Source organism: Mesoplodon densirostris, chromosome 10 (assembly GCF_025265405.1).
Source record: "Mesoplodon densirostris isolate mMesDen1 chromosome 10, mMesDen1 primary haplotype, whole genome shotgun sequence".
Classification (NCBI taxonomy): domain Eukaryota; kingdom Metazoa; phylum Chordata; class Mammalia; order Artiodactyla; family Ziphiidae; genus Mesoplodon; species Mesoplodon densirostris.
Window position 1 is genome coordinate 63836048 of NC_082670.1, and position 134176 is coordinate 63970223.

General features: G+C 44.7%; 3 protein-coding genes, 3 long non-coding RNA genes and 1 pseudogene across 7 annotated transcripts; 3 read left to right on the forward strand and 4 right to left on the reverse strand.

Annotated features, from left to right (window-relative positions):
• The first annotated feature begins 1816 nt into the window (after window positions 1-1816).
• On the forward strand, window positions 1817-3634 carry LOC132497464 (protein phosphatase 1D-like; annotated as a pseudogene).
• Window positions 3635-10307: 6673 nt separating this feature from the next.
• LOC132497657 (uncharacterized) lies at window positions 10308-30950 on the reverse strand. The gene is made up of 5 exons (XR_009533629.1): window positions 30861-30950; window positions 24035-24609; window positions 23011-23115; window positions 13321-13403; window positions 10308-10416 (listed from the first exon to the last, which is right to left on the reverse strand). It is a non-coding gene; the product is annotated as an uncharacterized LOC132497657 (long non-coding RNA).
• A 4300-nt stretch (window positions 30951-35250) lies between these two features.
• On the reverse strand, window positions 35251-48101 carry LOC132497656 (uncharacterized). Its single transcript, XR_009533628.1, has 5 exons — window positions 48037-48101; window positions 41063-41171; window positions 38748-38849; window positions 38469-38527; window positions 35251-37714 (listed from the first exon to the last, which is right to left on the reverse strand). It is a non-coding gene; the product is annotated as an uncharacterized LOC132497656 (long non-coding RNA).
• A 2590-nt stretch (window positions 48102-50691) lies between these two features.
• LOC132497430 (5-beta-cholestane-3-alpha,7-alpha-diol 12-alpha-hydroxylase) lies at window positions 50692-52227 on the forward strand. Its single transcript, XM_060110589.1, has one exon. It carries the CDS (start codon window positions 50692-50694, stop codon window positions 52225-52227), a length of 1536 nt encoding a protein of 511 aa, XP_059966572.1.
• A 5495-nt stretch (window positions 52228-57722) lies between these two features.
• ACKR2 (atypical chemokine receptor 2) lies at window positions 57723-74384 on the reverse strand. The gene is made up of 2 exons (XM_060110590.1): window positions 74303-74384; window positions 57723-59365 (listed from the first exon to the last, which is right to left on the reverse strand). Exon 2 carries the CDS (start codon window positions 59349-59351, stop codon window positions 58176-58178), a length of 1176 nt encoding a protein of 391 aa, XP_059966573.1. The 5' UTR covers window positions 59352-59365; window positions 74303-74384; the 3' UTR covers window positions 57723-58175.
• Window positions 74385-74931: 547 nt separating this feature from the next.
• LOC132497668 (uncharacterized) lies at window positions 74932-110027 on the reverse strand. Its single transcript, XR_009533630.1, has 3 exons — window positions 109957-110027; window positions 104928-105217; window positions 74932-75755 (listed from the first exon to the last, which is right to left on the reverse strand). It is a non-coding gene; the product is annotated as an uncharacterized LOC132497668 (long non-coding RNA).
• A 166-nt stretch (window positions 110028-110193) lies between these two features.
• Window positions 110194-117582, forward strand: HIGD1A (HIG1 hypoxia inducible domain family member 1A). 2 transcript variants are annotated; one of them, XM_060110934.1, is made up of 4 exons: window positions 110194-110282; window positions 114802-114916; window positions 115764-115898; window positions 116579-117582. In XM_060110934.1, exons 2-4 carry the CDS (start codon window positions 114820-114822, stop codon window positions 116626-116628), a joined length of 282 nt encoding a protein of 93 aa, XP_059966917.1. In that variant the 5' UTR covers window positions 110194-110282; window positions 114802-114819; the 3' UTR covers window positions 116629-117582. The 2 variants fall into 2 exon arrangements, with proteins under 2 accessions (XP_059966917.1, XP_059966915.1); XM_060110932.1 differs by having other exon boundaries at window positions 110225-110282; window positions 114806-114916.
• The last annotated feature ends 16594 nt before the right edge of the window (window positions 117583-134176 follow it).

Sequence of the window (134176 nt, forward strand, 5' to 3'; positions counted from 1 at the left end):
CATAGTAATGTGTAACCTGAATTGCTCTCCCCAGTCACAGACAGCAATCCCCTCAGAAGGCATAAAAGTGAGGAAGTGTGCTGAACTTCAAGGCTGGCAGGTGGGGTTTGACAGAGACCACCTAGGCTAGTCCCAGAATCAGGAGTATAAGAGAAATGTTTTAAATAATGAGGATTTGAAGAAGTAAATAGCACCCCTGCATGGCCAACATTCCGTATGGAATCATAACAGCCATTAATTCAACAACCTCTTGCCATAGCCATGGTACAGAACTTAACCTGAGCAAGCCCCACCTCACTCCTTTTTTTGTTTTTTTTTTTTTTGCGGTACGCGGGCCTCTCACTGTTGTGGCCTCTCCCGTTGCTGAGCACAGGCTCCGGACGTGCAGGCTCAGTGGCCATGGCTCACGGGCCCAGCCACTCCGCGGCATGTGGGATCTTCCCAGACCGGGGCACGAACCCGTGTCCCCTGCATCGGCAGGCATACTCTCAACCACTGCGCCACCAGGGAAGCCCCTTTTTTAAAAAAAAAATAAATTTATTTATGGCTGCGCTGGGTCTTTGTTGCTGCGCGTGGGCTTTCTCTAGTTGCAGCGAGCAGGGGCTACTCTTCATTGCGGTGCGCGGGCTTCTCACTGCAGTGGCCTCTCTTGTTGTGGAGCACGGGCTCTAGGCGTGCAGGCTTCAGTAGTCGTGGCATGCAGGCTCAGTAGTTGTGGCTCGTGGGCTCAGTAGTTGTGGCTTGAGGGCTCTAGAGCGCAGGCTCAGTAGTTGTGGCACACGGACTGAGTTGCTCCGCAGCATGTGGGATCTTCCTGGACCAGGGCTCAAACCTGTGTCCCCTGCAACGGCAGGCAGATTCTTAACCACTGCACCACCAGGGAAGTCCCCCACCCCACTCCTATATTCTGCTCTCCGATCTTTCAGTGTGGGTGGGGTTCATGAAACTGTATTTCTTGCCAGACTCCTGCCTTCCACTGTATATGGCTGTCTATCTTCTCGTAGGTTTCCTAAGCAATACGAGGACAGATGCCAGGACTAACTTATTCACAAATGTAATCTTGGCACCTATCACGATGCTTGGCACAAAGAATGAGCTTAATAAATGTCTGCCGAATAAATGAATGTTGACGTGCTTGAACTGTCCAATATATGCTGTAACTACTGATTGCAGAAATCATTTCACTCACTCACTTGATCCAAGATTTATTAAGTATCTCCTATGTGCCATGAACTATATAAGGTGCCAGGGTGACAAAGATGACTAGAACATTATCCTCTGCCCACAAGGATCTCCAGGTGGGAGAGAGAAGGTGTGGAAGTGAATAATATGACCAGAGCTACCACAAAGGAATGAGCAGGCTGCTCTTGACACCTGCCTGAATAGGTGGGCTAAGGCTTCTGAGCCAGCTGACTGTTTGGGATGAGTAGCAGCTCTCTAAGTAGGCAACTCGGGAAGGGGAGGCGTTCTACTCAAAGGGAACGGGATGCTGTGCATGAGGCTGGGTCAGGGTCACTTTGCATTGGCCAAAACAAGTCTCATGGCCAAGCCTGACTTCAACAGAGTGTGAAGAATAACCCTCCCGGGAAGCGCATTGCACAGACGCAGCTGGTCGGCTCCTTTCCCCCTGGCGCTTCTGCCCAGCTCTGGCGGACAAGTCTCGACCTCGTGCGCGCCCCTCCCCCCCGGGACCGCTCCCTCCCGCTTCTCGACGTAGTCGAAGATAAACAATAGTTGGCCGGCGAGCGCCGAGTGTGCATCCCGCTGCCGCATTCGGCGGGCTGCGTGGGACCGGCGGGATCTCGGCCAGCCTGCCATGGCGGGGCTGTACTCCCTGGGAGTGAGCGTCTTCTCAGACCAGGGCGGGAGGAAGTACATGGAGGACGTTACTCAGATCGTGGTGGAGCCCGAGCCCACGGCTGAAGAAGAACCCTCGCCGCGGCGGTCTCTCTCTCAGCCGTTGCCTCCGCAGCGGTCACCGCTGGCTTTTCCTGGCGGCGAAATCTCGGGGGAAGGCCCGGCGGTGGCAGCCCGAGAGGCTTGCGACGCGCCGCCGGACGCCGGGGCCTCGCCGGCTCCCGGCTGCTGCGGTCGCCGTCGTTCCTCAGTGGCCTTTTTCGCCGTGTGCGACGGGCACGGCGGGCGGGAGGCGGCACAGTTTGCCCGGGAGCACTTGTGGGGTTTCATCAAGAAGCAGAAGGGCTTCACCTCTTCCGAGCCGGCGAAGGTGTGCGCTGCCATCCGCAAAGGCTTCCTCGCTTGTCATCTCGCCATGTGGAAGAAACTGGCAGAATGGCCAAAGACTGTGACAGGTCTTCCCAGCACGTCAGGGACAACTGCCAGTGTGGTCGTCATACGGGGCCTGAAGATGTATGTGGCTCATGTGGGTGACTCAGGGGTGGTTCTTGGGATTCAGGATGACCCAAAGGATGATTTTGTCAGAGCTGTGGAGGTGACACAGGACCATAAGCCAGAACTTCCCAAGGAAAGAGAACGAATTGAAGGACTTGGTGGGAGCGTGATGAACAAGTCTGGGGTGAATCGTGTAGTTTGGAAACGACCTCGGCTCACTCACAGTGGACCTGTGAGAAGGAGCACAGTCATTGACCAGATTCCATTTCTGGCAGTAGCAAGAGCACTTGGTGATTTCTGGAGCTATGATTCCTTCAGTGGTGAGTTTGTGGTGTCACCTGAACCAGACACAAGTGTCCACACTCTTGATCCCCAGAAGCACAAGTATATTATCTTGGGGAGTGATGGTCTTTGGAATATGATTCCACCTCAAGATGCCATCTCAATGTGCCAGGACCAAGAGGAGATAAAATACCTGATGGGTGAGCATGGACAGTCTTGTGCCAAAATGCTTGTGAATCGAGCTCTAGGCCGCTGGAGGCAGCGTAGGCTTCGAGCGGATAATACTAGTGCCATAGTAATCTGCATCTCTCCAGGAGTGGGCACTCAGGGAGATTTCACCAATGGAGACGAGCTCTATCTGAACCTGACTGATAGCCCTTCCTATAATAGTCAAGAAACCTGCGTGATGACTCCTTCTCCATGTTCTACACCACCAGTCAAGTCACTGGAGGAGGACCCACGGCCAAGGCTGAACTCTAAGGACCACATACCTGCTCTTGTTCGTAGTAATGCCTTCTCAGAGAATTATTTAGAAGTCGCAGCTGAGATAGCTCGAGGGAATGTCCAGCCTGCGGTCATATCCTCAAAAGATCCAGAGCCACTTGAAGAAAATTGCACTAAAGCCCTGACTTTAAGGATACATGATTCTTTGAATAATAGCCTGTCAGTTGGCCTTGTGCCTACCAATTCAACAAACACCATCATGGACCAAAAAAACTTAGAGATGTCGATCCCAGGTCAAATGAAAGCTCAAGAAGTTGAAAGAACCCCTCCAACAAACTTCAAAAGGACATTAGAAGAATCCAACTCTGGCCCTCTTGTGAAGAAGCATAGACAAAATGGTTTAAGTTGAAGCAGCGGTGCTCAGCCTGCAAGCCTCCCCACAAACTCACGGCGAAAGAACTCTGTTAAACTTACCATGTGACGCAGACTTAGGGGCCAGAAGAAAATGGGAAATCCTTTACTTCACCAGCACAGAAAAACTGTTTGTGTTTGCTGAAATATATCTGGAATTTTTTTTTTCCAGACTTCTAAGAGGGCTTTATGAATTTAGTGCCGAAGCTGAACTTTTTTTAAGGGGACAAAATAAAAATAGTATACAGTTTGACTTTTTGGAATTCAACAGTTTTATCCTGGCCTTGTACTTGCTTGTATTATAAATGTGAATTTTGTAGATGTTAGGGTATAAGTTGCTATAAAATGTGTGTAAATTTGTATCCTTCACACAAACTCAGTCTCTTACACTGATACACAGTAAATGTAACAACAGGGCTAAAGGTTTAAAAAAAAATCAAAAGAATCTATTCGATTTTAGAAATACATTTAAACTTTTAAAAATGCTTATTAAGACATTTGTATAAGTCACGTGTGATGAAAGCTACACAACTTTTTAAAGTAAATTATGAAGCAAACTGGAAAAGTGATGTATTTTCATAGTGACCTGTGTTCCACTTAATGTTTCTTAGAGACAACTAGTGTCTTTTAAAAATTATTCTTTATTTCTGATTTCATAATTCAGAACTAAATTTTTCATAGAAGCAGAAGTGTTGAGCCATGCAAAAGCAGCTGGGTTTTAGTCTCCTTGTCCTAATTAAAATACTATGCAGTATCTCTTATTTCTTTCAGTAGCATTTTTTATAAACATTAATCATCAGATTTGCTCACCAAATCTTTGAAGTAGAAGGAGGTAGGTTTGCCTAAAAAGATGCCCTTCTCAATCATCCTGGACATTCAGTGGCATTAGTGGGTCTTAAAAGTAGTTATATCCTCTTCTAGGGTTCGCATAAAATATGTGAAGTTTTTCTTGCTATGTCAATAACATGGTGCTGCTAATTCCCAACATTTCTTAAATTATTTTATATATCCTATGGTTTTCATTGATTATATGGACATGTTTGTTCATCTAACAAAATCAGTGAACTGTTAAAAAAAAAAAAAAAAGAATAACCCTCCCACAGAGAGAATAAGTGACTCTTTGGTGAATGACAATATGAGCTCATTGCCCATGTGAGCGGTCCTCCCCACAGACAGTAAACTCCAGGACTGTTTGATACAAGTCAACTTTTCCATTCGAAGATTGACCAGAGGGCTTCCCTGGTGGCGCAGTGGTTGAGAGTCCGCCTGCCGATGCAGGGGACACGGGTTCGTGCCCGGGTCCGGGAAGATCCCACATGCCGCAGAGCGGCTGGGCCCGTGAACCATGGCCGCTGAGCCTGTGCGTCCGGAGCCTGTGCTCCGCAACGGGAGAGGCCACAACAGTGAGAGGCCCGCGTACCGCAAAAAAAATAAAGATCGACCAGAATTCAGGAATTGAGGGGAACCTACAGAGTGTCTCTCACATTTGATGAGGCCAACCCACCAGGTACTGGCTTTATCAGTTTTCTCTTTGACCGAGAAGCCCTGTGATCTGGCCATGTTGTGTGTACTTTCCTTCTTTGTCCCATTCTTCAGAATAGGATAGTCAGAGAGAAGACCTGTCCATCTTTGGCTTTGTTTAATAGAGCTTCTATTACTACTGAGCTATTGCAACAAATACTGACATTCTCATCTGGTCCCTCAACAGTCACTCAGAATGCCCTCCTAGCTCCTCCAAACTCAGGGACATTAATAAAACCTTGCTCAAATCTCCTCTACTTGCTGCCTAAGAAACAGAAACTTTCTCAGAAAAGGCTTTGAGTCATCCCTCACGATCAATTCAGATCCATCTACACAAGTCTTTAAGAATGAAGAAAAGTCCTTAAGAATTGAGGCAAAAGGTAGTATTGTTATTTGTTCTCTTCTCTTTTGTATTCTTTTCAGGACAAGATCAGTCACAAGGATGGGGAATTAGAGAGTTGGATGTCTGTGCTCAAATCATCATATTAAGTTAAACATTTCTGAGTGGTATTTTAAAATATAAAATTTAAATTGGTCGTACCATATCCCTATTGCCTACAAGTTGGTAGATGCAGTGAAATTTAGAAGGACGTAACCCACTTTCTAGCAATGTTAACAAATTTTGCTGTGTCAGTTCCCATTGTACTACAACACTCGATAAAGAAAAAATAAACTCCTAATTTTGTTATAATTACACAGGCTTTTCTGAGGTATCAATATGCCTGGAGCAAAAGCTTTATTAAAGTCAAATCCAGCAACGTGGTGCTCTCAGGACATTGTTTCAGGTATTATCTCAATAACCCTCCACCTTATAGTGTCCATTTGAGGGCTTCTCATCCATTCCAGTTGCTGGACTGGTGGTTGGTTCTCCTGGCATGGATGGCATGCAATGCAGATTCTATCACAGGGTGGCACAAGACTCAGGTGCCTAATTAGGTACCAGCATATTCTTGGCATTGGAAATATACTGAGGCATAGCCACTTCTCCTCACTAAACACTGTGTTGCTTAAAATTAATTCAATTTTTAGCAAGTCCAAGCAGCTATCAGCTTCTTGTCATACATGCCTATCTCAACAGTTGGCTCTGCTACATAAACGATCAGATCTTCACATACACACTCGTTTAGGTAACATCGATTGCCAGCCAGCATGGTTCTCTAGCCTTCTTCCCCATCGCCAGGCTCTGATAAATTCTAAAGTTGCTTCCCCCAACTTTTCTGTCTTTTGTTCCTATTATTTTCTGTAAGTGTCTGACTCCTCACCAGTAAGGCCTCTGAGTAAGATCTTCAGCTCTGAGTATGGAAGGGAAGACAGAGGCTGCGACTGGCCCTTCCAGGCTCCGTGTATGGAGCCAGGTCACGGGAGGTCTTTCAGCGGCAGGGCCAGGAGTAGTGAAGAGAGAGAAGCCTGGGATACCTACCTCAAGAACCTAGAGTGGGGCACAAAACAGCAATAGGGGTAGATGAAAAGCGAAAGTGGTGCAACCACGGTCACACGTGGAGACATACTCACTGAATTTGAATTCAAACCTCTCAGTAAACCCCCACGTATTCATTTGTAAAATTCTGACAATAGGACTTCCCTGGGGGTGCAGTGGTTAAGAATCCGCCTGCCAATGCAGGGGACACGGCAAGATCCCACAGGCTCCAGAGCAACTAAGCCTGTGCGACACGACTACTGAGTCTGAGCTCTAGAGCCCGTGAGCCACAACTACTGAGCCCTCGAGCCACAACTACTGAAGCCTGCGCACCTACAGCCTGTGCTCCGCAGCAAGAGAAGCCACCGCAATGAGAAGCCTGTGCACCGCAACGAGGAGTAGGCCCCACTCGCCGCAGCTAGAGAAAGCCCACGTGCAGGAACGAAGACCCAATACAGGCTAAATAAATAAATAAACAAACAAACATATTTATTTATTTATTTATGGGGAAAAAAATTGTGACAATAATAACCCCTTACTACAGAGAGCTATTATACCATTGAGATAAAGAATATAAACTCCACACAATAATACTTGGCTCATGTTAGGTGCTCAAGAAGATGTGGTGTACATATATATGAAATATGATGCAGCCATTCAAAAAATGAAATAATGCCATCTGCCACAAAATGGATGGATGCAGAGGTGATCAAACTAAGTGAACACAGTCAGACAAAGACAAATATCATAGGATAACACTTCTGGGTGGAATGTAAAAATTGATACAAATGACAACTTGACAAAACAGAAACAGGCTGGCAGACTTCAAAAAGACATTTATGTTTACCAAAGGGGAAAGGTGGGCAGGGGGGATAAATTAGGAGGTTGGCATTAACACACACACACACACACACACACACACACACATAAAATAGATCATCAACAGGGACCTACTATACAGAACAGGGAACTCTACTCAGCACTCTGTAATAACCTAAATGGGGAAAGAATTCGAAAAACAATAGACATATGGATATCTATGACTGCATCAAGTTGCTGTACACCTAAAACAAAAACAACATTGTAAATCAAGTCTACTCCAAGTTAAAGTAAAAGTTAAATGAAAAACAACACAAAAAAAAGTAAGGAAAGAAATGCCTACTCTGTTACCCTCAGGCCTAGTGACCTAAGCTGGTGTCACATCCCTGGAGCCTGAGCAGCCTTGGGTCCCATGGCTGGAGTACGCTGGTGCTGAGGGAGCCAGCGGGGAGGACGTGCCAACAAAGGAGCCCTGCCCGGACTCAGAGTGCCCCGTCCCCTCTAGATGGGACTACGATCACCAGGTCCAGGCAGGCCCTCCTACACCTAAGCCAAGCCTACTGCACCCCAAAGATGGTGGACCCTCTGGGCTCAAAGAGCGTTAACAAGGGACCTGGTCACCAGGTCCCCTAGTGGTAAGGTCCCCACCTGCAGCCTCCTTCCTTAGAGTAGCCCCATGTACGGACGACAGCACCCTCAGCAGAGTGGTTATGTAGGGATTGGCATCTGCCAGGGTAAGGGGGAAAAAGGAATGAGGCACAAGCCCTTGAGTCTTTGTGCTGGCACACTCCCCTCTCTTTTACAAGCCAGGAACACAACTTTCCCTAAGGCTCTGGTTGCCTGAGTCACCACACTGGAGCATGAAGAAATCCTGCCGCCTTGTGGCCGCTTCCTGTAACAACAGCTATAAACCCGCTGCTGCTGGGTACTTAATGTTCACAAGGCCTGAGGGGCGTTAGGTGATACCTGCCCTCAAGTAACGTGCTGGGGTAGGTCATCGAAGAAGAATTCAAAAATGGGAAGACTTTCCAGAAGCCCATTTCAAGAGATAACTTTTACTCACACTGTTTAAGGAAAAAAAAATAAAAGCACATGAAAAGATGCTCAACGTGGCTAATTATCAGAGAAACGCAAATGAAAATGACAACGAGCTATCACATCGCACCAGTCAGAATGGCCATCATCAAAATGTCTACAAACAATAAATGTTGGAGAGGGTGTGGAAAAAAGGGAACCCTCCTCGCTGTTGGTGAGAATGGAAATTGGTTAAGAGCCACTGTGAAGAACAGTATGGAGGTTCCTTAAAAAACTAAAACTAGAGCTACCAAATGATCCGGCAACCCCACTCCTGGGAGTATATCCACAGAAAATCCTATTTCAAAAAGACACATGGGGCTTCCCTGGTGGCGCAGTGGTTGAGAGTCCGCCTGCCGATGCAGGGGACATGGGTTCGTGCCCCGGTCTGGGAAGATCCCACATGCCGCGGAGTGGCTGGGTCCGTGAGCCATGGCCACTGAGCCTGCGTGTCCGGAGCCTGTGCTCCGCAACGGGAGAGGCCACAACAGTGAGAGGTCCGCGTACCGCAAAAAAAAAAGAAAAGAAATTAATGGTTACCAAAGGGGAAAGGTGAGCAGGAGGGATAAATCAGGAGGTTGGCATTAACATACACACACTCATATATATAGAAAATATATTATCAACAGGGACCCACTCTATAGCACAGGCAAGTCTACTCAGCACTCTGTAATAACCTAAATGGGGAAAGAATTCGAAAAGGAATTGTTATATTGATATGTATGACTGAATCAAGTTTCTGTACCCGTAAAACAAACACAACAGTGTAAATCAACTCTACTCCAATATAACCTAAAAGTTAAATTAGAAACAAACAATCAAAAAAGAAGAAGAAGAAGAAGGAAAGAAATGCCTCCTATGTTCCCCTCAGGCCTGGTAACCTAAGCTAATGTCACATCCCTGGAGCCTGCGCAGGCTTGGGTCCCAAGGATGGAGGGTCCTGGGGCTGAGGGAGCTGGGCAGGATGTGCCAGCAAATGAGCTCCCACTGGTCCTGTAGTGCCTGGTCCCCTCTGCATGGGACCACCATCACCAGATCCAGGCGGGCCCTCCTACAGCTTAACCAAGCCTAGTGCACCCAAAGGATGGTGGGCCCGCTGGCCTCGAAGAGCTTTGACAAGTCACCTAGTCTCCAAGTCTCCTAGCAGTAAGGTCCCCACCTCCAGCCTCCTTCCTTAGAGTCGCCCCATGTACAATGACGCACCCTCAGCAGAACGGTTTTGCAGGAGTTGACGTCTGCCTGGGTAGGTGAAGGGTAAGCGGGAATCTAATAATTGGTACAAATGAACTACTTGACAAGCTCAAAACAGACTCACAGATTTAAAAAAGAAACTTATGCTTACCAAAGCGGAAAGGTGGGCAGGTGGGATATATTAGGAGGTTTGGATTAACATATACACATTAATATACATATAAAATAGATCATTAACAAGGACCCACTGTATATCACAGGGAACTCTACTCAATATTCTGTAATAACCTATATTGAAAAGAATCTGAAAAAGAATTGGTATATGGATACGTATAACTAAATCACTTAGTTGTACCCCTGAAAGTAACACAGCATTGTAAATTAACTGTACTCCAAAATAAAATAAGAATCAAATTTTAAAAATGTTTAACTTATTAGTAATCATGAAAAGCAAAAATAAATTTTTCTATTTGTTTTGTTGATTAGTTGACAAGGTAATACTGCACTGAGTTTATCATTTTCGTAAAACTGGGAGATACTGGTAAATGGTTATCACACATAACCAGTAAAGTACTTCGAAAAATCTTTCCACATATCCCCAGGGATAAAGGCATTCTAGTATATAAGACACTGAAGCACAGTGTTGCGTACTCCATTTAAATAGATGAAAAACAGACCAATCAGAAACAGTGTGATTAAGGATCCCAAACACTCCATGATGCTGGGCACAGAGAACACACATTTTCATTTTAATCAAATAAAAACAAAGGGCATTCCTTGTTTAACTCACCTGTAGAACCTGCTCTCCTGTTCCTCCTGCTTAGGGGTCCCTGGGGCTGGGTGAAACGTGACTCTTTCCCTTTGCTCAAGATGAGAGATCAGAGCTAGTTCGGAAGTGGACGATGCTGCTTGAAGGGAAGAAGAAACAACACAATGAAGAGCCGAGTCACACGGGTCAGTCTCAGCTAGGAGAGTAACCCCGGGGGAACTGAGCAAAGAGGTACCCTAAAGAGGTACAGGAAGGGTTCTGGGAGGAGATCTTGGACAGTGTTTCCAAGGAAGCCTGAGACACTCTGGGAGGCGAATTTCTATTTAAAGGAGAACAAAATGTTTTACCTTCCTTGTTAAAGAATGGAAAATTCTCTAACTGTAGAAAACAGATGTATGGCTCCTAGGAGCAACTCCCACATGGAGACAATGGGGCTGAGTTCTCTCAAGATAATCTGGAGGTTCAATACTAGGGTGAGGGTACCAAGCGATTGCTCGAGCCTTGGTGTACCCATAGAATCACCTCTAAGGCAGGTACAGAGGGAGGACAGCTTTTACGATGGAAAAAGAAGGAAAGCCTTCTTGGAAGTCAAATAGACTCCAGGGCTCTGTGTACCTGGAAACTCTTAACATCGCCATTCGGGATCAGTTAATAGTTATAAGAGAACCTTTAACTTCTTAGGGCCCAGAGAGAACAGCAGCAGAGAGGCCTTACATAGAGTTCTCCAGCATCATGCTCCTGTACAAGGCCCTCTGAGCAGGTATCAAGCTGGTCCATTCCTTTTCAGTGAAATACACAGCCACATCCTCAAAAGCCACTGATTCCTTGATTTTTTTTTAATTAATTTATTTATTTATTTATTTTGCAGTACGCAGGCCTCTCACTAGAGGAGCACAGGCTCCAGACGCGCAGGCTCAGAGGCCGTGGCTCACGGACCTAGCCACTCCGCGGCATGTGGGATCTTCCCGGACCGGGGCATGAACCCATGTCCCCTGCATCGGCAGGCGGACTCTCAACCACTGTGTCACCAGGGAAGCCCAGCCACTGATTCCTGAAACAACAAGTTCCTCTATCCCAGGCCTCAGGACTTTGGTGATGGTCAAAACTGTCAATGAGAGGCTGAGAACAGCATCTACAAGGACATATATTTAGTACTGGGTCCCTCATGTGCCTGAGAGGTTTTTGTGTAAAGCTGGAAGGCGTAGAGGAAGAGGAGAAAAATTAAAGGCAGACCGCCAGCCAGAGCTCCACAGAGTTTCCCAGTTAGAACAAAATGCATCTTCACTATGAGCTTCCAAACATATGCGACCTCCAAATAGACTATAATATAGAAGCTAGACTTGGGCCTGAGCATGAATGTATATATATAAAAGAAAAACTAACATATAATGGGATGTGGCTGCTACCTTAGCTCTGAGCCCCTTCCCACTTTGTATAATATATTTGGGTGATTATTTGGACTGCTCACATTCCTGTCATTTCTCAATTGTGCTTTCATCCCCGTTCTTCCTCATTCTTGTCTCCTTTCTCACGACCCCAGGCACAGTGCTCTCACATTTGTCCATGACTCCCCACCCCCGTGTAGAGGTAGTGAGGTTAGAGAAGCATAGGAAAGTACCGCTTACTTGAGATGGGCTACAGAAAAGTCTGTTTATCAAAGGACAACATTAAGAGCGTGAAAAAGTGGGAATTCCCTTGCTTTCCAGTGGTTAGGACTCTGCGCTTCCACTGCAGGGGTCCCGGGTTCCATCCCTGATTGGGGAACTAAGATCCTGCAAGCCTCGAGGCACGGTCAAAAAAATAAATTAATAAGAGAGTGAAAAAGCAAGCCACAGAATGGGAAAAGGAATTTCATAATACATACATCTGACATAGGACTCATATCCATAATTACTACAATTTGGAGGGAAAAAAATGACACACAATGTAAGAAACAATGGGAACGTATCTCAACAGTGACTTCACATAAGTGGACATCCACATATGCAATAAACGTATGAAATGGTGCTCTGTATCACTCCTTGATGGAGAAAAGGCAATTAAAAAACCCCAATATGATATCAAGAATGAATGAGAAGTATTTGCAAGGATGTGGAGCAACTGGAACTCTCTTGTACTGCTGGTAAAAGTATAAATTGGAACAACCATTTCAGAAGATTGTTGGGCAGCATCTACTAAAACTAACCAAATGTATAGCCTATGACCTAGCACTTTGACTCCTAAAGATATTCCCCAGAGAAATGAGTGCATGTGTTCATCAAAAGGCATAAGCAAGAATGTTCGCTGCCTTCTTATTCATAGTAGTCGAAAACCGGAAACAATCAAAATGTCCATCCATGGTAGAATGAATAAATAAAATGTGGTATAATCATATAATGGAAAACTATTCAGCAATGAAAAAGTACAAACTACTGCTATGTGCAACAACACGGGTGAAGTTCACAGACATAAAACTGAGCAAAAGAAGGCAGATACAAAAAAGTAAATTTTGAATGATTCCATTTACATGAAATTTAAGAACAAATAAAACAAATATATTGTCATAGCAGTCAGAATAATGGTCATCTTTTTTTGTTTTGTTTTGTTTTGGCCACGTGGCTTGTGGGATCTTAGTTCCCTGACCAGGGATTGAACCCAGGCCCTTGGCAGTGAGGGCGTGCAGTCCTAACCACTGGACCGCCAGGGAAGTCCCATAAAGGTCAACTTTGGGGTGGACTGCTTTGGGATGGTGCATGAGGGAGTCTGTTGAGGTACTGATAATGTTCTATGTCTCAATATGAATGATAGTCTTACAGGTGTGTATATTTCTAGAAAGTGAGCTATACAGTGAGTTATATGTATTATAAGTTATACCTCAATGAGAAAGCAAATTTACATATTTTTATATATATAAAAGTATGTTACATATATTTTATATATGCATATGTAACATATATAAACTTATATTTATATACACTTGTATACTTTAATATGTGCATATATAAATATATCTGTACATATGCACATGCATACATGCAGGGGCAGAGGGAACGCAGCTCACCTGGGGCCTGGTTGTTAAGGACACTGTTGTCGTCATCTGACCTCTGTTATTCCTGTCTCAGGGAAAGGTAACACTCTCAGGAACTGAAAGTAAAGAAAGAAGCATTAGTGACAATAATTCTACTGACCCTAATTCTTGCATATAGCATCTGACCCATTCTTTTTGGGGGCTACATGAACTATCAATACTATTCATTAGTTACTGCCTTGTATCGGTAGCAATTCTCAAGTCACAGAGGTGAGACGGCAGGCATGAGAGGGAACACAGAAACAGAAACCGTGTGGAGAATATACTTAGCACACAATGTCCCAGGTGCATATTCAGCTGACGGGTTCAGCGAACAGATGCGAAGGTGGACTGACAAAACTAATTTTCAGTACTCCAAAGAAGACATCTTAGGAAAGGGGACAGAAAGGGCAACTAGGGCCTACAGTGGTACAGTGGAGAGAGTGTTATGGGCTGAAGAGAAAGCTGGAGTTCCAATGAAGATCCCTAGAGTCAGGACTTCCCCGGTGGTCCAGTGGTTAAGACTCTATGCTTCCCCTGCATGAGGGTGTGAGTTTGATCCCTGGTCTGGGAACGAAGATCCTCCCTGCCACATGTTGCAGCCAAAAAAAAAAAAAAAAAGATCCCAAGAATCCACACAGTCAGACAGTAGTAAAAGTCAAAATGGAATTTGAACATAGTTTATTAGGAACATCTTTTTTTTTTTTAAAGATTTGATGTGGGACCTCTTTTTGTTGGTTTTTTTTTTTTTTTTTTTTTTGGCTGTGTTGGGTCTTCGTTGCTGTGTGCAGGCTTTTCTCTAGTTGCAGTGAGCGGGGGCTACTCTTCGTTGTGGTGTGCGGACTTCTCATTGCAGTGGCTTCTCTTGTTGCAGAGCAAGGGCTCTAGGCGTGCAGACTTCAGTGGTTGTGGCTTGCAGGCTCTAGAGTGCTGGCTCAGTAGTTGTGGTTCACAGGGCTTAGTTGCTCCACAGCATGGGGAATCTTCCCGAACCAGGGCTCGAACCTGTGTCCCCTGCACTGGCAGGCAGATTCTTAACCACTGCGCCACCAGGGAAGCCCTGATATGGGACCATTTTTAAAGTCTTTATTGAATTTGTTACAATATTGCTTTTGTTTTATGTTTTGGTTTTTTGGCCACAGCCATATGGGATCTTAGCTCCCTGACCAGGGACCAAACCTTCACTCCCTGCACTGGAAGGCAAAGTCTTAATTTAACCACTGGACCACCAGGGAAGTCTTACCATTGGACTGCCAGGGAAATCCCATATTAGGAACACCTTGATGTCTCTCTACTACTATTTTTTTCCTCTAAATATAGATTGATTATAAGATGATCATTCAATTTTATAAGAGTGTTGGGGATAGGTGGTGAGAAGACACTACCATATTAAATGATCCATCAACTTCATGACATGTCTCAAATACTCCAAGTTCTAAATATTGTTGCATCAGGGAAGCCAAGCAATTTTATTTGTAAACTAATAGTTCTAACTCCCTTTCTAGGTCAGTTAACTAGTTCATCATTAGGAAGTAAGCCTTCTGCCATTCTACAGAATGAATCAGCAAGGTTTACACATTAAAGGCAACACCTGAAATACAAATAGCTGCCATCAGTTAGATTGGAAATCATTAATAAGCATAAAAGTGCATGCACTCGTAGACTTAAAAACAACTTCCAGGGCTTCCCTGGTGGTGCAGTGGTTGAGAGTCCACCTGCCGATGCAGAGGACACGGGTTCGTGCCCCAGTCTGGGAGGATCCCACATGCCATGGAGCGGCTGGGCCCATGAGCCATGGCCGCTGGGCCTGCGCATCCAGAGCCTGTGCTCCGCAACGGGAGAGGCCACAACAGTGAGAGGCCCGCGTACCGCAAAAAAAAAGAAAAAAGCAACTTCCATTTCAACCCCTTATCTGCAGTTTGCTATTAAGTCTCAGGGTCCATCAGACTAAAGACTTCATACAGTCAGCACACAGCCCTTTCCTCCACTGACCCTACTTAGTGAATCCAGAAAGCTATCCAGGAAGAGGAAGCTGAGGCTGTCAGGGAAAGAGCTGTCAGAGGAGGCTAAAAACCACATCTTGATAGTTGCAGGGATTCCAGGGGTGGGGTTGGGGGGGCGGGGAATGGACGGGGAAGAGTAGCTATAAATGTAAACAAAAGAACTTTAAAAGAAAGCACAATGTGGTAATTCCCTGGTGGTCCAGTGGTTAGGACTCTAAGCTGCCAATGCTGGGGGCCTGGGTTCGATCCCTGGTCTGGGAACTAAGATCCCACAAAACCTGTGGCACTGTCAGAAACATAAACAAATAAAACAACACAATGCAAACCTACACAAGTAATGCTGCTAAACTCATGGATGTTTTTTGTCCAAAGGTAACAAAAGCAGGGATTCATACTGAGTAACTGGGTACCCCTTGTAGTTGTGTACTCTAATTCTCTTAAATCATGATACTGTCATCGTATCTTTGTAATAAACAGCCCTTACAGTGGACACTTAATATTACTGACATATTAAACAAATGGCCTTAAGCAAAAAGATGTGATCTGTACAGTTGACACTATGAAAAGCAAATCATCTGGAAGTAGAACAGCAGCAGAGGCCACCCTTACAAAGTACAAAACACTCCTACTTTCCTATGGGGAAAACCATAGCTATGGAGCATAGCTCCATAAACATGAAGCATAAACAACAAGCCCAGATGGGAAACAAATCACAACACACTTCACTAATGGCAGGGACCATATGTTTTGTCTGATTGATTGTGAACCTTAACAATTACGTTATGACAATTACGTTAAGAGAATGTAATGAGGAGTGAAATAAAGGATGTGAAGAGAACTAAATCAAGAAATGCTGGGCTTCCCTGTTGGCACAGTGGTTAAGAATTTGCCTGCCAATGCAGAGGATACGGGTTCGAGCCCTGGTCTGGGAAGATCCCACATGCCACGGAGAAACTAAGCCCGTGTGCCACAACTACTGAGCCTGTGCTCTAGAGCCCACAAGCCACAACTACTGAGCCGGCGTGCTGCAACTACTGAAGCCCACACGCCTAGAGCCTGTGCTCCGCAACAAGAGAAGCCACCGCAATGAGAAGCCCGCGCACTGCAACGAAGAGTAGCCCCGCTCACCGCAACTAGAGAAAGCTCACGTACAGCAACGAAGACCCACCGCAGCCAAAAATAAGATTAATAAAATTTAAAAATAATAATAAATAAATAATGTTTCCTTAGCCCCAATACTGTGCATAGGATATTATATGCTAAACATTAGACATATTAGGTGCTTGATGGATATAACCCCTCAAGAGATTTTTATTTTTATTTATTTATTTATGTTGCACTGCACAGCACGAGGCATCTTAGTTCCCCAACCAGGGATGGAACCCTGTGCCCCCTGCAGTGGAAGCCCCGAGTCTTAACCATTGGATCGCCAGGGAAGTCCCAAGATTTTTAGATTAAACATTCATATGAACCAATCCAAATCCAGGGCTCCACGTTCTCCAATTCTGTGAAGGAAGTAGCCTCCATGGGGGTGGGGGGAGAAAACCATTTCAGTCTTCTCAAAACTTTGGGTACTCTACGAATCGCTTCCAGATTGGGTTTACACCTGGCCAGGCGAGTAAGGCGAATAAAGTATCACAGACTGATTTCCTGAGACCACCTGAAAAGGGAAAGAGCGTTAAGTAGTTGTGCACAGGCCTAGGGTCTCCGCAGCCTGGACAAGATGGGGCTGGAGCGACCGAGGGGAGTGTTCTCTGCTGACAGCGCGTCCTGGAGCACAGACAGTTAAAAAATTTTGAGAACCTCGGTGTCAACACTTGAATTTGTGTCAGTATCCAAGTCTGAATAGGCCACGGGCTGTCCTGGGGACGAGAAACTAGGCGTCCCCAGCCCGCCAGCGCCCCCTCTCCATGCGAACGAGTTGAGCATGGGCATTGGGGTGAGGACCCCGGGAGCAGCAGTAGCCGCGCTGGTCTCCCCCAGGGTCCTTCCTGTCCTGTTCAGACCAAGCCAGACCCGCTCACCGTGGGCTCTGAGTGGCCTCTGCCCCTTTCCAGCAAACAGAGCTTTGGGGAACCACTGGCGGGTCTTCACAAACCAAACCCTCACGCGGTAAAAGCAATGGCTGAGCTGGAAGTACGTCATCACAGTGACCTGTCAACCTATAATTTCCCTTAAATTCTCTCTAGTGATCTTAGAGGACCCCACATCTCGGTGGTTCCTCCTTCTAGTTCCCACCAGACGAGCCTGAGGAAAAAATGGCGAGGTAGGTGTCTTCCTCTCAGGCTCCGCGTTTTAATTTTGGCCGCGCCGCACGGCTTGCGGGATTTTATTTCCCTGACCAGGGATCAAACCCTGGCCCTGGGCAGTTAAAGTGCAGAGTCCTAACCACTAGACTACTAGGGAATCCACGAGACTCCGCATTCCAAGTCAAGTAATAGGACTTGGCTTGTCCTAACCTTAAGGCCGGAGAAGGAAGCAGGACCTTCATTCCATTGGATATCAGGTGAAGGGGCGGGGCCCAGCTGAGCCAATGAGCAGCAGAGCCTGCGAGATCGTCCTTCCTCTTGGAGGCAGGAGCCTCTTCCCTGCCGGGACAGGCCCGGCCCCTGCCTGGCAGATTTTCCACCTACTGGTGAGTCCCTCCCTTCAGGGCCTAGAGGAGAAATCAGGGACCTGGAGAGAGAGCTGAGCTGGGCTGAGGGCCTGACCTGGACGGGGTGGAGACCTCAAGACAGAGGAGGCACCGAAACGTTTGCTTAATGAATGGAAGTCGAGGAACAGAGTAGCGATCTTAACATATATCCAGAAGACCCTTAGAAAGTCAAAAAGGCGGTGCTTTTCTGTCCTGCATAGGGAGAGCCACCATGAATGAGAGAGGGAGGGTAAGAAGAGAATCCAGGCCCCAGCTAGAAGCCTACACACAGTCCTGCAACCTTTCTTAGACTTGTCCACCACTTCATTTGTCCACCACTGCCAAATGTCCTCATGTGTCTAGTTCCTTACCCCGGCCACTGTGATGCCCCACATGGGGCTCACAGTTTACAAGTCTTTTCATCTCACACTGCCAAGAAGGCTGTGTCCAGAGGAGCATCCAGCCCTCAGCCATATCCTACTGAGGCCGACACTTCCCTGGGATCCATGAGGCCCTTGTGTGGAACCCAGGTCACATCTTTTCAAGATAATCTCAAGTCCTCAATCGTCTGCATAACCTGAGAGCTTTATAGGAATGTCTGTGGTCACCTCCAAAAGACCTTTAAATATGTGAGAGCAGGGGTTAGGATCTCCCTGCTCAAAAGAACCTGGAGTTTAAAGCATTACTGATAACATTGTTACAGAAGAGTGTCAGCTTACTACAGGGCACTTCAGTACTCCTGAGGAGTAAACATGATTTCTCTTTCCCTCCCACTGGGATGTTCTCAGATGTAAGTCACTGCTCCTACTCTTTGACCTATTTTCCATGTAGAAGATATGGAGCCTGCAAATCATGCTGACAGTTGGAGTAGGCCATTCCCAATTCCCATCAACCAAAGATACTCGGTTAGGTAGGTTTGCCGAGGCAAAATCAAAACAACCTATGCCAGGGAATTCCCTGGTGGTCCAGTGGTTAGGACTCTGAGATTTCACTGCTGAGGGCCTGGGTCCGATCCCTTGTTGGGGAACTAAGAGCCCACTAGCTGTGCAGTGAGGCCAAACCAACAACAACAAAAAAAAACCCTATAGTATAACACTCATCTTAGAACAGCAATGTAGTTTCAGCAAAACATCCCTGTTCCTAATATTAAATTAATGCAATTTGAATATTATCGAATTTGAATGTCCAGTTGTAATTGTGTAATAACCTATAAACATAGGAAATTTATATCAAGCTTCAAGGGTACAATATTTACAAGCTTTAAGGGTAAATATTTTTTTACACATTTTACAAATTCTTACTCATCCAATTGCTTTAAACATAATCCATATTAGCATATTTTTAGCCATTTAGAGCCTGCCTGCTTTGCATAATTCGTGAAACTGCACCTAACGTCCGCCAGCCATGGATAAGACAAACTCTGGGGCCGTGAAAGACCCCAAACCGCTGCTGCCCTTCCACGCTCTCTGAAGGGCAGAGACTCCCACCTTGCTGTTGAGCAACACTGCCTAGACAAGTAAGCCTCCTTTCCAATTCGCCTCTCCACCCCACCCCCTCCCCAGGATTCCCTCGCCTTCTTCCCCTGCTGGGTTAGCCCTTCAGTAAGGGACTTCCCCTGTCTTGCGATCTGTACAGAGGGAGCCCAGTGTAGTTTGTTGTACAATAGTGCCATCTACTGGTCTTACCTTTTTCTTTTTCTTTAAAAAAATTTTTTGGATTGAGGTATAGTTGATGTACAGTATTATATGTTTCAGGTCTTGTCTTTTCTTGATCATCCCTCAAATCCTTGAACTCACCACAGAATTGAAACAATATAGATATTCTTGCCTCTTCAGTTCTTTAATACCATTTATTGAATGCTGGTTAGATCATTACTAATGGCATTGAATCATCATGCCACCCATGAATATTGGCTTCCAATGACATCCTCAAAGGTTATTATGATAACTGCAAATACAAGTCTTACGCAGAATATTCAGGAAAATATTAACTGTAATAGGTTTTCTGGTCATGTTAAATTTACCATTTGGAATGTTATAGTCTAATCACTGAATCACACATTGTACAACCACAACTGCTCTTAAACTGCTGTCTTAGTCCATTCAGGCTGCTAGACAAAACACTATAGCCTGGGTAACTTATAAAGAACAGAAGTTTATTTCTTACAGTTCTGGATGCTGGGAGGTTCAACATCAAGGCACCAGCATGTTTGAATTCTGGTGAGGGCCCTCTTCCTGGTTCATAGACAAGGCCTTCTTGTGGTGCCCTCACATGGAAGGGAGCTAAGGAGCTCTGTGTGACCTCTTTTGTAAGAACACTAATCCCATTCATGAGAGCACCTACCAAAAGCCCTACCTCCTAACACCATCACATCAGGATTAGGATTTCAACGTATGAATTTTGAAGGGGACACAAACATTGAGACCATGGCAACTGCTATAATCTTTGCATTCCTGGAATGTGATGCCTTTCAATGTCGGTTATCCTTCTCCCTTCCATACCACCACCACCAACGGGGAGGATAAGCAATGGGTCCATGCGAAGAGTAAGAAGAGCAGTTCAATTCACCCAAGAAATGAATGTCCCCTTCCAGCGCAGCTTAAGACTGACCCAGGACAGCATGGCGTCACTGCATCAGCGGGGGATAAGAGAGGACATCTATCAGAAAGCCTGTTGAAAGCCCTCAGAGAAGAGAGGTGTGGCCACCCCCAGAGAACTGCCTGACATGTGCGGGGAAGAGTGACCACCCTCATGGCCAAGAGTGTGAAATGCACAAGATAAAGGATACTTGCTGCCACCTCTCTTGTCGCTGGGTATTGTAGCCCATAAGCAGCACTGCAGTAGGAATGCAGAAGAGCACGAGCTGACACGGGCCCACACATGCAGCCCACCCCAAGGGTTGACAGCAGACCCACAGTAGCCCACAGCCTTGAATTCAAACCTGTGCCTAAGATGAATGAGTTACCCCGAATCAGTCAGCATCATTCTGATGGCCCAGGGTCATATGATCCTGTGGGAAAAACCCAGGCTGGCCGCCCTCCTAGAAATGAGGTCCAGCCATAGGGCCCTGGCACAACCCTACAGGTGTGCATTCTGGAGCTCTTTAGGACACCTGGTCAGCTCACACACTGAGTAAATGCTCAGAGAGCACCCCAAATGGGACAAACAGAGCATAGGGCCCATAGAGATCACAATCTACTCTCGGAGAACCCCATCTGACAGTCTTATTTGACCTAGCCACAACCAGGCAACAGGAGATGACTTTAAAAATGTAGAAGAAGGGGGGACTTCCCTGGTGGTCCAGTGGGTAAGACTCCGTGCTCCCAATGGAGGGGCCCAGGTTCGATCCCTGGTCAGGGAACTAGATCCCACATGCATGCCATAACTAAGAGTTTGCATGCCGCAACTAAGAGTTCGCATGCTGCAACTAGGAGTTCACATGCTGCAACTAAGAAGTCCACATGCCACAACTAAGACCCGGTGCAGCCAAAATAAATAAATAAATAAAAGGATAAAAATAAACCAATAAAAAAAATGTAGAGGAAGGAACTCCAAAGTGCAGGACCCCCTGAACACCCTGGGCACATGTCCTGGGGTGGGACCCTGTTTTCCTTGGTCTAATGGTGGTGCTGGGCATGCATTTAAGTGCATGGCCAGAGAGTAGCACATACCATTTCACAACGGCCAGAGGTTGGTCACATGGCCAAACACACCTGCTGAAAAACTGGAAAATTTAGCAATTTCTATGGAAGCAGGAGAGAATGGAGACTAGGTGACGAGTAACAGTCATTACCATGTCCATTGCACAACAGAATGCAAGATAGACTAGAAATGTGAATATCTAGCTTTCCTATACTCTAGAGTGAAAGAGAGCAACAGAGAAAAATGCTGGGAAAGGCCAGAATAGCCCATAAGGCACATCAGTACCTATAGGAAAGAGTAGCCCCTAAAGAGATACAATCCCATAGGTGCGTGACATGGCAAATGGAACAAGGGCAGGATTTCAACTCCCATCTGTCCCTTAGACCAGTTCCTCTTTGCACAATTATCACAACCACACAGGATAGACCTGGAAATGGCTCTAGATTCAGCCACTGGTAATGTCACACACTCCTCCCCCTTGTCAACTACTTGGTGCTTTTTCAACACATTTCTCCATATTTATACAATACGTTAAAATAAGAAAAACATATAGCAGGTCTGATCTCTATCTCCTCCACACACTGAGAAAGGCTGTAACTCTCTGGGCCACAGCTCGGCAAATATTCCCAAGGAGAATGTTTGGGGAACGGGAGACTCATGTTATGTGTCTCATCTCTCTCAAAAATCATCACATTGCATTGGCTGCTAATGAATATCTACAAACTTGTTCAGTGTTTTTTTTTTTTTTTAAGTGTGGTCCACTTTGAAAATTTTAAAAATCCAAAAATCCACCTCTTCTCAAGATGTAGAAAAACTGAAGAAGGGACTTCCCTGGTGGCACAGTGGTTAAGAATCCGCCTGCCAATGCAGAGGACACGGGTTTGAGCCCTGGTCCGGGAAGATCCCACATGCCGCGGAGCAACTAAGCCCGTGCACCACAACTACTGAGCCTGCGCTCTAGAACCCATGTGCCACAACTACTGAGCTTGCGTGCCACAACTACTGAAGCCTGTGTGCCTAGAGCCCGTGCTCCACAACAAGAGAAGCCACCGCAATGAGAAGCCAGTGCACCGCAACGAAGAGTAGCCCCCACTCGCCACAACTAGAGAAAGCCCGCATGCAGCAATGAAGACCCAACACAGCCAAAAATAAATAAATAAATAAATAAATAATTTTAAAAACCTGAAGAATATGGCCCCACCCTTACAACAAAAAATAGCCAGACTGGGACCTCCCTGGCAGTCCAGAGATTAAGACTGCTGGAGGCGTGGGTTCAGTCCCTGGTCAGGAACCTAAAAGCCCACATGCTGCATGGCACAACCAAAAAAAAAAAAAATAGCCAGATTATCTGAAATTTTTCCTTGGACACATCAGAGAGCTGAAGTCTCAGGGCAAACAACTTACCTAAAATCTAAGGAAAGACAGACACTCTCAAGGTCATTCCTTGTATTCATCTCCTTTGGGGACAGTCCACCTTCCTGACCAATCCTCCTATGGAGAAGCTCACCACTGCAGAGTTGGAAATAACATTGAGTCAACTGGAGGGAAAACAAAAAATAAAAATACAAAACAACAATAACAAAACAACCAGCATATAAATTCATTGTAAATAGAATAAGTCTGTCTTGGGAATTCCCTGGCAGTCCAGTGGTTAAGACTCTGCCCTTCCAATGCAGGGGGTGTGGGTTCAATCCCTGGTCGGGGAACTAAGATCCCACATGCCGCATGGTACGGCCAAAAAATTTTAAAAAATAATAAGGCTGTCTTTAAGAAAACAGACAAAAGAGGCTGTAGTGAGAAAGGCAGAGTCAAAGTGGTAAGCTTCAAAAAGTCTTAAGGCTAGATAGGATCAAAGAAAGGGGAAGAGATGGGGAAAGGGCATCTGGGGGAGCAGAAAAAGCACAAGCTCAGAGGAAGAAACTGAAACAGTGTGTGTTACAGTGAGTGGAGAGGACTGCCTGGAGCAGCGTCTGGGGAGGGCAGGAGGTACAGCTGGATTGGGATAATCAGGCCAAGAAGGGGAGGACCTGCTAACCTGCACTAGGGGGACACACAGAACAAGATTACATTTAAAAGTTTCTCTCCAGTATGAATTCTCCAATGACGAATAAAATTTGAGTTCTGAATGAAGACTTTCCCACATTTCTCACATTCACAGGGTTTTTCTCTAACATGAAGCCTTCAGTGCTGCTTCAATCCTGAACTCTTTTTTGTTTTTTACAACTTATTGGAGTATAATTGCTTCACAATGGTGTTTAGTTTCTGCTTTATAACAAAGTGAATCAGTTATACATATACATCTGTTCCCATATCCCTTCCCTCTTGTGTCTCCCTCCCTCCCACCCTCCCTATCCCACCCCTCTAGGTGGTCACAAAGCACCGAGCTGATCTCCCTGTGCTATGCGGCTGCTTCCCACTAGCTATCTACCTTACGTTTGGTAGTCTTGTTGAAGCCTTTCCCACACTCTGCATTTGTAGGGCTTCACCCAAGTGTGGATCCATTGATCTTGGGGTTTTTTCTTTTTTCTTCCCTTTTCTTTTTTTCTTTTGGATCCATTGATATTGATTTAAGCTGACTTTTTGCTTGAAGGCCTTGCTGTAGTCCTTGCATCTAAAAGGTTTCTCTCCAATGCTGACTTGCTAGTGCTGAGTTGAAGTTAAAGGCTTTGCCACACTCTTTACACACCTGGAAACTGCAGATGTGTGAACTGACCCCAACATTTTTTTCTGATTTCTTATGTGCATGACATCTATTTTTTATAGGAATTTTCTCATTATTTACTCCCTCCTTTGCTGAATCTCTCTTATTTTTCTTCATTCCATCCCTTATGAGACTTCCTGAAGGCCTCTCTATCTTACTCTCTGATTCACAGGTAACTTGAAAACCAGGTCCCTGGGGAAGGTCTCTTAATGTTCCTCTGAGGCCAAGTCACGGGATTCACTTTTCTCAGAAATGTCTTATTTTGAGGCCTAAAAGCATAAATTCAGCCCTGATTTCACAACCTGAGAAAAAATAATAAATGCAAATGTTAGAGAGGAAACTAGATCATCAAAGATACGACTGTATGCTGTAAATACACAGCTTTTGTAATGTTTACAAATTGGTTTCACAGAGCATAGGGAATGAAGAAAGACAAGGAAAAGGCCTGGGACCCAAAAGGGAAAGGGGCTACATCTGGTCTCACGGCCAAAGATGCAAAAGAAGACGAGATAATTATGGTTGGTCCAAGAGAGTAACATTGTTGAAAATGGAAATCTGATCATGGGAATGGCCTCAGAAGACAAAAAAAGAATGAAAAGTGAAGAGGATATTGGGTTGGGTGGGCTGGTGAGACTCCTCTTCATCAACTGTCAAACAAAAAATTCAATTAAATAACTTAGATATTCCAACTTAGGGGTATGTGAGGAATGCTATCACGAAGCTTGAAAATTACCTGAAAACATAAGCAATATAAAAGATTAGAGAAAACCACAGTGGGCCAGGACAACACAGATCAAACTTCCACCCACACTGACTGACTAACCATAACTGCAAGGTAACATTTGGCCACCATGATTTAGCCCTAGGCCGTGACAAAATTTCACAGACTGGATGGCTTAACAGAAATTTTCTTATGGTATAGGAGGCTGGAAGTCCAAGATCAAGGTGCCAGCTGGCTGGTATCCTCTGAGGCCTCTCTCCTTGGCTTGCAGATGGCCAACCTCTTGCTGCCGCTTCACACGGTCATCCCCCTATGCATGTGCACCCCCGGTGTCTGTGTCCTAATCTCCTCTTCTCATATGGACACCAGTCTGACTGGATTAGCGACCACCCTAACAACCTCATTTTAACTTAATTATGTCTTTGAAGATCCTGTCTCCAAATACAGTCACATGCTGAGGTACTGGAGGTTAGGGCTTTAACATATAAAGTTGGTGGGGGGACACAATTCAGTCCACCTGCCATATGCTGAACCCATCCCCCGCCTAAGCACTGAAGCCTCACCACCTCCCTATGGACACGGTCCAAGTATGTTCCCTCCTCCTCAGCCCCAGCAGTTGCTATTCCCTCTGCCTGAAATGCTGCCCCTAAATATCAGCACATCTTGCTCCCTACTTTGGTCTCTTGTTCACATGTCCCCTCAACAGTCTGTCCCTGATCACTCTATCTATCCCTTTCTATACCCCTTCCCTGCTTTATGATCCTTCATAGCATTTACCATTACTTGCCATAAAAATTTATACATTGTGGGGTTCATCCGTGTTTAACATACACCCAGGATTTCTAGAAATCATGTATGGTAAGGTCACAGACAAGGAGACAACTGCCTTGGAAAGAAGAAGTACTTACAGTTCCTGAAAAGAGGGGGCATGCCACACCTCGCAGGGGGCCCATGGGGAAGCACCATGGGGTCAGTCAGGAGGCAGAGGAGGGGGCAGAAAGCATAGGCAAAAGCCTCTATTACTAGAGTGGTGGGAAGTTGTTAGGTGGGGACGTTCTCCTGCTGGGCAGGAAGCAAAACACAGATGTTGGGGTCTGTGGTTGGAAGGTTTGTAATAAGATTTTTGCACACCAAAAGGGGAAATATAATCAACTTTGGCTGTTAGTTTGACCCTATGATCAATGGATGCCAAATCATCAATTACAACATTTCTAAATGTTGGTTAGAATATCCCACATTTTTGGCGTTACGCCAATATATTCAAATGTTGGTTCATAAGAGAATAAGCGAATGAGTTTCCATATGACTAGTTTATGCCTGTCCTCATGTACACCCATGTCCTAAGGGTAATTCTTGCTGCCATCACTCAGGTTCCAGGCTTCATCCTGTCCTCTCAGGCCAGGTGTACCTCTTCTCTGTACCTATCTTATCTGAAACCTCTCAGAGGCTCCTTTTGGTGAATATAGATGGATGCACCTTTACCTCGGACACAGTTTCCATGAAGTGCCTGCACTGGCTTACCTCAAAACTCAAGTGGACAGAGGTCCAAGGGAACAAAGCTCACCTGAGGCTTGGTTTTAAGGGACACAACCTGTCATCATCTAGCTTCTTCAATTCTTCTTATGGAGAAAAGTATGATTCTCAGTAGCTTAAGGCAGAGAACGATACATCAGCAAGATGGACTGACCACAACTCCCATAAAGAACCTCTCCCCCAGGTTCTGTTTTAACATTTAACATTGTTTGTACTGGCAGCATGATTCTCTGCTCACAAGAGGAAGATAACAGGCACATCTCAGAATGCTGAGACAACGCAGAGATCATTCCAGTAAGGAGCCTGAGAAAACTGTATGTTCCATGAATCCAGATTCATAATCACAGGATCACAGGAAAGCATCCAGGAGAGGAAGTTGGGGGAGATAATGGAGAGAGGATTTATAAGCCAAGAAGAAATGTGGAGCCCCCAAACTGTAAATAGAGTTCCCGAGAGACTACACACCAGAGATAGGAAAATGTTTATTAAATATGCAGGCATCATTAGAGCGAGACTGAATCCATAGCCTGTGCTTTTCAACACCACTGCATCTCTCTGTAGTATGACTGTGCCGATTAAAGCTCTATTATCAAAAACCTCAATTCAAGATCCCCTTATCTGTCCCACAGGACAAGGATAGGCTATTGATGTGATCTTGCCCCTTTAAGTACCTTATTCTTGTGTACTCAATGCTACCTAGCTTATGTAGAGTATTAATGTATTTCTATTAATATGACCCAGTAAAATTATACTCATAAAGTGACAGAACTGAATGAATCAATTTGCCCACTAAACAAACAAACAAAATGTACATACGGTGTGTTGAAAAACATAGCTCCCAATATAAAACCAATCTAGAAAGAGTGACAATATATTGAAGCTCCTAGCCACTCTTGGCTAAGTTCTCCACATATGTGTGGTGTGCCTTTAGTTTATCCAGTGGCCCAGTACTAATACTAGTCTGATGTTTCCCTGCCTCCCCAGCACCATTACCTCATGCTCTTTGTCATGTGTTGCCACTGGCTTAAGGATCATATTTTTAATTTAAATTAATTTTATAGGAGTCTAAACAAACTACGTGATGCATTCAAATGGCAGATATAACTATTGTGAATTATCAGTGCTCCCTCTGTGGGAATGGCTTACTGAGAGTTGACTGTGTCTGGCTTCATGTGATAAGAATACACTGATGCTATTCAGTCTATTCAGTTCCCTCCATGCTCCTGGCAATGTGTGAGCAATGTGTTGTTTCCTAGCATGTAATTATTTTAATAGAAGGCAGCAAAAGTAACTACTCTTTGATATGTGATGTTATTAAGATATTTGTAGTTTTCTTTGAAAAGAGAAGCTGGTGTGATTAGGTACCTTTTGTTCCATTAACAGCAATAATAAAGATGCTATTCACTCCTCAAAAAAAAAAAAATGCAGGCAAACACTGGAAGACCTTGAAAAAGTCCTTAACTCTCAACCTGTTTTTTTCCTGTAGAGAAATAAGATAGCTGGACTAGACAACTTCAAATGTCCTTATCAGCAATAAAGTCAATGAGTCAAAGGAACAAAACTGAAACAAGACTTACAGATGGTTTAACAATAAATTTTGATGACTCCCTACTACTATTTCTTTCCTAAGACATATCAATGGATTTTAAGATTCTTCATTAATTTTATCACTCTGGCAAGGGTGGGGAGAAGGTAAGTCGGAAAAAAAAAGAATGGTAGTCATGTTAAAATTACATCCCAAGTTACAAGGCATGTCCCAGATATTATAGTATTATAATAGTAACCTACTTCCAAATCCCACTCTGTGTCAGCTACTTAGTTCATCACTGGAAAACAGGGATCCTGCTGTGGATTGATTCTGCGAGGTACACTCATTAAAGACAATGCCTGCAACACAACAGCTGCCACTGGTTAGACCCCAGATTCCCAACTGCATAAAACTATATGCGCTGGTGGATCCTTTACACTTTAACTGGTTTGTTTTGAGACAAAATGATTGCTATTGTCACACCCAGTTCTCCTCCCTCTGCTCATACATCATGCATGAACAGCAAGACAAAAATCTCACAACCCAATTTCAGGTCTGCAGTTTCCCCAAGTTCATGGCATTCTGACCCTAAAGACTTCCAGGGGGACTTCCCTGGTGGCCCAGTGGCTAAGACTCCACACTCCCAATGCAGGGGGCCCAGGTTTGATCCCTGGTCAGGGGAACTAGATCCCACATGCCGCAACTAAAGATCCCCCGTGCTGCAACTAAGACCTGGCACAGCCAAATAAATAAATAAATAAACAAATAAATAAATGAATAAAAAGATTGAAATAAAAATTTTTTAAAAAAAGACTTCCAGGAAGGTGAGGGAAGCAAGGCACGTGGGTCATGGGAAAAGTTGTCAGGTGATGCTAGACACCACATCTTTGTGGGTAGAAAGACTCTATTAAGGACCAAGAGTAGTTAAAAGCATGAACTGAAGGACACAAAAGAAAACACAACACAAATTCTCACACGTACAGTTCATTTCACAGAGCTTCTATCCAATATTAACACAAGTAGTGATTTCTTGCAAATAGAGTAAATAGGTACTCCTTGGACATGGATGTTCTATTTCTCTTTGTACCTATTTGTCTGATACAGTAGATATGATCAACAGACTTCCACATGTGGTTGCCCTATACAAGATTTTCTTAACAGCAGCACTAATGGCATTTGGGGCCAGATAATTCTTTTTCGTGGGAGACTTCCCTGTGCAGTGTAGTATATTTAGTTGCATCCCTGGCCTCTAGATGCCCACTAGATGTCAGTAGCAGCCCTATCCCCAATTGTGACAACAACAAAAAATGTGTCTAAACATTGCCAAATGTCTTCTAGGAGAAAGGCGCAAAATCACTGCCAGTTGAGAACCACTGACCTATACTGATATATTCAAACATTCCTTGAAAGAGCAAGATGTGGTTGAGAATGAGAAGCAGAGAAGCATGGGTGCGGTTGAGACTTAAGTGGGAGATTGAGGGGAGACAGCATAAAATCATAGATTATAACCAGTCACTGACAGAGTTTTGAATACTCACCTAAGGAACTTGGGTTTTGTTTTATAGACAAGAGAGAATCATTAAAGGAACTTCAGAAAGAGGGTGATACGATTTGATTTTCATTTTAAGGAAATTTTCTTGATCTAAGAATGAGAGAGGATTGAAAAGACAACAGCTATCACAAAACTCTGACATGGTAACTATGGAAAATAGAGCAGAGGATATGGAAAGGAAATGGCCAACCTGCTGCATGTGTGAAATGGAATCATTAAAACGTAGTCTATTGGGGCTTCCCTGGTGGCGCAGTGGTTGAGAGTCCGCCTGCCGATGCAGGGGACACGGGTTCGTGCCCCGGTGCGGGAGGATCCCGCATGCTGCGGAGCGGCTGGGCCTGTGGGCCATGGCTGCCGGGCCTGTGCGTCCGGAGCCTGTGCGTCCGGAGCCTGTGCTCCGCAACGGGAGAGGCCACAGCAGTGAGAGGCCTGCGTACTGCAAAAAAAAAAAAAAAAAAAAAAAAAAACAACGTAGTCTATTTATGAGGGTGCAGGATAGAGAGGAGCTGAAGGTTTCCATGAGGTTCCTGGGCTGAACAAGTGGGCAGGTGGTGGAGAAAACAGGGGTTAGTGTGTACCTGTGGGTAAGGATAATAAGTTCATTTTTGTACATGTGGCTCCCAGATGTAATTTTTTTTTTTTTTTTTTTTTTTGCAGTACGCGGGCCTCTCACTGTTGTGGCCTCTCCCGTTGCAGAGCACAGGCTCTGGACGCGCAGGCTCAGCAGCCATGGCTCACGGGCCCAGCCGCTCCGCGGCATATGGGATCTTCCCGGACCGGGGCACGAACCCGCGTCCCCTGCATCGGCAGGCGGACTCTCAACCACTGCGCCACCAGGGAAGCCCTGTAATTTATATTTATTTATTTATTTTTGGCCATACCACGCAGCTTGTGGGATCTTAGTTCCCTGACCAGGGATTGAACCCAGGCCCTCGGCAGTGACAGTAAGGAGTCCTAACCACTGGACTGCCAGGGAAGTCCCCCAGATATAGTTTAATCCAAATGGGTAAATAGTCCTGTCACCTGGTGACACTGTATAGAGTTAAAAGAGGGACAAGAGTGGATCCCTAGGTGACTACTTATCTTTAGAGGGTGGACAGAAATGGAGGAAATGCAAAGGAGGCAGGAACTAACAGGTCAGGAACATCAGGAGAAAGTGGTGACCCAAGAGCCAAGAGGACATTTTCAAGGGGTGTAAATTATCAACAGGGATACATACTGTAGATGATGAAGCCCGGGAAGCCAGGTGCTGGTAGTAACCTCAGTTCAAGGAGTTTGGTGGGAGCAGAGGTCAGTTGCTACGGGCTGAGGAGCTAGTGGACAGACAGAAGAGAAATAGAGAGTAGCTGTCATGAACCAGAACTAATCTTTCAGAACAACTCCCACTCTGCAGGGCAACAGCCTCCAGCCCCACCTGCAGGTGGAGCCGGCATCAAGGCTCCCTGGATGGACCATGTCCACCTCCTATGTTTGTGCTGAGTTGATTTGCAGTTTCCATATTAACATCACCATGTGCTGCTTCCCTCGGGTATATCTGTCACCTTTTCAGAATACTTTTGCTTTATATATCCTGGGGGTTCTTTTTGTTTTGAATCTTATTTGCCACCAGTTTCCAGCATATATCACTCCCCTCTTTTTCTTGTTTCCTCTTCACCCAGGCTTGTATTTTTCAAAGGAATATCAGGGAATCTGATCTGCCACCCCCAAGGCAGAAATAGTAAGGGAGTTTAGCCAGCCCCATTTGCCTGAATACCCTTTGAGACTCCCAGGAAAATAATAAAATAAATTTGGGGCCTGGTAGTTAGATCCCGTGCACTCAAGAGTTAATATTTTCTCAAAGAGAAGGGGTCAGAGTGAAAAGCCTATGTCGAGTTTTCTACCGGGTGCTCTTGTGGGAAGAGAAATCTGTAGTATAAGACACAACCCAAGACACCAGCTGATTGTCTGCCAGACAAATGTACTGTTTGACTTCTTCTTTCACACCAGTTCTTTTTTGTTTTTTGTTTTTTTTGCGGTATGTGGGCCTCTCACTGTTGTGGCCTCTCCCGTTGCAGAGCACAGGCTCCGGACGTGCAGGCTCAGCGGCCATGGCTCACGGGCCTAGCCGCTCCGCGGCATGTGGGATCTTCCCGGACCGGGGCACGAACCCGTGTCCCCTGCATCGGCAGGCAGACTCTCAACCACTGCGCCACCAGGGAAGCCCTCTTTCTCATTTCTTTTGATATTATCAACAGAATAAAGTTTCTGTTATATACTTGACAATGAATAAGTTTTTATCAGCTTTAGGGGGTACAATACAGTGGAAATCAGAAGACATCGGGTTTCCAGCTGCATTCATGCTAAGCACACTTTAGCCTGGACTATGTATGCTGGAAATGGGGGTAGAGGCTAACAATTCAGTTGCTTAACTCCAGTATCTATATCACTTCCACCAGACAAATATAGTCCTTCGGAGAAAAAAAATGGTTAAAGCCCGTTCTTTTTGTTTTCTCTTTCTGCTGAAGTAAGGAAGCAATTTTCCACTCTATAATTTTCATCTCAATCACTGGGCAGAGGAATTGTCTTTCAACATCAGAGAATCTTCTCTAGGTCTGAACTCTGTCCCTCTCAATAGGTATTGGAACATTGTCCTACCTCTGAACTTTTCAGTTATGTGAGCCTATAAACATCTTTTACTAAACTAGTTAGATTTGGGTTTTCTGTCATTTGCAAATTAATTATACTGATCCTGGCTTATATTTGAAAGCACTGTTTTCTTGTATAGCACCTTAATATCACATTTTCTCTTAGTGGTCACACAAGCTCCTCATTTGTATTTCATCTCAGTTGCTTGGAGGTTAAGTATCTAAATAGGTACCTTTCATGCCCTAACCTTAACTTTGTGAATCCCACCGGACTAATATTTGTCATACCGTAACATACTTTCCAAATTTGATGAAAATATACTCAGTTCCAGATTCTCCAGTGGGTATTTTCCCATCTCTTTGAGGTATCTTCCAGGATCCCCTACCCTATGTGAATTTTGGGTTCGCCACGTCACCAATGTTTTAAGTCAGATCATGTGGAATGCCCAGGATTTTTTCATATCTGCTAGAGACTCTGTCTTACTGGACATCCATTTCCACGTGCTATTTCTTAATCCTCCTAGAACACCTATCTTTTGCCATGTTTTGCTAATTCTCTCATTGTGATACTTCTAAAATTTGTCTTGCCATTCCACCACTCTGCCTACAAACGTTTCCATCTTTGAAAGAGAGTTCCTAGGGTTGATCAACTTCCATGATCCTCTTCTGTAAGTCTAAACTGTTTCTTCTCTTTCATAGTTCCATTTCCATGGGTTCTTATCCTTATTCATTCTATCTCTCTCTCCCATTTTAAAATACTGACCTCGGACTTCCCTGGTGGTGCAGTGGTTGAGAGTCCGCCTGCCAATGCAGGGGACACGGGTTCGTGCCCCGGTCCGGGAAGATCCCACATGCCGCGGAGTGGCTGGGCCCGTGAGCCATGGCCGCTGAGCCTGTGCGTCCGGAGCCTGTGCTCCGCAACAGGAGAGGCCACAACAGTAAGAGGCCCGCGTACCGCAAAAAAAAAAAAAAAAAAAACTGACCTCATCTAACATATATATCACCTTCACTCTGGGAGCTTTTGAATGTTTAGGATTTTAATGATCACCTCCTTACAATCCCAATTGGAAAGTCAACCCTACTTCAACTGCTGCCTGCATAATGTTGCCAGTGGTAGTGTAGTGTTGCCAATCCCTCACTGATGCTATTTCTTAGCATTTCTTCTTGGTGTTTCCCCCTGTCCAATTTCCTAAATAGAGGTGGCATTCCGTAAGACTTCATCCTGGGCCCTCATATTTTGCTGTACTGTCTCTGGGGGCAGCACTGTCCAATAGACCTTTCTGCAATAATGAAAATGTTCTACACCTACACCATCCAATAAGGTATCCAACTACCACATATAGTTACTGTGTGCTTGGAATCTGGCCAGTGTGGCTAAGGACATACATTTTAAATTTAATTTTAATACCCACATGTGGCTAGTGGCTACTGTATTAGATAGTGCAGCTCTAGATTACATTCATTTCTTCCCATGGCTTTACATACTTTCTGTTCGTTTGACTGCTCTCAAATGTACAGCTCCAGGTATCACTAACCCAGAGGTCCAGCCCATATATAAAACCACCTACTTGAACTTTCTAATTGTACATCTCACACTTATCGCAAATGTTAATCCAAAGTAGAGTTCTAGACTTTTCCATCTCCAAACCTATTCCTATTCCAGTCTTATTCATTCCAGTAAATGGCACCACTGTCTAACTCAGCTGCTCAAGTCAGAAGCCAGAAAGCTATCCCTGATTCCTCCCTGTCCATTATCCTTGCATCTAATCCATTGACAGCAGCTCACTGATTTTATTTCCAAAATATATCTTAAATCCACTTTCTCTTCATTTCCATTACCACCACCCTCTCCAGGCCACCATCATCTCCAACTTGGACAGCTAGCAGTCTCCAACATGATCTCTACTTTCACTTTTGTCCCCTTACAACCCATTTTCTATTAGCAGTCAGAGTGCTCATCATCATCTTATAATAAGAATCAAACACGTCATTCCTCCACTGAATACTCTTCAATGACTTCTTTTCACTTAGGGTGGAATTGAATGACCTGGCCCATCGATCTGTATAATCCCAACTGGTGCCACACATGCCCTGTTCGTTTTGCGAAAACCTTCTGTTTTCTTGAACGTGCCAAACTCTTCACACATCAGGGAGTCTGCACAGCTGTTCCCTCTGCCTGCTGTTCTTCCTGTTATTGGTACAAGAGGCTCTTTCTCATCCTCTGAGTCATACCTTTAATGTTACCTCTTAGGATAGGCCTTCTGTGAGCATCTATAGAAAGAGGGCCCCACTTTCTGTACCTTCTTCATTCCCTTCAGAGCACTTAGCAAACTTTAATAATCTTGTTCACTTGATTTTTTTTGGTTGGTCCCTTTAATCTTCACTAGATTAATGTTCCAGGAAGGCAGGGAGCAGGTCTGACATATCATTCCTTTACAGCACCTGGCACAGTGCTTTGCATACAAGCAGGTGCTCAGTAATATTTGCATAATAAACAACTTCCTCAAAACACGTGTTCACATCACTCATTTCCATTTCCTGGGTCTGTGTAGTAAAAAATAAAATTTTTACTGTTTATTAGAGGTACTCTAGCTGGACTACACCAGACCCAAGTTCTCCTTACTACATGGCCTTTGGCTTCAGCAGTCAGAAACTCCAGAGTTATCAGTATGTTTGTACTTTTCAGGAAGCATAAGTTTGGTCCAAGCAGGCCTCTGGCTTTTCTTCCTTGCTCCTTTATCAACAATTATACTCACTGGCTGGGAGCTTATAAAGTGGGATGCCTAAATAGCAATGGGGCAAACTGCAGTCTGGAAAATGGCTCTAAAGGTGGAGAGTCTGGAATGGATGTTTCATCTGTTTTGGCCAGCGTTCTTCTTCTCTGAATAGGGCCTTTGGTTCTCTGACTCTTTAAGATGGTTCATACCATTCATTAATGTCCTGCATTTCTTCATAGTTAATATTTTAACAGCCTGTATCCTCTTTTTAAAAATATTTTATTTTACAGACTTGATTTCAAGTATAGTCAATTTTGGAATTCTTCACCTTCCCCTTACTTGCTGCGTAGAATCTATGCGTGTCTAGCATTTATGTTTGATCCTGGACCTATGCAGGGCATTTGTGACCCTGACACCAAGATACTGGATTATATTGCCACTGCTAACTGATTGAGGATACCCAATAGAGCATGAAGTGACCACTTCTCCCTCCTTTGGTGATGACAGCCCCACAGCTTACTTCGGGATGTAGGTATTATGGTGATGAGAAGGGGACAGACTAGGAGAGAATTTAGGATAGTGGTGCAATGAGAGGGGTTGTAGCTCTACAAATTTTTATGAAAAAAAGTTCCCACTTGGTTTATATTTTCCCAGTCCCAGAGTACTCTCTTATAACACAAGGGCAATCAGGTTTCCCAAGACTGCACAACCCAGACTATCTCCACTGCTTTCCTTAAGTTACCTTGGTGACCTAAAGGAGGCCCACAACTTCTGAGGAAGAGAAGGTCCTGGAGTTGGCAAAGTAATAGCAATATCACTATATCAAATATGGTTTTAAGTGGGGTAGACTTATGGAAAGTAGTATTAATAAATACTTGTGCGGGCATGTACCCAGAAAGACACAGAAACAATGTATTTTCTCTGAGGACGACTGGGAGACAGGAGTGACAAGGAAATTTACTTTTCACTGAACACCTTTTTGAACTATTTCAATTTTTTTTTATCATGAGTATGTTATAGCTAGTCAAAAATAAATACGTTTCAAGATTTGAAAAACATAAAGAAATGCAGTGTTGGTCCTCAAAGAGTCATTTAGCCAGACTAACAGGCATGAGACTATTACAAAAAATATAAGACAGCACATAATCAAATACCAACTTGGGTGGTACTGACTACAATTAGAAAACAAAGAGAGGTCTGTTCACCTGAAGGAGCTGGGTCTTAGATGAGGAAAGGAGACTTTTAGCCCAGGGAAATTTGAGCAAATAAAAGCAGGCAGAAGCAGAAATGTGCACAGATAAAGAACAATAGATTTGGGAGTCAGATAGGCCTGGTTCCAATCTTAACCCTAAACTTTACTACCTGAGTGAACTTGAATGAGTTTATAACCTCTTTCAACCTCAGATTTCTCATTTGTAAAATGAGGATAAGAGTACCTACCTTATAGGATTAAGAAAAGTTAAGGAATGTATGTAAAATGGTTAGCACAGTACCTGACATAGAGTAGGTGCTCAATTAAATGTTGCCTAGTATGAATATGGCTGAACAGAGAGACCAGTCTTGCTGGAGGACAGGGTATCCACTCAGGAGAAGGGGCAAGACAATACTGGCTATTACAGTTACAGCAAACTGTGGGCAGTCATCTCATCTTGTGGCTGGGGTTCCTGTAGCATAAGAATTATAAACAAGTATCACCATTACACATTCTCTAATGTTCAAGAAAGTGAGAAGTCTGACAGTTATAGGGTTTCTCTCTAGCATGGCGCCTCTGGTGCATAATCAAAACAGAATTCTGACTGAAGGCCTTCCCACAGTCATTATATTTATAGGGTCTTGCCCCAGTATGGATTCTCTAATGACGAGTAAGGCGTGCCTTGCACATGAAGCTTTTCCCACAGTCAATACATTCATGAGGCTTCTCTCCAGTGTGGGCCCATTGGTGCTGAGCAAGATCCAAGTTCCACATGAAGCCTTTCCCACAGTCCTTACATTCATAAGTTTTCTCCCCAGTGTGGATTCTCTGATGTTGAAGAAGGACTGGGCTCTGAGTAAAACTTTTCCCACATTCCTTACATGTATATGGTTCCTCCCCGGTGTGGTTTCGCTGATGTTGTGTACGGCTTGTGTTCTGACTAAAGCCCTTCCCACATTCCTTACATTCAAAGGGTTTCCCTCCGGTGTGAATTCTCTGGTGCCCAATCAGGTTTGACTTCCAAACGAAGGCTTTAGCACATTCTTGACATACGTAGGGTTTCACCCCAGTGTGAATCCTCTGATGTACAATGCAGTGTGATGTGAAACTGAAAGTCTTCCAGCATTCCTTTCATCCACAGACTTTCTTCCCAATATGAATTCTGATGTTGATCAAAGTCTTCATTTTGATCAAAACACTTGCCACATTCTTCACATATATAGAATACCTGCTCATGTAGACTTTTCTGAGGTACAAGGTGGGTATAAATCAGCATCTTTCAAATGCTCTTCTACTGAGATCATCTCATCCTTGACAATCACTTCTATAATGTCACATGTAGTGTTCTCCACACTTTCCCTATTGCGGTAGGCAGGCCATCTCATTAACCTGCTTTTCTCCTCTTCACAGGTTTTTCCAAACCAGAATTCCTGGGAACCACAGCACTGGGGTCCACCTGATAGCACCATGTGGTCCTGTGCCTCCTCAAAAGTATCCTCCTTCAGAATAAAACCTTCTTTCTCACTCTTGGACACAGACTCTGAAAGAAGAAACCAGAGCTGCAAATGTCATCATTACCCATGACAGAGTGACTAAGGTCACCAAGTGGTGTTAATATGTCCATTTTTCGCCAAGTGCCACGCCTATGTCTAAGTGGCCCTGATCTAACTGAAAACGGCGAAACAGAGCTAACATACAGAAAGCAACCAAAATCAAAAGGCAGAAATTAGGCAGACAGTCCCTGAGGGCTGAGGGCTCTGATTTCCAGCACCAGAGCAAGCATGGGGCAGGCAGGTGGGGAGTTGGGGGTGGGGGATGCTCTTGGGAAATAGTTGAATTGAACTCTAAGGGAGATAAGTCAAAATTCCTTCTAGGTAGTTCAGTTTATAACATGAGAAGAACTAGCCAGGATTCAGAGCAGAGGACCTGTTCAGAAATAAAGAATATCTGTGGTATACCTGGAGACCCTGAGCTTATCACACATGGTGGGGAGCACAAAGAAGACTCTCTCATACTTTTCAACACTGAATGGAAATAAAGTCTTCTCATTCAATCCAAACACCAGGTCCACCATGAACAGTGCTTCCCTGAATTACTTTAGGCAGTGTTGGCCAAAGTGTCTCTTTGTTCCATAGTGTCTTATTCAAATCTCTGTTACAGCATCACATTTTGTTATAATTATACATTTTTGTATAATGTCTCATCAGACTGTGAGCCTTTCTGGGATAGGAGCCATATATTACTTGATTTCTGATCCCTAGCAATGAACACAATGAGAAAAATACAGCATTTACCTTTAACATATTGATTCACCACTGCAGCCAGACAGGTAAGCCCTCTGTTCAGTTTGAGCCTAAGATGAAAGATCCATCCAAATTTAATTATCTGCACTTGTCCAAATAAAAGCTGGAAGTTTAGAGTTTACATTTCCTCTGATTAATTAGTTGATTTGCGGATTTTTAGAGGGTTTTTTATTTAGAACATAAATGGAATGGAATTTTAACATTTTACAAAAGAAAGACAGGAGAAAAATGTGTGACTGGGAGAAAAGTGCTCATTTACCTCTCACTTACCGGTACAAATTAGGCTTGGACCCTCTCCTTGCAGTTTCAGTTTCAATGGCTCTTCTACCTGCTCAAGATGGGAGATCCCAGCAGGCTTTAGAAATAGATATCCTGCCAGGATCAAGATATAAATAAGGCTGACTCAGCTGGAGGAGTGGGGCCCATTAGGAAAGGAGCTGAGACGGAAGTGGTAGGGGAGAATGAAGGTTGGGGGAAAGACTGGTAAAACAGATGACCTGAAACTTGAGAGTAATAAGAATATAAAGGATAGGAAATAGAGGTTCAGGGAAGTTGTGATTCCATCAGTTCACCAATATACAAAAACTTATCACTCATTTAAAATGTCAAGAAGAAACAGGAAAGACTAAGGTCTCTTCTGCACCTGCCCCTAGAAGCTGAAAGCCAATTCACATAGCAAAGTATCAGGATAGGACAGAATTGCAAGGAGCTGTTCCTGAGGCTATGTTGGGAAAGCACCACCTCTTACTTTCCTTCCTTCCTATCTATTTATCTACTGCCTTCTCTTTTCACAAAGGATCAACAATGGGTCTCTCTATGGCATACATAGAAATGGCCTCATAGCCTAATTCAGCCACTCCCAGAAGTCACTTCTTACTCTAACAATAAACACCCCTATTTACAAAGGTCCACTCTAATAAATTCTTCAGATCTAGCTAAGATTGGTCTCTTTGTAACTCCCATCCAAATCCTCCTAAGAAACAGATCAATTCTGCAATTTCCAAATGATGACCTTTCAGTGTGATGAACTGGGAGATTGGGATTGACATATATACACTAATATGTATAAAATGGATAACTAATAAGAACCTGCTGTATAAAAAATTAAATAAATAAATATATATATATGGAGAGGACTTAAAAAAAATGATGACCTTTCATGCTTCTGAGGCAAAGGACTATGTGCCTCGTGAGTATTCTCTTCTTTAAGACTTCGACTAGGGACATGAGCTCCAAGGAGGGCTGCTGCAAGTCAGGGAGTTAGGGTTTTGCTCAAGGAATAACTTAGTTGTTAGCTTTCTGCCTAAAGCAGAGATGAGAATGCCCTTGAGTGGCAGGGAGAGTAGGTACTGAGATCCTGAGAGAATGTAGAGGACACTGTAGGTGCCTCCCTACATCCATTCTACCCCTCCCCCGCTAGGGAGTAGCCAGGCCCTTTGGGTGGGAGTGATCCCAAGTCCAGCTCCTGGTACAGGCCCTCACTGAGCTAAGCCAAACAGGTTATCCCATCCCACTCACTACAGGAGAGATCCGTTCAGGGACCAGCAATCCTGGCCAAGTCAATCAGTGCACAGCTTTTCCCTGGCTGTGGAGACCGATTTAGAGCTGGCATAAGACTTAAGATGGTGCAGCAGGGCAATACTTGGGACTGTGATTCACAATGGTTAAAGCCTAAGGAAGCCCTGCTCTGTTCCTCCCCATCGGTGTGAAGAAGCACAGTCCTGGTTACAACTACCAATCACCTTACAACCACGAGAGGAGCCAGACTGTAGACAAAACCAACATACGAGGAGACAGAGAAGAGCAGAGACTGAAATTCTGATCCAAATGTACCTGCAGCCCATTCTACCTATGGACTTCCCAATTACACAAAACAATAAATTCCTTTTTTATTTAAGCCAGTTTGAATTGGGTTGTTACTTGCAATCAATGGTATGCTAACATGGAAAGACTTCCAGACACAGCAAGGAACTGTGTGAATGGGGAAGATGAGGGCACAGCTCAAGTCACCTGTGCCCACAGAAGAGCCTCTGTGGGAAGAAGATGAAATGGGGCCGGGGGGCAATAAGAGGACACGGTTCTCGGTAGGAAATTAGGAGCAGGGAAGCCCTGTGTTGAGCCTAAACAAATGCCAGGGCTTTCCCACCAGAAATCCCTGAGGAACAGGAAGTATTTGGCTCAGGGGGTTAATCAGACTTCTTGATTTCTAATGAAAAAAATGGCCATGATACCCCAAAGGGCAATCTGAATCTTCTGCTGGAAGATTATAAGCAGGCCAGGAAAGTAGAAAGGCCACCTCAGATCAGAAAGGAAACAGAAAAGTCAGGGAGTAAAGATACATAACGGGCCTGAAAAGAACAGTGGAGATGGGGAAGAGGAAAAACAGGTGTATGAAGATGGCACACAGAAGAGCCCGGATGAATACAGCAAGGACTCAAGAAGATGGAAAACCATGGGAACACAGAGGAAAACAAAGAATCCCACTGGTGTCTACAGCACTAGGTTAAGAGAACACACACCCATGACAATTTAAAGATTAAGACAAGGGAAGTGGTCAGATGACTGGCACATGTATCCTCACTCACCTGAGGAGATGCCCCTCGGGCCCTCTCCATCCAGAGCTCCCTGAGGAGCCAAGCTCCATGGTGCTTCGTTCCAGCTGGAAAATCAGAGCCGGCTTGGGAAGTGGAAATGCTGCTTGACAGGAAGGAAATGGGACAGGCGGGTGAGTAGGGTGACATAGACCAATCCCAGGGCTCCTCCCAGGCCTGTGTCTTCAGGGGCGGGAGGGGAAGAAGGGAAATTACTAGGGAGAACAAAAAAAAGAAGTCCGGGGAAAGGGACAGGAGATCCAGGGGAGAGGGGCCTGGAGGCTCACAAAGGTCAGGAAACGGAGAGGAAGGGGTGCTCAATAACAGCGTGCGTGAGCAAATAGATGACTTTACTCTTTGAGGAACTGAGCTTTCTTGTGCTCTCCCTCTCCGAGAGCTCTCAAGTTCAGACGTCTGCATGAGGGTGGTTGGTACTGGGCTGGGTCTCCCAAACTGAGGTGGTGGGAACTGAGGGCTCAGAGGGGCACCAGGAATCTCCTCTCCTCCCACTGTATCCACAGCACATGAGTCAGGAGAATAGAAGCTCTCAGCCGGGGGTAAGGAAGTCCTATGTGAGGCCCGAATTGATACCAGGACTTCCTACTTCCCAGCAACCACTAAGGTTGGGTCATTAAGAATCCAAGAGCCTGTCAAACTCTTAGAGGAAAACATAGGCAGAACACTCTGACATAAATCACAGTAAGATCCTTTTTGACCCACCTCCTACAGAAAGGGAAATAAAAACAAAAATAAACAAATGGGACCTAATGAAACTTCTTATAATTTATAAGACTTCTTGTAATTCCCAGCCACTGCTTCATTCAGGATCTCAATCTCCATACTACGTAGGGGCCAATTCTGGTCCATTCCCATCAGTCTTTGCCCGGCAATGTTCTCACAGCAACTTCCCCAGCATTCCAAGGCTCAAAGACTTTGGCTGGCTCACTTCTGCTTGCCTAAAAAAGTCCAACTCCTCTGAACTGCAGACAATTCCAGTCACCATTCAGGGACCCAGCTTACTTCCCAAGGATCATCTCCTGCAAGACCACCCTCATGCCCTATACTGTCATGGTTCCATTATGAACCCAAACCCTTTCCTTGCCCAGATCTGTATCCTTGGACCTACACCGCCCCCCCGTCCCCACCCCCCCTCCACCCCCGGCCTGAAGATCCAGATCCTTCCTCCTACTCCTGCAAGCTCATGTTCTTCTTAAGACCCACCTCAAACAAAAACATCTCTGTAAAACCAGTCGTGGAAATTCTGGCCATTCGTCGCCGCGCACAGCGCTCTGTGCTGGGACACCTCTGCCCCAGAATTGGCTCACGCCTGTGCATCTGCACGTGTGCTTCCCCTGCCGCCGCAAGCCTGGGGGATGTCGAATCCACTCTGCCCCTACCTGTTCCTCCGGGCCTTCCACTCTGGGCTGTACCCCGATTTATCGGTAGCCACACTGCCTCCTCTCCGCCCCTCGTGTGGGCCTAGAGCCCCGGGCAGAGCCGAGCCAGCTTCGTGGCGCCGGCTCAGCGCTCACCGGGCCCGACCGGGGACTGCCCAGGGTCAGGGAGGGACGCTCCAGACCCGGGCGGGCCTGACATAGCGGCCCCCGACCCGGGAGCCGCCCGAACAAGAGCCAGACTCGAAGCTCCAACCAGCCTCAGGCCCAGCTCCCTACTTTCTGCGTGGGCCCGGTATCCGCATGCGAGAGGCGGAGGCTGCAGCACTCTTGCCATTCCGGCTTCTCTAGGACGGTGGAGGGCTCCGCGTCTCCATGGTACTCCCTTCTCGCCATGCAAAGTCGGGAGGGGAGAGTGGTCCAGCTCTCCCAGAGACACAGAGGGCTCCGGGCGCTGCACAAATCAAGGAGAACGGTAGGGGGGTGGGGGTGGGGGGAGGCTGGGGAGGAGGCTTCCTCTGGGAATCCTTTCCTGGCCCTTTTCTTCCCACTGACCACTCTTATCCACCTCATTGCACCTTTGTAGGATGGATGCTGGTATAAGGTAGCACATCCTTCACTTGACTATGCCTGTTCACATATCTGCCTCCTTTTACTAAGTTCTACATTCCCAGAGAGCAGACTATGTCCTTGATATGTTCATCTTTGTGCCTCTAACATCCGCCCAACGTCTAGCACCTCTTAAGGCCCAATTTCTTTAAGTGGCATAGAATGTTTGTTGAATAAAAGCATGATTAAATGTTGAACCAGTTTTTCAGTTGAAGAAAGTAAGGCCCAAAGAGAGGAAACGACTTACCTAACATCACACAGCATGTCAGGAAGCTATGCGTTTAAAGAAAGTTGTGGAAATAAAGGAAGACCTCCCAACTGAGAACAAGCAACAGCTATTTATTCAGAGCTTATTATAGCAAGGAAGTCATCCACCATACTTGCATTTGGCAGAGAAGTGGGAAAGCTCTGTAGTAGGAAAAAAGGGAGGCTTCAGGTATGCTCTGATTAAAGACTGTAGGCATGAGGGCTTACTAGAAGCAAAGCATCTTATGTGATTGGTTGGGAAGCATTATTCAAATTTTGGCTGTTTGAGGCTTATTACTACAGGGGTTATTTTGGCTTCCTGGACTGATTGCTACAGATAGTAGTTTGAACTCTTGGACTGGTTACTGTAGATAGTGGGTTGGTTTCCTGGACGGGCTGCTGCAGATTGTGGGTCAGAGTTCTATTTTTCTATATGGTTTGGCCATTGTTCATTTGTATATTCAGTCTCTTGGGTGAACAAGGTAGGAAGATGATGTCTGCTTCACAGTAATTCAAGTCTACAGGTTCAGATGCGTTATAGCTACCCAGGTACTGAGAGCTTACAGATACCATACCTATGAAAAGTCACAGAGCAAAGGAGACCTCAGATGAACTCCCAGGCTTGTTGGTTGGTTGGTTGGTTTCTAAGAGGATACTGGAATAACTCATAAAGGGACACTAGCTGATAGTCTGTGAGTGCTGAGAAAGAAGCAGAGACTCTTAACTTGGGGAAGATCACTAGGAAGGTTGAGCATACAAAAAAAATGTTCCCATGATTTTCTTTGGGACCAGATGGAGAAAACTGAACTGGTGACAAAACAATTATGGGAGTTTTAGCTCAGAACAAGGAGCCCTCAGATAACTGATGACTAAGTCATCGTCCACCTGAAAAAAGGTCTCTTATGACTATGATCAGTGTTTGGTTCAAAATCTTTTAGAAAACTAAAGAGGAGAGGAATAGTCTATCATAATTAACCATATATTTTTACTCTCTCTATTGTTCTTCTGTCAAACACACAGCAGCAGGCAAGGCCAAGGCCAAGGCTAACTCCTAACTGATTTGACCAGTAAAGATATAATATGCCATTTTTAGATTCATATAATGTATTACTTACATAAACAGCAAAGGGAAGAGTAACCAAATATCCCAGTTCCCCAAGTCCTTGTCCCACACACCAAAAACAATGACACGGAAACAAAAGGGGGCTAGACGACTGCAACGTGGGTTGTGGAATACGCCTTGCTGAGGAGACAATTTTAGACTGCAGCTAAACAGCGTTATAGTCTGCAGTTATAACCTGAGGAGAGTGGGGCAGAAAGCCTCATACCTCATCAGAATCTGGGAGGCAATGACAAATTGTCTCATGGCAGCCTCCCACGGGGATAGGGACAGAAGAGGGAGATGGCCTCAAAATCTTGTAAAGTTCCTCTCATCCTCTCATGTTCTGGAATGATCACAAGATGATCTGCCAAGACTCAAATTAGCTATTGTTCAAGCCTATGCCTGCACGGCCTACATAGATATGCGTGAAATTGCCAGGGCACCATGGTAGACACATTCCCCTACAACTTTACCTCCTAACTTCTAACACAGAAAGAATTCTCAGGAGCATAAGTCACCACATAGGTCATCAGATACTCTAATTAATTGTACAGATAGAGGATTGGGCCAAATATATTCCATTTGTCTTAGGTAGCATTGGACAAGAGTGACCAGGATTACGACTCACAGTAGTATAACCAGGCTCAATGGAGGAAAGACCATGTCAGGCTCCACATCCAGAGCCAAGCCAACTAAATGTGTCATTAATCCAGGTGAGAGAAGAAAAACTAGCAATGGCACATATCCCAGCTAAACTGGCTAGCAAAAAATCCAGGTCAATACAATTGTCCATTACCATTCATGCTAGAGAATTTAGAAAAATCACTGATCTGTGAAAAATGTACAAGAGAGTCCAACATAACAGTATGAGGCTAAAGGGAATCACATCAATGTCCATAAAGTTAATCCTGTTCTATTGTTTCTTGATGAGGCTGTTCCTTTCTGGAGTCAATGGCTGTTGGGAGGATTCTGAGAGTTTTTAAACTAAGATCATTTGCTGGCCAGTAGTCAAACTGAGGGTAGTGGCAAAGCCTGGGTTAAATCTGCCAGATATCCCACAGACAAAACCTAAGATAGATTAACGATCCCTCCCTCTGCCCCTGACTTCAGAGTCTAAGGTGTTTTCTTTTTCCCAACCAGGGTTGTTCCTCTCCTTCCACAGCCACATGATCATTACGACCAGTCTCTGCCACAATTACTTCACCTTTTCCCCAATCCTCCCCATGTCTTCCCACACTATACGCTTCAGCTCATCCCTAGTTAGCTCAGAAGTTCCTACTTATAAAACGTGTAACACCCTAGACCATCTCCCACCCTCTGACATGTGAGTCATGCCAAAATCACCTTAGGAGTTACCACCTCATAATTCATGATCATTATAATCATTTTCTATAATTGCCTAAATCCAGCTACAACTATAATTTCCTATCTGAGTACTGATTTCACTATATGCCATAAGTTTTGGTTTTCATTTTCGTTCATGTCAAGGTATTTTCTAATTTCTCTTGTAAATGCTTCTTTCAAGAAAGCATTAGGAAGCTTGTACATGGATTCTTGCAGACTCCATGTGTGTCTTTTTCCCTTATGATTTGGCTATGTATCCTTAGTACACCACTCTAATAAATCTTAGTCATGAGTAAAACTATATGCTGAGTCCTGTGAGTTCTTCTAGGGAATCTCTGAATGTGAAGGTGGTCCCGGAGATCCCTGATATGGGTTATGAGAACTAGATTGCATAAAACATGTAAAGCATTTGGCGTAATTCTTGGCTCATGGTAAGTTCTCAAAATCAGAATGGTAAAATTCTTAAATGGTAAAAAATAAGTGGTCACGGTGGCAATGGGGATGACCAGCACAGGGCCATGAACAGAATAGGCACTCAATGTCAATTATTCCAATCCCCATCCTATTCCTTCATTCACTTCCACTATATGCCCTCATATCTCTTAGCCTCTTAGTGAATGAATAGCCCAATACCTTTAATAATGGCATCTCATTGCCAGCAAGTACCTCAAGTTCAGCCTCTTGTTTGATATAGCAGAACAGCAGGGCCCAGAAAGGTGAAATGAAATGTCCCATATCATGTCGTGAGTTGGTGACAGAGTTGAGACAAGAATCCAGGTTTGCCCTTTAAGTCCTACACTGGCTTCACTGTCACCTGGTACATGAGATGCAGACTAGGAGTAAGGTAATTAACCTGGGGCCAAGCTGTCAAGAACCCAGGTGCTATGGATGGGTTTCCTTCTCTTCCTGGAAAAAAGAACACTTGAAAGCTAGGGAGGAAGAGGAGCCATAAATAAGCCCAGCTCTAAGTTAAATGAGACTACTTTCTGATCTAAAGGTAGAGTGAAATAATTTTTTTCCCTGCATCTCCATTTCAAAGGTACAGCTGTTGACTCCGAGGGGTGAGGCAGTGGGCAGGAAGTGGCTAGCACTGGGGGAGGAATCAATATCACCCAGAATTGGAACAAAGGGCAAACAAGACTCAAGAGATAGCCAGGGTATCCGGTCTAGAGCATGCCCAGAGGAACCACAGCAGGTAAAGGAATTCTTTGGCCGGTGCACAGTTGCTTCAAGTTCTGGCCATGTATGGAATAAAAAGACATGAGATCTGACGGCACCAGAAACCCACTTGAGCCCTGTGGGTCAACCCACTCAACCCAGGGACTTCCCTGGTGGTCCAGTGGTTAAGACTCCACGCATCCCTGGTGGGGGAACTAAGACCCCACATCCCACATACGGCGCAGCGCGGCCAAAAAAAAAAAAAAAAAAGAACTCATCCCACCCTCCGGCCCACCATGTAATGTGCAAATGAGGTGAGCAACAGAGGAGCACAAAAAGTGTTGAAGGATAACAGAAAGGACGGACTCCTATAAGAGGAGAATTCCCAGGCTTGTGGCCTTAAGTGGTGGCTTCTCTCAGCGCGCGCGCGTTGGAAACAGCAGCGGTCTAAGCAGATAGGTTAGGGGGTCCCCGAGAAAGAGAACAAAGAATGACTTTCTTGAGAACTCATTCTGGCCTAACCCATTTTGTGATCTAAGCCTGGCTGCAACGCTTGCCCTTGAACAGGTCTCAGTAACTAATGATCTTAAAGGAGGGAATGCAGAAACACGGGAGGACCAGTCAAGAAACCATAGTGCAGCCCTGGGGCAGCCTCCTGGTTCCTCAAGGGATATACATAATAACATATCTTTGAGTTCTGCAGGAACTAAGCCCCCCCTCCCAGGTGGAGGATGGAATTAAGATGTCAACCCTCCTGAATTCAATCAACTAAAGCTTGGACTCTGTCAACCTTTGCCCGGATTCTATGCTAGATTCTGCTCCCCTCAAGCCCCCCTCATGAATATGCATGGTAATATGCATGTATCATTAGCTTAAACCTTCCCCAACTTTGCTGTTCAGGGTGACACTGCTTTGGGAAAGAGCTCTAGTGTTCTCCTTACTTGCTGCAAGTAATAATAAAGCCTTCCTTCTCCCGATCACAGTGGGCGGGAAGGAGTCAGCCCTCTCCGACAAGTCTCTCCCCACCCACCCCCACCAGCCCCACTCCATTACTGATTGCTCCGCAGACGAAATGAGAGACACACAGCCCTCTGCGCAAAGATCCGCCGACTTACGGACAGAGGGCGCCTCCGGACTGAGAACTGCCCGCGGCGCCTACCTAAAGACGCCTTTACGGAGGTGGCGGGGGGCGGAAGTACGTCATCGCCTTACCGGCCCTCAAGCCCCAAGGCCGCTCTAGCAAGCCCGGAGGTCGCCTATGCTGATCATTGATCCTCCTCGACTGCCCCGCCCACCATGGTGACTCCGCCCCCACCCTCACCCGGAGGTGCGGCTGGAGTGGGGAAAGCTGAGACTTGACGCAGGCCTGCGGTCCTCACTCTGCCCCGATGGGCCCCGGCCATTCCGGAGGACTGGGAGGGCAGCCGCGTGGGCCGATTTCCCAAGGGCAGGCCATCCTCCACCTGCTGGTATATCTGGCCACCCTTCAGTGGCCCGGACCTAGACGAACGGGTGGCTGGACCTGCTGGCATGGGAAGGGCTCAGTGCAGCGTGATGGGTCAAAGCCGGAAACCGCAACGAGCTGGAGACTCTTCCCCCTCCTCTGAGCACTCCGGCCACATAGGCTCCCTTGGGACGACCCTGCCAAATGCCTTAGAAGCACGTCCCCTACACCCACCCTTACACACAACACACGTTGACCTGGCCTTGTCCTCCGGGTCTCCACTTAATTACCACCTGATCAGTGTGGCCTCCCTGCCTCCCCACCCTCCTTCCCGCTCTGCCCCTTTTTTCTTTTTTTAAATTTATTTTATTTATTTATTTATGTTTGGCTGCGTTGGGTCTTTGTTGCTGTGCGCAGGCTTTCTCTGGTTGCGACGAGCGGGTGCTACTCTTCACTGCGGTGTGCGGGCTTCTCATTGCAGTGGCTTCTCTTTTTTTTTTTTTTTTTTTTTTTGCGGTATGCGGGCCTCTCACTGTTGTGGCCTCCCCCGCTGCGGAGCACAGGCTCCGGACGCGCAGGCTCCGGACGCGCAGGCCCAGCGGCCATGGCTCACGGGCCCAGCCGCTCCGCGGCATATGGGATCCTCCCAGACCGGGGCACGAACCCGTATCCCCTGCATCGGCAGGCGGACTCTCAACCACTTGCGCCACCAGGGAGGCCCTTGCAGTGGCTTCTCTTGTTACGGAGCACGGACCCTAGGCGTGCAGGCTTCAGTCTTTGGGGCACGTGGGCTCAGTAGTTGTGGCTTGCGGGCTCTGGAGCGCAGGCTCAGTAGTTGTGGCACACGGGCTTTGTTGCTCCACGGCATGTGGGGTCTTCCTGACCAGGGCTGGAACCTGTGTGCCCTGCATTGGCAGGCGGATTCTTAACCACTGCACCACCAGGGAAGTCCCGGGAATTCCCTTTCTGACCATATTCTAAGGCTAAGGAGAGTTGGTGGAGCTGAGTACTTGCTGTGGTTGCCATGAGCAATCAGAGAGGACTTCATGGAGGCAGAGTAAGGATGTTTTCAGCTCCCTGCTGGGAGGAGCTGCACAAGGCAAAGGGAGCTCCCTCAAGAGGGGATGTAGGAATCTTATGGTCGTCTGAGGACACAAAGTCCCTGTTAGCCGGTCATTTAGGAAGTTAAAGAGTAACTTGGGGGTTATCAGAACTGGTTGAATCAAGTCTGAACCTCATCACCTATTGCAACAATGAGCTAGGCTGCTTGACTAAACCCTTAGAGTCAACGGCACAGCTTTCTCCTTCTTGGGCCTGCTGGCAGGGACCTGGCCTGACATCTCAGAGGTCCCCAGTAAACTGTCAACTCACCTCACCCAAGCTACAGCAGGTGTCAGAAAAAGTCCCTACTACACTCTGAACCTAGATCCTTATTGTAAAATAAAACAGTTTGTTTGAACTCCCTATCATCTCTGACATTTCATAATTCCAAGATTCCCAGTCTGTATTTCTTTCTTTTTTTTTTTTTTTTTTTTTTTTTTTGCCATACGCGGGCCTCTCACCACTGCAGCCTCTCCCGTCGCGGAGCACAGGCTCCGGACGTGCAGGCTCAGCGGCCACGGCTCGTGGGCCCAGCTGCTCCGTGGCATGTGGGATCTTCCTGGACCGGGGCACGAACCCACGTCCCCTGCATAGGCAGGTGGACTCCCAACCACTGCGCCACCAGGGAAGCCCCCCATTCTGTATTTCTTGCTAGAGAAGTATGCAAGCCAGTTGGCGAGAGGCTTGGAGACTGAAGTCTGAGCCTGTGCTTGAAGGGTCCTCTGTCTGGGAGGTTCTGTGGGTCTTTTAAAGATAAGGAAGGGGTGGCTGTGAAACTTAGTAAGTGCTCGGTGCATTTCTGCTGAACGAACTAGCAAATTAATGAATACATGAATTCATGAGTAAATAAAGGAGTGAATAATCAGTAAGTCACGGGGGTGAGGATGGAGTCAAGGAAGGCTTGGCAGAGAAGATGCTGGAGCTGGGTTTGCAAAGGTCAGAACAAAGCCTGAAGCTGGTGAGGGGGCTGTGACCATAGCTAGAGGTTTCCTTCTGGGCTTTTTCCTAGTCCCGCCTCCTCCTCCCACATGACAAGGTCCTAACAAAATCCAGGGGAACGTTTTGCTCCCAGGTACTGTCTCGCCAGGGTTATTTACTGTAACTTGCAGTCACCGGGCAAGGTCCAGGTGGACAGATTTTTCTACCCTCAACTTGTCAAGACCTCCCAAACTCTCTGGCACCCAGAGAACAACGTGTCCAGAGCTCAACCTGGAAGAGCACAGCCATGGTGCTCTGGGGTCTGGTGCTGGGAGCTCTGATGGTGGCCACTGTGGGATACCTGTGCCTGAAGGAGCTGCTCCGGCAACAAAGACCCAAGGAGCCCCCTCTGGATAAGGGCTCCGTGCCCTGGCTGGGCCATGCTATGGCTTTCCGGAAGAATATGTTTGAATTTCTGAAGCACATGAGGGCTAAACATGGGGACATATTCACGGTGCAGCTAGGGGGCCAGTACTTCACCTTTGTCATGGACCCTCTCTCCTTTGGCCCCATCCTCAAGGACACGCAAAGAAGACTAGACTTTGTGGAGTATGCGGAAAACCTGGTGCTAAAGGTATTTGGATACCGCTCCATGCGGGGAGACTACCAGATGATACACTCAGCCAGCACCAAGCACCTCATGGGGGATGGCTTGGAGGAGCTCAACAAAGCCATGCTGGACAGCCTGTCCTTGGTTATGCTGGGGCCCACGGGCCCCAGTCTGGATGCCAGTAGCTGGCGTGAGGATGGCCTCTTTCACTTCTGCTACAACATCTTGTTCAAGGCCGGCTACCTGAGCTTGTTCGGCTACACAAAGGACAAGGAACAGGACCTGCTACAGGCAGAGGAATTATTCGTGCAGTTCCGCAAGTTCGACCGCCTGTTCCCCAGGTTTGTCTACTCCCTACTGGGACCCCGGGAGTGGCTGGAAGTAGGCCGGCTCCAGCGTCTCTTCCATAAGACGCTCTCTGTGGAACACAACATGGAGAAGTACGGCATAAGCAACTGGATCACCTATATGCTTCAGTTTCTGAGGGAGCAGGGAGTCGCCCCTGCCATGCAGGACAAGTTCAACTTCATGATGCTCTGGGCCTCCCAGGGTAACACAGGGCCTACCTCTTTCTGGGCCCTCTTGTTCCTCCTGAAGCATCCAGAAGCCATGCGGGCTGTGAGGGAGGAGGCCACCCGGGTCCTGGGAGAGGCCAGGCTGGAGGCCAAGCTGTCCCTCAACTTTGATGTCGGTGCCCTGCAGCGCATGACGGTGCTGGACAGCGTGATGGAGGAGACACTGCGGCTGGGGGCCGCGCCGACCCTCCTCAGGGTGGTGAAAAATGACCACAGCCTGAAGATGGCCAGTGGGCAGGAGTACCTGCTCCGCAATGGAGACATCCTGGCCCTCTTCCCTTATCTCTCAGTGCACATGGACCCCGAAATCCACTCGGAGCCCACCACCTTCAAGTACGATCGCTTCCTCACCCCCAGCGGCAGCCGAAAGGTAGACTTCTACAAGGCAGGCAAGAAGATCCACCACTACACCATGCCATGGGGCTCGGGCGTCTCCATCTGCCCCGGGAGGTTCTTGGCCCTCAGCGAGATGAAGCTCTTTGTCCTGCTCATGGTCACACAATTTGACCTGGAGCTGGTGGACCCTGACACACCCGTGCCACCCGTGGACCCCCAGCGCTGGGGCTTTGGCACCACACAGCCCAGCCACGAGGTGCGATTCCGCTACCGCCTGCGCCTGGGGAGTGAGCTCTGCCCAGATGGCTGCAAGCCTGGCTAGGAGGTTTCCTTGGGGTCTCCAGCTCCACTCAGCCTTCTGAAGCCCCAGACCAGCCCTTCCTCTGACCTGCTTTGCCCTCTCTGCTCTTTGGCCTCCTTCTAGGCACCTCACAGGCTTCTTCTTCTCTCTTTAAAACACTGTCTCTCACAGTGGATTCTGCAGAAACTGCCTCTCACAGGAAGTCCAGGGAAGGGGAAATATCTGTGGGCAACTCAGATTGGGGGCTCATACATGCCTTGACAACTCCTGCAGTATAGACACTGGTTACGGTGGGCAATGCAGCATCTTGCAAACGTTAGTCTCCACCCTCCCACTCTGCTTTTGTTTTTTTTCCTCAACACTTATTCCACATCCTGTGGAATTCAGGGTTTAGAACAGTGTCATCCTATAGCAGTATGAGGCAGGCCATACGCATAATTCTTAATTTCCTAGTTGACACATTTTTTAAAAAGAAAGAGGTGAAGCTCATTTTTATGCTATATTTTACTTGACCCGATATATCTAAAATATTAGCATTTCAACAGGGAGTCAATATAAAGGTACTAATGAAATATTTTTACATTTCTTTTTCCCTTCAAAATCTGGTATGTACTTTTTAACCCTTGATACTGAGCACATCTCAGTTCAGACTAGCCCCATCCTAAGTGCTCAATAGCCACGTGGGGCTAGTGGCTTCTGTACTGGATACAGCAGCTGTAGAGAAGGGCTATCTTTCATGTAGGAGTTGTTCAAGGTCCCTCCTCCGTGCCCTCCTCTCCCCTCTGCACCCCTACCTTGGGGTGATCTCAACCCCTCACTTGGTTTCCACAACCATCGCTGGGCTCAGAACTCTCTGCTACCTCCAGACCCCCAATCTCCCCACAGGGACCTCACAGCACCTCTGACTCAGTTCGGCCCAAGCAGAACTCAGCATCTGTCCCCCCCAACCTCTGCCCTGAACCACCTACTTCTCCTGATTTCCCTGCCTCTCTTTGCTCAGGACACCACCATCCACCCCATCCCCCAAGGCAGATACAGAGGAGACACACTGGCTCCTCCTTTTCTCTCCCCCATAGGGAGAGAGTTCTGTCAGCCTGACCCCCTGTGGTGCCACTGAACCATGTTCCCCCCCTTCCCCCCGCATCCCCCACTGCCCTTCTCATAGCTCAGAACTCGACATTTCTCTCCACGTGGGGCCTGGGGGCCCTCCATTTACCCTGCTGCCAGAGACTTTTTTTTTCCAAAAGCACTTCTGGGTGTCCCCCTTTTACTTTTCTGGCTCCCCATCACCTCCACACACCTGACATTTAAGCTTTGCCACAGTTGGCCCCCAAATTTTCAATCCAATGCAATTCAACTTTGGCAACTTTCTCCAATGGAACTGTCCGTAAAGTACAGGGCTCGCTTTCACTGTTAACCCTGGTGCGAGCTACTCCCGGAAGCCTTCTTGAACCTCGCCCATCCCATCCTCTGACCAGAAATGGCCTCCATCCCCTGGATCTCCCCTACCACCGAGTGTATCACAGCACATCTGTTATGTCATTGCTTTCTGTGTCCTGGTTTCTGCCTCCTGCCCCCTGCTCCAGACTGGAGCCCATAGGGCTTGGTATCTTATTCCTTCATCTCTGACCCCAATTCCCTAAATGTAGATTAAATTACAGAAACATGACTTCCAGACTCGGCTAATTTACTTCATGTCCTCAAATAAGTTCCTTCCCCTCCCACCTTCACTCAGCTTTCCGGCCTGTGAAATGGAGACAATCTCTGTTGCCAGGCGTGCTTACCAGGGCTGGGAGAGAGTGAGAGAGTGCTACTGTCAGAGCTGCAGTGGGCTGATGGCAGGGCCCTGGCTGGGGCTGGATAGGAAGGGTAGTGACTGTGGGAGCTGATAGAGGGTCCTGGAGAAGGGAGGCCCAGGCAGCATGGACCCCCTGCAGGGACCACCCGGGGGGCTTCTCTCTGCTATCCCAACCCTACACCTCTGACTGGCCTCTTCCTTTGTCTTAAGGTTGCCTGTTTTGCCCAGAGTTTGGCCAGGATAACAGGCTGTTAGAGTGGGCAGGGGCCGGGCCGGGGACAGGAGTCTGTCCTCACTAGCTGTGTGACTCTGGGCTGGTGCCTGCCTTCTTCTGGGTCTAGCTGCCCCCAAATGGTGACATCTGCCTGGAGCCTCATAGAGCTCTGACTGGCTAGGAGAAGCCAGGCATCTGACCCCCTTCCACAAGGGCCAGGGGCGCAAGGAGAAGAGCCCCATGGGGAGCACAGGAGACGGAGAAGGGGCCTTGGAGGCCAGGAGGTGTCTCTGGGCAGCTTACCAGCAACCTCCTCCACACAGCCAGGCCCTGTGCCAGAGCAGCTGTGGGAACAGGGGTAAAGACACAGGGCTTCCCCACACCTCCTTGGCCCTGCCCCGACATGGGTGCTGCATCCCTTCATTTTCCACACACCCAGAGGACTGTGGACCAGGAGCCAGGCCTGTAGACAGGCTGGGACAGGGCTGCGGCCCCAAGCCCACTAAGTCAGGACAAAGAGGCCTCAGCTGAGAGTGACCACGTGCAGATGTCCCAGGAACTTCATGGATCCTGTGATCGGTTTGAGGGTCTGCCTGGGACCGAGGGAAGCCTCATGGGGGTCAGGTGTGAGGTGAAGATGAGTGTACCATCCCACAGTCAGGGATGTCCACCATAACAACAGCCCCCCTCACCCCAGGAATTGGCGAGCAGCCAGGATTAGCCTGTGCACGTGGAGGCCCATGCCCACCCGCTGGCAGAGAAGGGGCCCGTGGCACCTGTAGTTGTATTCCCCCTGGCCTGGGGACTGCTGGACACACCCTCCACAAGGGCACCCTTCCTGCCCCTGCAGAGGCCTCGGGGCAGCGAAAAGACTGAGGCCCACAAGGACGCATCTAGTCGCTGCCTGTCCTCACCCAGCAGTTCTGTCTGCAAACCCCTCTTTCCTGCACCAAATTTTTTCTCCCTCTGTGTATCCTCTCTGAGGTTAGCTTATAACAAAGTAAGATCAGGAATGACATGCCAGCGGTGGAATTGCAGGCCCCTAGGAAAATAAAGAGATATTTTTCTATAGGCAGTAACTGCTGTGAACGCTCACACCACACTTCACAAGGTGGAGGGTGGGCAGCCCTGTTCCCAAGCAGAGCCATGCCCGCCCTTCTCCCTGGCTCAGCCGGGCGGGAGAGTCTCCCTTGCCTCAGAGCCTGAGGGCCAAGAGAATCCTGGGGGCTTTCCTCAGACCTCAGGTAGGAAATACAGGTATGTTGGGCAGTGCAGACGGGAAGCCAAGCCTCGGGGTGGACAGAGAGTGGCAGGAGGAACCAAGGTCCAGGCTGAGAAGTCAGGTCAGGATGGAGAGGGCACTGTCCTGGCTCTCTCCATCCTGACCTGTGTATGAGAGCCAACCTCCAATTCACTCCCTGACCAGTGCCAGCGAGCCTTCTCGCAAACTGTGCCACACTCAGAACCCTCACTGTGGTCAGCTGTGGTGTATGGCAACTGGACAGTGAGAGGGACCAATGGGCCACCTGCAGCCAGGCCTTCTCCTCTACTTTAGGCACAGGCTTCAGGGCACTACGTGTTATACACCTGTTATTTACAGAGAGCACACACCCACATTTACGCAGCCAGAGAAAGGAACACACGGAAAACCCATGGGCACATACTCAGACACACATGGACACAGTGACACGTTCATGCTAGATCCATATACACAGCCATATGTGCTCCACACGGCCCCAACGGCAACACAGACACGCACACAGACCACCCACATGCACACACGCAAATCCACCAATGCTGGTGACAAGCCCTGCTGGGTGTCCCTTGCCTGGCATACCTTGTCCCATCCCATCTGTGTGTCATGGGCACCCAAGTCAGAGACTCTGGGAACCTAGATCCTACCAGTATGGCTCAGGCTGTATCTCACCAGTCAGGCTGCCATGTGGGCAGGACTGAGGTCCCCTGTCGGACAAGATTTCAAGAGCTCTAAAATAGAACGTCACCACCCCATCCTCAAACCAACCACCACCTTCATATCCAGAGGATCTTCATTTCCCAGGGGACTGAGTGGGCTCACAGTCCTTCCTGATAGTGGGGAATCTGGGGCCTTGGGGAGAGAGAACCAGAGGCACCAGAGCTGAGACACAGAGGGAAAAATCAGCCAGGTCAACTCAGGCAACATCCAGGGACAGCCCTGCTCATGACACATGTGCTGTGACCAGACCATCCAAGCTCAGGGGAAGAGAAGAAAGAGTGGGCAGGATACTGACCACCGGCTCAATTCTCTATCCATCCAGCTATTCATTCAAAAAGAAAAAAAAAAGGTAGTGAGCACCTACTACATTCCTAGCACTGACTGAAGCATGGGGGATGCAGATTTTACACCAGGCAGAGTCCCTGTTCCCCTGGAGCTTACGTTCACCCAGCCATATGTCCTCCTGGTCTCCATTCTATCCATCTAAATGTTTCCTTCTGAGCACTACTGTCTGCCAGGCTCTGTGCTGGGTTTTGCAGGACAGACACGGCAGGACATGGCAGGTTGTGCCAGGTGGCTCTGGGAGGTAGGAGAAAGCAGTGATGCTTTAGAAGCTCAGGAAAGAGAGATGGCACTGTAGGCCAGGGGCTCCCTGGGGAAAGGCTTCTCAGTGGACATGTCATTGGGCAGGAAGGAGGCCGACCACGGGAGACATGAAGCACCCAGGCAGGGCATATCCGACAGGAATCCTTAGATCACAAGTAACAAAACACCACGACCCCAAACTGGAAAGGAATTTATTGGTTCATGTCACCGTCAAGTCCAGGCTTGGCATGAGCTTCAGCCGGGCCTTGATTCTAGGGCTCGAGCACTGCCCCCAGGATCTGCTCACTCACTGTTGTCACCTAACCTTCTGAAGTTCGAGCCAATGAAGGAGCAGCGCCAGACCTCACCATCCCCTTGGCTTCAGTTTCATGCCTCTGTTCTAGCACGCTCGTCACGTTACATTTCACAAGCTCTGCCTGGGTCATGTGCCCATTCATAAATGAACCACTGTGCCAGGGGAACACAAGGTCGTCACTGGTCAAAGATCCGTGCTCTACCCAACCTCCACCCAAAGCACAGGGCAGAGTGACTCCGGAGTGGTTTCCCAGAGCAAGTAGGATTCAGTTACACGACAAGGGTGAGGGGATACCTGGCTGGAAAATGGTCCTTGTTCCATAAGGGAGCCGGAAAGTGCAAAAGCAAAGACGGGAACGTGCAGGAAAGAACAATGGGTGTGGCAACCAGGAAATGAAAAGGGAGGCAAAGGAGTACAAGGGTGAAACAGTGTATGGGATTCTAATTGTGAAAACTCCAGCCTTAAATTGGACAAACGTTCTGGACTTGATAGTGCAGAGTCTAGGGAGCCCTGAAGGCTCCTGAGAGGGGGCGTGGGAGGCAGAGGGAGGCAGGTGCTCCTGGACCACCAGGAGTATGTGTTCACTCTGCCTCCCACCTGCAGACTCCCATGTGTGGAGCACCTCCAGCCCCTCCTGACTGCCAGACCCTGGATCCACCTTCAAGGCTGTGATAGTAAACAATCTTGCAGTAATATTTCCCCAGCTGAGCCACAGGGAAGGCGGCAGTCTGGTGGGTGGCAGGCCTCGGGTTACTCTGAGGGGGATGGGAGAGATGGTGAGGGTGTTGTGGTTACTCTGGCTGCTGGGTGTAGATTAGAAGACCGGGGAGCACGAGGATAGGAAGCACAGAGGTCAGCTGGGAAACTACGGCAGCCATTCAGGCCAGCGAGTATGGAGTCCTGGAAGGCAGTGGAGAAAGAGGACGGAGAAGACAGGAGACAGTGAACGCTGCTGATGGCTGAGGACCAAGAAATGACTGGTTTAGCAATATGGTAACTGAGAACTCTGAAGGGAGGACTTTTTGGTGGATGCGCAGCTGAGCTGGGTCCCATCTGCTCTCATGGACTGTGGCGTGGCCACTCAGGCTGAATTTTTCCCTGTGTCCCCCTTGTTGGGGGAGTCCTCAGCCTTCCTCTCCCCGAGGTCATTCATGCCAGTTATATCTTCTTGGCCACTGAGCCTACTACTCTCAGAATAGCTGGACGGTGGGGCCTGGGCAAGGTAAGGAGCCTGGTGTCGTCTGAGCACAGTGGCCAGGAAAGCCTTGAGGTACTGGCGGAAGCGGCGGCTGGAAAACGCATAGAGGATGGGGGTGAAACAGCAGTGGAGGAAGGCGATGCTCTCTGTCACCTGCAGCGCATAGTCCAGGTGCTGGCTGACCTTGCAGTCCCCAAAGACTCGCAGGTCCAGCAGCGAGTGCAGAAACAAGGTGATGTTGTACGGGAACCACAGCACAAAGAAGGCCACCACCAGGCCTATGGCCATCCTCAGAGCCCGGCTCCGGCCTGGGGGCCTCAGCCTGGCCAGGACAGAGCCAATGCGGGAATAGAAGAAGATCATGGCAAGCAGGGGGAGGAGAAACCCCAGGAGGTTCTGCTGGAAGCGGAGGAAGAGCTTCCAGATGGTCCCATGCCCCCCAAAATCCGCAAAGCAGTCCCACATGCCTGGGGCGTTTTCATGCGTCCTCACAAAGACCATGTCGGGGATGGAGACAACCAGGGCCACAGCCCACATGACAGCCGCGAGGAGCAGGCTCTTGGCCCGGGTCCTCAGCCGGTGGTAGGGCTGAGCGCAAACAATCTCCAGGTACTTGTCCAGGCTCATGCAGCTAATGAAGAAGATGCCACTGTAGAAGTTAATGGTGTAGAGGGTGCTCACCACCTTGCATAAGAAACTCCCAAAGACCCAATGCCAGGCCACAGAGATGCCCCAAAAGGGCAGTGTCACCAGAAACAGGAGGTTGGAGATGGCAAGGTTCAGCAGATAGATCTCGGTCATCCGCCTTCGAGGCACATACCGGAGCAGGACCACTAGGAGAAGGAGGTTCCCGCCCAGGCCCAGCACAAAGATCAGGCCATAGAAGAGTGGCAGAAAGACTCTGCCAAACGACAGCACCTCGTCCTTCCTGCAGAGCATGAAGGCCACGTCGCCCAGGTAGTACTCATAGTCATAGAAGGAGCTGCTGTTCTCAGAACTGGCCACCTTGGTGCTGGGTGGCAGAGGAGAGGCGGTGGCGGCCATGGCGGGAGGACACATCCAGTGCTGGAGCTCTGTGGGCCAGAGAGCAGTGTGAGCAACAGGAGACGAATCCACCCTCTCTCCAAACCCACTTTAGCCAGTGCTCTGGGGTGTCCAATAGACTCTTCGCATTCACGCCAGTAACCCATAGGCTAGCAAGTACGGGAACAAGGATGAGGAGCCCAAGGCTACCACTTAATAGTTATGTCACCTTGGGTAGCTGACTTAACCTCAGGTGTTCTCACAGTACTCACTTTTTTTTTTTTTTTTTTTTTTGCGGTACGCGGGTCTCTCACTGCTGTGGCCTCTCCTGTTGCGGAGCACAGGCTCCAGATGCGCAGGCTCAGCGGCCATGGCTCACGGGCCCAGCAGGTCCGCGGCATGTGGGATCTTCCCAGACCGGGGCACGAACCCGCACCCCCTGCATCAGCAGGCGGACTCTCAGCCACTGCGCCACCAGGGAAGCCCAGTACGCACTTCTTTCACGATGGTTTCTCTTCTTTATTTTCTCCCTTATCATTTATAAAGATTAATAATGTCTTTCATGTTTTTCTTTACTATTTAGGGATACCAATTCACTTATTTATTGTGTACATACTCTTCCTCATGTGTGGCTTGAAATTATTCTTCTTTGTGTGGCTTATAATTTTTTCTTTTTAATGAGAGCTTCTCTTCAGTGGGGCTTGCTTTTCCTATAAATACCTAGTGTGTCTACTCTGGCTTTGAACTCTCTTTACTTCTCTCACTTGAGGATTTCCCTTCCTTTGGTTATTTTAAAAATATTTCATTTATACATATTTAGTTTTATGTCAATATCTTTATTTATAAATATTTAATATTTTAAAAATATTTTATCCACCATTTCTAGGTTTGCAGCAGAAAGGTGTGAATCAGCATGTCGACAGACTCAGAACTAAACCTACTAATCCCTCAGTTTCCCCATCTTTAACATGATATTAATTATAGTGCCTTTTCGTGGAGTTCTTGTGAGGCTTAAATGTTATAATTCAGGCAGAGCATTTCGAGCTCTATGAAGAATGCCCAGAAGATAGGAGGCACTCAATAAACATTTGCTTAAATTATTGCTTTGCCCAGAGCTGAGTTCATCATCTTCCAAACCAGCCTCTTCTCCTCTCCTTTGTCTATCTAACTGAACAGTGCCACCAGCTATTCGGTCACCTAAGACTGAAACGTGGGAGACATCACAGACCCCTTCTTCACACCCCTCGTCATCACCCTGTGTGTCTCTACCTCTTTACTGCTATCTCCAGGTTCCATAAAAATATATACATGATAAAAATATTTACATGATACTCTTTTAATAAAATTAAGGCAAATGAAATATATATATATATATATATATATATATATATATATATATATATATATATATATATATATATAAAACAACCACCACCTCAGGAAGTATATAAATATATGCTGTGAAGCAGCTCAAAGAGATAAAAGACAGGGGAAAGATAGGCACAAGACTGAAGATGTGGCTGCCTGGGCAGGAGAAGCCAGAGACATGGGATGGGGCAGGTCACTGTCCATGGTCAAGTTCTCTCTGGGCAGCAGTTTCCCAGGTTTTAATTGTATTATTAAACATAATTTTAAAAAGAGAGCCTCACACAAACCAGTGAAAAATGTGTCATGAACCAAGGATTATGCTCAATCCTGTTCTGTGTTCTAAAAGGAGAGAGACTTCATGTTCAGCACATTAGATTGTTCACCAATGGGGAAGAGGGTTTGGGGAGGAGAGAGGAAAGAGATAAAAAAGAATTTGTGGCCCAAGCAGGCAATCATGCACAGCCACCAGAATAAGACCTGTAGGCTGGTGATGATAATGGGCCACAAACCCAGAAATACAAATCAACTCCACCTTGTACTTCTGTATTTTAGTTTTTATTCCTTGATTCAAATGAGGTTGAACTTTTAATACACTGAGTGTATTATTTTGTATGTATGTCTTCTGTGCATGATTTATTGTTTTAATGGGTGGGATTCTCATTTTATAAGAGGTTTTATATAGTAAGGATTTTAGCTTTTTACATATATATTGCAAACATTTTCCCCAGTCCTTTCCTTCCCGGTAGAAGTTTTGTCTTTTTTTTTTCCAGGTAGAATTTTGAAAGAAGTGTTGACTCAGGTCCTCAGCTGACCCTTCTAGTATCCATGACACCGTGACACTGCGATGGAAATATGCAATTCTGCTGAGGCAGAACCTCTCTCAGGAGAGCCCTGGAGTCCTCCTACTCCTTGAGCCTCTGTCCCACCCTTGGGCTTCTGTCAACTGGCTTCTGAGCCAGATGTTGGGGAAACACAGATATCCTATCCCCACCCCAAGACCTCAGCTTGGGAGGCTTTAACTAGGGCTGGGCTCTGCTCCTGACTGGCCTCGAGAACTTGGCCCTGTGCCTTCCTTTCTCCGTCCTTCACTCCCCTCCTGTGCATCGGGGCTCTCCTGTCCCTGAGCCCCTCTTTCCTGGGCACCAGGATAGGCCCACCCCCACCCCCAGCACATGGCTGGTTTGGGAGTCCATCAGCTGCTGGCGTTGGGGGGAGGGAGTGCCCTTCTGCACTTGGGCCTGATGAGGGCTTATTAGTCAGGAGTTACCACTAATTAAATACCAGCTCTTCTGGTCTGTTAGCACTGACCTTGATCCTGACCTAGCTTCTGAAAGTCTCTGACTTTTGCTTTAACAAACAACCAAGTCTGATAATTGCTTTGATCAAAGCCAGAAGTCAGGGTCAGCAGGCCCCAGGCTGGACCAGGGCACCTTTACAAGGCTCCCTTCACCTGGAACACTCCGTTCTTTTTCCTCTCGGGGCCTCTGGCCTCCTGATCGTTCACCTTGGGAATCTTTCCACATTCTCCGGACCTCTGGGGCCACCAGCCCCTCCCATCACTTTCATCAATAATAACAACAACGACGACAACAGCAACCAGCATGTGTCATATGCACATGACAGTTGGCCAGGCACTTTCATATCAACTCTGGTAGTCTTGGAAGGCAAACCACAAAGGAACTGTCAGCCCCACTTAACCCAGGAGCAAAGTAACTTCTCCACAATCACGCAGGAAGTCACTGGCTGAGCGCATCTGAGCCCCAGGTCTTCAGACTCAGAAACAGTGCCTTGTCCCTGGTCCCATCTCATTCTTGGCCTCTGTTCTGCCCTGTCTAGCACTTATCAAAAGGGGCCACCTGAGAGAGGTGTGATTTGAGCTCAGGAGGTCTTGCTTGCCCAGGTTTCGCCCTCATTGGCTGGTCCAGCCTTGGTAGATTCCACCATTAATGCCCCCAAGGCTTTATGGAGCCTCCTTGGGAAACGTAGTCTCCCTACAGGTGAACAGAGTAGCCTCCCAAAAATATCCATATCCTAATCCCTGAAGCCTGTGGATATGTTACCTTACATATCAAAAAGGACTTGACAGAAGTAATTAAGGATCCTGAGCTAGGGAGAGTACCCTGGATTATCCCGGTGGGGCCACTGTACTCACAAGGTCCTTTATAAGGAAGGCAGGAGTATCCGAATCAGAGAAGGAAATATGACGATGGAAACAGAGGTCAGAGGGATGCGGTTACAAGACAATGGATGCAGGCAGCCTCTAAAGGCTAGAAGAGGCAGGGAACTAATCCTCCCCCGAGCCTCCGGAAGGAATGCAGCTGGGCTGACCCATTTTAGACTTTTTTTTTTTTTTTTTGTGGTACGCGGACCTCTCACTGTTGTGGCCTCTCCCGTTGCGGAGCCCAGGCTCCGGACGCGCAGGCTCAGCGGCCATGGCTCCCGGGCCCAGCCGCTCCGCGGCATGTGGGATCTTCCCAGACCGGGGCACGAACCCGTGTCCCCTGCCTCGGCAGGCAGACTCTCAACCACTGCGCCACCAGGGAAGCCCCATTTTAGACTTTTGATCTCTAGAATTTTAAGATAATAAATTTGTGTTGCCTTAAGCCGCTGAATTTGTGGTGATTTGACACAGTGGCAATAGGGTCACTTCCTGTGACCCTTTGTGCCCTCCACATCTCACACTGAGGGAGTGAGAGTGCATGGTGTCCACCTCCTCCAACTTACAGGTGGGGAAACAGAGACTCAAAGAAAGGGAACTACTTGTGCAAAGCATACAGTGAGTCATCTCTGTACGGCTGCACTGAGCCACAAACCCCATGTTTGACTGCCCTTCAGGTCTCTGTCATCCCACCCCTAACAGTCCATCTAGCCCTGTTCTGTTTTCCCTTTTTTTGTTTTTTCACTTTTCCTTATTACCGGAATTCATTTATTTGGCTTACCCAGAAACACCTTGAGAGGAATGAATTGCAGTGTCAGTTATTCACATCTTAGCAGATAGTAAGGCAACCCCGAATGAAGCTCTGTAGTAGAACCTCTGGGGGATCCAGAGAACTAGATAGAGAGGAGGCTGAAAGGAGCAGGGACAGCAAGGGCAAGGTCAGCTGAGCTTCCCGTACAATGAAGCCAAGGGCACAAGGGCAAACTACAGCTTGTCTCTGGGGCAGTAACATCATCCTGAGGCTGCTGGCCTGGGCTGGCTCCAGCTTTAACTTAGCAAGAATCTGGCTGGAGGTTAATGTCTTCTCCTGAGGATCCAGGCCTCCCCTCCCCAGGCCTCTCAGAGAAGTCAAAGTTGAGGCAATAAGAGAGAGGATACTGCTATGTCCATTTAGACAGGAAGGTAGCTATGTTAGTTGAGCTCCTTCTCATTTAATCTTCACCATAGTTCTGATAAGCAGGACCATTATGATCCCCATTTTCCAGATGAGGAAACTGAGGCTTGGAGAGGTGAAGCCCAATTGCCCACAGCTTAAGATCAGCAAATGATGGGCCCAGCATTGGATGGCCCTAACAATACAAGGTAGAACTGTAACAGAGACGAACAAACCTGACTCCACATTGGCTCTGTTGCCTGGGCTTAGCCATGCAGGCTCTGCACCTTTGTCTCATCCAACAGTAAAAGAATGATGCTTACAGCCTGAAATACACATAATAACCCTTTCTCAAGACTCTGCCTCCCAAGCTTGACCATTAAAGGCGTTAACACTTTTCATTCACATAGAGATAAAAATTTGCAGAACAAAAAATAGCATTTGTCTTGTTGAAGGTTTACGGGAACATCTGACCAGTCCCACGTGGTCAGCTGCAGGAACAAAGGATTATCACATCCCCACCGAGGTCTGGCTGGTACCAAGAGGTCTGCAACAACCAGCCACACCCCGCTTCCCTTTTAGTATAAAAGAAGCCTGAATTCTAATAACTCAGGTAAGATGATTCTTTGGGACACGGGTCCCCTATCTTCTTGGCCTGCTGGCTTTCTGAATAAAGTCGCTATTCCTTGCCCAACACCTCGTCCCCTGTCGTGCAGGGGAGCAGTACAAGCTTGGACTCAGTAACAGAACTGGCCCTTTTCCCCCAGCTCCCCTTTTCAACATGAACCAAACTTGAATTTGAAGGATGAGCCTCTGATAGTGGGACTTCTGGCCTCATCAATGGGTGGCAGAGAAGACTCAAAGTCAGCCATATGCGGAGGCTGTCTCGTACCGGCTGGCGAGAGCCAGTAATGCAACATCTGGGAGGCATTCAACAAGCAATCATGGAATTAACCAATTCCACATTCAGTGATAAATCAGTAGCCTGAAATTGATCATGGTGGGACTATTTACACCAAGGCAAATGCTATAAACTGGAGCTTCCCTTCCCTCGCCCACTGTTGCTGAGAATCGGTTGTTAAACCTTTACCACATACCTCTGATCAGGACCCCATGGAGCATGACCAAACCTGCCTGTCTTGCTGTCACCCACCACCTTCCCTTTACACCTTTCACATCTACCCCATGGCTGCCCTCCTCCCCAGCCAAGAGGCCTTGAGGACAGGGTCACGTGTAGGTCCCCTCCTAGTTGACCACAGCACCCCCATGCTGAGTGTGCTGCCCACAGTGCAGCTGAGACCAGTGAATAAACAAGATCAAATGTGACCCTAAGAGGCCACACCGGCTTTTGTAATATAAAACAAAGAATAACATTTGAGATCACTTTCAGTGGACGATAATTTTGCTGGCTTCCTTGAAAAAAGATTTATATCCTTTAAAATGCAATCTCAATCCTCCCCTCCCAGGCTACCTGGGCCACTGGCCTGGTGAACCCCCTGCCCCAGCCCCCCAAGCACTCACAGAAGGTCACTCCTGGGCTTCCCTGGTGGCACAGTGGTTGAGAGTCCGCCTGCCGATGCAGGGGACACGGGTTCGTGCCCCGGTCCGGGAAGATCCCACATGCCGTGGAGTGGCTGGGCCCGTGAGCCATGGCCGCTGAGCCTGTGCGTCCGGAGCCTGTGCTCCTCAGTGGGAGAGGCCACAACAGTGAGAGGCCCGCATACCGCAAAAAAAAAAAAAAAAAAAAAAAGGTCACTCCTCAGCCTCAAATCCACCTCCCAGAAACAGAGTCACCTTTTGAGGATCACTTGCCTCCTCTGCTAGACTGGGGATTCCCAGGCGTTGGAACTCCCCGACACAGGGCTGACATCTGAGAGGCATTCAACAAATGACCACGCAATTAATCAGCACAGTCACCCTCTCCCTCCCTTCTTCTCTCGCCTCCTTTTTCCCTGGCCTGATTTTCTCTCTCCCACACTGGTGCCCTGCACACAGCTGAGCCAAGGCCCTCCTTCTGTGAGTTATTTCCTCAGCTTGGGCAAGCTCTGCCTCAGCAGTCTTGGGAGCCCGTGACCATGGAGTGTGACCCGCCCAGAGCCCCCACTGTTTCCACTTGAGCCAAGTTCAAGGCCACTTCCAGCTGTAGCAAGCCTCCCTGTGGCCAGCCCCTGCTCCCTCCCACAGAAGGCTCCTCTGACTGCTTTGGGAGGACTAGGGTGGAGACAGAGTCCCAAGGCCTGGACTCCAACCTGGCTCAGCTAGTGATGGGCCCCCCGCTCTGCCTATAATTCTAGCATTCCCATCCTGTATTCCCGGCCCAGCTGTGGCTGGAAAAGTTGAGGCAGGAGTTATAAAGTGACTGACACTCCGACCACAGTGTCGGGCTGTGGAAAGTGCTCTGTTGGGGCACAGGTGGCGGACCTGGTAACAGCATTGGGATCTCTCTTTTCTTCCTACTGGGTTTGGGAAAACACAAGATATTAAACTCTACTGTATGTATAACAATAACAACAACAATACCCACCACTTACATAGCACTTCCTATGGGCCAGGCTCTGTTCTCAGAACCTTACATGCATTAATTCATTTCATCTTTGCAATAACACTCTGAGGCGGATAGTTATTATCTCTATTTTACCTGTGAGGAAACTGAGTCATAGAAGGGCTAGGGAACATGCCCAAAGGCACATAGCTAGTAAGAAGCAGAGCTGGGATTTGAACCTAGGCCCAGAGTCTAGGCTAGCTCATTAAAAGATAGGGGTGAAGTTTGGGGACTAGAGATGGAGAGTGACAGGAGACCAGGCTGCCATTGCTCAGGATGCTTGAATGGAAGGCTGGTTGTGGGATTGATGGTATGTGAATAGAAAACAGGAAAAGGAACTGGGAGCCACACAAGGACAGGAGGAAAGAGGTCCAGGGCCATGGGAATGGCACGCAGGGAGAGAATTCAGGAATGACCAACTCAGGGGGGCAGAGGTGGGTCTCTGCTCCACTGCTCAGTTTGGGATGCTCTTGGGCTTAAACCTTCATGCAGCCCCAAGACAAAGTCAGGGCTTCCATCCTAAACCCTTGAATTCCACGAGGCTGTTTTCTCATCATAAAATAAATAATACTACAGCAAAGGATTTCGTGGGATTAAATGTGGTGCAGTTATTATAATGGCTAACACCATGGAGCCCTGACAGTGTGCTGGGTGCAGGGACAAGGAGCTTCACATATATTATTTAATCCTCATATTTACCTGATAGAAATTAAACATATCATTAGTCCCGTTTTGTAGCTGAGAACACTGAGGCACAGAGATTAGGGAACTGGCCCAAGAGCAAGTGAGTAGTAGACCAGGAACTAAAACCCAGAGTCCATTTCCTTTTTTCCACCATGCAGCATGGCTTAGTTCCCTGACCAGGAGTTAAAACCATGCCCTCAGCAGTGAAAGCGCAGAGTCTTAACCACTGGACCGCCAGAGAATTCCCCAGAGTCCATGCTCTTAAACACTAAATTACATTGCCTCTCAAAGAAAATAACAAGTGAGTTGTGGTCCCTCCCCCCGCCACTCCCCCACTTGCCCACCAAGCTTTATATGTGTTAAGGTACTTACTGCTCCCACAATGACCTTTTGAGACAAGCACTATTGTTATTCCCATTTTACAAGTGAGGAACTGAGGCTCAGAGAGGGGGAGTAACGTGCCCAAGGACACACAGCAAGTGTACTGCAGGATTAGAAATCAAGTCCCACCAGTCGGCTCTAGATCTGGAGCCTTGAACCACACACTGCGAGCTGCTGTGAGCCCTCGCAGACTCACAGGACCGACAGCTGCCCCCTGCACGGTCCCCCTTGGGAAGCATGGCATTTGGATTCCTTGTGATGATAAAACACAATGCAAACAATACAAACCAGTCCTGACATTTACATGAGGCTCTTTTATACCCTGGTCCTTGCAAGTCTTCCTGGCTTCCCTGTGAGGAGGGGAGCAGGTGTCCCCTCCCTGGTTTCACAGGAAGCTCAGGGCCTCACCACAAACCAGGCAGAGCTGACCCTAGAGCCCGGATCACTGAGTCCTGGACCACTGCACACACTCTCCCTCTTTACTTTTTTAACATGTATTTTTCCTGATTACAAAAGTAATACATGCTCAATGTAAAATGTGAAAATACAAGAAAAAAAATAGAAAAGAGGCTAAAAATCTCCCCATAATCCTACCTCCCTCCAAAATAACCCTTGGGAACATATTGGTGTATCTTGCCTTTTTCAAGCCCAGAGCCCCCATCTCCTGCACTAACCTTCCCTAGGTCTGTGGAGTCACAGAGCCTGGCTGGAAGAAAGTGGCCTTGTCCGGTCCCCACCAGGCAGGGGGCCCCTTGCAGCCTCCTGATAGACAGGCTGCCTCCTACTCCCTGGGATCCGTGAGGCCCACCCACTCCCCCACTCCCTGGGATCCCGCATTACTCCATGTTTCCTGGCTCTTACCAGGAAACAAAGATGTTTGTGACATTGATGAAATCATAAGAGCAACCCCTCCTCCCAAAGTTTGTTTCAATTAATAAAAACTAAGCAATTTTAGAGCCCGACTCTTCAAGGAGCTGCTGCTGAAGATTTTCACATCTTTCCTGAATTATTTTTGCCTTTTTTTGGGCCTCTCTCTTTGTTGCCCAAAATGTCGCTACTCGAGCTCCTCGCGTTTGCATTTCAGCATTATGCTGGGGTCAAAATGAAATACCCACTCCACCGCCACCACCCCCAGGGAGGGTGGTACACTCAGCATGATGCAGCATGGAAGAATAGACTATAGATTGGTCCAGTTCTTAATGGCTGAGTAACCCTGGGCAAATTACTTAACCTCTCTGAGCCTTAGTTTTCTCACCTATAAAATGCTTCCTGGTGGCATTTTTATAATAATTAAATAATTGCCTAGCACATAACTACTGGTTCCCCTCCAGACCCTAAAATGACACTTGGCTCAAGCTGGGATGAATAAGAGGGGATCCTGGGACTGTTTGGGGCAGATGGAGGGGCTGAGAACTTGGCAGGAGTTGGGGGTAAAAAGAGAGGATAGGGGGGTGCATAAGGAGAGAGTGTGGATGTGTGCTGGGAACCTCAGCCCTGGGAGGGGGACCCTTAAAGGCCATCTCATCTGTCCCCATCACAGTACAGCCCAGAGAGGAAAGGGAATGCCTGAGGTCACCCAGCCATGTAGGTACCAACTCGCAGGGATTTTCAGAATCCACGAAGCAGATTCTCAGAGCCGGAATCAAGGGGGCAAGGGGCCAGCAGACCACCTTACTCCCCAGCTGCTGGGGCAACTGCTCCAACAGCTGCCCTAGAGACAGAGCTCCACACTCACCCCGCTTAGCACCTGCCTCTCCCCACACTGTCCACACTCTCCAGGCCACTAGATCCAGTCTCAACCTGTGGCCCCTGCGTAGGGCCCACCCCATTCCGAGAGTTTCAGAAACCTACCAGAGCCAGCCCCACTTGCCTAGGGATGTCCACCTCGCACCCAGGAGGAGAGCAGTAGCGCCTGGGTCCTTCTTCCTCAGGGAAGTGCAGAGGGAGTGATTCTTCATAAGCTCTTCCCCTCCCTGGACAGCTTCCTGCACACATCCTGCCTTCCGGCTGGAACAAAGTACCTCTTTGCGCCTGCCCCAGACCCACCTCGGCTGTACAGCCACAAGCTGTTTCCCTCACTGAATATGAGTCAAGCTCAAATGACTGCCCCCATGAAAGAACATCTCCCCCAAAGATAGACTAATTACTTTGGAAAACATGTGTCCCCAACCACACTTCTCTGGAATGATTCCCCTGCAGCTGGGCCAAGGACATGAACTGCCTCAGTCCAGACTTTCAGGCTTTCGCTTACCCTGTCCCCTATCTAGGTGGCCTTCCCAGCCTCCAGCTTCATTGGTCCTGGATACCTCCCCAGCAGGATTCTACCCACTCCCTCATTCACCCCCAACTCTCCTTCTCTGACCATAACTCCCTCCATGCAGTGCTGTGTCTGTTCCACCCACAGTGTCAGCGATATTCTCATCTCCTAGACTTTTTAGACCATATTCCCTCTTTCCCTTTCCCTACTCCCCCTGCCACTCCCATCATGGCATGAATCTCCGCATAGCTAGCTGTCTGTTCACTTGTCTGCTCCCCTACTGGGTCATGAGCTCCCAGGGCAAGGACCATATCTGACCCACCAGCCTGAGTCCAGGGCCAGGCAAGAGCAGACTGAATGAACGAATATGTGTGCGACACACTGCCTGCCATATGCTTGGCAGTATGAGGGCACCTCTCCGCTAGGATGGCACCTGTGGTCCAGGGTCAATGTCTCAGCCACCTTCACCTCCAGCCCCACTGCCAGCCTGACACACAGTAGTTGCTTGGTGAATGCTCGTTGCCCCTACCTGAATTGAGCAGTAATAGAATAATGTCAGGTGGTTACAGGCACTGGCAATGGGGTTACACAGAGCTGGGCTTGAATCTGGCTATGTACCTGCTGTGTGACCTAGAGATGGTGGCTTCACCTCTCTGAGCCGTGGTTTTCAGATCTTTTGGGGGTGTGGGGATGGTGCCTCCCTCAGACAGGCATGAGAACTGAACGTCCCTAGAGAGGTGGACAAAGGCAGACATTTGCCTTTCTCTGGCATCGACAGGCCACAGGAGGCCAAGACCGTGATGGGTTCTCACTCCCACGGAGGGAAGCAGGGGACCTTCCTAGTGGGTGGGTCTCCAAGTCTCTCCAGGCCAAATGCTAGTTACCAATAGGGAGAATAAGGCCATAGAGTCCTGCTTCCATCTTGGGGAACAACTAAGTTCTAGAACCTGGGCTCCTTCCTCACCCCCTTTTTAAAATTTTTTAATTTAAAAATAATTTTTAGACTTGCAAAAATTGTGCACAGAATTCCCGTTAACATCTTACAGAGCCACAATACAATAATCTGAACCATGACACAATACAATTAACTAATCTGCAGACCTTATTTGAATGTCACCAATTGTCCCACTAATGTCCCTTCTCTGGTCCAGGATCTGAAACAGAACCCCACCCTGCATTTTGCTGTTGTGTCTCCTTGGTCTCTCCATTCTGAGACAGTTCCTCAGTCTTGCTTCATCTTTCATGACCTGACAGTTCTGAAGAGAACTGTAGAATGTCCCTATATTTTGATCTGATGCTTCTTCATGATTAGATTGAGGCTATGCATTTTGGGCAGGAACACCAGAGAAGTGATGTGTCCCTCTCAGTGCATGATACCAGATGTACCTGATTTTAATATGGCTCATTACTGGCAATGTTAACTTTGATCACTTGGTAAGGTAGTGTCTGCCAGGTTTTTCCACCATGAAATTACTACTTATTCCTTTGTAATAAGCATCTTGTGGGGAGGTACTTTGAAACTATGCAAATATCCTGCTTCTTATCATACATTTACCACTAATTTTAGCATCTACCAGTGATGCTTTCTGACAAAGATTATTACTGTGGTGTTTGCCAAATGGTCACTTTCTATTTCCATCATTCTTTCTATATATATATATATATATATATATTTTTTTTTTTTTTTTTTTTTTTTTTTTTGCGGTACGCAGGCCTCTCACTGTTGTGGCCTCCCCCGTTGCGAAGCACAGGCTCCGGACGCGCAGGCTCAGCGGCCATGGCTCACGGGCCCAGCCGCTCCGCAGCATGTGGGATCCTCCCAGACCAGGGCACGAACCCGTGTCCCCTGCATCGGCAGGCAGACTCTCAACCACTGTGCCACCAGGGAAGCCCTCTATAATTTTTTTTAATTAATTTATTTATTTTTGGCTGTGTTGGGTCTTCATTTCTGTGCGAGGGCTTTCTCCAGTTGCAGCGAGCGGAGGCCACTCTTCATCGCGGTGCGCGGACCTTTCACTGCCACGGCCTCTCCCGTTGTGGAGCACAGGCTCCAGATGCGCAGGCTCAGTAGTTGTGGCTCACGGGCTTAGTTGCTCCGCGGCATGTGGGATCTTCCCAGACCAGGGCTCGAACCTGTGTCCCCTGCATTGGCAGGCAGATTCTTAACCACTGCACCACCAGGGAAGCCCCTCTCTATAATTTTTAATTGGAATTTTACTGTAAGAAAATTAGCCTTCCTTCCTACTTATTTATTTATATCAGTATAGACTCATGAGTATTAATTTTATTTCATTATTATCATTATTTCTTTTGCTGTTCAAACTGTCTCATTCTCTTTTGAAATATCTCAAACCATCTGCTTCCTGCTGACTTGATTTCCCAGCCACAGCACATCAAACACTCCCTGGTGGGCAGGGCAGGTTATGGGGGCAGCTCAGAGTCTTTGCATGAGTGGTCAGGTTTCCCTGGAACCCACTGAGGCAGCTTTCCAGCAAGAGCTGGGCCTTTTCCTGGAACAGGCATGTTCCAGTCAGGGGAAGTCAGTCATGGTTCCAATGCCAGGGAGTTCCAGGAAGGGCTGGCCAGGTAGGCCCAGGTCCTTCCATTCCTCTCCAGTCTGTCATCCTGCTCTCCACCCCAATCCTGACCCGGCCCATAGCTACACTGGCTAACCTCATGCCCTGAGCTTTTCGTTCTTGACTTCCCCTTCTCTGCTCTGCTGCAGTGACAGTTGCTGAGAAGCCCAGGTGGCAGACAGTTGGGCAACACTTACTCAAATTCATACAGAGGAACTGCTCTCCACCCAAGAGAGAGCTACCAGCTGTCTTCCACTGGCTCCAAGGGCAGCCAAAACAGTGACTGCTGTGCACTGCAGCAAGAGAAACTAGTCAGGGGGCAGCAGGACCTTCCCATGTGGGCTGCAGGGAGAGGGCTCTGAACTCATCTTCTCTGCTCTCTTTAAGATGTGCAAAGATTATCTTCCCTGGGAAGGGAGTAGACCCAGCCTCTGAAGCCACTCAGCCAGGATACACAGGCCTCTCCCACAGGACACAATGCCCTTAAACTACAGGGTAGTGACCTTAAAATCTTTACTATTCTGGCATACTCCTAACTCACAGGGCACATTTACTAATTACAGTGAAAAGCAGCATCACGTTTTCAAAACACCTGCTTCTCTCTTCAGCCAAGGACTGACTGTGAATCTGTCAAGCTTTTGCCTGTAGTCTGTCCTCCATAAGCCAGCTCCAGGCCTGTCTCCCCCCAGAAGCCTCCCCAAGTCTCTCCAGGCCTCCCTGATGCCCTGCTCTGAGCTTCCCGAGTCTGTAAGGGAATTATTATTCAGGGGTAAATCTGTCCATCATTCTGAAAATTCTCCAAGGTCAAGGGCCTTGTTCCTCTGCACACAGAGTATCCAGTGCTACCCACACAGAACAGGAGCTAGAGAGGCGGCCAGTTGATTTGCTGATGGAGCCCAGCCGGCACTTGACAAAGTGGCTTTTAGCTGAAAGAGCCCCGGGTTGGCCCTGCCTCAGCCTCTGTCTCACTTGCTGTCTCTTTCTTTCTATTTCTCTGTATTCCTTGGGCAAAGTTCACCCCATTCTGGGCTGAGCCCACAAGAGGGTCAGTCTGGTCCATCTCCAGGGTCTTAAAGTTGGAATTCCTAAATCACAAACTTGCCCCACAGTTTAGAAGTTCTGTTAGCGCCTGTGTCTAGTCACTTTGATTAGACGTTGTGTCAAAATCTCAGACCGTTTCTTCTTATTATTCTCCATTGACGGCACAGCAGGAAGGAAATGTTCATCTCACCTCTTCCATTACCTCTTTCTGCGCCGCCCCCGCCAGCTGGCCCCCTCCAGCCACCCCAGACATGTGTTGTCTCCCCTTTTGTACATCTGACCAGGGTCTTGAGCTCAGGGCCTTGGGAGGGGGCTGCTTTCAGCTAAGGTGGCAGGGGGTATTACCAGTCCCTTGCTGTGGTAAAAACATATCTGTTTGAAATCAACATATTTATTCATTTATCAAAATACCTTCAACCATATATTACATGAGCTAATGTAGTGGTTCTCCAGATGCCTTCTCTGTGGGTTAGGCCAAGCTGAGGTTATCACACCCATTTTGTAGACAGGATTGCCAAGGGTCAGAGAGGGAAAGTCACTTGCCCAGAAACTCCCAGTTGATAGGAGCCCCTGGACTTTCTGATTCCCATGCCAGTACTCTCTTGCCCATAACATATGAGAATATTCTGTTTAATTCTTTGCTCCTTCCTTCTCCCTTCCCTCCAACTCAGATCTAGTTAGCTATTCTAGGACAGAAATTATTTCTTACTCATCTGCAAATCCCTCACGGAAAAGCCCAGCCAGGGCTTGACATGCAGCAGACATGCAAGACAAGTGTACTGGGTGAACATATGCTTCAACATTGAAAACTCCTCAGAATTACTTACTTTTACCTAAGAATGCTCCCAGTGCTGCTTGGACACAAAGACTCTACTCCCTGGGGCTTCTCTGGAGAGCGGTTGTAGAGGGTTGGACCCGATGACATCCATGCTCCATCAGTTGGCACACTCTGTTGTTGGCTCTGGGACTTTGCCCATGAGGACATGACTGAAGCCAGGATGCCTGGCCAGCCCGAGGTCAGGGACGGCAAACAGCAGCAGTTTGCACGTACCCTCGGGTTCCAAGCAAAGGCGACATCGTGTAGGGCTTGGAAACTGGTGCTCACAACAGAGCCTGTAAGTAGGTGGGAGGCATGGACAAGCTGAGCAGCCAGTCTTCTGTGGCCAATTTTGTTTCTGTGGAATTATTTTCTTTTAAACACTTGTAAGGTCTTGGAAACTGAGGAAGCTGACTGTTAATCAACAGTTGAGAACTGAAAGGCTTGCCAACCACTCCTTCACCTTTTCACCCCATCTGCCCATCCAGGAGGCCCTCCCCACATGTGTGTCCCAGGCCCAGGCAGCCTGACTCCTGCACTCCCACTCTCGGCCCCCAGCCAGTTGGCTGATTGCACCTTCCTTCCAAATCCAGATGTTTTCTCCTCACCACATATGTTTTATAGTCTTATTACGTTTTTTTTATTATGGCAATTTTCAAACATACACTTTGAGAAAGTGCCAGAATAGTATAAAATAATTCCCATCATCCAGCTTCAACGATTATCAACTAGTGCTCAATCTTTTTACTTACACTCCCACACACTTACCCCTTCCTGGGTTATTTTGAAGCAAATACCAGACATCATACCATGTAAGCTATAACTATTTCAGTATGTGTCCTTAAAAAATAAGGACTTTGACCACTGTCACACCTTAAAAAGTTAACATTAATTCCTTAATATCAAATATCCAGTCACTGGTCTCATAAATTTTTCCCGTCACCGTTTGTTTCTTTGATTCAGAATCCATATAAGGTCCACGCACCGTTAGGGGTTGATATATATTTTAAGTATTCTTAGATCTGTAGGTTCCCTCTCCACCTCTATCATTTTACTTTTCCTTGCAACTTGGTTGCTCATCCTGTATGTAAAGTTCCCAGCATCTGGACTGTGCTGGTTGCATCTCACGGTGCTGTTTAACACGTTTCTCTGCTCTCTGTATTTCCTGTGAATTGGAAGTCGGAGGTTTGATCAGATTCAGGTTTGCAACTTCACAGGTGGTTCTGTTCTTCCCTCAGGAGGCAAGCACTGTGTGGTCCACTGCCTTTCTTGCGAGGTGAGCGGCACTGATGCTCAGTGCCCAGCCCCATTCATTCTTTAGCACTTGTATAATGGTGCTGGCGCACCTGTGACAACTTACAGTCTCCTCCTGCACTCCTATGCACCCCTGACCTTGTTCAAGCGTCTTCCTCCTGAATGGCTTCTTAGCTCCTGGCATTCCTTGGCCCTTGGCCACCAGACTCCTGTCAAGGACATATAGTATCACACAGAGCTGAGCATAATAAGCAGGGGACAGCACAAATTCCACCTGAAACATCCCAGGTAGGGGGATGTTCTTGGGGGAAGGGAGGCCGAGCTATCATCACAATGTGAACCCTGGCTCCTCCTACTAAAATAGGAAAATTCTCAGAGGGCGGACAGCAGAAGCAAGAAGAACCACAATCCTGCAGCCTGTGGAACAAAAACCACATTCACACACAGAAAGACAGACAAGATGAAAAGGCAGAGGGCTATGTACCAGATGAAGGAACAAGATAAAACCCCAGATAAACAACTAAATGAAGTGGAGACAGGCAACCTTCCAGAAAAAGAATTCAGAATGATAGTAAAGATGATCCAGGACTTTGGAAAAAGAATGGAGGCAAAGACTGAGAAGATGCAAGAAAGGTTTAACAAAGACCAAGAAGAATTAAACAACAAACAAACAGAGATGAACGATACAATAACTGAAATGAAAACTACACCAGAAGGAATCAATAGCAAAATAACTGAGGCAGAAGAACGGACAAGTGACCTGGAAGACAGAATGGTGGAATTCACTGCTGCAGATCAGAATAAAGAAAAAAGAATGAAAAGAAATAAAGACAGCCTAAGAGACCTCTGGGACAACATTAAACGCAACAACGTTCACATTATAGGGGTCCCAGAAGGAGAAGAGAGAGAGAAAGGACCAGAGAAAATATTTGAAGAGATTATAGTCAAAAACTTCCCTAACACGGGAAAGGAAATAGCCACCCAAGTCCAGGAAGTGCAGAGAGTCCCATAAGGGATAAACCCAAGGAGAAACATGCCAAGACACATAATAATCAAATTGGCAAAAATTAAAGACAAAGAAAAATTACTGAAAGCTGCAAGGGAAAAACGACAAATAACATACAAGGGAACTCACATAAGGTTAACAACTGATTTCTCAGCAGAAACTCTACAAGCCAGAAGGGAGTGGCATGATAGTGCCACTTAAAGTGATGAAAGGGAAGAAACTACAACCAAAATTACTCTACCTGGCAAGAATCTAATTTAGATTCGATGGAGAAAGCAAAAGCTTTACAGACAAGCAAAAGCTAAGAGAATTCAGCACCACCACACCAGCTCTACAACAGATGCTAAAGGAACTTCTCTAAGTGGGAAACACAAGAGAAGAAAAGGACCTACAAAAACAAACCCAAAACAATTAAGAAAATGGTCACAGGAACATACATATTGATAATTACATTAAACGTCAATGGGTTAAATGCTCCAACCAAAAGACACAGGCTTGCTGAATGGGTACAAAAACAAGACCCCTATATATGCTGTCTACAAGAGACCCACTTCAGACCTAGGGACACATACAGACTGAAAGTGAGGGGATGGAAAAAGATATTCCATGGAAATGGAAATCAAAAGAAAGCTGGAGTAGCAACACTCATATCAGATAAAATAGACTTTAAAATAAAGAATGTTACAAGAGACAAGGAAGGACACTACATAATGATCAAGGGATTGATCCAAGAAGAAGATATAACCATTATAAATATATATGCACCCAACATAGGAGCACCTGAATAAATAAGGCAACTGCTAACAGCTATAAAAGAGGAAATCGACAGTAACACAATAATAGTGGGGGACTTCAACACCTCACTTACACCAATGGACAGATCATCCAAACAGAAAATTAATAAGTAAACACAAGCTTTAAATGGCACAACAGACCAGATAGATTTAATTGATATTTATAGGATATTCCATCCAAAAACAGCAGATTACACTTTCTTCTCAAGTGCGCACAGAACATTTTCCAGGATAGATCACATCTTGGGTCACAAATCAAGCCTCAGTAAATTTAAGAAAATTGAAATTATATCAAGCATGTTTTCTTACCAAAATGCTATGAGATTAGAAATCAATTACAGGGGAAAAAACATAAAAAACACAAACACATGGAGGCTAAACAATACATTACTAAATAACCAAGAGATACTGAAGAAATCAAAGAGGAAATCAAAAAATACCTAGAGACAAATAACAATGAAAACACGACAATCCAAAACCTATGGGATGCAGCAAAAGCAATTCTAAGAGGGAAGTTTATAGCTATACAAGCCTACCTCAAGAAACAAGAAAAATCTCAAATAAACAATCTAACCTTACACCTAAAGGAACTAGAGAAAGAAGAACAAACAAAACCCAAAGTTAGCAGAAAAAAAGAAATCATAAAGATCAGATCAGAAATAAATGAAATAGAAGCAAAGAAAACAATAGCAAAGATCAATAAAACCAAAAGCTGATTCTTTGAGAAGATAAACAAAATTGATAAACCATTAGCCAGACTCATCAATAAAAAGAGGGAGAGGACCCATATCAATAAAATTAGAAATGAAAAACTAGAAGTTACAACAGACACCGCAGAAATACAAACCATCCTGAGAGACTACTACAAGCAACTCTATGCCAATAAAATGGACAACCCGGAGGAAATGGACAAAATTGTTAAAAGATATAACCTTCCAAGACTGAACCACGAAGAAATAGAAAATATGAACAGACCAATCACAAGTAATGAAATTGAAACAGTGATTAAAAATCTTCCAACAAACAAAAATCCAGGACCAGATGGCTTCACAGGTGAATTCTATCAAACATTTAGAGAAGAGCTAACACCCATCCTTCTCAAACTCTTCCCAAAAAATTGCAGAGGAAGGAACACTCCCAAACTCATCCTATGAGGCCAAAATCACCCTGATACCAAAACCAGACAAAGACTATGAAAAAAAGAAAATTACAGACCAATATCACTGATGAATATAGATTCAAAAATCCTCAACAAAATACTAGCAAACATAAACCAACAACACATTAAAAGGATCATACACCATGATCAAGTGGGATTTATCCCAGGGATGCAAGCATTCTTCAATATATGCAAATCAATCAATGTGATACACCATATTAACAAATTGAAGAATAAAAACCATATGATCATCTGAATAGATGCAGAAAAAGCTTTTGACAAAATTCAACACCCATTTATGATGAAAACCCTCCAGAAAGTAGGCATAGAGGGAACTTACCTCAACATGATAAAGGCCATATATGACAAACCCACAGCCAATATCGTTCTCAATGGTGAAAAACTGAAACCATTTCCTCTAAGATCAGGAACAAGACAAGGATGTCCACTCTCACCACTATTATTCAACATAATTTTGGAAATCCTAGCCATAGCAATCAGAGAAGAAAAAGAAATACAAGGAATACAAATTGGGAAAGAAGAAGTAAAACTGTCACTGTTTGCAGATGACAGGATACTATATATAGAGAATCCTAAAGATGTCACTGGAAAACTACTAGAGCTAATCAATGAATTTGGTGAAGTAGCAGGATACAAAATTAATGTACAGAAATCTCTTGCATTCCTATACACTAATGATGAAAAATCTAAAAGAGAAATTAAGGAAACACTCCCATTTACCACTGCAACAAAAAGAATAAAATACCTAGGAATAAACCTACCCAGGGAGACAAAAGACCTGAATGCAGAAAATTATGACACTGATGAAAGAAATTAAAGATGATACCAACAGATGGAGAGATATACCATGTTCTTGGATTGGAAGAATCAATATTGTGAAAATGACTATACGACCCAAAGCAATCTACAAATTCAATGCAATCCCTATCAAATTACCAATGGCATTTTTTACAGAACTAGAACAAAAAGTCTTAAAATTTGTATGGAGACACAAAAGACCCCAAATAGCCAAAGCAGTCTTGAGGGGAAAAAACGGAGCTAGAGGAATCAGACTCCCTGACTTCAGACTATACTACAAAGCTACAGTAATCAAGACAATATGGTACTGGCACAAAAACAGAAATATAGATCAATGGAACAAGATAGAAAGTCCAGAGATAAACCCACACACCTATGGTCAACTAATCTATGAAAAATGAGGCAAGGATATACAATGGAGAAAAGACAGTCTCTTCAGTAAGTGGTGCTGGGGAAACTGCACAGCTACATGTAAAAGAATGAAATTAGAACACTCCCTAACACCATACACAAATATAAACTCAAACTGGATTAGAGACCTAAATGTAAGACCGGACACTATAAAACTCTTAGATGAAAACATAGGAAGAACACTCTTTGACATAAATCACAGCAAGATCCTTTTTGACCCACCTCCTAGAGTAATGGAAATAAAAACGAAAATAAACAAATGGGACCTAATGAAACTTCAAAGCTTTTGCACAGCAAAGGAAACCATAAACAAGACGAAAAGACAACCCTCCGAATGGGAGAAAATATTTGCAAACGAATCAACGGACAAAGGATTAATCTCCAAAGTATATAAACAGCTTATGCAGCTCAATATTAAAAAACAAAAAAACAAAAAAAACAACCCAACCCAAAAATGGGAAGAAGACTTAAATAGACATTTCTCCAAAGAAGACATACAAATGGCCAAGAAGCACATGAAAAGCTGCTCAACATCACTAATTATTAGAGAAATGCAAATCAAAACTACAATGAGGTATCACCTCACACCAGTTAGAATGGGCATCATCCGAAAATCTACAAACAAGAAATGCTGGAGAGGGTGTGGAGAAAAGGGTACCCTCTTGCACTGTTGGTGGGAATGTACATTGATACAGCCACTATGGAGAACAGTATGGAGGTTCCTTAAAAAACTAAAAATAGAACTATCATGTGACCCAGCAATCTCACTACTGGGAATATACCCAGAGAAAATCATAATTCAAACAAACAGGGCTTCCCTGGTGGCACAGTGGTTGAGAGTCCGCCTGCCGATGCAGGGGACACGGGTTCATGCCCCGGTCCAGGAAGATCCCACATGCCGTGGAGCGGCTGGGCCCATAAGCCACGGCCACTGAGCCTGTGCGCCCGGAGCCTGTGCTCCACAACGGGAGAGGCCACAACAGTGAGAGGCCTGCGTACCATAAAAAAAACAAAACAGGGCTTCCCTGGTGGCGCAGTGGTTGAGAGTCTGCCTGCCGATGCAGGGGACACGGGTTCGTGCCCTGGTCCGGGAAGATCCCACATGCCGCGGAGCGGCTGGGCCCGTGAGCCATGGCCCCTGAGACTGCGCGTCTGGAGCCTGTGCTCTGCAATGGGAGAGACCACAACAGTGAGAGGCCCGTGTACCGCAAAAAAAAACAACAACAACACATGCACCCCAATGTTCATGGTAGCACTATTTACAATAGCCGGGTCATGGAAGCAACCTTAAATGCCCATCGACAGAAGAATGGATAAAGAAGATGTGGTACATATACACAATGGAATATTACTCAGCCATAAAAAGGAACGAAATTGGGACATTTGTAGAGACATGGATGGATCTAGAGGCTGTCATACAGAGTGAAGTAAGTCAGAAAGAGAAAAACAAATATCATATATTAACGCATATATGTGGAACCTAGAAAAATGGTACAGATGAACCAGTTTGCAGGGCAGAAATTGAGACACAGATGTAGAGAACAAACGTATGGACATCAAGGGGGGAAAGTGGTGGGGGGTGGGGGTGTGTGTGTTGAATTGGGCGATTGGGATTGACATGTATACACTGATGTGTATAAAATGGATGACTATCAAGAACCTGCTATATAAAAAAAATTAAATTAAAAAATTTTTTAAGAGATTTAAAAAGCAGAGGAATAAACAAATAAGAAATAAAATAAGAAAATTCTCAACCAGTGAGGTCAAGTGTAACTCAGAGTCAGCTGAGATCACACTGTCCTTTGCAATGGAATGAAATGGGCTTGCCTCCAGCAGGGAACTGCCCCTGCTAAAATTCCCAGGAGCGGGCTTCCCTGGTGGTGCAGTGGTTGAGAGTCCGCCTGCCGATGCAGGTGACGCGGGTTCGTGACCCGGTCTGGGAAGATCCCACATGCCGTGGAGCGGCTGGGCCCATGAGCCATGGCCGCCGAGCCTGCGCTTCCGGAGCCTGTGCTCCGCAAAGGGAGAGGGCACAACCCGCATACTGCAAAAAAAAAAAAAAAAAAAAAAAAAATTCCCAGGAGCTTATGTTGTCACAGTCACTCAGAGCTCTGAGTCTTTGTATCCTTGAACTCCCCAGCCCACTCACAGGTCACCTCCCACAGCTGTTCCCTGCCCCAGCAGATCCAGGAGTGGGACTCACCCCTGTCATTTGACTTTGTCTCCTCAAAATCACTCACATGACTCATTTGTGAACATGACAGATATTCCTTAGGTTTGGGGCAATGGTTGGGTTTCAAGTTGCCATGTGCCTGGGCCATTCTTCATCCTCTGACTCCCCTCCCCACAGACACACTCCCCTCATTAGTGAAGATCAGCGTCTGTAATGCCTCAGGTCTCACCCAACAGCACAGAAGACCTGGCAGAGGCTCTGAGATGCCACCCTACCCTGTCCCCATTCTCACCCAGTTCCCTAGGGGTAGAAGGGAGTAATGTGGCGATACATATTCCTCCCCCTTAGAACTTCATTTTTTGTGACGATAGATTTGTGGGCAATGTGGCAAAGCCTTGGACTCCCTCTCAGAATAATGTTTTTAAAAACACAAAACAAGATATGTTAAAAATGAATTGTAGCCCAGAACTAGAAACAATCCTAATTGCCCTTCAGTGGGAAAATGGTTCAACTAATTGCTAATGTGTCTACCATGGAATACTTCTCAAGGACAAAAAGGAACAAACTATTATCTACACAATTTGGATACATCTCAAGGGAATTATACATAATGAAAACAAGGCAATCTCAAAAGGTTACACACTTCTACAAACTTTTGAAAATATGTAATCCTCAAAAGGGTAGAGACTTCATTATATAACATTCTTGAAATGACAAAATTGTAGAGATGGGGAACAGAATAGTGGATGCCAGGGCTTGGGAAGGGAGACGGAGGCAACAGTCTGCCTATGAAAGAAGAGCATGAGGGGTCCTTGTGGTGACGGAGTTGTCTGGGGGCACACGTATCTACACATGTGATAAACTGCATATAAAACTGGTGAAATCTGAATAAGGTATGTGGGTGGATATAGCAATGTCAATTTGCTGATTGTGACAATGTACTATAATTTTGCAACAGGTTATACGGGGAGAAACTAGGTGAAAGGTATACAGGATCTTTCTGTATTATTTTTTGCAAATGCAAGTCTACAATTATGCTAAGATAATTTTTTTAAATGTAAAAAATTATTCTGAAATGCAGTTCTTAAAGTATTTTAAAAACACATTTATGATCTAGTAATATATGCATTTCGTTATTGACACATTTAAAAAGATCTAGCGACAAATCTTACAACTACCATGACAGTGATGAATATAAATGATATTTTAATATACCTGTGACAAGGTCCTGCTAAATACTACTGTTTTGTTGCTTACATTCACAATCAAAGATGTTAATTTTGTCAGAGGTTAATGAAAATAAAAATGTAAATTTTCTTCCTATCCAAATTCAGGTTTCCCTGAGTCATATCATGGGCCCCCAAGTTAAGAACTCCTGCCTCGTTTAAAATGGCAGCTTGCCTCCTCCGTTTTACAAGCTATAATGAACACAGAGGGCAAAGAGTAGTAGAGAGAGCATCTCTGGAAGAGGCGGTGGTCACACCGCATTGGTCACGACAGGGTGGGGCATTTTTGAAACGTTAATTGATGTTTCCCCCTATTTACTTTCCCTCCACTCAAATAGCCAGACTTTAGGAAAGATCTTTCAATTTTCCTTGTCCTTAGGGTACAGGAGTTTGAGGAAATTAAGGTTCTCTTTCTATCCTACATCAAACTAAAATGTTATTCCCCAGGCTGGGGAGAAGATGAGAGGCCTGAGGGAAGCACGTCAATCTAGGGGAAGAGAAACATGGCACACGGTGAGTCCAAGGTGAGTACGGCCACAGGCAGCCCCATCCCATTCCCTAGCTTGGCACAGAAGCAACAAAATGAACTGCCAGGCCTGAAGGTGCTGGTGGACCATACTGAGTGTGGACATATAGGGCTGGTGACCAACAAGGAGGCAGGAAATGATGTCTAAGTGGAGGCCCATGTGGACAGATTCCACCAAGAACCATGTGGCACAGTGCTTGCCTGGGCCTTGGCACTGACTGAATCTCTTAGACCTGATGCAATTCTGGGCAAAGGGTGCCCCTCACACTGACTGATATTTATTTTCCATTATCCTGTGGATCGGAGTCTCAAAACAGAAAATAAGTTTTTCTAGAAAATATAATCCTATTTTCTTATATACTTGAGTTTGTGGTCGAGAGCTAGCGGCATAGCTTCTGCAGCAGGTGCTGTTGCTGGTGCTCCTATACTCTACCCTCACTTATACCTACTTACTATACACTGGCTGACTCCCGACTGGAAACACCCACGCTGCTTTGTCTGAGGGTTTGCTCTGTCTAACAAAGCCTCTTTCACCCCTGCCCACCAGTGCTACACGCCAGAAGTTCCAGGGAAGTAGTGCCTCTCGCTGCTTCAAGAGCCCTCAACCAACGGCTGTGGTGAGTTGTTACAAATAGAGCCCACATCCCTTGCCCTTTGGGTGAAATAACTCTCAGGTGTATGGTCCATTCTGTTTCTTGAATTTCTCCAAAGGGATTACACTCCAGCTAGCCACAGATGTAACTGGGTTGATAACACATCCTGTAGGTGACCTTCCCTCCCCTGCCTCACTTCCCCACTATCCTGTCTGTGTCTCCATCTCCCAAATAAACTACTACTACCTGAACCACATGACATTGCCAATGGCTGACCTTCTTTGCCTTATTAAAATAAAAAAGGCAACTTTATATAGTTCAAACTAAAATTTAGCTCAAATCTCTGTCTCTGGGTCTGCTAAGACATTTATCTACATACTCCATCCAAGAACTGTCCCCTTGAGTTGCCACCCAGCCACCTCTGTGGTGGATCATTGGGAGGAAACTGCTGAACCAAATCCAGGAGAATGAAACCCTGAGATCTAGAGAGGACCAGTCTGCCTCCTCAGGTTCCACAGGACAGTGGGTCTCGGGAGAGGTGAGGCAAAACAACACAGAGGCTGCTTCAGGTTGGGGATATGCTCCACCCAGATATTACATATCATAGTGGGAAGTGTAGTCATAAAATGAGGAAACTATGAGATAATAAAATGCTGTAATTGGAAATGTGATGAAGTGTTTGGAAGCAGAAGCCCTGGGTGTGGGCTGAAAATCTGCAAAAAGGAACATCTGTATGATCTCAGGAAGGTGACTGTGAAAAGTACCAGGGCCCTATTTGGCCTGATTCCAGGCCTGCCTCCTAGAGAACTCAGTCCCTTGGAGGTGGAGGGCTCTGGGCATATAAATGGTCTGGAGAACACTTTGGCTAAATCAGAACTCCGAACATAGGGACTTCCCTGGTGGCACAGTGGTTAAGAAACTAAGCCCGTGCACCACAACTACTGAGCCTGAGAGCCACAACTACCGAAGCCTGCGCGCCTAGAGCCCGTGTTCCACAACAAGAGGAGCCACCGCAATGAGAAGCCCGCGCACCACAACGAAGAATAGCCCCAACTAGAGAAAGCCCGCGTGTAGCAACGAAGACCCAACGCAGCCAAAAATTAATAAACAAACAAACAAATAAGAGCCCCGAACATAACATAGCACGTTAGCCACCCAGCAAAATTAATCTGCCTCCATGGCTCAGAGGGTGTGGGGACCACCCTACTAGGTAGCAGGGCAGGAGCAGAACTTGGACCAGAAGCCAGGCCTGTTTCCACCTGAGCAGGTGCTTTTGCCTGTAACCCACAGGAGGAAAAGCATTTTACCTAGCAGTCCACTGCACAAGTTACACAAAATAATAATTACCCCGACTACCCAAAATGTGCTTTGATATTTTCAATTCTATTGTTTCACATTTCTTAAATGCTGGACATGACACATTAACTGATTTCACAACTCACTTCTGGGTGGTGACCCACAGTTTGAAATACTGCCCTTGAATGTATCCAGAAATGAAAGGATGTGGACAGTAATGCTAGACTTCTCCTAAATACTGTGTATTTACCATTAGCCTCCATGTCCCATTCAAGGCTGCAGGGAATGCTGGGCTGGGCCACGAGAGCCTCTAAAATTCTGTAAAGTGGACATACAGAACAAACTTGTGGTTGCCAAGGTTGGTGGGGGGGGTTGGATTGGGAGTTTGGGATTAGCAGATGCAAACTATTATAGATAAACAATGAGGACCTACTGTATAGAACAGGGAACTATATTCAATATCCTGTGATAAACCATAATGGAAAAGAATAGGAAAAACAATTGTATACATATGTATATATACACACATATATGTGTATATATATGTATGTATATACAGCTAATCACTTTGCTGTACAGCAGAAATTAACACAACACTGTAAATCAACTATACTTCAATAAATTACAAAAAATAAAATTCCGTAGAGTTAAGGTGGTTCCTATTTCCTAATCCAGTGATTCAAACCAGGCGTTGCCACTACTTTCATTCTTTGCCACATCCCATACCAACTGTACTATGTATTATTGTGTGAATATTCTAAATCAACTCGGCACTTTTTAAAACTTAAATACTCACACTAGCCTTGTCTTGTGGAGTACTACTGGTGAAATCAAAGGTTTGAAGTTATTCCCTGATGCAAAGTAAAACAAAAACACAGTGATGAAAATAAAACATGCCTTCTGTGTTCCACGTTAAATCATAGAGCTAGTGGCCCTCCCTCCCCTGCTCTTTTCACAAGAAAATAATCCAGCCTCTGTAGAGTTCAAGCTGTCCTTAACCCCTAGAAAGGCTTTGTCCTTCTGTCTGTCCACCTCTCCAATGATAATCAGCACTATTATCATGGCTAACGACATTTAAACTCATTTAATCTTCACACCAGCCCTATAAATTTCTCGGGTCACTCCACTTTACAGATGAGGAAGCAGGTATGGAGAGATCAGGCAGACTTGCCCATAGCTAGGAAGTGATGGAGCCAGGTTTTGAACACAGGTCGTCTGACAGCAGAGCCTATGTGCCTAACTACTACGCTGTACTGCCCCCCTCTGAAGGTGCCCATCCCTAATGTCAGCCCTAGTGTTGCCTCTTACAGGAGAGCTTCCTGGACTACCCGTCCCATAATACTGTTCTTCCTCTATTCCCAAAGCACTCACTTCCTGCCTGTTTAATTCATTTGAAGGTTAATCATAAACTACTTGGAGACACTGCCTCTACCAGGCTGGGAGCCTTGAAAGGATGGCTACATGTTATTCTTCTGTGTATCTCTGCGTCCAACAGCCTGTCTGAGGCATTGGAGGCCTTCAGTGTCTCTTGGGCCCTGTGATCTCTCCTTGTTATTTAACAAACGCCCAGCACTCTTTGCAAGTCTCCAGCTCACAGGCTGGTTTCCAGTAAACCCTGGGAACAGTCAAAGGGTAGGGAAGATGAGTCAGAGACAATAGAATCAAGGGGTCTTAACCCGGGTCCACAGATTCCCAACGGACCCACGCCTAGTATGCAGGAGGTCTCTGAACTTAAATGGGAACAAGATTACATCCTTATTTTCACTGGCCTCTGACAGAAATTCAGCATTTCCTTCAAATGGAATTTGACCTGTGACTTTGTCACCAGTAAAGTCACTGATAGTTTCATTTCACGTCACTATTATAGCAGACAATCTCAAAATATTTATACTCATCATTTCCTGGAAATTCTGGTCGTTTTCAGACTCACTGCTATATCTTGTATTTAAGACATCGGTAAATAAACACATGTATAGCATATACCATGCAACAGTAGGAAAAAATAGCTTAGATCTGTATTTTAATAGGATTGGCATTTCTTGGCAATTTCAATAGGATCAGTAATCTTATGGGTTTTATTTTAGACTTTTAAAAACATTACTTTGAGTTGGGCCCATAGGCTTCACCACACTGCCAGCGGAAGCCACGGTACAAGAAAAAGGTTAAGAGCTGAGTTTGGAGCAAGACAGATCTGAGTTCAAACCTTAATTCTGCCATTTACAAACCAAGTTACCTGGGTCTCAGTCCCCTCATCTGTATAATGGAGATTACTACCGACCTTACTGAGCTAGCATCTAGCATCTGAATAAAGGTGATCTCCAAACCCAGCCTCGAATGCCCCGTGGGGCAGACAAAGCCTGGGGATAGTGGAGCCCTCAGCTTCCCACCTCTCCTGTCAGAGAAGTCATTTGTCTCCCTCGGTGTGGCTGAGACCAAATCCCTGTGCCATCACAGAAGGGCTAACTTCAGACCCTTCTTAGATACTCTATCCCATTTCTGAGCCCAGAATCTGCACCCCACTCCCCAGATTGGCTGACATTATGAGCCTCACTGGAGGGGCCTGTCACCCTCCTTTAAGCACTGACATGCATTTCCACACTTTTCCACTGGGTGGGGCTGGTTCACACTCTTAATCTGTCAGCAGGACCAGGAGCAGAGCCAGAACATTTCAGAGTTGGGACCATCCCCCAACCCAGCCCCTGCTTCCTGACGCTCCCCCCTCCCCCGCCCCCAACCACCCTAATTGAGCCTGACGTGCAGAAAAGTGCCCCCTCTGTACTCCTTTCCAGTAACCCACTACTCTTAGAATGGTGGTGACTACCCTGACTTTTAATATCATAGATTAGTTTTGCCTGTTTTTAAACTTTATTTAAACATAGTCATATTGCACATATTCTTTTGTGTTTGATTTCTTTTGCTCAACATTATGTTTGTGAGAGTACATGCCACTGTAGTTCATTTATTCTCATTGCCCTATAGGTTCCATTGGGTGAATATTCAATAATTTATTTGTCTGTTTATTGTTGAGTCAGCATTTGAATAGAGTCCAGTTTAGGGTTTGCTTTGTGGTTGCTTCCTGGAGGATGGTATGCATGCCTCCACCCATCCAAAACTGGTTTGGAACTGGAGACTAATGACACAATACACTCACAAGAGGATCTGAAAGATTAGTCACATAACAAAGCTTTCTGGGGAGAGCAAGGCCCACATTCAAACCAGCCCGCTTGGCTTAAGCAGAAGGGGCAAGTGGCTCTAGTTTTTACAGTGGTTGGGAAGAAGACTCCCTCTCCCACTGGCTGAAGTTTGAGTGGTCTTAATATCCCACTCATGTCAAGGAAGCAAGTACCTGGGTTTTCTTATTGGCATGTCCAGGAGTGGGGCAAAAAAAGGAAAAGGGGAGTGATGGGGCTTGCAGGCTGTCATGATCAAACATCAAAAATAGAATCAGAGGGCTTCCCTGCTGGTGCAGTGGTTAAGAATCTGCCTGCCAATACAGGGGATACGGGTTCGAGCCCTGGTCTGGGAAGATCCCACATACCATAGAGCAACTAAGCCTGTGTGCCACAACTAACTGAGCCTGTGCTCTAGAGCCCATGATCCACAACTACTGAAGTCCGTGAGCCACAACTACTGAAGTCTGTGAGCCACAACTACTGAAGTCCGTGAGCCACAACTACTGAAGCCCACTCGCCTAGAGCCCGTGCTCTGCAACAAAAGAAGCCACAGCAATGAGAAGCCCATGCACCGCAACACAGAGTAGCCCCCACTCACCGCAACTAGAGAAAGCCCACGCACAGCAACGAAGACCCAACACAGCCATAAATAAATAAATAACAAAAGTAAAATAAGGTACTAAAAAAAAATAGAATCAGATTCTTTATTACACCATTACTACAAGTAGTACTGCTATGAACATCCTTGTATAAGCCTTTTGGCAAATATTACTCGTTTCTCATGGGTGTCTCTAGGAGTGCAGTTGCTCGGGAATGTGTTTGTCTTGGGTAAATACTGCCAAATAGTTTTTCAAAGTGACTGTACCAAATTACATTCCATTCAACATGCCAGTTTGTCTATCCACTCTGCAGCTGAGGGACATTTGGTTTGTTCCCAGTTTTCTGTGATTACAAATAAAGCTGCTATAAACATTCATATGCAGGTTTTGGGGTGAATATAGGTTTTCATTTCTCTTGGGTAAAAACTAGGAAAGAAACAGCTAGGTTGTATGGTAAGTATATATTTAGCTGTGTAAGAAACCAGGCAAATCGTTTTCCAAGGTGGCTGTACCATTTTGCATCTCCACCAGCAAAATATGCGAGTTCTGATTGCTCCACAATCCCCTAAGCACTTGGATTGGTCAGTCTTTACTGTTAGTCATTCTACTAAGTGTGAAGTAGTATTTCATTGTGGTATTTATTTGCATTCCCTTAAGAACTAATGACATTGAATATATATGGATGCCAACTTCCCATCCATATATCTTCTTTGGTGAAGTGTCTTTTCAAATCTTTTGTCCATTAAAAAAAAAAAAAAGGCTGTTTTCTTACTACTGAGTATAGAGGGCTCTCTGTTTATGTTGGATATAAGTTCTTTATCAGGTATATTGTTTGCAAATATTTTCTCCTAGTTTGTGACTTGTGTTTTCATTATTGTAACAGTGTCTTTTGAAGAGCAATAGTTCTTAATTTTAGTGGAGTACAAACAATTTTTTTCTTTTATGGGTTGTGCTTTTCGTGTCTTATCTAAGTAATCTTTGTTTACCCTCAGGTCACAAAGATTTCCTCCTATGCTTTCTTCTAGAAATTTTATAATTTCAGGTTTTACATTTAGGCCTGTGATTAATGAACCTATATTACCAAAACTTCGTAAGATATTATTTGAAAGGGGGTTCTGATAACGGACATATTGAAAGAGGTCAGAGTTTATGTCCAGTAAAACACTGAAGATATATAAGGAGGGCCATAGTTTCTGTGCATAGAGTCAAAAGTTAAGGATTTCTGCTAATCCAGAGTTTATCTTTCAGAAGAAATGGCATGAAGTTCTAGGGATGATGGGGGCTGCTTTCCTCCCTGTATCCTCCCTTTGATAGATGTACCATCTACATGTAGTACATATTTGGTAGCCTACAAATATGCCCTTTCAGGCTATAAATAATTTCACAGTCTTGGCTTTGTTTCTCTGCTCCTCAGAGAACCATTTGTTTGGCCTTTCAAAAAGTTAAGAGTTGGGAGGGAGACTTGTTTAATGTAACATGACAAGCAAACCCTAAGTAGCATAACAAATACATAGAGAGTTCATCTTGCAATCAGGATAATTAATTATTTTTTTCCAATTCTTGGCTGCGTTGGGTCTTCGTTGCTGCGCGTGGGCTTTCTCTAGTTGTGGCAAGCGGGGGCTACTCTTCGTTGCAGTGCACGGGCTTCTCATTGTGGTGGCTTCTCATTGCAGAGCACAGGCTCTAGGCACACAGGCTCAGTAGTTCCGGCACACAGGCCCTACAGCATGCGGGCTTCAGTAGCTGTGGCATGCAGGCTCAGTAGTTGTGGCGCATGGGCTTAGTTGCTCTGGGGCATGTGGGATCTTCCCAGACCAGGAATCCAACCCATGTCCCCTGCATTGGCAGGCGGATTCTTAACCACTGCGCCACCAGGGAAGTCCCAGGATAATTTGTAATGAATAACTTTTAACAATTGTCTACCAATGTCCAGGATCTACCTGAACCAATAGAAGTATTATTCCTCTTATGGAGTGAAGAACCTGGGATACTTCTTTAATTTTAGAGGTTATTTTTTTCTATCTACCTTGAGCCACAGTTAAAGTTCATGAGCTATTTTATTCTTCCTTTATAGAGGCAAAAGACAACTTGGTTTGTGAAGCCCCAATGGCATTAGTTGCATTAGGCCTTGTTCTAGAATTCCCATAGGTTTTACAATGGGCTTTGCAAGTTTAAAAAAAACAAAAAACAGTTCCAAGGATTAGCACTAGAAAAAGGACATAAAACCAAATGTTCCTATAGGTGAGTAGTTCTCTATATTACAAAGTAGCTAACCAGCAAACATGCTATGTCAGGGAGGATCCATGTCTTACTTAGGTAGCCTTTAGGTGAGGGAAATTTTTATAGCATTTAGCACACTGTGTCCCAAAGGTGGAATAAGCAGCAATCAGAGAACTTTAGAGACAATGTTAAAGTCTGTTGTGCACCAACTACCAGGTGGTCATAGGTCACCACTGAAAAAGACATTTGAAGGAGAAGCTATGATGGAAAGGGGCAGGGAAGAGGGACCCTCCTCATATGCAGCAGTAAACTATGGTGGTAAGCAAGGTGAGGACTGAAGAATCCTATAGTACTAGCCCGGCAGTCTTTTTCACACACTGGACCTGAGGGTATTTATCTGGCATCTCCACACAGTCCCACACTTTGTGGTCTTCACTCAGTGCATCTTGAATGCCACAAAGTAACCCCCTTTTCTTTCTAGGCTAAAGCTTCCCAGGGCTTTGGTGGTCTCTATGAATTGTATCCAGATTTACCTTGTTTGCTATCAGTTTTGATGTAGTTGTGGCTGGTCACCCTTGCACCCTTGAGGATGGTCTACAGCCTCACAGAGCCGTAGGGATGGCCAAGAGAACATCATGGGGCTCTTTCCATCTAGGTTCTTTATTGAAATTCCTTTTCATAGACCCTGTATCCTGCTGGAACATGCATGCTATATGGATTCTAGGGTGGCCTGGGCTGCAAAGGAACCCAGGACATAACTGAGTACTTGACAAAAAGAATGCAAAAGACAAGTAAGAAAGCTCTCAAGGTTGGAGTGACATTACTGGAAAACCAGCTAGATAACAATGTTGATATGGCTTGAGTCTCGAGATCTGGTAGACTGAAGAACTGCAGCGTCAGAGTTCATCTTCACCTTGGAAGGGTTTCAGGCCATGTAAAGCCCCCTTGTTGCTGTTTTATTTAGTTTTGCTTAGCGCCATAATTTTGCTTCTAGCTCACCAGAGCTTTGGAAGTTGGAAGGGATGTGTGGTCTGTAATGTATACACGTTTGAAAAGTTGTCCCATAAAATGAGAACATTAGTCTGAGTTTAGATACAAGTCTATCTTTTCCCAGACAGGAATGCGTTTTTCGAGTTCTCCTGACTGTGGTAACATCTGCCTTCCACTAGGGGTCGCCTCACACCACCCAGAGAATAAGCCTAACAACTCAGATCCAGTGGACAACTCCTAACGATTGGATCATCTTTTTGGGGTGCTTTCCCCCAATACCAGTGACAGATGAAAGGCAGTGTACATAAGAAAAAAACCAATAAATTGGAAAACCCAAGTCAAACCTAGCATTTTTTATTCTATCATGCTCTTCATTTGATAGGCAGGGAGGAGAAGGAGGGACTTGCGACCACAGGTTGCCCATCCTGGTGGAGGCTATAAATAGGTAGCACAGGATAGGAACCTGCTAGCATGTGGGCAGCCTTTTCTGTATCAGGACCCCATTTTGTAGAGGCTCTTCGGTGGTTCTTACATTGGAAAGTGACAAGGGGCTAGAGATCAGAACAGGGAGCTTATAAATGTATTCACACAATGGCCTGTTTCATCTCAAGCATTTCCCTTTATGTACTTCAACTGCTTTAAATAATAAACAAAGCTTTCCTGGAGAGAAATTCATACTTATAAATCCAATACACTAAACTTTAAATGTTTAGGGATCTAAAGGTCTCTTAAGTATTAATATATTTTATATTAATATATTAATTAATATATTAATATTAAGAATAATTTAGTAAGATTTCACCTTAGAAAAATGTATATTGCTCAAACATTTCAAACCAGTTACAAAGCTGTCATTCTACCAGACCAAACCCACCCTTCCTGTGACAAATATATAAAGCATCAAATATGTAAAGCCACTTACTTCACACACAAAAAATATTAATGCTAATGGGTCTCTTCCCTTAAATAATTCGATGCTTTATTCTGAAGCTTCCCAGGTTAAAAGATGTTTACCTACCTAAGGAAGGAAGTTACTATACCAGTGTCTGCTAGCAGACTGCTGGGCTGGGAGGCTGAGAATCTTATTGAGAACCCATGGGCAACACTAAACTCTATATATGATTATGTTAATGACTCCAAAATGTCAAAGTGGTAATAACTGGGTGAAATAATATAATATAATATAAAATAATATAATATAATATAATATAATATAACATAATATAAATATAATATACAATATCTTGGATTTTCTTTAAAATACTCTAGGAAAAAAAGGAAAATGTTGGGACTTCCCTGGTGGCACAGTTAAGAATCTGCCTGCCAATGCAGGGGACACAGGTTTGAGCCCTGGTCCGGGAAGATCCCACATGCCGCGGAGCAACTAAGCCCGTGCGCCACAACTACTGAGCCTGCGCTCTAGAGCCTACAAGCCACAACTACTGAGCCCGCGCACCACAATGAAGAGTAGCTCCCGCGTGCCGCAACTAGAGAAAGCCCGCGCACAGCAACGAAGACCCAGTGCGGCCTAAAATTAATTAATAAATAAATAAAAGAAGAAGTTAATACATAAATATATACCTAAATACATAAATAGGGGAGTGATCATCTAGTCCACTTCCCTGGGTTCAAGTTTTATGTTATGCATTTTTCTCCCTAAAAGTCCACAGCTCTTAGCCATGTTGATTTTTTGACTCAGTTTCAAAATCTTAAGATACATAAATGTATATATGTTAAGATATGTAAATACCTTTACATAAATATCTCTAGAGACCCTTGAACTTGAAGACCTGATGGAACTGTGCATTCTTTCATATTCATAGGACTATGTTAACTCTTGAGGATCTTTAAAATTAGATCCAATTGGATTTTGGATATTTTATGTATATATATATATATATATATATATATATATATATATATATTTTGGCCGTGCCACGCGGCATGCGGGATCTTAGTTCCCCAACCAGAGATCGAACCTGTGGCCCCTGTAGTGGGAGCATGGCGTCCCACTACAACACTGGACTGCCAGGGAAGTCCTGGATTTTGGATATTTCACATGGTTTTCTTCTGACTCAAGGGCAGAACGTATAGGTTCACGCTACTAATATCCTCTTTGAGTCAGAAAATGTCACCTAACTGCTATTTTTAACAGTTTCTGTATTCTTCATGACACCAATAAACGAGTTAATAACATGATTGAGTAGCAAACTCAACAGTAATGCTCAACAGTGTTTCTACTTAAATTCTTGATTCTGTGATTGTACTTCCTTTTCTTTTATACTGAAAATTTTGATTCCTAAAATAATACACACAGTCACTAGTATGTTCATTCTAACACAAGAAAATGGTTTAAAATACCATATTAATATGATCAATAAAGCTACAGAATAAAGTCTAAGAGTTTTTATGCAGTTTCTTTTTTAAACTGTCTCCGGAAGTGTCACTCCCATTAAGTATGTGTGGGTAAACCATGTTCTAGAGGTGTGCTGTTCAATACAGTAGCCACTGGCCACATGTGGCTATTGAGCACTTGAATGTCCGAATTGAGAAGTGGTGCAAGTATAAAGCACACACTAGATTTCAAAGACTTAGCACAATGAAAGAATGTAAATATCTCATTAATAATTTAATATTGATTACATTTTGACAATATTTTCAATATTTGGGCCTTGACTGGCAAGCAGGACTGCCCCACAACTGGAGTATTAGTAAGCAGAAGGTAAAGAAACCACCCACTCATGCAGATGAAATTTGCCCTCCAGCACCCCCTACTGATAGACTTTACCCTGAGCCTGCTGACAGGAAGAAATGTTCTAATATCACAGGCAAAGCAATGAAGGGTGGATTTGGAATAAGGAGGCATCAAGTGACAACTGGGACACCTCTAAAGGTAGGAGGGCTTGATCTTTTGCTATCAAGGGCTTTTTACAGGTACATAAAAGACTTCCCAGAAAAGAATTTCACCAATAGCCTTAATGAGCTTTTGCCACTTCTGCTGGGTGGAAATTTCCTTGTTTTCTCACAGATCGCTGACTCAGTCTGGCAATGATGAGAGTTTGTTTGTTTTGCCTTAAACATTTCGGGAAATTATGGTCCCAGGATCAGTCTTGGAACTTCTGGGCCATCTCTGGTATAACCAATTCCAAATTATACAAAAGAGGGACCAAGATGTTTTAAATTAACTGACTGGAGAGTTGTTGGAGTTTCCTTCCTGACCCAGACAGGAGCATCCATAGAACATTTATCTAACCTAAGGGGAAAGAGAGTACACCTGATTTTGAGGGGTCTGAGAGGAGAGGGTTACAACAGACGTCAAACAGATAGACCAACAGGTTTCATTTATGATGCTTGCCGGAAGCTACAAAACCTTTCTGAAAAGTAAACCAACCCAGGGACAGACCTTAGGTACAGAATGACCAGGAGTGCAAGGCAAGGGAGGAGAATATAAAAGTAAGACATTCAGGGATCTCATGAGCTGGGCACCTGCTGCTTCATCCTACATCATACCTCTGCTCTTCTGCTGTGTTGCTCTATATCCTGTTGACTATGCCAAATCGTCAGGGGTGGCGGAGTCACAGACAAAATTTCAAAGCAAGATGTTGTCACTTGTAGGGACTACATTGCAGAAGAAAAGAAGGGAGAATAGGGTCATGGTAGATGGGCCTCTGCCCCAGACTCCTCCTGCCTCTCCTTATGTTCCCTGGGGCACCTTATGGTTGAGGGACACCACTTCAAGTTTCTGCCATGTCCTGTTCTGTATCCCTTTTGCCTCTCAGTTGACACCATGGGGAGACGACTCAAAGAGGAAAGCCACGTGGTGAAAGGACAAAGTGCAGGGGGGCTGGTAGTCAAGAGGCCTTTCTAGTCCCAACTCTGAAATTGGCGTTTTGTAGGAATAAGGCCTCTCTGGGCTTCAGGGCCTTTATCTGTAAAGTTAGAGCTGTTCCAACTCCAGGGCCCTATCAGAAAAGTCAAAGGATGAAAGAGCTGACAGAGATAGGATTTCGGGAAAAGGTGAAGAGAATAAACAGCAGAGACACAAGCCCTTGGCCTGATCTTCTGCTATTAGCATTGGGGAAGGTGACTCACTCTGGCCCACCCAGAATTGCCCATTATTCCTGGCTCACCACTCCCATTTTCTCCCCTGACCTCCTTGGGAAGAGAATTTCTGGTAAGTCATAGACAGAATGCCTTAGTCATCAACTCAATAGGTGCTATTGCCTAGAGCACAGTCACATGGATGACTTACGTGCAGTTAGTAAGCTAATCTTGTTCAAAAGCTGTAAGACTCCTGACACACCTATGTGGACACGAAGATAGCAATTTTGCTGTGCCTTGCCTCTACCAAAGCCCAGGTTTACAGCCTCCTAGGTACTCTGCACTGGTCAAATAACGTGTCTTATACATCCAACCTCTGTGGCCCTCTCACCAACCCTCCTCTCTTCTCTCATTCTGTCCACCCAAAGCTTGCCCATTCTTCCACCCTGCTCAAGTCTGTTATCCCCCAGACCAGTTCCGTCCCTTCTCTAATTCTCCAATATCAGGTGGCTTGAGGTTCCCCTCCCCCAGGAGTGTTCTGCCCAGCAGTGTTCTGACTAGCTGTCAATAAATGGGACCGTGGGGCTTCCCTGGTGGCGCAGTGGTTGAGAGTCCGCCTGCTGATGCAGGGGACACGGGTTCTTACCCCAGTCCGGGAAGATCCCACATGCCGCGGAGCAGCTAGGCCCATGAGCCTGTGCGTCCGGAGCCTGTGCTCCACAACGCGAGAGGTCACAACAGTGAGAGGCCCGCGTACCGCAAAAAAAAAAAAAATAAGTAAAAATAAATAAAATAAATGGGACCGTGAAGATTGTAACAAAGATATTACTCATTTGGTCAACTATTACACACAACTATGGGCCAGCCCTTATATCATCCTCCTGTTTTATTTAGTGTGCACCACCAAAATTGTAGGTACTTCATAATATAATTTTATTTTCTAATATAATTCTATTTTCAGAGGTTTCTAGAGAAAACAGTTTACATTCTGGCTTGAAAACCTTCCTTACTACACTGTATTCCTGACAAGAAGACTCCAGAAATACCCTAATTAGCCCCTGAAATCATTGGTCTTTAATCCTAAACTAGACAGAATAAAATATCTAACTGGTCTGTGGGATGAATTCACCTCTCCAAATCTCGTAGCCTCAGACCTTCCCAGAACATTCATATATAGGTGGGCTCTGGGAAAATAATAGGCCTCAGAAAATAATTTATTTTGGTTCTGCCAGAAGTGACCCTTCTCAGGATGAACTTGATCTGACTTTCTTTACCTGACATCAAAATGTAATGTAAGTATCCTGTGACCTATCCCACTGAGATTAAAGCTTCTGACTAGAGCTCTTTCCCTTCCTTATTGACTTTACACATATTCTTTCAGGCTTATAGTTTCTTTTATGGGAAAGATTGAAGGGTGTTTGGTAGCTAAAAAGCAATTCAATTTCTCCTTGCTGCCCAAAATTGGCAAACAACCATCATCAAGTCCTTAGTGGGCCTCCTCCCTGTGGGTGAGGGTGTCCAAGTGGAAGCTGGGTGATCAGCTGCCAGAGGATTCCACACTGATCGACAACTGGGAATCAGGAGTCCTGAGGGTTGTTCCAACCTCACAGCTCTGTGAGTCTCTTTCCCACGCACAGAGAGAGACAGAGACAAAGTGGACAAGCCCAACTCCTAGAGCCCTTGTATTGGCACTTGGTCAGATCCTGTGTTAAAGGTTTCTCGTGCAGATATACTGTCTTCTTAACTAAGCTGTAGGTTCCCTAGAGGTAGAGTGCCCTGCCTTTCTTTTCCTGTTCCACTCTCTACAGTACACAGCCTAGGGTTCAATATTTAAAAGGTATTCAATAACCCCCAAATTCTCTCATCCTTTTAATGTCATGCTTTAAAGTCACTAATGAATACTCCATATTAGGGATATGGAGATACAGTTAAGACTTGGTCCCTGCACAAAAGAAACCCATAACATCAGCGTGTAGAAAGACTGACTTGTAATAAAGGCTATATCACAGTTATGGGTGTTGGCTTATCTATATATCATAGTTATGCGTGACAGAAGTTCAAATGAGGAAATTGTACATTTTCGCTGGTGAGATGGATGAAGAAAGACTTGACAGATGAAATTCTTTGGACCTGGGACTCAAAGGATGAACAGTGTTTTACCAGGTGAAAGTGAATACCTAAAAACTTGGATAGAACACTCCACTCAATGATAGCAGGATACACATTCTTCTCAAGTGCACATGGAGCATTCTTCAGGATAGACCATATGTTAGGCCGTAAAACAAGTCTCAATAAATTTAAAAGAACTGAAATCAAACAAAGTATGTTCTCTGACCACAATGGAATTAAATTAAGTCAACAACAGAAGGAAATTTAGGGGATTCACAATTATGTGGAAATTAAACAACATACTCCTAAGTAACCAATGAGTCAAAGAAGAAATCACAAGGGAAACTATAAAATACTTTGAGATGAAAGAAACCAAAAACAAAATACAAAAAACTTATAGAATACAGTGAAAGCAATGCTTAGAAGGAAATGTATAGCTGTAAATGCCTGTGTTAAAAAAGAAAAAAGACCTCAAATCAAGGAATTAACCTTCCACCTTAAGACCCTAGAAAAAGTAGAGCAAACTAAACCCAAAGCAAGCATAAGGAAAGACAAAACAAATATTAGAGCAGAAATAAATGAAAGAGAGAACAAAAATACAACAGAGAAAAAAAATTTTTTAAGTTGTTCTTTGAAAAGATCAACAAAATTGAAAAAATTAAAAAAAAATAGGAAGAAGGAAAAAAGGGAGAAGACTCAAATCACTAAAATCAGGAATAAAAGAGGGATTAAGAAAGGAATAAAAAGGATTGTAAGGGAATACTATGAACAATTGTATGCCAACAAATTAGATAATTTAGAAGAAATGGACAAATTTCTAGAAAAAATACAAACTACCAAAACTGTCTTAGAAGGAAACAAAAAATCTGAATAGACCTATAATAAAGGATTGAATTAGTAATCAAAAAACTTCCCACAAAGAAAAGCCCATGATCCGATGGCTTCACTGGTGACTTCTACCAAACATTTAAAGAACTACCACCAATCCTTTCAAAATCGATCAAAAAACAGAAGAGGAAGGAACACTTCCCAACTCATTCTATGAGCCATTATTACTCTGATACCAAAATCCAACAGACATTACAAGAAAAGAAAACTGCAGAGCAATATCCCTTGTGGATATAGTTTCACACACACACACACACACACACACACACACACAATTCAACAAAATACCAGCAAACCAAATCTAACAACATACACTACACACCATAATAAATTGGAATTTTTTCCACGAATGCAAGGTTGGCCCAACATGTTAAAATCAACCAATGTAATATACCATATTACTAGAATAAAAGACAAAAGCACATGATCATCTCAGTAGATGCAGAAAAAAGCATTTGACAATCTTCAACACCCTATGATATGATAAAAGCATGAAATAAACTGGATAGACACTTTTCCAAAGAAACATCAAATGGCCAATGAGCACATAAAAACATACTCAACATTATTAGCATCAGGGAAATGAAAATCAAAACCACAATGAGATACCTCTTTACACCCACTGGGATAGCTATAATCAAAAAAGATGAACAATAATATGTGTGGATGAGGATGTGGCAAAATTGAAACCCTCATTAATTGCTGCTGGGAATGTAAAATGGTACTGCTCCTCTGGAAAACAATTTGGAAGTTCCTTAAAAAGTTAAATATGGGGGAATTCCCTGGCAGTCCAGTGGTTAGAACTCTGCGCTTTCACTGCCTAGGGCGTGGGTTCAATCCCTTGTCAGGGAACTAAGATCCCACAGCCAAGTACCATGGCCAAAACAAAAAAAGTTAAACATAAAAGTTACCATATGATCCACCTAGGTATAGGTATACACCCAAGAAAATTGAAATTATATATATGTCCACAGAAAAAACATGTACATGACTGTTCCCAATAGTTTTATTCATAATAGCCAAAAAGTAGAAACAATCCAAATGTCCATCAATTGATGAATGGATAAACAAAATGTGGTGTGTGTGTGTGTACATATATGTGTGTGTATACACACACACACACACACATACCCATGCATTGGAATATTATTTAGCCATCAAAAAGGAATGAAACACCTATACATGCTACAACATGGATGAACCTTGAAAGCACTGTGCTAACTGAAAGAAACCAGATACAAAAGTCCACATATTATATGATTCAATTTTTATGACATATCCAGAATAGGCAAATCCATAGACAAAGAAAATAGATTAGTGTTTGCTTAGTCCACATATTATATGATTCAATTTTTATGACATATCCAGAATAGGCAAATCCATAGACAAAGAAAATAGATTAGTGTTTGCTTGCCTGGGCGGGGGGCGGGGGGGAGGTTGGGGGGAGACAGAGGGCGACTGGGCATGATAGTTAATGGGTATCACCCAGATTTGGCATGATAAAAATGCTGGTCTGGAATTAAAGCTGACCGTTATACAACTTTGTGAATATATTAAAAACCACCGAATTGTACAACCTAAAGGGGTGAATTTTATGGTATGTGAATTACATCTCAATGTTTTAAAACTTAGTAATCCGAAACAGTGTGATATACTTAGCATAGAACAAAGTGGAACTAAACTTTGACTTTTATTTGATCATTTGTTGCAATAATGTTAAGGAAGAAAAGCAGAGCACAAGATTCAATGGATTGTAGTAATTCATTCTGCAAACTTTGAATGGAGTTCTTGCCATCCTATGTAACTATGCTAGTTGCTTCAGAGTGTACAAAGCTGAATGGTGCTCAGCTCCTCTCCAAGTGTCTTAGAAGCTAATGGAGAGGTTAGAAGAGGATACAGTGGACTGATAGCCCAAAGAGGGCTGGTTCTGCTTGTCTACTCAAGCATTGCGTGTGAGAGCAGGCCACCAGGCTTCCATTTCTGGGAGCCCCAGACAGGCCTCCCTGGAAAGACAATGACTGGTGAGATGAAGGCTAACAGGCTGCCCCAGAGACACTTGATGAAGTTACAGAATGAAATCACACCTTGATCTCTCAGATGAGAGAGAGAGAGAGAGAGAGAGGGAGAACGGGAGAAGGGAGCACAAAAGCACAGCTGTGGGCCCTTCTGTCCAGGGCCCTTGACTGAGAACAGGGAAGGATTGGGTCAGATTATTCTGACCCCTGACTTAGCTTAGTACAAGTTCCTCTAGACAAGTGGGTAGGGGAGGGGTGCTGTAAGACAGAAAAACTCAAACATATGAGTTGTCACACAACAGGTTTTATCAGAGATTAAGAAAACAAGGGGAAGGGGTAACTTGTACGGGTTGTACTTGAAAAAGTACAACCTGGGTGGGAAGAGATGTCCTTCCTCAACTTCAACACAGTGAAAAAGAACAGAGGCACAGCCTGGACTGTATGGGGCCTGATAGAATAATGGGGCATAGCTTAGCACCAAGTGATAGGAGACGGCACAGCATCATGCCTAAACACGAGAGTGAGCATGACAGTTGACTCATGTCATGGGAACAGCAATGTGGAGGAGACACAGCTAAGATCACAGGGATGAAAAGAGATGTAAGACTGGCATATAGTGGATATAGCAGGAAGATCCTAGCTTTCTTGACGGGAGCAGATTGGAGTAATAACTCTTCTGTTACCATTTTTATTATTAGGTGTGCTTCCCTGACTCTTCATATCTGAGTGGGGCCCTGAGAAACTAAGGTTACACAGAATACAAAGCAAAATGCTAAAAATGACTCAACAAAATATAAAGTGCTAGGGAAAGGGAGTGTGTTTCAAAATAAGAATGGGTAGCATCAGGGAATTCCCTGGTGGTCCAGTGATTAGGACTTGGCACTTTCACTGCTGTGGCCCGGGTTCAGTCCTTGGTTGGGGAACTAAGATCTTGCAAGCCACATGGCCTGGGCAAAAAAAAAAAAAAAAAAGAAAGAAACAGAAAAAGGGGCAGCATCAGCTTGAAGATCAGGAAAGATTTTTATTTACAAAGGTAGTAGCATATGAAGTTGAAAGGATACAAAAGACTTTAAAAAGTGTTTTCTGATCACAATAAATTTGGTTTGATAAATACAGAAAAGAAAAACACAGAGAAAAAAATGAACATCACAAATTATTATTCTATACTCAGATAAAACCAGCATTAACATTTGAGGGGGGACTTCCCTGGTGGTGCAGTGGTTAAGAATCCGCCTGCCAATGCAGGGCACACAAGTTCGATTCCTGGTCTGGGAAAATCCCACATGCCGCGGAGCAACTAAGCCCTTGCGCCACAACTACTGAGCCTGCGCTCTAGAGCCCATGTGTCACAACTACTGAAGCCCGCACGCCTAGAGCCCGTGCTCCGCAACAAGAAGCCACCGCAATGAGAAGCCCGTGCACCGCAACGAAGAGTAGCCCCCGCTCGCCGCAACTAGAGAAAGCCCGCGCGCAGCGACAAAGACCCAACACAGCCAAAATAAATAAATTAAATAAATGAATTTATTTTAAAAATAAATTACATTCCCCTTAAAAAAAAACACACATTTGGGCTTCCCTGGTGGCACAGTGGTTGAGAGTCTGCCTGCCGATGCAGGGGACACGGGTTCGTGCCCCAGTCTGGGAAGATCCAACGTGCCGCGGAGCAGCTGGGCCCGTGAACCATGGCCGCTGGGGCTGCGCGTCCGGAGCCTGTGCTCCGCAACGGGAGAGGCCACAACAGTAAAAGGCCCGCGTACCACAAAAAAAAAAAAAAAAAAAAAAAAAAAAAAACCCACATTTGAGGGGTACACCTTTCCTCATTTTATTTATTTATACCTCTATTTATAAATATCTGTAATATCTATAAATATAGATATACAGATATGAAAGTGCATGTGTTTGTGAATATATACATACATATATAGATATACTTACATACACACACACACACACACACACACACACACACACTTCAAAACAAAAGTTGTGATTGATAAGGATTCTAACAGGGAAAATGGAAGGTAAGAGAAAGACCAGGCACAGGCAAGGAAAAGAAAGCACAGAGGCAATGGAACCTTCCAGAAAGAGTATGAGCTAAACAGGACTGGATTCAAATCCTGCCTCTGCTTCTATGGAAACACAAGCAAGTTACTTAACCATGCTGAAGCTCAGTCTCCTCATGTGTAAAATGGGGATAATAATATTTACTTGATCGAGCTGTTTTAATGATCACTTGAGTACATTAAGTACGTAGCAGTGTCCCCAGAGAATGGGAGGCGCTGAGCGTGTGCTGGTGTTGTACAGCAGGCTGTCTGGGTAGCTGCATGTGGTGCTGCTTGTTTCTGATGTAAGATACTTGCAGGTAAGAGGGAGGGCCAGGGACACTCTCTCACTATAGCTCAGGGATCACAAGGATTCCAGATCCCAGCTAAAGGAAAGAGCGAACTGCCCTTAAGCAACAACTCACCCAATTTCAGGAGAAATCATGATCTGCGCAGGGCACTTAATACTTAGCCATCTCATGGCCTATCATTTCCCTCTAATCAGACATACTGTACTAGGCGACAGGCCAAGGTTATGAGGTCACTTTTTCTACAGTTATTTTAATACTCATCATTCTAGAAACTCTTCTGACTCTCATAAAACAAAGTAGCAGAAGGACTTTGATGGCTAGCACTTGTCTGCTGATTCACTGAGTGAACTTGGGTCAGGCACGTAATCTTTCTTTTCCAGGTTTTCCAGAAACAGGGTAGGCAGGTTCCTGTCCCTGAGCAAAAGCATCAACACACGGACGGTAATTCAGGGCCGCCAATTTGGGTGAAGTGTCTGCATAATCCATTTTTCTCTCTGAGTTACAGAAGTAATTGTCCATCCATCTCTGGCAAAGGAGACCATTATCCTGTCCTTATTGAGATATGGATCTAATTTAGATGTTGGCTACGTTTATGAGCCCTCAATTCATTAAGCCATCAAGACAAACAGATGGTGCCTCACAATCAGTGTCACGGCAAAATGACGTGGAGGGCCTGGAGATGTCAACAGAAACCTATTTGCAGTGCCATTGAGTATGGCAGTGCCTTCCATAAGAGGCACCTCATTCTCGGAGAATTAGCAGGCTGTAAAAATAGCCCTAAATCATTTTTGGGAGAGACAGAGTTGGGGAGGCAGAGAGGCCATCAGTATCCAAGGCAGTGGGGGAGAGGAGAGGAGGGTTCTGAAAGGGAGACTATCAATGGTGGGTGATCACGAGAATTAAGAAGCCACGGGAGCCCACAGTCCCTGCCCAGCTACTGCAGCCCCAGTAGCTGAAATGCAGCTAGAGTCCCTGAACTCAGGTACTCACCTCTGCAGAGAGACAGTCTTGAGTCAACAAGTATTTTCCATGTGTAGCACACCATCAGGTGCTGTGGGCGAAAATGTTTAACAGAGGTTCTGATGCCAGGGTGCTTGTAACCCAACGTTCATGCATAACCACGGTACTCTCCATCATACCAAGTACCAGGAGCCAGCTGGGGAGCCCAGGTGGAAAATCATGTTTATCCTTTCTGGTGGAAAGAGCTGTTCACCTGTGGTGAACAGAAAGCTTTTGCTTCCAGTGATCGATTCTTTCTTTGCGCAGTCTAGTCAAATTACCTGTACAAATACAGATTATAAAAATAAGTCAATCTTTTCAGTTATATAGCTTATATAAGATTACAAATTCTCTAATTTTTAAAATCAGTATATAAACGACATAAAACTAAAAGACCAAATTCTGCTTACTCATTCTCTACTAAAAGACACATTTAATAAATTATATAGGATATAAAATTATATAAATTTTTTGGTCATTGTATGATTTGCATTACCTTTTTCTTTTTTAATTTTTATTGGAGTATAGTTGATTTACAGTGTTGTGTTAGTTTCAGGTATACATAAAATTATATAAATTTTTAAGATGAGATGGTTGTGTTGTTAATTCCAAATCCAATTATCTCCAAAGCAAGGGAATGAGGCAGGAGGGCCTCAGCTCAGTTAGAGAAGTTCTGTGCCCACCCCCGCCAAATAACTAACAGGAAGAACAAAAAGGAATTCTGAGGAGCTTCAGTGAATCCAAGATCCATTTTTTAGTGACAACCGCACAGCTTTTTGTTGGAAAATATTATCAGTGAACAGTCTTGCATCAAGCGTAAAATGATGCAAATGTATTTCCTTATTTAATCTGTTTAAGTGCCTTCCTGTATAAATGATCCTCTCAACATCACTGGGCCAGTTTGGTCAGAGCACAGTACTATGAGAGTGAAGGCACAGTCTCACCTCTGCCACCGATCTTCAGAAGGCTGGCCCCTTGTCATTCAGTTATCTGCCCACGTCACTGGCTACATGTGCACAAAAGTTGGAGTAGCGGGCTTCCCTGGTGGCACAGTGGTTGAGAGTCCGCCTGCCGATGCAGGGGACACAGGCTTGTGTCCCGGTCCAGGAAGATCCCACATGCCACGGAGCGGCTGGGCCCGTGAGCCATGGCCGCTGAGCCTGCGCGTCAGGAGCCTGTGCTGTGCAACGGGAGAGGCCACAACAGTGAAAGGCCCCCGTACAGCAAAAAAAAAAAAAAAAAAAGTAGGAGTAGCATCAAGGATTTACCCAGGTTTCATGTTCAGTTAGTGGGATGGAAAGCAGTTCTACCAACCAAGTCAGGGAATTTAAAGAGAAAGTACAGGATTATGAGGAAGAGGTGTCCAGAGCAGGGGGAAGGAGAAGAGAGAGATAATTATGTTCAGTTATGGACGTGCTGTGGAGTCTGGAATTTTATGATAGCCTGGACCCTAGTCAATTCTCCCTGGAGACTGGACTGTATGGACTATTGCTACTTTAAAGCAGCAGGCCTTGTCAAGGTGGTAGAGGGATGACACTACAGCATGTAGCAGCCTTCCCTATCCTTAAGACCCAGGATATGGCTTCAATATAAAGAATATAATAAGCTACATACTGAATAGTCTTGTTTTCTGGCAGAGAAATGCTGATAGTCCTTTTCTAATGCATTCAACTTCACTACCAAGTACCTCAAATTCACTCCGCTCTTGAAACATCCTGCTCCAAAACCTTCAAGGGCCACCTAATATAATACTGTCCAAGTTCTTTGATTAGCGTTTAAGGTCCTCCCCAGTGACCTTAGGCCTACTTTCCATTATTCTCTGACTCTGCTTTAGTCACAGATTTTTGCCTTTTCCCCACTCACTGTCCTCCATGCCAGAGCTACAATCCCATAGTCTACCTCTATTCCTCTGCCCACTGTTTCCTTTTTCTGGAATATTCTTTCAACTTATTTACATGCTAGTCATCCTTCAAAGCCCACTCATTCAAGCCCCTGTCCCAAGAAGCCTTCTTTGAAACCGCTCACTCACTATGATATCTACCTGGATTTCCATTCAAAGCACTTATCACAGACTGTTTTTGATACTTTTCTATACCTGTTCCTTTGACCTAATCAGATGATAAATTATTTCAGGGAAGGAACTGAGTCTAATTTCTGAGTCCTGTACAGGGCACAATATACATGTCCAGTATTTGCTGACTGTGACTCTCAACTGTAGTTTGAAAAGTCAAAGATATTACCAATTTTCTCAAAAGTTGTAATATTTGTTTTAGACAAAATTCCACAAAGATCACACAGTATTTTTTTTTTTTTTTTTTTTTTGCGGTACGCGGGCCTCTCACTGCTGTGGCCTCTCCCGTCGCGGAGCACAGGCTCCGGACACACAGGCTCAGCGGCCATGGCTCACGGGCCCAGCCGCTCCACGGCATGTGGGATCCTCCTGGACTGGGGCACGAACCCGTGTCCCCTGCATCGGCAGGTGGACTCTCAACCACTGCGCCACCAGGGAAACCCCACACAGTATTTTTTTAAGGATGTCAAAAAACAGATAGTGTAGCTTTAAGCTGAGCCTTAGCCCAAATCTGAGTTTAGAAGCCCATTTCTCTTATAGTGCATATGACCATGTGCTGACAGCTACTTGGAGCGTGAGAAGTTACAGAGGCTCTCTAAAGAGGGGAAATTAGCAAAGCTGTCAGAGACTTCTTGTGCTGCCTTCCTATAAATTACAGGTGGATTAATTTAATACATGAGAACCCAAATAATTTTTTAAAGTCTTCTGCATCAATATTATACTTTGAAATAACACAAAGAAGAATGGAATAATATATGTTGTACATGTGTCACCAATGTCTTATGAAAATTTTAAGTTTAATCAGCTGTCACTTGTTTTCTTGTAACATGATACTGAATAAGGTACAGCAGAACAATCTTTTAAAAAAACTTCTGCATCATCTGATACAGATAGGCATCATCACCATTTACCAAGATTTTGGTTTCTACATATGATCAGAAAGAGATCATTTCTTAAACAAATAGGGCAGGGTCTGCATCTTTCTGCACAATGCATGGCATAGGAATTTTTAAACTAATAGCTAACACTCTACATTTATTTCCCCATTAACCACCACTACTTTTATCCCCACTTTACAAAGGAAGAAAGTGAAGCCCAAGGTCATGGCTAGTATGTGGCTAAGTTGGGACCAGCACTGGTCTGCCTGACCCCAAATCTCATTCTCTGGAAATTAGCAAATTAGCTAACATTAGTTTGATTCATATAAATCCTCTTCAGAAATGAACATGCTGTGGTCACTGCTGCAGTTAGCCTTTTTTTTTTTCCAGAATCAAGGGACTTCCGCTTTACTTTTTTTTTTTAATTTATTTTTTAATTAATTAATTTATTTTTGGCTGCGTTGGATCTTCGTTGCTGTGCGCGGGCTTTGTCTAGCTGTGGCGAGCGGGGGCTACTCTTCCTTGTGGTGCATGGGCTTCTCACTGAGGTGGCTTCTCTTTGTTTTGGAGCACAGGCTCTAGGCGCGCGGGCTTCAGTAGCTGTGGCATGCGGGCTCAGTAGTTGTGGCGCACGGGCTTAGTTGCTCTGTGGCATGTGGCATCTTCCCAGACCAGGGCTCAAACTCGCATGCCCTGCATTGGCAGGTGGATTCTTAACCACTGCGCCACCAGGGAAGCCCTTGTTTTACTTATGCATATGACTTTCATATTCAAATCTGTCAGGCTCTTTTATCACTTTAATTACTCTAAATGAGTTCCTGATCTTCCTACTTATCTTTTTTTTTTCCAATTTTTTTTTTTTGGCCGCACTGCCCGACACGCAGGATCTTAGTTCCCCGACCAGGGATCGACCTGTGCCCCCTGAAATGGAAGCGTGGAGTCCTAACCACTGAACCGCCAAGGAATTGCCCCCTACTTATCTTTTAAGCCCTCCAGCTACTGCATCAGTTGTCACTTCTTTTTTTTTAAAATAAATTCATTTATTTTGTTTATTTATTTTATTTTTAGCTGCGTTGGGTCTTCGTTGCGGTGCGCGGGCTTCTCATTGCGGTGGCTTCTCTTGTTGTGGAGCACGGACTCTAGCACGGGCTCAGTAGTTGTGGCTCGCGGGCTCTAGAGCACAGGCTCAGCAGTTATGGCGCACGGGCTTAATTGCTCTGCGACATCTGGGATCTTCCCGGACCAGGGCTCGAACTCGTGTCCCCTGCACTGGCAAGCGGATTCTTAACCGCTGTGGCACCAGGGAAGCCCCTGTCACTTCGTCTTTTAACATTATTGAGGCCCTACTGAGCTCAAAGACAGCGTTCAAGGAGATGCCTGCATGAACCAGACAAAATACGTGCCCTCAAGCAGCTGGAAGTACTCCACATGACCAAAGTAAAGGGTTTTTAATTTATCGTACTCAGCATGAATGTTTCCTACCAGTGTTTTAACTCAATTATGAGACAAAAGATTTTCAAAATCCTGAGCCTAAGACACTGAGCTTCTACCTGTGGGATAAAGCACTTGGCAGTCTGCCTCGTTTCGTGGTTACATCCAGAGATTCTAGTTTAGTTAGAGTCCTCACGGTAGCGCTTGATGCTCTGCACTAATTCGCCAGGTAGCTATCGATTGCTCTACGAACAAATTTGGGGCTCTGTCCCGGGAAGTTCACTGCCACAAGGGACCTCTGACACTTCTTTCCTCAGGTAAACCACCCCGATCTAGGTGGAGTCACCCGTACTTGCAATGAGTGGCTTCCTCCCACTACAGTGTAAGCGCCAAGCCGGAGGCCGACAGCGCACGTTCGTGGCTCCAGGGCTTGGGAGTGGCTCCAGCGCCCCACCGCCGCCGGCGCCCCCGAAGGCAGGAACGTGCTCCCTCCTCACCCGCAGCCCCCCAAGGACCTGCCGCGGTTGAACCCCCTGATCCGCGGCCCCGCCCGGCCGGCGCTCGGAACACCGCCTTCGCGGTGCTCGCTGCCGCCGCCGCGTCACGAGAGGAAAAGGGCGAGAGTAATCTCAAGTACCACCTGGCCAAGGGCCAAGAATCCTACACTTCCTCCGCGGAATCCCGGTTGCCGACCTCTCACCTCTGGCGCGATCCCTACGTGAGAGCCGGGGACGCGGAGTCACCGCCCGCGCACGTCGCCCCAGCCAATCCGGAGCTCGCTCCGGGCCGCCCCACCCACCGCGTACAGGCCCGCACTAACCCGCCGGCACGGACACCGGCGTACCAGCCACTGGCTTCTGATTGGCTGAGGACGGCTGTGGGCGGGACCGGGAAAAGCCGGGCAGACTGCTGGTGCGCGAGGTGGGTCAGAAGCCGGTAGGAGCCTGCGACGTCGTGCAGTTGTCTGTAAGTGATGCATGCCGGGGTTTTGGGAGCGGGAGACGCCGGGCCGTGGGATGGGAAGAAGTGAGGCCGCGCTGGGCCGGGCTGAGAGCACCTTGGGAGGGTTGGGGATCGCAGGACTGGGAGTGGGGGCGATGCCTGGGTTGAAGGGGGCGAAGTCTGGTTGGCGGGGCTCAGGCCCCACCTCGCGGTGCAGGGGAGGTTGGTGAGGGCGTACGGAGCCTATGAGGGGATGCAGCAAAGGCTTGAGGAGCGAAGCCTCGCGGATGGCGCTGGGGAGGGACGGGGCTGGGGCCGACTTCGGGGAACTCGTAGAGCGGGGTGGGTGAGGAGGGATTGAGAGGGCGAGCGCTCCGGCCATGGAGTCCTGACAAGGTCACAAGAAGAGAGAGGGGAGGAAAGTTGAAGGGTTGAGAGGAGGGCGTAAAACCAAACGACCTTCCTGCCATCGGCTTCATCTTCTCCCCGGGCCGCTATTCCCTTCCACCTTTGGCGACCCCCTTCGGCCCTAGGAAGGTAAGAAGGACCCGGGCATGTATCAAGCATCTCTGACGTAATTTACATTTCTCCCGAAAAAGTAAACCTGCCAGATTAGAAATTACAAAACATAGCACGGGATTAGTATTGGGAGCAGCCGAAATGATTCGGCAGGTTTATTCGCCTCTTTTATTTAACCGGTGCGGGAAGCAGTTATTTCCCTCTTCGGGGTAATCCCTAAGGAAGGAATCTATGCTTTCGGAAGTACCCAGACCGGTTTGGATAAAAAGTTATGATGGATTGAAGCGGTACCAGGCCCCAGCATGATAATCGTATTTGAGTTTTGTATACCAAGGGTTCTCTTTCTTCCCTGTGCACCAGAATCTCTTGAAGGGGTCTTCTTAAGATACAGATTCCTTGGGCCCTGCCCCAGACCATCTGAATCAGAATCTTCCGGGGTGGCGCCTTGCAGCCATTTTAAACAGGCTGACGGGTAACGGATGCAAAATCAAAATTTGAAACCATTGTTGTTAGATAGTAGTTCCAGTGACCAAAATGACGGGCTGTGAAGATCCTTAAATCTTTTACATCACGTGATGCTGGGCAGCTCCAGTTCCCTTATGCCTTTTCTAGGTTCCCATGCATTTGGAAAGGTCTTCAGTAGTATCTTACCAAGTTTACAGACTACTTCGTGTTTTCCAAACTGGCTTTGAGTATCTGGTTATAGGTGCCTCTTTTTGTACTTATTCAACTTTCTGACAGAGATCTGGGTCAGCTGCTGCAGGCGAATGACAAAATGATAATAAAGGAAAATTCAGAAGTGGCGCTAGGAAAAAAAAATCTTCAAATCACACTTGAAATCATTAGATGAATTAAGTCACTGGGAAAGAAGGTTCCATTTGATTTTAGGCATGACTGACATTTTTTACAGTTAAAAGAAAGAGATGTGGGCTCCTGTTAAGGAGTGGATTTTAAATGTTTTTCAGATTAAATACATACCAGCATTATAAGACAGATGATTTGGCAATATATTGTCAATCAAAAGAACCCACAACTGTGTATCAGGAGAGCTGGGTTCTAATCCTACCCTGCCAGAGATGTATTCCTGTTGTTGAGCAGTTCATTTAACCCTTCATAACCTTTTTTTTTTTTTGCTTCTGTAAAATAAGCCTATTGGCATGGATTAATAATCTGGGTTTTTACTCTTTTGTGTGTGTGTGTGCGGTACGCGGGCCTCTCACTGTTGTGGCCTCTCCCGTTGCGGAGCACAGGCTCCGGATGCGCAGGCTCCGGATGCGCAGGCCCAGTGGCCATGGCTCACGGGCCCAGCCGCTCCTCGGCATGTGGGATCTTCCCGGACCGGGGCACGAACCCGTGTCCCCTGCATCGGCAGGCGGACTCTCAACCACTGTGCCACCAGGGAAGCCCTGGGTTTTTACTCTTAAGTTATATGATGTGTACTTACTGACCCTGATATTTTAAAAGTGAACCATTTTGTATTTAGGTGGCTATAAATCATGAATACGTGGGAAACTTCTAGGTGATCATTAGGAAGAGAATTATCAAAATCTTTTACTCAGGGAGTGTTGCAGATATATATTATGCTAGATATATAATTTGAACCATAGAGTAACAAATAACTTTGTGATATGTTGGACTTCTAATATTCCCCTTTATTTTATCCTGAAATGTGCACACAAGGTGTTCTGGATCAGAGACAGATTATCATGAGTCACTTGAGACATAATGACCACATGGTTCCCTCACGCCCTGATTCTTTCCCCAGGGACTACTTTCTGAAAGCCAGATCTAATGTCCTGTCTGTACAAACTGCTGAAAGGTGATCCTCCTCCCCGCTGAAAGGAAGGAGAAGGGAACTTTTGCTCCATTGACATGTTGGACAGTTAAAGTTATCCAGATGTGAGAGATTAAAGGAAAAACTACCAACTTTCTTGCTTTTAAAGACAATTCCCAAATGACTTCTTAGTTTAGGAATAATTAAGGCAGAGGAAGAAAACATGATTTCATATATGTAAAAGAAGGCGCTAGTTTTTAAAAGTGGATTGTAGTATTATAATGGTTTTGTCTCTTGTGGTTGCAAGGATCCAAGACCTACTCAGGTTATCATGTGTTCTTTCATAGATACAATATAAGAATTAAAAGAAAAATAAGCACTTATGTACAAACAGCTTGACATTTTTATTACTGACTCTACAAATGTGTATAATTGTTAGTTTTCACTAAATATTCCTAATTACCTGAGAATAATTTTAATTGTTGAAAATATTACTTTAAAATTTATTCAACAAACATTTTGTGGTCTACTTTATGTAATAAGCATCATGCCAGGCTATGGTATAGACAAAAGCAGGACAGGTGTAACCTCCTGACTTCAAGGATTCTAGTGAGAAAAACAGTTAAACTTGCATTTATAAGAAAGAGTTATTATAGAGAAAGCATCAGGTCCTATGGGACTGCGTAACCAAAGCACTTATCATAAACTTGGAGAGTCAGAGAAGACTTTCCAGAGCAGGTCAGTTAAGGCAAGAAACCGAAAAATGGGAGGACTTAGCCCAGAAAGAGTATCTGAAGAAAATGAAAAGGGAAGAAACGTTTTAGGCAGAGGAAGTAGCTTGTGCAAAGGCTTGGAGGTTTAGAGAGCATCTCTAAGAAGTTTAATGTGATTAGAATATGGGGTTGGTGAGGGAGGTTGAAGGAGGATTTGTGATAAAAACAAAAGTTTTTTAAACTTTTGCCTTTGGGAAGTTTAGATTGGTTATGAAGGAAACTAATAAATATACTGGCCTAAAATAAATACAGTATTTAATATTACCATCTATTACATTTATATAGTATCTTGTTGCTGTTTTTTTTTTGTTTTGTATGGTTTTGTTTGCCACACAGCGTGGAGGATCTTAGTTCCCTGACGGGGGATTGAACTCATGCCCCCTGCAGTGGAAGTGTAGAGACTTAACCACTGGACCGCCAGGGAAGTCATCATTTATGTAGTATCTTGAAAGCCAATCTCAAATATTTCTCTGAAACTTCCCAAACTTTTTTATCCAAAAGACATCACACTCTAAATTCTCATTTTCTCTGTTGGCAAAGTGATCCCACTCTGGCATGTCTATTTTAAAGAATCTAATTTGTGAAACATTATTTCAGTGTTTACATTCTATCTCTTCACATATATAGTGAGCATCCTGAACCTTGAGCTTGTTGAACCTTGTATATAATAAAAGCTCAGAGAAAGTAAGGGTTTATTCAATTAGCAGGTAATGGAGCACAAAAAAGAAGAGAAAGTAAGGGTTTATTCAATTAGCAGGTAATGGAGCACAAAAAAGAAGAGAAAGTCTAGTCCTAATTTCTTCTATCTAGCTGTGTGATACTGTACAACTCATCTGGATTAAGGTTTTCTTCTCTGTCAGATGACAGAATTGAACTCTTCCCAATGAGGACGGGGGCTTGGAGGGACAATCTCACTTTTCAAACTAAGCACTAAGCCTCCCCTCTAGAGTTGGATTTTCTTTGAGGACCTTGACTACTACTAAAGCCCTTGAATAGCAAAGTGTTGAATGAGAGCTATTATTACTGAAGGGAGTATGATGCACATGAAAAACCCAGAAGCTAAGGTAGGACTATATGGGTAATGGCAGTTAACTTTTGAGTTTATTGTAATTGACGTCAATCAGAGACTTGTGTAGTTATATACTATGTTTGACTCCCTTTTTTATCTACGGGTAAAGTTTATAGTCTGTTCAGCTCAGTCAGAAGGAAGTATGTACATAGTTGCTGTGACTAAGGTGAAATTGAATTTGTTATTACTTTATTGTGATGAAATGCCTACTAGCGTCCTGTGTAAAAAAATTGACCAAAAAGGGAGAATGGAGCCTTGGTCCCTTTGTGATAGAAATGAATCTTTTTTTCTGCCCTCTAATTCATATAATCAGGCTAGTATCTTGCCTTTTTTGGTACCACTTAAAGGAATAATCTTATAAAAGAAGTATGCTTTTAACTGCAGAACCTCATGGAAATTCTGTTTCAGGAAGATTCTTCAATCACTATGTCAAGTGACACAGATGTTTCTCTTTCTTCATATGATGAAGATCAGGGATCTAAACTTATCCGAAAAGCTAGAGAGGCACCATTTGTCCCCATTGGTAAGTTTGACTTTGATGGTCTAATAAGCTATTGTAAGCTTTTTTTTTTTTTTTCTTTTTGCGGTATGCGGGCCTCTCACTGTTGTGGCCTCTCCCGTTGCGGAGCACAGGCTCCGGATGCGCAGGCTCAGTGGCCATGGCTCACGGGCCCAGCCGCTCCGCGGCATATGGGATCCTCCCAGACCGGGGCACGAACCCGTATCCCCTGCATCGGCAGGCGGACTCTCAACCACTGCGCCACCAGGGAGGCCCTATTGTAAGCTTTAACACAGTAGAAGTGTGGTAAACTTGTTTGGTTCATCAGGAATTTCCTGAAAGCATTTATTTTTGAATATTTTTTCATATCTTGAAATATGCTTAGATTGGTATGATGTAGCTCTCATTATAAAAATTCTTCTCTGTGTATTCAGACTTCTTGTTTTAGTGACTTATTTCAGTGAATGTGTTGGGACCCCAAGACTACCATCAGTCTCAATGATTTGCTGGAAGGACTCCCAAGACTAAGAGTTGTTATACTCACAGTTGTGGTTTATTACAGTCTCTACTGTATTAACTGATTGCCTTTGGGGATGGAAGTAAGACAGAGAAGAGTTCCCCTGGCACTCTTAAAGGAATTTATTTACTGGCTTCACAAGCCCACATTTTAAAGATGATCTTAACTTTTTGGATCTGCTACTGTTTGCTTCCAATTGTGGATTTTTAGTTCTGAGGGGGAAAAATTAAAAATCCAATTTGTATGTTAGCTGGTTAATGGTCTCCTAAAGCATCCTTATAAAAAAAATAGAACGTTGATTGATGATACCCTGCCCCCATGCATCTGACATACTTGTGACTGTCTGTTTTACAGGAGTGGCAGGTTTTGCAGCAATCGTTGCATATGGATTATATAAATTGAAGAGCAGGGGCAATACTAAAATGTCTGTTCACCTGATCCACATGCGCGTGGCAGCCCAAGGCTTTGTTGTGGGAGCAATGACTCTTGGTAGGTTCCTACAGGACATTTCAAATTTGTGGTTCCCCATTAATGGATTTCTTTGTAAATAAAACAAGGTAGATACTTTTAGCTGACTTTGAAGCAGTTTGCAAATATCACTTATATTCATTTTCACATAAAAACTGAATTAATAAAAATAGTTCAAGTAGTGACATAGTTTTACTGTCTATGATATAATCTTACTAAGGTTTTAAAGAAAGAAAAGATAGTACTGCCCATCACTGAGTTTATAATTTCGTTGAAGAGTCTAGATATGTAAATAGGGTTGGTAATAAGATCCATCATCTGGGAGAGACATGATTGCTGTTTTATTGAGTTTTTGAAGGTGGAAAAGATATTACATGCTTTTATAGGCTTTATAATTAATTGACTTTATCTGGTATTATATAGCAAGAGTAACTCCTTTTAAAGTTGCCAGATAAATATTGATATTTTAACAGTCTGAGCTAGTCATACTGGCCTTGAGATACTTGGGAAATTGTGTAAAAAGAATTTTAGAAATTTGAATTGTTTAAGAAAGCAAAAATGTAAGCAGCCTAGTGCCTTGTTCCCCTTGTAAATATTGTATGCTAGCAAGGGTGCTACTTTTAGCTACTTTATGAACAGTTTTTAATCCTTTAATACTGAAGAAAATATTTAAATGCTTAACTAGCATTCTTTTTCTTTAGGTATGGGCTATTCCATGTATCAAGAATTCTGGGCAAAACCTAAACCTTAGAAGAGGAGATGCTGTCTTGGTCTTGGTGGTGCTTGCTTTACTTAGACATCTCATATTGAGGTTATATGTTTATGTTAAAAATAAATTCTGTGGGTCGGACAATAACATAGTAATTTGAATATTGGCTTCCTTTCTTGTAGGCTTGATTTGCCTAGTGACTAGTTCACTCGCTAGGTCATTCAGGGGAGTCAGATTAGCAGAAAAACATGTCACTTTTAAATGCATTTGATAGTGGTACAGTGTCCACCTTCTTAAACTCTTCTGATAAAATTACTTGTAAAGAGGACAACATGCCAAACCTGAAAATGCTCCCAGTTGTTGCAGAATATCATATGCTTTTGATGTAATGTAGGAATCCTATTTACCCCAGTTAATTTAACTCTTTCTGACTGCCTTGTGGACTGAGTACTGTTTTTAAGGTCTGGTTGGCTCTTGAAGGACCCTTTCAGAACACTGCACGGAATAATTATAAACCTCCCAGCAACTATGTGTGTGTTTTTAAACCAAACCTAAAGAGCTGGTAACAGCTGCTTTGAAGTAGTATCTGTTTCAGAATCATAGTTGTAAACATGAGAATAACTTAACTGTAGATCCCCGTTTAGCTGTTTTGTAATTGCAGAATTATAGTTTGCTGCTGTTATATTAGAATAATTTTTAAATGGCATTTTGAAATAGAAATGTGTATTTTAAGTGCTAATGCAAAGGTAAATGAAAAATACTTTTTAAATGTGTGCAGCCTGTTTATTTTCTCTGAAAGAATCATAAATGTTAAACTAAATTGCCTGTAATGGAAGTGATGTATGAGCAAGCTGGTTTGGTCAGACACTATACAAACTTTGGTATACTACAGAATGCTTTGTTGTACTTGTGAAATTCTCTCGTCTAACCTGAATTTACATTCCATGGTGATAACATGGTAAATGTAGTGTTATTAAAGTAAGTGAACACATCAAATGTCTTGTATTTATTTCAATTTGGAAAAAACTATCATTCTTCAAAGTAGTACAAGTAGTTCCAAGAAAAGAGGGAGAACATTTTATGCCTTTTGTAGGAGCCATAGTTAAAGACCATTTAACAAACAGGAATAATAGCTAATGTTTATTGAGCACTTACTGTGTGCCACACACTGCTCTAAGCACTTTTCATGTATAATGTCATTTAAGTTTCCTAACAACCCTAAGAAGTAGGAGCTATGATCCTCATTTCATGGAGGAGGAGACTGAGGTATGAATAGTTTTAAGTAATTAACTCAAGGTCACATAAGCTAGAGGAAGGTTGTAGGTTTGGGACTGGAACCTGGGCAGTCAAGCAGTAGATGCCAACAGACTCGAAATGTTGGCCTTTGTGAAGTTAATGCTGAGTGGCAGCGGTTATCATAAATTAGTACTGTTAGAAAAGAGGGTGCAGCATGGTCTCGGCTCACTGCTCCACTGACTATATAACCTGGACCAATCAAGGTTTTCTCAGTTTTCTGCTAGTTAGAAATGAGAGATTGGACTATGTAATTTCTCTAGTCCTATCTAGTTATAGATCATTACATAGGTCTATGGGAAATGTGCTTTAAAAATACAAGCTATTACTAGGAACTCTTCTCGGCCTCCAGTAGACATTATAGGAGTTGCTTGTAGGCAGTCCTAACAATTATTTCATGAAGGATAAGCCTTCTATAGAAGAACAAATTTGTGAACAAGTTTCAGAAACTTTCTAATGGATGAGTACATTATTGATTTTGTTAAATAAATACTAATTTGAAAGAAATTGATCTAGACAAATGCCAGAGGATAGAAGAACAGGAGCAAAATGTTGAGACTGTAGTGAGCATGTTAAGTGATCAGGAGACAATAAGTAAGGGTGCTTGCCTGAAGAAGACAGTGGTAAATTAGGGTGGATGAAGAGGCTGGCATCGGATTATGGAAGTTTTTAAAAGTGGCTCAAGTGGATGTAACACTACTTTTTATTGAGTCAGACCTGGGTTCATGGTTTTGCCACTTAGGAGCCAAGCAGCCATGGTTTCCTCATCTGTAAAGTGGGGACAATGTCAGTAGCCTAGGGTTGCTGGGAAGACAAAATGCAATGGTGAACATAAAAGGGCTTAGCATAGCACCTGATGCATTAGTAATCTGAATGGTTGCTGTTACCATTGTTACTGTTAGGCTTGGGAATGTGGCAGCACAGAAGGTGTGTGGGCCCTCCTCTCACAACTTAACAGTTTAGCAGAGAAGGCTGGCATTAGATCAGTGATTTCGAAAAGCATGATGAATACTAGGTACAGGATGCAGCAGACAGGGGTGCCTAACCCAGGGCTGGAGTCTGAGAAGGAATCCCCAAGGAAGTGGTGTTGTAACTTAAGATGATTTTTCATCTTAAGTTAGAACATCACCTTAAGACACTGATGAAAGAAATTAAAGATGATACAAACAGATGGAGAGATATACCATGTTCTTGGATTAGAAGAATCAACATTGTGAAAATGACTATACCACCCAAAGCAATCTACAGATTCAATGCAATCCCTATCAAATTACCAATGGCAGTTTTTACAGAACTAGAACAAAAAATCTTAAAATTTGTATAGAGACACAAAAGATCCCAAATAGCTAAAGCGGTCTCGAGGGGAAAAAATGGAACTGGATGAATCAGACTCCCTGACTTCAGACTATACTACAAAGCTACAGTAATCAAGACAATGTGGTACTGGCACAGAAATAGAAATACAGATCAGTGGAACAGGATAGAAAGCCCAGAGACAAACCCACTCACCTATGGTCAACTAATCTATGACGAAGGAGGCAAGGATATACAATGGAGAAGACAGTCTCTTTAATAAGTGGTGCTGGGAAAGCCGGACAGCTACATGTAAAAGAATGAAATTAGAACACTCCCTAACATCATACACAAAAATAAACTCAAAATGGATTAGAGACCGAAATGTAAGACCGGACACTATAAAACTCTTAGAGGAAAACATAGGAAGAACACTCTTTTTTTTTTTTTTTTTTTTTTTTGCAGTACGAGGGCCTCTCACTGTTGCGGCCTCTCCCGACGCTCAGGCTCAGCAGCCATGGCTCACGGGCCCAGCCGCTCCGCAGCACGTGGAATCCTCCGGGACCAGGGCACGAACCCGTGTCCCCTGTATCGGCAGGCGGACTCCCAACCACTGCGCCACCAGGGAAGCCCAGGAAGAACACTCTTGACATAAATCACAGCAAGATCTTTTTTGATCCACCTCCTAGAGTAATGGAAATAAAAACAAAAGTAAACAAATGGGACCTAATGAAACTTCAAAGCTTTTGCACAGCAAAGAAAACTACTACCAAGACGAAAAGAGAACCCTCAGAATGGGAGAAAATATTTGCAAATGAATCAATGGACAAAGTATTAATGTCCAAAATATATAAACAGCTCATGCAGCTCAATATTAAAAAAACAAACAACCCAATCCAAAAGTGGGCAGAAGACCTAAATAGACATTTCTCCAAAGAAGACATACAGATGGCCAAGAAGCACAAGAAAAGCTGCTCAACATCACTAATTATTAGAGAAATGCAAATCAAAACTACAGTGAGGTATCACCTCACACCAGTTAGAATGGGCATCATCAGAAAATCTACAAACAACAAATGCTGGAGAGGGTGTGGAGAAAAGGGAACCCTCTTGCACTGTTGGTGGGAATGTACATTGATACAGCCACTATGGAGAACAGTATGGAGGTTCCTTAAAAAACTAAAAATAGAATTACCATATGACCCAGCAATCCCACTACAGGCATATACCCAGAGAAAACCATAATTCAAAAAGACACATGCACCCCAATGTTCATTGCAGCACTATTTACAATAGCCAGGTCATGGAAGCAACCTAAATGCCCATCAACAGACGAATGGATAAAGAAAATGTGGTACATATATACAATGGAATATTACTCAGCCATAAAAAGGAACGAAATTGGGTCATTTGTAGAGACGTGGATGGATCTAGAGGCTGTCATACAGAGTGAAGTAAATCAGAAAGAGAAAAACAAATATCGTATATTAACACATATATGTGGAACCTAGAAAAATGGTACAGATGAACCGGTTTGCAGAGTAGAAATTGAGACACAGATGTAGAGAACAAACGTATGGACACCAAGGGGGGAAAGCGGCGGGGGGGGGGGTGGTGGGATGAATTGGGAGATCGGATTGACATGTATACACTAATATGTATAAAATGGATAACTAATAAGAACATGCTGTACAAAAAAATAAAATTCAAAACTTAAAAAAAAAATAAAAGTAGGTTTTTGTATTTTTATATTCAGGATCCTGCTATTCCCGGAAAAAAGTTATCAGCCTATTTGTAGTTAACGAACAATAGTGACATCTGGTGGTGACAGCTGCAATTTGACTCCACACATAAATCCCCAAAGTACCCTCTGCTTCTGTACCACGGAGTCAGAACTTTGGAGCAGAGGACTGGTCATGCAGACCACGCCTCTTGCCTCACCGATGAGGAAACACTGCTCAGAGTTTCAGGAACTTGAAATTTAGGCTCTACCCCCAATAAATTTACAGCCCATCAAAACAAAGGCCAGAACAAAGCTGAATGAACATAAAGTATTTTAAAGTTCTCATGTGTCAAATAGTGGAACTGCCAATTATTTATATACTTAATCCTGTAGGAAAGCTCTTCAAATTCAACAGGAAATTGGAGAAAGGAAACCAAACATGCACCAACCATGACTTGATTGCCACTTTCTTAGTGAATGATTTACCTGCTATAAGTTCATGTAAGAGCCACTACTACTCATGCATCCTGGCTTTATTCTTAGATAAAGAGAGCTTACTTTCCCCTTAGTCACTGAAATGGGGCAAAATAATTTGTTTTTAGCAAGACAAAAGTTAGGAAATTTTCTCCTAAATTCAGCAGTGATAAATAGTTCCAGAGTGGAGGCCAGCATCCAGTTGGTCCCCGCAGAGGAACCCAGGAACAGGTCCCCTCTGTAGTATCCTGAGCTTCTTATAACATTGGTGTTAGGTCTTTTTCCTGTCCCCAGTGTAACTCTGAAGTGTCACAGAGTGACTAAAAGTTTACAACGTGAGGTAGAAATGCCATCATCATACCTTTCGGCTAGAGCCCTATAACCTAAACTCAGCTTATCTGCAGCTATACTTACTGTCTTCCCTACTGGTGCTCCTTCTGAGATCACCTGTTCCTGTCAGGGATCTCCATCTCACACTGTCACACCCTGGGCTCAAACTCTGAAGTGTCTTTCCTTCCTTCTGTTCATTTATCACTATAAAGCCAGCCACCAAGTTCTGCCATTTTTCATAAGCAGAGTCCTTCATCACTCAGATTTGTTCTTTTCTTTTCCTTGTTGCCTAGGCCCTTCACCTCCTGTCCTGCCACTAGCTCCAGCAGAGCCACTGATGCAAAAGCCCTGTGCTCACCACTGCCCCTGACACCTCTGCTTGGACTCTAGTCCTTTCCTGAATGTTCCCCCTTCCTGACAATTCAGTGCACTCCTTAAAGACCCAACCCAATTCTACTTTTGGTAAACTCTGAACTCTCCCAGGCCATGGTGAACTTTACCTTTTTACAAATCTTGCTATATTTGAGTTTAAAACACAATGCGTGTTCCACTATGGTAACACTTTGTATAGTACTTTGCCGTATATAAAGTGCTTTAATACTCTTTAAATTCCCTCACAAAAAATGAAGTATGTATTATCCTGACTTTTTCCATGTGGAAAGCTGTAATTTACTCAAGTTCACACAACTGAAAAGTGACAGAGCTGGGACCCAAATCCAGAACTTGAGACCCCTGGTCTCATGGAAAGACTGCATGATGGAACAGAAGGCAGGTACATAAAATAATGCCTGTCCAAGAAATACTTGTTCTTCCCTTCCCTTCATTTCCACCTTCCACTGCACACACATGCACACTTACTCCCCACTTAGGTCCCAAACCCAATACTTTTTTTCCAATATACCGTAGCTGCTTTATCCTCAGGTTTTTTCATATATATAAATCCTCAGTCAGTATTAGTTTTGGTCTTTATATAAGAAGGAAGCTGAGTGGATGCAACTAGAGATTATCATACTAAGTAAAGTCAGAAAGAGAAAGACAAATACCATATGATATCACTTATATGTGGAATCTAAGATATGACACAAAGGAACCTATGAAACAGAAACAGACTCACAGACATAGAGAACAGACTGGTGGTTGCCAAGGAGAAGGGGGCTGAGGGAGGGATAGAGTGCAAGGTTGGGGTCAGCAGATGTAAACCTTTGTATACAGAATGGATAAACAACAAGGTCATATTGTACAGCACAGAGAACTATATGCAATATCCTATGATAAACCATAATGGAAAAGAATATTTTAAAAAAGAATGTATATATGTATAAATGAATCACTTTGCTGTACAGAAGTAATTAAAAGAACATTGTAAATCAACTATACTTCAACTAAAAAAAAAAAAAGGAAGCTGTGGAGATTCCCACATAACCATGGTCTTACTGTGGAGGCAGTAATTAAAATTAAAAACGAGTAAGTACACAAGGCATTGGAGACCTAATCACCAGGGGAGAAACCAGTTACCACTGAGACAAGGTGACTTTCATCCAAGTGTTTTGAAAGACCATGATGTGAGCCAAGGTGAAACTGAGAAATTTTGGGGGAAAATAGAAAATATATTACCAATCCATTATGCTTGGAGGAGAGCCACAGTAGATCTCAGCCATCAGAGAGGTCCCTTGGAACTAAGGACTAATGAATCTTGGCAGAACACTGAGTCTTCTAATAAAGTCAACATATGATGAATGAGATCACCATATATACAAACACATCTTAGACAAAATTGCTCCATAGATAAAATAGGACTTGACTATAGCCAAAATGGTGTTAAGTTAAAAGGCACAGTGTGCAGGGAGCAGGGGAGTCTGAGAGGCTGGCAGCCAAAAAAGAAAGCCCAAATCCATGGGGAGATGAAGAGGCAGAACTGGCAGTGTGTATCCAGCACCTTTTAGCGAGAAGGAACTTGAACCTGGAGACCATGGACAATTTTTATCTATGGGCGCTTCTGACTGTGAAGTAGAATGTTTAATAAGGCTTAACCCTGGGTCAAAAATATTTCAACGCAGTTTGCTTCTGTTTGCTCTGAATCGCTCACAATATCTTTCTGATGACTCTTTTGGATTCATGGGTGTCTGATTCTGGGAAAGGAGGAGCTCTGGATATGGGTCACAATCCCCTAGTGTAAACCAGTGCCTTAGTGTTCTTGTTTACACGTTAATCACTTAATACTATGGCTGGCATAAGTCTGGTCCCAAGAGACACTCCAGGTTTAATGACCAAATTAGATTTGGACCTGCAAAGCTGAGGTCCATTAAGAGGAGAGCCCTGAAATGGGGAGAGCCAAATGGAGCCTTCGTTTTAAGCTGCAGCAAAGTTCACTTCCATTTTGAGGCAAAACAGCTAAGTCTGTATAATGCATGACAGCTGAAGAGCATTTCAGTTTACAAAGCACTTTCGTGACCTATTTGTTATCACAGGAATAAATTTACTATTGCTATTTTAAGAAGAAAGTTGGGATTTGTGACTTGACTAATGTCAGAGAGTTAAAGCCTAGGTATTCTTACTTCTGACAGACTTTAGTCAATTCAATTTTGCTTCTCATAGTAAGAGGAGAATCACTAACTGCTTATGTTATATTTACTTATTTGTGGGAGAGAGAATATTATTTCAGTGAAGGGAAATCCATTTGGTGATCTTATCCTCTTAAAAAAGATAAAGGTCCCAGTTTAAACTTGGAGCTACATTAAACTGTGGGAAGGACGTAATTTAGCGATTAGAAAAAAGAGCAGTTAGACCCAAACAAATATGCTCAACTGATTTAAAATTTTTTTTACTGTAAAACATACATAGCAATTTACTATTTTAAGCATTTTTAAGTGTAAAGTTCAGTGGCACTAAGTATATTTAAAATGCTATGCAGAGTCTGCCCTCGGGGCCCGGCGCTTGTCTGAGCCATGTGCATGACAGGCTCTTGGTGCTCCAGCCAGATGTCAGGGCTGTGCCTCTGAGGTGGGAGAGCGAATTTCAGGACATTGGTGCACCAGAGACCTCGCAGCTCCACATAATATCAAACGGCAAATATCTCCCAGAGATCTCTATCTCAACACCAACACCCAGCTTCACTCAATGACCAGCAAACTACAGTGCTGGACACCCTATGCCAAACAACTAGAAACACAGGAACATAACCCCAACCATTAGCACAGAGGCTGCCTAAAATCATAATAAGGCCACAGATACCCCAAAACACACCAGCAGACGCGGTCCTGCCCACCAGAAAGACAAGATCCAGCCTCATCCACCAGAACACAGGCACTAGTCCCCTCCACCAGGAAGCGTACAAAACCCACTGAACCAACCTTAGCCACTGGGGGCAGACACCAAAAACAACGGGAACTACGAACCTGCTGCCTGCGAAAAGCAGACCCCAAACACAGTAAGTTAAGCAAAATGAGAAGACAAAGAAACACACAGCAGATGAAGCAGCAAGGTAAAAACCCACCAGACCTAACAAATGAAGAGGAAATAGGCAGTCTACCTGAAAAAGAATTCAGACTAATGATAGTAAAGATGATCCAAAATCTTGGAAATAGAATGGAGAAAATACAAGAAACGTTTAACAAGGACCTAGAAGAACTAAACAGCAAACAAACAATCATGAACAACACAATAAATGAAATTAAAAATTCTCTAGAAGGGATCAATAGCAGAATAACTGAGGCAGAAGAACAGAGAAGTGACCTGGAAGATAAAATAGTGCAAATAACTACTGCAGAGCAGATTAAAGAAAAAAGAATGAAAAGAATTGAGGACAGTCTCAGAGACCTCTGGGACAATATTAAGCACACCAACATTCGAATTATAGGGGTCCCAGAAGAAGAAGAGAAAAAGAAAGGGACTGAGAAAATATTTGAAGAGATTATAGTTGAAAACTTCCCTAATATGGGTAAGGAAATAGTTAATCAAGTCCAGGAAGCACAGAGAGTCCCACACAGGATAAATCCAAGGAGAAACATGCCAAGACACATATTAATCAAACTATCAAAAATTAAATACAAAGAAAAAATATTAAAAGCAGCAAGGGAGTGCTTCCTTGGTGGCGCAGTGGCTGAGAGTCCGCCTACCGATGCAGGGGACACGGGTTTGTGCCCTGGTCCGGGAAGATCCCACATGCCACGGAGCGGCTGGGCCTGTGAGCCATGGCCGCTGAGCCTGCGCGTCCGGAGCCTGTGCTCCGCAACAGGAGAGGCCGCAACAGTGAGAGGACCACGTACCGCAAAAAAAAAAAAAAAAAAAAAAAAAAGCAGCAAGGGAAATCCAAAAAATAACATACAAGGGAATCCCCATAAGGTTGACAGCTGATCTTTCAGCAGAAACTCTGTAAGCCAGAAGGGAGTGGCAGAACATATTTCAAGTGATGAAAGGGAAAAACCTACAACCAAGATTACTCTATCCAGCAAGGATCTCATTCAGATTTGATAGAGAAATTAAAACCTTTACAGACAAGCAAAAGCTAAGAGAATTCAGCATAACCAAACCAGCTTTAAAACAAATGCTAAAGGAACCTCTCTAGGCAAGAAACACAACAGAAGGAAAGACTTACAATAACAAACCCAAAACAATTAAGAAAATGGTAATAGGAACATACATATCGATAATTACCTTAAATGTAAATGGATTAAATTCTCCAACCAAAAGATATAGACTGGCTGAGTGGATACAAAAACAAAACCTGTATAAATGCTGTCTACAAGAGACCCAGTTCAGACCTAGGAACACATACAGACTGAAAGTGAGGGGATGGAAAAAGATATTCCATGCAAGTGGAAATCAAAAGGAAGCTGGAGTAGCAATTCTTATATCTGACAAAATAGACTTTAAAACAAAGACTAATACAAGAGACAAAGAAGGACACTACATAATGATCAAGGGATCAATCCAAGAAGTAGACACAACAATTGTAAATATTTTATGCACCCAACATAGGAGCATCTCAATACATAAGGCAAATACTAACAGTAGTAAAAGGGGAAATCGACAGTAACACAATCATAGTAGGGGACTTTAACACCGCATCTTCACCAATGGACAGATCATGCAAAATGAAAATAAATAAGGAAACACAAGCTTTAAATGATACATTAAACAAGATGGACTTAATTGATATTTATAGGACATTCCATCCAAAAACAACAGAATACACTTTCTTCTCAAGTGCTCATGGAACATTCTCCAGGATATATCATATCTTGGGTCACAAGTCAAGCCTTGGTAAATTTAAGAAAATTGAAATCGTATCAAGTATCTTTTCTGACCACAACGCTATGACACTAGATATCAGTTACAGGAAAAAATCTGTAAAAAATACAAACACATGGAGGCTAAACAATACACTACTTAATAAACAAGAGATCACTGAAGAAATCAAAGAGGAAATAAAAAAATACCTAGAAACAAATGACAATGAAAACACGACAATCCAAAACCTATGGGATGCAGCAAAAGCAGTTCTAAGATGGAAGTTTATAGCAATACTATCCTACCTTAAGAAACAATAAACATCTCAAATAAACAAACTAACCTTACACCTAAAGCAATTAGAGAAAGAAGAACAAAAAACCCCCAAACTTAGCAGAAGGAAAGAAATCAGAAAGACCAGATCAGAAATAAATGAAAAAGAAATGAAGGAAATGATAGCAAAGATCAATAAAACTAAAAGCTGGTTCTTTGAGAAGATAAACAAAGTTGATAAACCATTAGCCAGACTCATCAAGAAAAAAAGGGAGAAGACTCAAATCAATAGAATTAGAAATGGAAAAGGGGAAGTAACAACTGACACCGCAGAAATACAAAGGATCATGAGAGATTACTACAAGCAACTCTATGCCAATAAAATGGACAACCTGGAAGGAATGGACAAATTCTTAAAAATGCACAACCTTCTGAGACTGAACCAGGAAGAAATAGAAAATATGAACAGACCCATCACAAGCACTGAAATTGAAACTGTGATTAAAAATCTTCCAACAAACAAAAGCCCAGGACCAGATGGCTTCACAGGCGAATTCTATCAAACATTTAGAGAAGAGATGACACCTATCCTTCTTAAACTCTTCCAAAATATAGCAGAGGGAGGAACACTTCCAAACTCATTCTACGAGGCCACCATCACCCTGATACCAAAACCAGACAAAGATGTCACAAAAAAAAAAACTAAAGAGCAATATCACTGATGAACATAGATGCAAAAATCCTCAACAAAATACTAGCAAACAGAATCCAACAGCACATTAAAGGGATCATACACCATGATCAAGTGGGGTTTATCCCAGGAATGCAAGGATTCTTCAATATACGCAAGTCAAACAATGTGATACACTATATTAACAAACTGAAGGAGAAAAACCATATGATCATCTCAATAGATGCAGAGAAAGCTTCTGACAAAATTCAGCACCCATTTATGATAAAAACCCTTCAGTAAGTAGGTATAGAGGGAACTTACCTCAACATAATAAAGGCCATATATGACAAACCCACAGCCAACATCGTCCTCAATGGTGAAAAACTGAAACCACTTCCACTAAGATCAGGAACAAGACAAGGTTGCCCACTCTCACCAGTCTTTTTCAACATAGTTTTCGAAGTTTTAGCCAGAGCAATCAGAGAAGAAAAGGAAGTAAAAGGAATACAAATCGGAAAAGAAGAAGGAAAGCTGTCACTGTTTGCAGATGACATGATACTATACATAGAGAATCCTAAAGATGCTACCAGAAAACGACTAGAGCTAATCAATGAATTTGGTAAAGTAGCAGGATACAAAATTAATGCACAGAAATCTCTGGCATTCCTATACACTAATGATGAAAAATCGGAAAGTGAAATTAAGAAAACACTCCCATTTACCACTGCAACAAAAAGAATAAAATATCTAGGAATAAACCTACCTGAGGAGACAAAAGACCTGTATGCAGAAAATTATAAAACACGAATGAAAGAAATTAAAGATGATACAAATAGATGGAGAGATATACCATGTTCCTGGATTGGAAGAATCAACATTGTGAAAATGACTCTACTACCCAAAGCAATCTACAGATTCAATGCAATCCCTATCAAACTACCACTGGCATTTTTCACAGAACTAGAACAAAAAATTTCACAATTTGTATGCAAACACAAAAGACCCCGAATAGCCAAAGCAATCTTGAGAAAGAAAAACGGAGCTGGAGGAATCAGGCTCCTGGACTTCAGATTATACTACAAAGCTACAGTAATCAAGACAATATGGTACTGGCACAAAAACAGAAAGATAGATCAGTGGAACAGGATAGAAAGCCCAGAGATAAACCCACGCACATATGGTCATCTTATCTTTGACAAAGGAGGCAAGAATATACAATGGAGAAAAGACACCCTCTTCAATAAGTGGTGCTGGGCAAACTGGACAGCTACATGTAAAAGAATGAAATTAGAACACTCCATAACACTATACACAAAAATAATCTCAAAATGGATTAAAGACCTAATTGTAAGGCCAGAAACTATCAAACTCTTAGAGGAAAACATAGGCAGAACGCTCTATGACATAAATCGCAGCAAGATCCTTTTTGACCCACCTCCTAGAGAAATGGAAATAAAAACAAAAATAAACAAATGGGACCTAATGAAACTTAAAAGCTTTTGCACAGCAAAGGAAACCATAAACAAGATGAAAAGACAACCCTCAGAATGGGAGAAAATATTTGCAAGTGAAGCAACTGACAAAGGTTTAATCTCCAAAATTTACAAGCAGCTCATGCAGCTCTATATCCAAAAAACAAAGAACCCAATGCAAAAATGGGCAGAAGACCTAAATAGACATTTCTCCAAAGAAGATATACAGATTTCCACAAACACATGAAAGGTTGCTCAACATCATTAATCATTAGAGAAATGCAAATCAAACTACAATGCGATATCATCTCACACCAGTCAGAATGGCCATCATCAAAAAATCTTCGAACAATAAATGCTGGAGAGGGTGTGGAGAAAAGGGAACCCTCATACACTGTTGGTGGGAATGTACATTGATACAGCCACTATGGAGAACAGTATGGAGGTTCCTTAAAAAACTAAAAATAGGGCTTCCCTGGTGGCGCAGTGGTTGAGAGTCCACCTGCCAATGCAGGGGACATGGGTTTGTGCCCCGGTCTGGGAAGATCCCACATGCCGCGGAGCAGCTGGGCCCGTGAGCCATGGCCGCTGAGCCTGCGTGTCTGGAGCCTGTGCTCCGCAACGGGAGAGGCCATAACAGTGAGAGGCCCGCGTACCACAAAAAAAAAAACCCTAAAAATAGAACTACCATACAACCCAGCTATCCCACTACTGGGCATATACCCTGAGAAAACCATAATTCAAAAAGAGTCATGTACCACAATGTTCATTGCAGCTCTATTTACAATAGCCAGGACATGGAAGCAACCTAAGTGTCCATCGACAGATGAATGGATAAAGAAGATATGGCACATATATACAATGGAATATTACTCAGCCATAAAAAGAAACGAAATTGAGTTATTTGTAGTGAGGTGGATGGACCTAGAGTCTGTCATACAGAGTGAAGTAAGTCAGAAAGAGAAAAACAAATACTGTATGCTAACACATATATATGGAATCTAAAAAAAAATGGTTCCGAAGAACCTAGGGGCAGGACAGGAATAAAGAGGCAGACATAGAGAATGGACTTGAGGACACGGGAGCGCGAAGGGTAAGCTGGGACGAAGTGAGAGAGTGGCATGGACATATATACACTACCTAATGTAAAATGGATAGCTAGTGGGAAGCTGTTGCATAGCACAGGGAGATCAGCTCGGTGCTTTGTGATCAGCTAGAAGGGTCGGATAGGGAGGGTGGGAGGGAGGGAGACATAAGAGGGAAGAGATATGGGGATATATGTATATGTATAACTGATTCACTTTGTTATAAAGCAGAAACTAACACACCATTGTAAAGCAATTATACTCCAATAAAAACGTTATAAAATAATGCTATGCAACCATTACCATCATCTGCCTTCAGAACCTTTTCATCATTCCAAACAGAAACTTCATAGTCTTTAATAATAACCACCCATTTCCCTCTTCCCCTGCTCCCTGGCAATCTCTATTCTAGGAACCTAATATAAGTGGAATCATACAATAGTTGTCCTTTTGTGTCTGGCTTATTTCACTTAGCATAATGTTTTCAAGGTTCATCCATGTTGTAGCGTGTATCGGTACTTCATTCCTTTTTATGGCTGAATAATATTCCATTGAATGGATAATGGCACATTTTGTTTATCCATTCATCTACAGATGGACATTTGGATTTTTTCCACCTTTTGGCTATTGTAAATAGTGCTACTATGGACACTGGTGTACAAGTATCTGTTTGCTTTCATATTTTGGGCATATATTCAGAAGTGAATTTCTGGATCGTACTCTATGTTTAAATTTTTGAGGAACTGCCAAACTTTTCTACAGTGGCTTCACCATTTTACACTCTCACCAGCAATGCATAAGGGTTCCAATTTTTCCACATCTTGGACAACACTTTTTATTTTCCATTTTTTAAATAACAACCATCCTAATGGGTATGGAGTGGTATCCCACTGTGGCTTTGATTTGCATTTCCTTAATGGCTAGTAATGTTGAGCATCTTTACATGTGCTTATTACCTATATGTATATCTTCTTTGGAGGAATCTCTTCAAGTCCTTTGCCCACTTTTGAATTGGGTTGCTTTTTGTGGCTGTTTCTGAATTTACACAACTGATTTTTGACAAATGTTCAAAAGCAATTCAGTTGAAGAAGGATACCTTTCAATAAATACTGCTGAAGCAATTGGACAGCCATAGGTCAAAAAAAAAAAAAAAAGAATCTCAATCTAAACCTCACATCTTACATAAAAATTATGCCAAAATAAATCATGAACATAAAACTCTAATGCTTTTAGAATATCACAGGGGGAAATCTTTGGGATCGAGGGCTAGGCAAGGAGTTCTTACACTTGACACCGAAAGAAAGAAATTGGTAAATTGGACCTAGTCAAAATTAAAAATTTTTGTTCTGTGAAAACCCATGTGAAGAGAAAAGGCAAGCTACAGAATGGGAGAAAATATTTGCAAACTACAATCCAACAAACGATTAATATCTAGAATGTATAAAGAATTCTCAAAAGTCAACAGTTAGAAATTGGGCAAAAGACATAAACAGACACTGCACCAAAGAGGATATACAGATTGCAAATAAGCACCTGAAAAAAATGTTCAATATTATTATCCATCACGCACATTATAACCACAATTAGAAGTCACTACACACCTATTAGAATGGCTAAAATAAAAAATAGTGACAACATCAAACACTGGCAAAGATATGGAGAAAGTAGATCACTTATACACTGCTGGTAGAAATGTAAAATCATACAGCCACTTTACGAAATAGGTTGACGGTTTCTTACAAAACTAAGCACGTTATTCTCATACAACTGGACTCTTGGTCATCTATCCCAGAAAAATGAAAAGTTAAGTTCCCACAAAAACCTATACATGAATGTTTATGTCAGCTTTATCTGTAATAACCCCAAACTAGAAACAGCCCTGATGTCCTTTGACCGGCAAATGGTTAAACAATTTGTGGTACATCCATACCACAGAAAACTACTCAGCAATAAAAAGGAACAAACTGACATGTACAACAACTTGGATGAAGCTCTGGAAAATTATTCTGAGTAAAAAAGTCAGTCCCCAAAGGTTACATATTATATGATTCCACTTATATAACATTTCTGACATGACAAAATTTTAGAAATGGAGAACAGATTGGTGGTCACAGGGATTAGGGCCTTTGGGGGTGGGGAGGGAGGGAAGCGGGTGTGGCTACAAAAGCCCAAGAAGAAGAATCCTTGTGATGATTTAAGTGTGCAATATCTGAGGGTGGTGGTGAATATGCAAGCCTAAGCATGATAAAACTGTATAGAACTAAACACACACAAAAATGAATACAAATAAAACTACCAACGTCAATATTCTGGTTGTGATATTGCATTAGAGTTCTGCAAAATGTGATCTGGTGCCCCACCTTCAAGCACGTCTGTGGGTGCATGCCTTATGAGGAAAAAAAGAAAGAAAAACAACCGTGAGATATCTGAAGACTTTCTAATTATGAAGACCTGGATATAGCAGTGACTTAAATTGGTAAGTGTCTTTTTAAAAAACCCAAACATACAAGTGTTTTCCACTTTGAAAATAAACCATGTTCACTATATTTTAAATCCTCTAAAATGCAAAAATAAAAACACAGCACTGCAATTCCAGCACACGAATACAACCATTTTTAACTTAAATATTTCTATGCATTCCTCCGCAGTCTTGTTTCTGTTCCTAGGGGTTTTTAATTTTGTTTTTTGTTTGTTTGGGCCGCGCCATGCAGGGCATGCGGGATCTTAGTTCCCCGACTAGGGATCGAACCTGTGCCCTGCAGTGGAAGCGCGGAGCCTTAACCATTGGACCACCAGGGAATTCCCTCCGTTCTTAGTTTTTAAAAACACAACTTCATTTACTTAGCAATTACTATTTCGTGTCCTGCCTTTTTCACTCACCGTCACAAAATAACCTTTCCCCCCACACTGTTCCACATTTTCCAAAGACATTCTGAATGGTTACGTTAAATTTCTTGGTGGGATCATTCACCTTAATTCCCCCCAGCAGGACTGCGGGATGCGCATCTCTGCGCAGAACGTTTGGCCCACAAAACTTTTAAAATATGTTCCAGAAGCGGACCACTGGGCCAACTTTAAAGTCTCATACACAAGACGCCCTCATCCGTCAGCCCACCTCGCGTATGTACTGACCGCCTCAACCCGGACCATCTGCGCCTCTGTCCTTTTCAGAACTCCCGGAACTCCCGAACTCCCGGCGACCTCTTTGCTGCGTAGGCTCGTGAGGACGTCACGCAGCGGCGTGGCTGGTTTCCCTGGTGACGGTTGCCGGGGCAGCGTAAGAAGGCGTCTGAAAGAGAGGTGCCCGGTCTGCTGCAGCCCAAGAAGGCAGCAGCGGAGTGACCACTGTAAGTGCGGTGGGGAAAAGTACAGAAGGGCCCGGGCTGGAGCTGGGGGAGCCGGCAGCCACCGGGTCCCTGGCCGGAGCCAGGGCTGCATACCCGTGTAAAGATTTATTGAGCTGTACACTCAGGACTTAACGCACTTTACTATATGTAAATTATAATTCAACCTAAAATTATACCTTAGTTAAAAACAGTAATGATGTCTGAGCCCCATTCCTAGGAATTAAGATTTTAAATGGTCCAGGGATGTGCCCCAGCATTTCTATATTTTAGGAACTCCTAGGAGATTCTAATGGTCAGCCAGAGTTGAGAGCCACTGTTTTTAGGGACAGGAAGGAGTGAACTGTTGAATCTGAGTGATGGGGGGAGTATTCTGATGCCATTCGAGGTCTGGTGGCACA

Excerpts from the sequence above, each read along its gene's own strand:
- HIGD1A (XM_060110934.1), top strand. The coding sequence starts at position 114,820 with ATGTCAAGTGACACAGATGTTTCTCTTTCTTCATATGATGAAGATCAG. Across the intron at positions 114,917-115,763 it reads GGCACCATTTGTCCCCATTG|GAGTGGCAGGTTTTGCAGCA; the intron begins GTAAGTTTGACT and ends TCTGTTTTACAG. Across the intron at positions 115,899-116,578 it reads TGTGGGAGCAATGACTCTTG|GTATGGGCTATTCCATGTAT; the intron begins GTAGGTTCCTAC and ends CTTTTTCTTTAG.
- LOC132497430 (XM_060110589.1), top strand. The coding sequence starts at position 50,692 with ATGGTGCTCTGGGGTCTGGTGCTGGGAGCTCTGATGGTGGCCACTGTG.
- ACKR2 (XM_060110590.1), bottom strand. The coding sequence starts at position 59,351 with ATGTGTCCTCCCGCCATGGCCGCCACCGCCTCTCCTCTGCCACCCAGC.